At 50.0% G+C, this 141,736-nt stretch overlaps 2 protein-coding genes across 4 annotated transcripts; one reads left to right on the top strand and one right to left on the bottom strand.

Moving 5' to 3' along the window:
• Positions 1 to 40,772: 40,772 nt before the first annotated feature.
• COL2A1 (collagen type II alpha 1 chain) lies at positions 40,773 to 107,773 on the top strand. 3 transcript variants are annotated; one of them, XM_073318617.1, is made up of 55 exons: positions 40,773 to 40,846; positions 42,650 to 42,767; positions 46,294 to 46,500; positions 48,053 to 48,069; positions 48,531 to 48,563; positions 48,698 to 48,730; positions 48,822 to 48,875; positions 49,585 to 49,686; positions 51,060 to 51,137; positions 51,946 to 51,990; positions 52,106 to 52,159; positions 56,027 to 56,080; positions 56,295 to 56,348; positions 57,117 to 57,170; positions 57,264 to 57,317; positions 58,964 to 59,008; positions 61,718 to 61,771; positions 67,724 to 67,768; positions 68,916 to 68,969; positions 71,086 to 71,184; positions 72,096 to 72,140; positions 72,398 to 72,496; positions 74,052 to 74,105; positions 75,409 to 75,516; positions 75,971 to 76,024; positions 76,816 to 76,914; positions 78,259 to 78,312; positions 80,017 to 80,115; positions 80,604 to 80,657; positions 81,308 to 81,361; positions 82,069 to 82,122; positions 82,828 to 82,881; positions 83,489 to 83,533; positions 84,413 to 84,511; positions 85,293 to 85,400; positions 86,144 to 86,197; positions 87,595 to 87,648; positions 89,165 to 89,218; positions 89,682 to 89,735; positions 89,907 to 90,014; positions 90,888 to 90,941; positions 91,710 to 91,763; positions 92,509 to 92,670; positions 92,771 to 92,878; positions 95,348 to 95,455; positions 95,895 to 95,948; positions 96,560 to 96,667; positions 98,660 to 98,713; positions 99,133 to 99,240; positions 99,871 to 99,924; positions 100,518 to 100,625; positions 101,327 to 101,615; positions 102,219 to 102,406; positions 103,617 to 103,859; positions 107,142 to 107,773. In XM_073318617.1, the coding sequence occupies exons 2-55, from the start codon at positions 42,674 to 42,676 to the stop codon at positions 107,286 to 107,288; spliced, it is 4,473 nt and encodes a 1,490-aa protein (XP_073174718.1). In that variant the 5' UTR covers positions 40,773 to 40,846; positions 42,650 to 42,673; the 3' UTR covers positions 107,289 to 107,773. The 3 variants fall into 3 exon arrangements, with proteins under 3 accessions (XP_073174718.1, XP_073174716.1, XP_073174717.1); XM_073318615.1 differs by lacking the exon at positions 40,773 to 40,846 and adding an exon at positions 42,211 to 42,278 and having other exon boundaries at positions 42,564 to 42,767; XM_073318616.1 differs by lacking the exon at positions 40,773 to 40,846 and adding an exon at positions 42,228 to 42,274.
• Positions 107,774 to 112,157: 4,384 nt separating this feature from the next.
• TMEM106C (transmembrane protein 106C) lies at positions 112,158 to 121,739 on the bottom strand. Its single transcript, XM_073318614.1, has 8 exons — positions 121,631 to 121,739; positions 120,492 to 120,700; positions 119,745 to 119,808; positions 118,411 to 118,570; positions 118,175 to 118,315; positions 116,776 to 116,825; positions 116,386 to 116,439; positions 112,158 to 115,071 (listed from the first exon to the last, which is right to left on the bottom strand). The coding sequence occupies exons 2-8, from the start codon at positions 120,670 to 120,672 to the stop codon at positions 114,909 to 114,911; spliced, it is 813 nt and encodes a 270-aa protein (XP_073174715.1). The 5' UTR covers positions 120,673 to 120,700; positions 121,631 to 121,739; the 3' UTR covers positions 112,158 to 114,908.
• Between the last annotated feature and the right edge of the window lie 19,997 nt (positions 121,740 to 141,736).

Here is a 141,736-nt window from a genome sequence, read left to right as displayed (position 1 = left end):
ACACTGAATTAAGGCCGCTTGAAGGCCTTGTCTACATAGCACTGCAGCATGGACTACGAGGGTGTGATTTCTAGAGTTCTGTAATGTGTTGCGTTCTCACTGCCCTGTGGAGACCCTGCTGGCATGCTCTTAAAGGTACCTAGTGTGTGTTAATGTAGTCCTGTTTGAAACGGGTACCTTTTAGTCCATGCCAGAGTGCACTAGAAATCATACTCCCCTAGGCCACACCATAGCCTTGTTGGGATCCAGGTAGATAAGCCCTAATTCCGAATGAGGGTGTTTACACTAGGGGCTAATGTGGTTTAAGTAATCCACTTTGGAAAGTTAATTGGGATTAACTTTCCAGAGTGTCCCATGTAGACAAGCCCTAATGAGGTTTGGAAGATTCCACCACTGAGACCTCCCACCCACTCACTATGCAGTTACAACCCAGCTGAGCACAGGAATTGCCTGACTGGCTCAGATCCCAGCTCCATCTAGCCCAATGTCCTGTCCCCGACAGTGTCTCGAACCAGATGCTGCAGAGAAAGGTATAAGAACCCTGCTGCAGGCCAGTGTAGGAGAATCTGCCCCCGCATTAGGACTCCTCTTCAGTTTTTGACTGAAAACCTTTCCACAGGAGGGAGGTGATTTTTCACAAAAAAAAAAAAAAATTTAATTGAAAACCCAACTTTCTCTCAAAACCCAGTTTCAGTGGAAAATTTTTGATCAGCCCTACTATTAAGATTGCGCTTTTTGGGGCAGGGACTGTCTCTGTCAGGTTTATACAGCACCGGACACAATGGGCCCCAGATCTTAGCTGAGGCCTCTAGTTGTGACTGTCATGCTAATAATGAATAGTATTCAAATGTAGATCAGAGGAATTTGGAGATTATAATTTTTTAAATTATTGGTGAAACTTACATTGAGGCAGTGTAATATAGTGGTTAGAGCACTGAACTATGACTCGAGAGAAGGCTGCTTTTCCCAGCTCTGACACAGACCTGTTGGGTGACCTTGGGCAAGTCACAGCCCTGCTCTGTGCCTCAGTTTCCCCATCTATAAAAAGGGTATAATGATACTTACCTCTGTGGTAAAGTGCTTTGAGATCCATGGATGAAAAGAACTATATAAGAGTTAGGTATTATTTGCATTACATTTAGCTCAGTGACTGTTGGTCTCCACAAGGAAATAGACACATCCTTAAAAGTCCCAATGCTGGAGACGCATACAAATATTTTTATTGTCTAAAACACTGGGAAAGCGTGATCAGAATCTGGGTAATTTTGTTTTTAAATGAAACTTGGAGTACAATTCTCTGGTGAAGGGTGTTTTCTGTAATAAACTCCATGTGTTATTCATGGCATGCAAACAGAAGTTTGATACAAACATAAAATACTCTTTTCTCAAGGTTGCAATGTAACATTATTTCTTAAAATCCAGAACCTTAACACACCAGAAACAAAACCAGAGAGGGACAAAGCAGGCTGCTCCCTAAAGCAGAGCAGCACAACTTACCCCACATTGCTCTGGACTGACTGCTGAAAACCCCAGACCCTATGCTTCTCTATAGAGTCCCCCCTAGTCTGCAAGCAGGACGAGGAAAACCCTTAGGATTTAAAGTGACAACCTGCCATTTTTTACACTGTTTTCAATACACCACACTCCACAGTGGCAGCATCACAGAAAGCACATGGCCTTGACTACAGCAGGTGTGTAAGATGGGGGAAATTCACCCAAGGCCCAGGCACCACTCAAGTCCTATCTGAATGGGACCTGGGAATCCAAATCTCTAAGATTCTCTTGAAAATCTCAGCTGATGTCTTTAGATGTGTTCTGCTGTGTATGGCCCAGCTCCTGGGCATCTTTGCCCTAAGAGAATATGGCTGCAGGTTTAGATTGAGGGTTCAATCCCACCAGTAGGAAAAGCATTGCTTAGCAGAGACCTATAGGTCCTCTTACCCTTGCCTGCTCCCAGCAGGTATTGTACACATACTTTGCAGCAAGTAGATGCTTCCATGCCCTGCTGGCTAGGAAGAGCTGGGCACGGTGCCTTGCCCTTCCTCCGAGCAAAGCCGATTCAGGGACTTAATTAGCAGGATCACACAGCACTGCTGTTTACATGCCAGGGCAGATGTACGATTCCGACCTCACTCCCACCCTTATTCTCCAATAACAACGTGGAGTCGCTTCTTCAAATGTTATTCCAGCTAGCGGAATGTTTGCGCTCTCTGCCATTCAGCAGCCGTGTTGGTTACAAGACAGAACTCTGGCCCATCCTGCAGCCAGCTCCCTGTCTTTACTTGCAATGAATGGCCCTTGTGATAGTCAGGTTCCCCTATACCGAGGATACCCTGGGGCCGGGACACACCCAGTAAAACACTTCTACAGTCATCGGCTGAGATTTTCAATAGTGCATAAGAGGTTTGGGCTCCTGATTCCCATTCAAATCCGGCCTGATTCCCATAGGCGCTAAGTGCCTTCTCCTCCCATCAGCTGTGGAGGGAACTGAGGGTGTCCAGAACATCTGGCGATCAGGCTAGTTGGTCCTGATTATCCTCTCATTTACCAGCCTCTTCCCTGATCCAGCCCCTGCGGCCAGCTGGTCCCTCCTGCCCCTCTCCCCACTAACATGAGGGCAGCTTGGTGTCTTCCCCCACATGAAGGCCAGCTGGGCACCTCCACCATGTCTTCTCTGCAGCCTTTGCTGACTCTGTAGATTTTCATGGTTCCCACCCTGTCCCCTGGGCTGGATTCACCCAGACAGCGAATGGGCGACAGTAATATAGGATGGCTAGGAAGGCAGGTCTAGTGGATAGTGCACTGCGGCTCAAAGGACCTGGGTCTAATTCTTGGCCAGCCAGAGGCTTTCTCCCTGAGCTTGTAATCTACACAGCCGGGCGGGAAGTGGGTTTTCGGTTCTGTGACAATTTTTGAGATTTCTGCCTCAGGATCAAACCGAGACACTTTGACGTTTGTTAGCCCCCCTCCAACCCCCCTCCCCCCCCAAAAAAAGCAATGAGTGAGACCCACTCTGGAATAGCCAAGGCACGCTCCTGGAACGGGGGAGAATAGCTGAGTCACTTTTTGAACCTATGGCTCCAACATCACAGCGGAGGGCCATAGCCACGGGGCTTGTCTCTCTTTCTGGCCCAATGAATGTTTAGTTATGTATCCCAAGTGAGACCCACCCCGGAACAGCTGATAGACCAGGGGCTAGGGAACTCACGGGGTTCAGATTCCTGGTCTGAATCGGGTAGAGCAAGAACTACCACCTGACACTCCTGCATCCCACGCGGGTGCCCTCGTCACCGGGCTATTGGCTTCCCTGGGTTACTCACCCTCTCTGCTTTTGACCAGAAATCCTACATCTGAGAAACCTTTCCCAACAACAGTTGAGTTGAAACTGGAAAGTGACCATGAAAACACTCGGTTTCAACATACCGTTTTCCAACGAAATACCATTTTGTCAGTAAAGTCCCAACCAGCCGTGTTCATCTGCCCTGTGCCTAAAACCATTCCCTTATTCTCAGGGGCCTGATGAGTTTTAGCCATTATTGATTGTGAGATGTTCAGGTCCGACAGTGAGGTGGGCCATAGACGGAGACAGACAGACAACTGGAGTTAACACAGTGATGAATCAGGTCTTCTATTTCCAGCCCGGCAGTTTATTTAACCTCAAGTGGGTTGCTTTAGCCCTCGTTTGCAGTGTGTGTATTTATACTTCCCTTTGAACACAAACTTCCTTGTCCCCTCTTTTTGCCTTCACCACTGAAATGCATGGGGGCTGGATCCTGCTTTCTCTGAGACCAAGGTAAATTGGGATTAACTCTGCTGAAATCAGGGGAGTTAGGCTGGAGTAAAAAAAGCAACAGGAGGCAGACCAGAATCCGGCCTGCGGTTCTAAATAAAGTCAAAAGCAGGAATGAAGGAGGCCACACATATGTAGCCAGAAGCCCCCCTTGAGCTCTGCTTAGCCAGATTTTTTTACTAGATTTGTAGATTTCAAGGCCGGAAGGGACCACTGGATCATTCTAGTCTGACCTCCTGGGTAAAACAGACCATAGATTTTTTTCAATCAGTTTCTCCTGTTTTGAGCCCGCTAATTTGTATTATTGAGCAGCTGTTCAAGCAAAGTGTCCCTTTTTGATCTGAAGACTTCCAGAGATGGAGAATCCACCACTTCCCTTGGTAGGTCGTTCTAATGCGTGATTGCCCTCACGGTTAAAACTTGGGGCCTTATTTCTAGTTGGAATGTGTCTGGCTTTAACATCCAGCCATTGGTTCTTGTTCTGCCTAATTCTCTGCTAGATGAAAGAGCCCTTTAGCACCTGGTGTGTTCTCACCGTCAAGGTGTTTATACACTGTAATCCTCACCTCTTGATCTTTTTGCTAAGCCTCTGTCCCATTCAACTGCGACCCTAGGGCAATTGCTACACCCTTTATTTTGCCCCTACATTCAGTAGAGGTTGAATGTAGAACACAAGAAGAACAACAACCGTGTAGGAAAGTTCCCTCCAATCCTAGTTTCAGCGACCTCCATTGGACGTAGATTAAATCATTTACAATATCAAATGGGAAAGTGTCAGATCTGAGTGGGGGTTGAAGACAGATTGTTTAGGATCTGGAGTGTCCATTCTCATAAGAACATAAAAACAACCCTACGGGTCAGACCAATGGTTCATCTGGCCCAGTAGATCATCTCTGACAGTAGCCCATGCTTGATGTTTCAGAGGGAACGTGGGAGAGATGGAAGAAACAGCCTCTTCATCCTTGCCTACACAAGGAACTTGACCAGCATAGCTATAACCAAACCATTGGGCTCAATATAGTGGTAGCTGGGGTGAAAGTTTAATGGCCTGTGATGTAGAGGAGGTCAGTCTAAATGATTGAGTAGTCCCTTCTAGCCTTAAACTCAATGAATCTAGTAAAATAACGTATACTGGATTAGCTCCCTATGTGGACTAATTATTCTGGAATAATTATCCATCACTTCTTCCATGGTTTAGCTGAAATCTTTCTAAAACACCTTTGGTCTCAGAGCAGTTTAATCTGTGGCGGGACCATGGAAGAGCTAAGGGTGGCCATTATGGGCGTTGGTATTACAGTGACACCGAAAGGCCCCGGTCTGAGATTGGGCCCCCGTTGTACCATGTGCTGTGCAAACCTGTAGTAGATGGGTACCCCACATAGGCCCTGAAGGGGTTAATGTGGGCCCAAGAGGCCAGTTGTGGTACCCAGCTGCACCTGATGGGAGAGCCAGGCTTAACTCATCGTGTAGCCCAGCTGGGCAGGATCAGGCAGGTTAGTATAAAGCCAGCAAGGAGAGAGCAGAAGAGGGCTGCAGGGAGGGAGTTTGCAGTCACCCTCTGGGAGCAGAGGTGAGGTGAGGTGAGGTGAGGTGAGGTGAGGTGGAACAGGGGAGAGAATAAGCCCTCGGGTCCCAGCCCTGAAAGAGGGGTGAACCCAGAAGAGTTATAGGGAAGAAAACCTGGGTGGGAAGAAGCCCAGGGGAACAGCAGCAAGGAGTGGGACTGGGGAGAGCTTGGCTGCTGGCTATAGGATACCTGGGAGGTAACCCAGTGTAGAGGGTGGACCTGGGTTCCCCTACCAGCCACTGGGAAAGTGGCATAGGCCCTGGAGACTTGGAACGAAAGACTGACAGCATCCGGACATCTTGTCTGGTGGAACTTTGTTATTCCAGAACGACTATATAGTGACCTGGCCGGAGGGCTGAGTGATGAAGAGGCTGCACCTGGAGTCACAGGGAGAGAGGGGACATGGCATGAGCAACCAGCTCCAGAGCGGGTGAGAGCTAAAATCCCCAGTCCCGAGGAGATGCCCGTGATGAGAGGAGCCCCATTACAGGCCTCGCTCAGAAGAGCTGACAACCTCGGTAAGACAGGTGAGAGGGAAATGCACTTGTTCAAGGTCATGCAGCAGCTCAGTGACAGAGTCAGGAACAGAAACCAGGTCTAGGTCCCTAATCTTGTCTTGCCTGGCCATTGACCATTCTAGAGAAGTGGGGGTGGTGTCATGTGGGGGATCTGGGGTGGCAGCCCTAAAGGATGGACTAGGGAAGTCCTGAGGGGACAGCTGGGTTCTAGGGTGGCACAGGAGATTGGTACAGCTCTGAGGGGGCTTTTAGAGTCCAAGGTTGGGGCAGTAGTGGAAACATGAGGGCTTCTGGGGTAGAGGTGCATGGGAGCATGGCCCTGGGACCTGGTGGAGGCAGCAGTAGGACCCCGAGCCTGATGCTGATGGAGTCATGGAGGAACCAGGGTCTAAAGACTTGCTAGAGAAGGGAACTGGGGCAGGGTATTGCAGGGAGTCATGAGCATCCATAATGCTGTGCAGTGGGAAAGTCCTTCTCTGGGATCTGAACTATGTAGCTTTCAACATTCTAGGAGCACACAAAGAACAATGGGTATCAATCTTCCCTTTATTAAAAACCTTACTACACAGATAATTACTGCCCCTGTTATAGGTACCCAAGCGAAGATGGAGGAACACCATAACATGTCCAGCCTTGGTGTTTTCGCACTCACATCCCTAGGGTACCATAGAGATGAGTGGACCTCTCCACAGGTAGTCATCTGTGGAGCATCTCCTGATGGATTCCTCCTCCCTAGTCATGCTGGGGACACCCTCTTATCCTGTGTTACGTTCACACCCATAACCCTTATGCATACTCATGAGGGTTCCGACCCCTTTCCCTTATCTGGACTGCCACACCCCATAAATGTTGAGAAGCCTCACTATTTTCTTAGTTCCCCTTATCTTCATTAACATTGGCATCAATAAGTCCCCATGGTAACTTGCGGTCACTGCAGAATTTCCCACGATGTTACAGTTGGACATCTTGTGGTATTGATGGGCACATTGTGGCATAATTTCCTGAACATCACTTATTAACGTAATTGGGGTCAGGAAGGAATTTCTCCCAGGTCAGATTGGCAGAGACCCTGGGGGGATTTTGCCTTTCTCTTGCAGGTTTAAGCTAGTGTAAAAGCTAACCAATTTATTTGAGCATAAGCTTTCGTGAGCTACAGCTCACTTCATCGGATGCAACTTTACTGGAACAGGGTTACCCCTAGGTCGACTAGTCATGTCAACTTTTTTCAGGCCTAAGGCCTGCTATGACTTAGCTGAAATTTGACAGGCTTTTCAGCCTTACTTCACAGCCTTACCATACTTATTTAACACACTCTTACCAATGAGATATGCTTCTCAGTTCTATACTTTTTAAATATTATCCTACATATTTCCATAATTGTACCAACAACTTAAATCTATTCATTGTACATTGATTACAGATGAATGAACCACAACAGAAAACACAATTAAATGGTTATATAAGGTGTTTAACGACAGGAAGGAGAGGGCACTTCAGATATTTTATCCAGAATTCTGGCTCTGCGAAGGGAAGATTTTTCACACTCTCTTATTTGCAGACAAAATAATCTGGGAGTTTGAAATAATTTATTTAGGATTGAAATCAAACAAACAAATAAAATAAAAAAAAAAAAAAGCCAAGCAGTGATCTTTGTGCCACGATCTTCCCAAACCATCCTAGGAGGAAATAAATACCTCTGGCTCTTCTTGACAAGGTATGAATATAGTTGAGTTCCAAATCCAATAGGTAGCGGGATCTTAGCCATGGACCACTAATCAATCAGCCACTGTTATTACATGAAGATGCTTCACTGTTCCTATGTTCTGAATTCTGCTTGTAATAAGCCTCCCACTCCATCCACCTCCTCCCAGTCCCCCACCTGTGCATCTTTTGCGTTATGCGATATACTAGACCAGATCTCCAATTGCTCAGCACCCACAACTGGGGCTGAAGTTTCCAATAGGTGTCAGCTCTCATTTAGATACCTAAATAATGGCCAGATTTTCAAGCACCCAGCAGTTCCTGTTGTGATACCCAGGGCAGGGAGATTTTTAAAAGCTGCTGCACTCGATGCTCTGAGTCTTGCTGAAAAATCTGGCCGCAGTTTCCAAGTCCTGGCAACAATTTGGGGTAAAATTTTCAAAAGTGACTTTGGAAACGACATCCTGTTCTGTGACAGGGGCACTTAGGAGCCTGAGGTTCATTCCAAGTCAATGGGACAGGCTCAGATTTTCAAAAACGATGAGTGATTTTGAGTTGGGCTGGCTGAAAAATAAGATTTCGGTTTTGTGAAAGAGGGTGAGGTTTTGACATTTGTTTCCATGACAGTGCCACCTTTCCAACAGCCCCGTGGTTAGGACCGTCATCTGGGAGACCCAAGTTCAAGTCCTAGCAGCATACAGATTTGAACTTGAGTTTCCCCCATCCCCAGTGCGTAGTATAACCACTCTGCTACGGGCTAGGTCTCTAGCTTTGACTTCAGCTTTCATCCTGGACCTGAGAAATCTTCCCGACAAAAGTTTCATCAAACCTGATGCACTTGTGGGAAAAGTTTTGGTTTATACAAATTGGCATTTTCCTGAAGAAAACCCCAACAAACATTTAAATGCTATAGCAGTGCACCTGTGCGATTATAGACAAGCCCATACACTCCTAAGGGTGGGTTTTTTGCAAGTAACTTAGGAGCTCAATGCAACCATTGCTCCTAAATCACATGGGTGCTCTTGAAAAATCTCACCCCAATGCATTGTTTCCTCTCGTCATTAATCAGTCATGGGTGTCAGAGGGAAAGCAAGCACGCGGACTGACAAGGTTCCCAAGGAACAAAGGGTACAGTGTGCGTCCCCGGCTTTCCATGGATGCTCTGCTGTTGCCTGGAGCTGTTGCAGAAGCAGGCTCCTGGAGCTGAAATGGAAGTGACATGCTCTAGTTCAAACACAGTCTGACATGGGGTGTGTGTGTGTGTGTGTGTGGGGTTTCTGCTTGTTCCATGCGGGGGGGATGGGGGGTTCGTGACTCTGATATCTTTGGGATCTTCTAAGGGTGACAAAAGTGGAGTGTTGGAATCAAATTCTCCCACATTGCCCCTCCCTTCCTCCCACCCCCAATAACCTTCCAGAGCCAGTTCTCTGGTTCGGCCCATGGGTTTACCTGGGTGGACCTTCCTGAAGCAAACACGGCTCTGTTCCCTATTTGATTTGCTTCCTCTGTACAAAAAAAAAAAAAAACAACAAAAACCTGAAGAAGGATGAGAACTCTCCTACAGCTCCCCAAACACAAGCTGATCTGTTAAACAAACCCTTCCCCATGCGAGGCAAGGAATTAGAACTGCCCCAGCAGAACACCCAGGCCAGTTCCCAGCCCCAGAGGGGCTGAAGAGCTCAACAGCTATTACGGTTATTTCTCTGAAGCTTCCCATTGGACCAGAGGCTGGCTGGGGTAGTGCACAATTGCGGTTTAATTCTCACCTGCCTTGCTCGTTGAGTTGCCATGTGCACCTGTGCAAAGTGAGGCTGTTTCCTTTGCACAGGCTTGAAGACAGGCGAGCTGCCCTCTTCGCTACTACCAGGCAGTGAACCGGAGATCTTTGGTGCAAACAGTATGGATTACTACAGCTTGCCCTAAAGAGCCAGGTTTCGTAGTTGTGGGCTGTGTGACAGACCCAGACCAGTGGGGTACAGGAGTCTGGTTTTATCATCTGAAAGACCTTCTCTCCTTTCATGATCAAAGCAACGTTCCGCATTTTGATCCAGTTTCTCAGATTTGTTCTGGCTTCCGTCTTGGAACTTACTGATTTCAGGCTCCACGTACACAGCTCTAGAAGGTGTCGAAGGCAAATATACCGGCCACTGGAACAATTTTCTGTTCCCAGAGTGACCAGAGCAGGGGCTGCCCTAGAGCAATCAGGAACCTGCTAGAAACAAATTAAGACAGGTGAGCTAATTGAGACACCTGGAGCCAATTAAGAACATACTAGAATCAATTATGGCAGGCAGGCTAATCAGAACACCTGGTTTAAAAAGGACCTCTCATCGGTTAGAGGGGGGTGTGCTAGGAGCAAGAAGACGTGCTGCTGGAGGACTGAGGAGTACAAGCGTGATCAGGGAGGACTGAGGAGTACAAGCGTGATCAGGCTTCAGGTGGAAGATCCTGCGGTGAGGATAAAGAAGGTGCTGCGGGGAGGCCATGGGGAAGTAGCCCAGGGAGTTGTAGTTGTCACACAGCTGATACAGGAGACATTGTAGACAGCTGCTATCCACAGGACCCTGGGCTGGAACCCGGTGTAGAGGGTAGGCCTGGGTTCCCCCATCCCTCCCCCCAACTCCTGATCGGACACAGGAGGAGTTGACCTGGTTCTGTGAGAAACACCAGAAGGGAAGGTCTAATTTGGAAAGGGATCTGCTCTGTCCCCGACCCACTAGGTGGGACAACAGAGACTGCGGAGATTGTTCTCTGTTTCCCCCATGCTGGCCAGTGATGAGGTTAGCTGGGTGAACAGCAGGTTTGAGTCTCTAGCAGAAGTGGCCAAACTGAAGGTGGTTGTGAACCTCTGAGGTGAGCAAATCCACCAAAAAGCGCAGAACCCCCACAAGGTAGAGGAGGAACTTTGTCACAGCTGAGACAGATCCTCTGTGGATCATGCACCTCTAACACACCCTGGCTAGGGAATTACATGTACATTGTTGTTTTACTATTGTTATTTATCTGTGTTGTGAGTGCCTGGGAGTCCCAGACATAGACCAGGACCCCATTGTGCTTGGCATTGTACAAACCTAGACCAAAAAGACAGTCTCTGCCCTGAAGAGCTCGCACTCAGTAAAGAACAATATAGCCCTAGTTGTCTATTGCAGCAGACTAGGTGTCCAGCCACCTGGGTGCTATACCTCACTCTGCCCGTAGCCTACTGCTTAACCTTGGGCACGTCTCTGGGCTTCTCTCCCCCCCACCCCGCCCCTATGTCTGTTTAGATAGTGAGCGCCTGAGGGCAGAGTCTGGGTCTGTGCATCACCCAGCACAATGTGTGTTACAGTAGCCTCCAGGGACCAACTGTGAAGAAGGTTCTGTTGTGCTGGGTGCTCTGCAAACTTCTAGTCCTAGGCAGTCCCTGTCCCCTGCAACCCAAACAGGCAAGACAGACACAGGGTAGGGGGAAGGGATAGAACAGATCCTGTTACAATTACAGAGTGAACTGGCCCTGCATGGTCCCATTGGATGTACTCCCATCTCAGATCTCCAGCTGTCGCCTGGCTTCGGGTGGAATCACACAATTCACACCCCCAGATCAGGGGCTGAGCTGCCGTCCCCTGATACTGACTGTGGTTGCCTCTGCAGGTCTAACTTAGGCTCAGGACCTGCAGTTCTCTTCCCTCCAGGGCAATGACTGTGGTAACGAGTGACCAAAAGGGCCTCTTGAAAGCGGAGTATCATTGCATTAGAACCAAAGCATTTCAGAGCAAACACTATCAAACAATAAATCAGCCTGTATGCATCTCTGCCTTAGCCTGTATCTAACCATCTTCCATGTGGGATCCCTGGAAGGACTAAGGCCCGGATTCTTAAAGATATTTAGGTGCCTAACTCTGACAGAAATTTTCCCGTTAGGCCCAGATCCTTATCTGCCTATAGACTTTTTCCCAGAGCCCCTGGACAGGCCCTGGTAACTAACCCCCTTCTTTTCCCAGGCAGGCTTCTGTTTAGTGTTCTCTCGATCTCTAGCCTCCCAGCCTGGCAAGCCAGCTCAGTCACTTGGGCCTGGAAGCATGCCATTGTCTTGTAATTGCCCCGGGTGTTCGCTGGGAGGTTGCTTAGCTGGATATTAGGAAAAACTTTTTCACTAGGAGGGTGGTGAAACACTGGAATGCGTTACCTAGGGAGGTGGTAGAATCTTCTTCCTTAGACGTTTTTAAGGTCAGGCTTGACAAAGCCCTGGCTGGGATGATTTAATTGGCGATTGGTCCTGCTTTGAGCGGGGGGTTGGACTAGATGACCTCCTGAGGTCCCTTCCAACCCTGATATTCTATGGTTCTATGATTCTATGACCATAATGTCGCTCTCCTGCACAGACCTCATTGAATTGGAGCATTCTAGGCATATAATAAACATTCCACCATCCCCTGGGCCATATTTCCTACTGAGCTTCCCTTCTGATAATGTACCTGAATGTGGCTAGCTTCAGCTTCCAGCCACAGGCTCTTGCTGTTGGCCTAGTTTACTTGCATGCAGTACCACTCAATGCTCAGTCGTTGACCTGTTGGAGAAATAGCAGGACTTTGTGTCCTTAGAGGCTGTGTTACACTCAGCCCCCCGCTTTGCGATGGGGAATCAGCTGCAGCTTTCTCCTTCTGTTGCACAACCTTTGCTGCTGTTTTTTGTTTTCCCCTTTGCTAATTGTCTAGCTGTGGGGATTTATTTTGTTTTGGCTTGGTGCTGGTTGGGGGTGTGTGTGGTGCTGGTTGGGGGTGTGTATGCTGAAAATGTTTTCACCCAGGCTGGCAAAATAGCTGGGGCCACTCCTGCACTGCAGGGTTGCCTGTTCTCACAGTTTCACATGTTGTCGTGCACTATTTGGTATTTTTCTTCAAGGCCCAGCTCCTGGAATCATGGGATCTCCGCTTTCATCATATTTTTTTAAATGTAAGTTTCTAGACCTTGTGGCTGTAGACAAAAGCTTGTAAACATTACTCCTACTGCCTCCCACAGGCACATGAAAAGAACTCCAAATGTATCATTTAAAAAAATCTCATGATTTCTGAAGCCAATCTCATAATTTTTTGGTGGGCCCAATTTATGATTGTGGAACACAAGGGGATGGCAGCGCTGTTCCTGATTAACTACATGCCTGCAGAGGGCAGTCCACAAGTCACGATTGCCTGTGTGATAGTGATGTGACATAGCCCAGCAGAATAAATTATGTCACTCGGATTGATACATTTAAACTAGAGATGGGTGTGGGCCTGCCTGGTCTCATCAAAACTGGGTATTGTCCACTGACCACACTCAAACCTCTGTGCTCTGAACAGCCTTTCCAACCACCTCACCGGGATTTAGGGTGTCTTCACCCGCCCCCTGGGCATTTTAAGAAGGGCATGATCCCGCATGTTCTAATCCCTGCCCCGGCGTCAGTTCAGTGCAAACCTCACAGTCCTGGCAAAGGTCACCATGAGAAGTGAGGGGCCCAAGGAATGAAGGGGAGTGGGGGAAGGAACCTGAAGTGGATTAGTTGTGGGGTAGCGGGGACACTCGTGCTTTTCACATTGTTTATTCTTTCTGTCCCGGTGGAATGTTCAGGTTATTTTCAGTCTGAATTCTCTTGCCTCGGGTCGGGGGAAGGCAGGTTACCGCCTGGGCTTTGCAGTCTCTCCAGTGAACTCCAGGCCAGCAGCTCAATGGGCCTCTTTGTTCAGAGCTACCTCTTCCAAAGACTTGCCTTTTCATACCCCACCTCCCAGAGGGGACGGGGGGTTGGGATCCTTGCTGTCCACAGACTGAATGAAAATAATATCCCCTGTCTGTCTTGTGCACCAGCCACACAGAGCCCTAGCCGAGTTGCATTAACCAGTCAGGCGCAGCTGTTCTTATTTAATTCAATCAACCGGAGACTTATTTTACATCAGTAAAAAAGCAAAATTAAAAAATGACAGTGTCCCCCTTGCAAAAAGCCAGAGCCAGTTGAGTAAGAGAAAAGACTGAAGCTTTGCAAATACACTCAGCAAAAAACCCCAAACCCTTCCCGACCCACTAACTGATAGATGGACATTCGGAAAATGTCAAGCCAGATCCCTGGCTGATGTGAGCTGGTCATAGCCAATGGGCCACTTCCCCAGCTGATGCAAATCTGCATTGTCCCATTAACTTCCTTGCACCTCAGTGGAGTGATGCTGATTTACACCAGCTAGGGATTTGGCTCCATATTTCCAATGGACTTCTCCTGTAAATGACCAGCTTGCAGCTCCTGCCCCAGCAGGACAGGGAATCAAATACAGCCTGGGCTGTGTTTGATTCCCTGTACCTATATCAACAGCTTTCCTGTAACAAATCTAAGGTTTCCCATTGCCAAATAGTATTCCCTCTGCTGCTTTACAGAGCAGAGAAAAATCAAGCAATAAAGCCCCCAACCAAGGCCGCTCTACAAACAGCCCTGGGTGCAGGGAAGGGGGTGGGGGCGGTGTTTAATTCCATTGGTTTTACTGCAGCATTTCTTTCTGCATTACGCAAGCACGGAGAATAATGGGCTAATTCAGCAGTAAAAATCCTGTCCAAACTGAGTGGCAACAGCCATATCCAGCACCCAAGCTGTGGAGGTGCCGTGTAGATGTCCAGAAAGCACTCGTCAGTCAGGAGTTATACCCATTGGACTGGCTCCATCTTTTCTCCATGGGGCTTCCTGAACTGGCACCTCCTGGCCCTTGACGGCATCAGGGGTCGCTGTGCAACTCTCAGGAATGCCAGCACCTCCATCCTCTGAGGCCGTTTGAGTTTATTCTGTGATTTTTTTCACAATGTACCATGCAGCTGCGCTCCAGCTTCGTGGCTGGCTCTGGAGGACCTGAGAATAGATATAACTGGGGCTTCCTTTGAAGGTGGGACTTTTTCCCCAGCTCGAAGTACAGGCGTGGGCTGGGTGGTGAGCAAGATGGAGCGGGGACTAAGGTAGTTGGGACCCTAACAACATGAGGGCAAGAGGCTCACTGGTATCAGGTAGTGAGTTTCAGCCTGATGAGTTCAGTGTTGCCCCAACTCATTAAGGTCATAACCTGTATCTAAAAAAGTGGCATGTAAGACATCATTGGAAAATGAACACCTCACTGATCACTAATATTCTTGCATGATGTGTGCACAAGTTATGAATATGTGCTGGAATTATGTTCTTAATGAGTGCTTAGTGCATCAAGAAAGGGATAGATAAGAAGACAGAAAATATCATATGGCCTCTACATAAATCCATGGTACGCCCACACCTTGAATACTGCGTGCAGATGTGGTTGCCCCATCTCAAAAAAAGAGATATTGGAATTGGAAAAGGTTCAGAAAAGGGCAACAAAAATTATTAGGGGTATGGAACTGCTTCCGTATGAGGAGAGATGAATAAGACGGGGACTTTTCAGCTTGGAAAAGAGGTGACTAAGGGGGGATAGGAAAGAGGACTATAAAATCATGAGTGTTATAGAGAAAGTAAATAAGGAAGTGTTGTTTACTCCTTCTCATAATACAAGAACAAGGGGCCACCAAATGAAATTAATAGGTAGCAGGTTTAAAACAAACACAAGAAAGTATTTTTTCACACAACACACTGTCAACCTCTGGAACTCCTTGCCAGAGGGTGTTGTGAAGGCCAATACTATAACAGGGTTCAAAAGGGAGCTAGACAGATTCATGGAGGATAGGTCCATCAATGGCTATTAGCCAGGATGGGCAGGAATGGTGTCCCTAGCCACTGATTGCCAGAAGCTGGGATTGGGGGACAGGGCATGAATCACTTGATGATAACCTGTCTGTTCATTCCCTTTGAGGCATCTGCCATTGGCCACTGTCAGAGGACAGGATACTGGGCTTGATGGACCTTTGGTCTGACCCAGTCTGACCGTTCTTATGTTTGGCAAGCAATACGGTGGTGCTGGAACACTTTTTATAGTGGGGGAGCTGCACCCTCCTCGCCGCTGTCTGCAACCCCTGCCGCCCCCTAGAGCTGGGGCTGGGAGCAGGGCCATGGATCCAGGATGGGGGGATGTGGACAGGGATAAGGGAGGCTGGGGCCACATCTGGGGGCAGGAGCAGAGCCCTGGGCATGGGGCCGGCAGCCGGGACCCCAGGTGTGGGGCCAGGAGCAGAGCCCCCTGTAAAACCTAGGGGTGCTGCAGCACCCTCCCCACAACCCTAGTTCTCACGCCTGTGAATGCATAAACCCAGTCTGCCCTAGACAAAGGAATGTGTGTTTGTTTGGCTGTCCAGCCTGGTTGTCGGGCAGAGACAATGAAGGGCCATTTACATATAAGGTGATCAAAGCTATCAAGTGGGGGAGAAAACAGCTTCACCCTAGCAAGAGAGAGAAACTTTGTCTGGGCTATAATGAACTGATTGTATACAATGTTCCTGTGTTCTGAAAGTGTATCAAGCGGGGGCTTCTCTGAAAGCTAATGACACACTGGTGGTTAATATCATTGTAAAATGGCTGTGTTAACGCTATATGAGGAAATATGGATACTTAATGAGATTATGCTTTAAAGCCTGTGACCAAACGCTGGGAGAAACAGGTTTTCTCCCACACAGTTGGGAAGGCAACTAGCTACCTGTCTCCAACGGTGGGACCAAAGCCAACAGAAGGCCCATTCAGCAGAGGGATGGGAAGTCCACGGGCAGGAAGGAATAGCATGAGGTCATCTTGTGTCTGGTGGGAGCACAACAATAAGTTTGGGATGATATCAAGACCGAAGAGACGCCATCGCTGGACAGACGCAAGGGGCAAGACGTCTTGCATGCTGGGAAAGATGGGTCCTTCAGCCACAGAAGTTGAAGTCTCTGGGAATAGAAGTTTGGTAAACAATGACCGTAGCTTGCTAAGTTAGGTCTTAGCCATTGGAAGCATATTTTTTCTTTTGTTTGTAACGTTTTCTAACTGTATCCTTCCACGTGGTATCACTTCAGCCACGTCCTTTTGTTAATGAACTTGTTTTATTTTTACAATAAACCAACTCAGCGGCGTGCTTGAAGGTAAGGGTGTATTTACCCCAGTTACGTTAATAAGCTGTCGTGTGCTTTTGTCTCTTTAAAGAAGAAAACGGACCTTATTGTTCCTCTGAGTGTTCCAGGAGAGGGGTAGACACTTCAGAGCAGACGGTTTGGGGGACATGTAGGACTGGGCGTGTGTTGGGGTCGCCTTGGCAAGTCATAACCAAGGAGCAGTGGGTAGCAGGGCGGGGTTGTGTTGTAGGCAGCTGCTGGGGTCAAAGCACTGAACCATGGCTGCGTGGTACACATTCGGGATACTGCACGCTCGTCTGCTGGCTGGAAGCGTCCACACAAGACAATGACAACAGCAGCAGAGCATTTTGAGGCACTCCGATGTACAGGGCAGGTGGTGACATAATCCCTCGCTGGTCTGGATTGTGCCCCAAAACATCACGATAGTCTCAGAACAGACCAGCATCTCTCCGTGGGGCTTTTGCAGAAAGTGCTAATACAGGGTCAGATTCTGCTACCCTTTGGAATTGACGAACTGAGACCAAATGAATTTGGGTCAATCAGAATGTTTTGTTTCAAGCCATTTCATGGTGGTTTTGATCTTTTATTTTTAAATTTGTTTGATCATTTTTAGGTATAAATCAAGTAAAATTTCTAAAAGAAAAGCAATTTTGACCCCCAAAATGGAAATCTCTTTGTTTGAATAATATCACATTTTGAATGTTTTCCCCCCCCGTGTATTTTCAAGTCAGAAAATTTCATTGAATCTGATTCTTTCCCTCAAACGACTTTGGCTTTTTGATCTTTTGGCGACTGGCTGACTCAAGGGAAGTAACGCACCATAGACTGGCTTGAGCAAATTCTGGAGGGTGAAGGCCCTCACAGAGCTGAATGAGGGCTTCTCTAAAAGCAAGATATAGCATGGCAAGCTAGAGTGTGAATCTCTGGTGCACCAGCTTGCCACGCAGTATTGTACCATGTGGATCCTGCTACAGCATAATGAAAGTTGCAGACTGTGGCTTACCTTACTGCAATTGGGTACCTTTTAGTTCATGCCAGCAGCATCCAATGGAGTGGTTAAAGAGTAGCACACTATTGCATATTGCAATTCATCCCCCTGTAGTCTGAACTGTGGGGCCATGTAGACATAGCCTGAGACAACTCATGGAATAACCCAAGGCTCAGTGGCTGGCATTTTCAAAAGATGTCTGATGCCCAATTCCCACAAGATTTCAATAGATTTGGTCACCCAACTGCCTTTGGCTTCTCTTGAAAATCCCATTCGGTGTCCCATAGACATGAATTTCTTTCAGTCACGAGGTTGACATCTCTCCCTGTATTTCTTAAAGCCCCAGCTGCTGGACTCAGCTGATTGCATGAGAATCTCTGCTTTCATTTTCTTTTAAAGAAAGTTTCTAGCCCTGAAAGTTGCAGAGAAAAGCTTGGAAATTTGAACCCTTAAAGGCTTCCAAGCCAGCAGGCAAATAAAAAGACCCAAAGTGGAGCATGTTTAAAAATCTCAAAATTGTTAAACCCATCCCATGATCTGGGGGGCTTTTGGTGTTTGAACCTTTGAGGATGGCAGTAAATGTGCAGTTGGGAATTGCATGTAGATCCTATTGCCACTGCAATCCCCCCATTTCTACAGGGCCCTCATTTCCAGAGCTAGCACCGTTTATCAGGTTTCAGAGTAACAGCCGTGTTAGTCTGTATTCGCAAAAAGAAAAGGAGGACTTGTGGCACCTTAGAGACTAACCAATTTATTTGAGCATGAGCTTTCGTGAGCTACAGCTCCCAGTTGTAGTTGCAGTTGCATCCGATGAGGTGAGCTGTAGCTCACGAAAGCTTATGCTCAAATAAATTGGTTAGTCTCTAAGGTGCCACGAGTCCTCCTTTTCTTTTCACCATTTATCAATTTTCCAAAGCAAAAGTGGCCAAGACTGGGTTAAATTAGGTCCTGCCGGATTCCCACCTTGGAGGATTGGAGGGGGGGAGGAGGAGGAGGGAGGAGAGTCACATAAATTGCAAGGGTGAGCCGACCATCTTTCCAGAACCTGTTGCACCTGAGCCAAGTTCAGCCCTAATGTAAAGCCATTGGCTTGAATGGAGAGAAATCCACGGCTAGTTTGACCCCCTCCTTGACTCTGAGGTGCTGGGTTACAAAAATCAAAGAGTGAGCCAATGAAATTGCCCTTTTGTGACCACATGACCCCCTTGTTTGAATATTTTCCCCCCACCCCCAAGGAAACTGACAAAATCAACAGCACCTTAGTGAAATAATTAGGAAGCTTATGAAAGGTCAGAAAGTCAGCAAGCATCTGGTGGCAGATTTGTAAGGAGCCCGGAGGAAAAGCTCAATGTCTGTATGAATTGTGATGATGGAGCAAGGCTGGAAGGGGGAAGAACGCAGCTGACCTAAGAGATGGGCCATATCTGGGTCTGGATCTGAATCTGCCCATGGTCAAAGGGAGCGTGAGCGAGCACGGGCCTGTTTTGCAGCTAGCGTTGACCTAACCAGGTTAAAATACGGTCTCTGCAGTGCGGCATTCTGACTAGCTTTGTAGCCGTTCTGCTCGGCCCACAAGCCAACAGCTCTCCGGAACTATAAGAGGTGACTTTTCTCAGTGTAGCATTCGCTGACAATGTGACAGCTTCTACAATCCAAGCTTTTGGGAAAGAGTGGACCAGATCCTCTGCTGGTGTAGAATGATAGCTCCAAGGACTTCAACTGCATCACAGAGATATAAACCAGCTGCAGATCTGGCCCCGTATGATTAATCACTGGGGCAGGTCCCTAGCTAGTACGAACGGGGACAGGTCCATTGAAGTCTATGGGCAAATTCCTCCCCCTCCCCCCACAGCAGGTGCAAATGGGATGAACTCCACTGAAATCAATGAGCCAGCGTGCCAGCTGGTGCAAATGGATGTAGCCAGCTGGTGTGAATCAGTATTACTCCATTGGAGTCAATGAGGCGCTGATCAGTGTAACTCTCTTAATTTCAAGGGAGTTACACCAACATAAAAACTGGAGTAATGCAAGGGGTGAGGCGGACTCCCTGCGCGCAAGGAAAATCCAGTTGCGAACACAGAACATGAGCAATGGATCCGCTGTTGCAGGAAGCGCGGAAGTACTTTCATCAGCCCGCTATTGTCCAGTGTGTCACTTTGTTCCTTGCTGTGCCTGATCCACACTATGAATCTGTTACAGCTCCTTGTTATAGGTCCTGGACCTTTAGTGCAAGCTGGAGAGGCCCAGACTTTTAGTTCTGGATTCCTCAGCTGAGACCGGGGCCTCACGCGTGAACACATAGTGAGAGCCAGTCCCTGCCCAAACAGCTTGGGTGCTTATGGGGATGGATAGATGGAGGGGTGTGTACACCAATGGATATAAAAATAGACAAAGGAAGAGACTTGCTCAATGTGAGTAGCAGACCTGGGATTCAAACCTATGTCTCCCAGTCCAGTGCCCTGTTCGGTAGGCCACACTGCTGCAGAAAATAATGTTGAAATGTAAATCACAGCGACTTAGTTTCCACTCCTGTGGCCCTGGAGATGACTGCATCGCTGGGCAGCCTAACGGGCTATTTCTCGCTCCATTTCTTCATTGTATACTGCTTGCTCAGAAGCACGCTCCGCTGATCCAGAGGCACATTCCATTCTGCTGCTGAAGTAATGTTGGAACGGGATTTCTTAGAGATGAGTTTTTCCTAGTGCCTGTATTTACAGAGCCACGCTGGTCCCTCCACGGCTGGGGTCGCGATACACTTTCCATTAGAAGCTCGCTTTTTTAACAAGGCTCCTTTCTGCCTGGCATTTCTCAGGCTTGCCTTTTAGGCCGGAGGAAATGTTTCTGGGGAAAGTCTGAGGTTAATTGAACATGCCATGTTGGACTGACATGGCTTTGGGGAGAAAAATGTCTGGATTTTTCACTTGTTGAAAAGCTTCACACACACCCAGAACTGAAAAACATCTTGGGCTAATGATTTATCATTTGTTCAGCACGTTACTCTTCAGGGAGAATCAGTGCATGGCGCTATTTTTATTAATGTTCTTTAGAAAGTGATTGGATTTTCCTGGGGGTGGGGGGAAGGTGTCAAATATAGGAACTCTGGATTTTGTGTGAAGGTCGTTAAGGAAAAGCATAATATCCAGAAAGATATTGTGGAAATGAGAACACAGATAGATGTGTAGGGGGATGGATAGATGAAGGGGTGTGTATGGGGTGCGATAGACAGTATATGGAGTGGTGTGTTTGGGGATGGATGGATAGATAGATCCTCCCTTTGTCTAGTCTGGGTTTTTATATGGTGCCGGTTGCCATGGAGTCAGAGATGGTTATATGGAGGGCTGTGATTGGGAATGGGTGGATGGATGGGTGCATGTATGGGGATGGGTGGTTGGATGGATGGAGGAGTGTGCGTGGGGATTGGTGGTTGGATGGATGATGGCTGGATGGGTGTGTGTATGGGGATGGATAGACAGAGCCTCCCTTTCTCTAGTCTGGGTGTTCAGATGGTTCCAATTGCCATGGTATCTAGGTGCCGGCCCTGGGCTGCAGTTCTTGTCATTGGAGGGGCAGAGAGATGTTTGGTGGCTACTGGAGGGTGATCACATGTCTGAGCAAGCTGCAGGGGGATGCAGTCGGCTCTTTCCTCACTGTGATGCAGGCCTCTCTCTCCTGACCACCTGGGAATGGGGTTTCCCAGGATGTGCTTTTCAGAAGGCCATGTTGGGAATTGCCAGCACAGGACCCTTCCTTCCCTCACTGGGCTCCTGAGATGGGGATGTGGGAGCATGGGGCCACTTTATGGGGGTTCCCTGCTCTTCCAAACTCTCTGCTACATCAGCTCCAACTCCAGCCACAGGTCCCAATGTGTGGAGTCCTCGGAGAGCATAAGGTCTTACCCCGTACGGGGAGAGGCCGCATAGTGTAGCGATTAGCGCAGGGGTTTATCTCTGGCTCTGCCACTGGCCTGCTATATGACCTTGGGCAAGTTACCGCCACTTCCTGTGACTGTTTATTTAGACTGCGTGATCTCCTGGGCAGGGACTGTTTTTCACTAAGTGTATGTCCTGAGCCTGGCAGAATGGGGCTCTGATCTCAGTAATAGAAACCATAGCGACTATACAAGAGATTATTAACTCAGGGACGGACCCATTAATACACAATCGGATTAATAGATTAATAAATTTTAGGGCCAGAAGGGATCATTATATCATCTATTCTAGTCTGACCTTTTGTGTCACACGGGGCTTGTGAATTTCATCTAGTTACCCCTATATTGAGTCCAATAGCTTGTGTTTGACTAAATTACTGCTAGCAGACAGACTGCTTGTTTCCTTGATTCCCCGAGTATCAGAGACCTGGAGGAATAAAGGATGGGAAATTTTGCCAACAGAAACACCCAACAGACAGCCTTTGACCACGATCAAGTGGATTTGTTAATGTCTGGCTACCATTTGAGGGTATTAGAACAAAATAAAGACAAAGCTAATGAACGGGGTCGACTGAACACCGATGGGTCTTTCGATAGAGGCTTGTTAACAATGGCACGGCGTGTTCGCGTACGTTAATCGTGATACAATAAACAGTTACAGAACGGCAGCTGTCCAATCCACGCGCGCCCCAATAGCAGGACAAGAGAACCTGTGAAATGCTGCCTCTCCTGACAATAGTTGATAGCATGTTTCCGGTTCTCCCTTTTTGGGGGACACCGTGGCCCATCCTGTGAATCTTGAGGGCCCCTTCGCACCGCGTCGGCCTGCAGGTGCCTGCTTTACATGCCTCTTTTTTTAAATTTCAGAAGGAATTTGCAGATGCCCCACTGGTTGTCAAAACGCTTGAACTTGTCAGTCAGCCGGAGGGCCCGTTCCCTGCCCTCTGTGCACGAGAGCTCAACCCAGGTGGGCTTTTATTATGGAGCTCACTGAAACCAGTTCATGCTCCGTGGACAGATCGTGGTCTTGGGTCTGTTGTCACGTGGGGGCAAAGCAGGAGTAATGCAGCAGACATTAATAGGCCAGGACCTCAGCTGGTGTAAATCACTGTAGCTCCATCAGTGATTTACACTAGTTTGGGATCTGGCCTATTGAATGCAATGGGGCTCGGCTGATTTACACCCACTGGGGCTCTGGCCCACTGAATGTAATGGAGCTATGGCCAAGTCACACCAGCTGGGGGAACTGGCATAATGGAGTTGCGCAGGGATAAACCTGGTGTAAGAGAAGACTCAGGCCCATTATGCCAAATTTTTGCCCTCTACACCGATGTAAATGAGGAGTAACTCTACTGGACCAAATCTTCACTCGGTGTATATTGGTCACAGCTCTGTGGAAGTCAGTGGGCCAGAGACCCAGATGGTGTAAATCACCTACGTGCCACTGAAATCAATAAGGCAGATTCCTGGCTGGTGGAAACTGGCCTGGCTGTGCCCAAGCATGGCTTTACTGCAGTCAGTGGGGTCAGACTCCCCAGCTGGCGTAAACTGGGATTCAGCAGCGCTGTTTAGGGGGGATTTGATAGCTGCTTTCAACTACCTGAAAGGGGGTTCCAAAGAGGATGGATCTCGGCTGTTCTCAGTGGTAGCGGATGACGGAACAAGGAGTAATGGTCTCAAGTTGCAGTGGGGGAGGTTTAGGTTGGATATTAGGAAAAACTTTTTCACTAGGAGGGTGGTGAAACACTGGAATGCGTTACCTAGGGAGGTGATGGAATCTCCTTCCTTAGGAGAGTTTAAGGTCAGGCTTGACAAAGCCCTGACTGGGATGATTTAGTTGGGGATTGGTCCTGCTTTGAGCAGGGGGTTGGACTAGATGACCTCCTGAGGTCCCTTCCAACCCTGATATTCTATGATTGTGATTCCCACCAGTCAGCATCACCAGGGCTCCTCTGGAGTCCACGGGGCCAGATCTTCAGCTGGTGTAAATTAGTGAGACCCCTCTCTGCTGGAGTGGTGTCCATTGACTTCACTGGCCCTGTGCCGGTTTACATGAGCCAAGGAGCTAGCCCGAGATGCCGAGGAACAGTATCCTGTGTTATCCAGCCTGAGTTTCCCATTCAAAGCGCCATCGGGCTGCGACCAGCAGGGCTGGACCTTCTAAGAGTTAACGGGCAGCAGGGCTCCCGAGAGGGAAGCCTGGTTTGATGTCATTTCTTCCATTGTCCCCATCTCAGATTCCAGCGTGCGTGTGTAATGTGCCTTTTAAAACTCCTGAAAGCAGCACTTCTGTGCCTCTCACCCAACTGGGGCTGATTCCTGGTCTAGATCTTCCCCTGCCACCAGGGGAAGGTGGACAGTGGTTTGGTTGGCTACAAAAAGCTGCTTCTTTCCCCTCCGAGATGATGTGTTGTTTTTTTCCCCTGGCAGGTTATTTTTGCCACAGACCAAGGCGCACTCCCATTTAAAACATCAATAAATCAGCCCAACGGCCTTTTAAAACCATTCCCCCTGCCCACTCTCCCCTTCCCAGGAGTGAGAGCGGCACTGGTCATTAGAAAGCCCTGAAATAAGCCCATTGTTTGGACGGACAAAGCCTGGTGCTGACATCGGGGCTGGCGAAAAGCCAGCTGCACTGACCGATGCCCTCAGGGAGGCGGGGGAATTTGGGTCTGAAGGCAAGATCCCTTCCCCGCCCCCACCCTGCCCCATCTCCCATGCCATTGTGCTGAGCAGGTGCAGGGTCGATCTGGGTGGCATGATGGTGGAATTGGAAGCTGCTGGTCTCAGCGCAACAAGCAAAGACGCATTGTCGTGGGCAGCAAGGGTCAAGGAACTTGGGCGATGCCCAGCCACGTGCTGGGATCTGCTGCTGGATGTCGTAGAGAGGTTGGGCCAGCCTTTGTGTGATAGGCAGCAACTTGTAGAGAGATCCTGGGCCGTCCATCAAGCCTGTTCTCTTTTTAGAGCTCCCCTGTACTTTGCTGCAGGAAGGGGAGGCGCTGGCTGACAAAGGGCAGCTTGTATGAGCATGTGTGTGTGAGAGAGAGAGAGAGAGAAAGGGATCCATACGTAATAAACTGGTGGCAGTTTGGCCATGTTAGGGCAGTATGGGAACTGTGTTTTGTTAGGAGACAGGCAGAATGGGAGGGGAGATTGTGTTTCAGGAGGTGAGGAGGGTACACACAGGGGGAGGGAGGAGGGGACTATTTAGGTCCCCCCCCCCCCCAAAAATTGGGATTTTCTTTTCAGTGGAAAAAGAGGGATTTGTTGTGGGGTGTTTTTTGGTTGATTCTGTAATCACGTCACTCAAAACTGGCTCAACCTGTCCCCCAAAATGTCACCTGTGAACTCAGACCAAGCACATCAGCTCTCAGCCCACGGGGACATCTCAGGCAAGCAATGAAAAATAGTGGCTCGTGATAGAAATCTCTTTGTTGCATAAACGATCAAGGAGGGTTGTTTGTTTTTTTGGGGGGGGGGGAGCAGAACACCATAGAAAGTCAGGGTTGGAAGAGACCTCAGGAGGTCACGTAGTCCCACCCCCTGCTCAAAGCAGGACCAAACCCAAACCCAACTGCCAAATTTACCCCTGCTTGTTGGTGTATGTCCTAGAAGATTTTGGGAATGTTTCAGACTTTCAGACTAGCCCCCTGATTACATGTGATGGGCTCAAAATAATAATAATTAATAATAAATTAATAATAACTAATAAAAAATAATAAGTAACTGGTTGAATATTTTTTTGACAAAAAATGGCTTTTCAGACAAAATAAAATGTTTCATTTTGGTTGAAATGTTAAAACCAGAAACTAAAACCTGCAAAAAACAAACAGATTTTATTTCTCATCAAAAAAACTGGGGGGGGAAAGTTTGGGGAAAAAAACTGAACAAACAGAATCTTTGGTTGCGTTTGTATTGGGGGGGACCTGGCAACCTCCATAATTTAGATGTTCTTTGTCTTGTCATTTTTCAACCAGCTCTACAACTAATAATAATGCTCTGCCTATAGAACAGCTGAGTTTCATCTTTAGATCTCAAAGCACTTTAGACAGGATGGCTGTATCATTAGTCCCATTTTACAGATGGGGAAAACTAAAGCACAGAGGGGCGCCCAAGGTTACCCAGGGAGCCCAGTGCAGAGCCAGGCATCCTGAGTCCTACATCAGCGGCCCAGCCACTCGACTATAACAGCAATCAGGATTTAAATGGAGCTTTCTGTGTTAAAACCCTGAACAGACATTAAGTCCCTACGCATTTAACGCCACCTTTACGCGTTGCTCTGTCTTCACGTTAGAGAAGGCAGGTCAGAGAAATGGGCTTTGCATTTGGAGTGGAAGGTACGGTGGTTTGTGATGGTCCTTAAGTTCCTGGGGGAAGTCATTCAACAGTCTCAGACCAGCCCTGAGGACACTCTGTCTGCAGCACAGATGAGCTTGACCCTTATTGGAGAGAGTTCCCATGTGCCCGAGGAGCGGGATTGTTAACCATGGTCCTGGAACGTCAGTTAGATCCTAAATGCCGCATATGCCTGCACACTAAAATCTGCAGATGTTTGCACTGGCAGAGGAATTTGTTTTGTATCGCAAGGATCTTCTGGTGCTATCTGGCCACCCCTATAATTTAAACGGCCTTTGTCCGTTCTTATATCAGAAAGTGCTGGTATGGTTTCCCCTCTGTGATGTTGGAGTTATGAGCCGCAAGGACTTTTGTTGCTCAGCTCCTTTTGTCATCAGGACAACCCAAGGCATTGGCAACATTTGCAAGTAACCAGGCTACAGTGAATATAGCTGGTGGGGACATGGGCCCAGATCCTTAAAGATATTTAGGTACCTGATTCCCATTGATGTCAAAGAGTTAGGCACCTATATATCTTTGCGGATCTGGGCTATGATGTCTTGAGGAGGAACTGGTTCTTTTAACACCTGATGATGTTATTTATCCAGAACAATGGTTCGTCCCCAGCTGAAAGTTCAGATTTCCTAAGGGTCAAACCCAGTTTCCACTCAGGCACATTTCCTCTGAGCATGGACTGAGCAAGAACAAAGTAAAACTTGGCCCTGCAGATATAAAGTCCCATCTCCTAAGTAATTTCATAGTAGTTTCACGATCCATTTAATGTACGGTCAGTGGGGCCGGATTCCAAGCTGGTGTAAATCAGCCACAGCTCCACTGGAGTCAATAGGGCCAGATTCTCTGCTGGAGTAAATGAGCCTGGTGGATTTGGTCGACTGGGGCAGGAAATTCGTTAATCTGAGCTATTTTCATGCTATGCTAACATCCCCTAGACTTTACTGTGCAATCTCTAAGACAGGAACTTGGTACACAAGTAGTAAGGTGGATAACTGGCTAGCAAAGGCGAGAACAGCTCCTGCTCCCAAGACACCTCAAAAGCATGATTCATGGGTTCATTAGGTCCCAGAGAGCCAGATATACAAGCTGTCAGGTCCCGCAGTCAGGAACTGAGCACCCAGCTCAATGTGTTGTGTTCTTCTGAAAATCCAGCTGCTGACTTTGGTGTCTAAACAGATGCTGAGTTTTTTGAAATATTCTGTGTATCAAAAGAGTGGATCCTAAAGCCTCTTCTAATAGCTGCTGTGGCTTAAGGGGATTTACTGGTGCAGATGTGTTGGGAGTACATTTTTCTCACATCAAGGAACGACCAAAGCTCTTTTTACCATGGTCTCTTATGACCATGCTCATGGTGATGGGAGATGGTGAATCTCTTTCCAATTTGCATCACAGCCAAAGAGGGTTGAAAGCTCCCACAATGCGCTTGGGGCCAGAGCCTCTGTGGGTACAAATCACATAGCTTCAGTGAGTTCAGAATATCTCCCAACACTTCCAGTGGCTAATGTGGGACAGGTTCTGCCTCCAGGATGGAAGCCAGTGGGGTGGATGCTACTGCATCTCCTGTCCTGTGAGGCTGGCAGGGCTTGCATCCCTGCTCTGGGCATTGTGACCTGGTGCATGGGGTCCTGGCTTCCTGATGGGGAGAGGGGGGTGGCCAGGTCAAATCTGAGTGAGTGGTGCAGGACAGAGGGTTTCATGGGGCAAAGTGGGATGGTCCCAGGACTCTTGGAAGGTCTGAGTTCAGTGGAGCATCCCCAGCTGAGGATGTGGCTAGGAGACTTTTAATTTTATTCTCTACACATCCTGGGAGGTGGGATGATAGAGACACATAACAAGCACCTTCTACTACTGCATCTATTCTGCGTCATCAGGTCAGAAAACATCTTGTTATAAAGCACAGGCAAACAGTTCTTCCTTGGGTCCCCGCCTTCCCTTTTCCCCGGAAACCCCTCCCTAACAATCCCCTCTCCCTCCAGGCCCTCCCCTCCCTCCTTAACCCTTTCCCTCTGCATGATCTCTTCTGTCTTCTCTCTCCTCTCACTTTCTAACTTCTTGTTCTGCACCTGCTCTGCAGAGGAAGGTTAGTTTTATGGGTGAAGCACTGGACTGGGAGTTAGAAGAGGTGGGTTCAATTCTTGGCTGTGCCACAGATTCCCTGTTTGTCCTCAGGCAAGTCACTTATCCCCTCTGGATTTCAGTTTCCCATCTCTAAATCTGTCCCCTTCTTTTGTCTATTTAGACTGTAAGCTTTTTGGGGCAGGGACTGCCTCTTACTATGTATCTGCAGTGCCTAGCATCTTAGTACCTGATTTTGGTGGAAGCCTCTATGTGCCAATAATAAATATCTCTTTGTGGCCACATCCACCCAACCTTCCTCTCATCACTTTCCCACCTGTGTTGCATCTATTCTCCCCATCCATGCAGAATAAAGGCTTCAGTGACCTAACTCCATTCTCAGATCCCGGAATATTAGAGCTGCCTGGAAAATATTCATCAAAAGAGTTTTCCACCAGAAAATGCCATTTTGATTAAACTTACTCTGTTTGCAAAATCTCATTGGTTTTGAGGAAATTTTGCTTTGGGGAGCGGGGAAGCAGAAAACCATGTTTTGAAAATGTCAAGTTGTCCCACTTTGACACTTTTGGAACAAAGTATTTCTATTTTTTAGTTTCGGAATGACTTTCTATTTTGAAATTGACGTTGTATTTAAAAGAAAACAAACCGAGGTTGAAATCAGAAGGAAAGGTCTGTTTTGAGACATTCCAGACTTTTTGATTTGACCCGAAACAAAAGATTTGTTGGGAATTTCGTTATGTGAAAAATTTCAAAATTTGGGGTTTCCATCTCAATGCAGGGTGAATTTTGCTTGAACTGCCAAAATTTTTGGTGGGACGGACAATCCATTTTTGGACCAGGCTCTACAAAGTATGCAACCCTCATCCCCCTCTGGTGGTGATTAGGTCGCGGGGTGCAGCAGCGGGAAGAAAAGCTGAGACCTCTGATTCTAAAAGCATGGCCAATACCTGGTTCTGTTGGCCAAGGTGCCACCACTAGAGAGGGACATTGCGCTTTACGGATTGTCCGTGGGTTACAAATTCATTCTGTTGGTGATCAAAACACTCGCGATGGTTGGGATTTGGCCAGCGATGAGCCACTCGTCCTTAGATGCTTTGTAGGGAAACAAAAAAGTCTCCTGATTAGAGCTGGTCAGAAAACCAGGGTGGGGCTTTCCTGTGGAAAATTGCAACTTTTTTTATCCAAAAGGGGAAAAAAAGGATAATTTTTGACCAAAAGCGGGTCCCCCCCGCCAAAACCTAGAAAAGTTTGAGGCTCTGTAGCTTTCTGTGACATTTTCATTTGGTCAAAACTGCAGTTTTCCATTGTGGGGAAAAAAGCGGGTTTTGAGGGGAAAATTGTGAGCAGCTCTCATGCTGACGCTGAGGAATGTCAGCAGTTCAGAAGCTGTCAGGGCTCTTACTGCTCTCCTTCCAATGCCTCCACGATCCCAGCAGGGGATTCAGTGTTTGGAAAACGCCTCTGTAAGCTTGGCGGCGTAGCCTCTGAGGGTGACACGCTTCTGTCTCAATAAACGCCCGGTTTCAGATGAGCTTTTGCTGCGTTTTGTCCCAACGACGGACATGAGCTCGCTACCTTGAGCGCTGTTCATCAGCGCAGAACTGCTGGAGCCTTTTCTTTAAGGAGAGATAAGAACAAGAGATTGAGACACGGGGGTAGATTCTGGGCCTCTTTGCAGGAGAAGCCCGCAGGAATTGGGAAGTAACAGCCATTGAATTCTGGACGGCTCTGATTTAGAATCCCCCACAATCCTGAGCCATGCTGGCAGTACAGTCTAGTGGGAAGACCACTGTGCTGGGGTTCAGGAGACCTGGGTTCTAGTCCTAGCTCAGCCTGTGACCTTGCACATATCACGTCGCTGCTTGGTGCCTCAGTTTCCCCATCTGTAAAATGGGCATGATGCTGACGCTGTAAAGCACTTTGAGATCTGCTGATGACAAAAATGGGTTAAAGGCCCCGAAACCAACTCTCAACAAAAAATCTGTTTCAGCCCCAAATCTGAAACATCAATTATTTGCTCAGCTCGTTGTTATTTGTGAGGCCATCTCTGAGGATCAGTGCAGTGAAGGGCCTAAGGCATCACAATGGTGGGGCTGACAGCTATTATTGTGAAGCTTGCTCCTCATAGCCCACCCATCTCCCAGCTAGCCAACTTGATTCTTCCCCTGAAGACTTATTTTTTGAAGGACCCCAAGTGGGAATGCAGGGCAGAATAATCCATCCCCTCGCAATTCTGTCCACCACTCAGGGCGAATTTTTGACACACCAGTTTTGATCCATTGATTTTTTCGGTCCCATGTTCCTCTGGTTCGCTAGACATGCCCTCAGCGTGGTGCTGGGTTAAAACAGGAAGGCATTTTGTTTGGGCTAATTCAGTCTTTTTGTCTTTAACTCGTGCTGACTTTTTGATGTAACAGGCTGAGATAGACTTTTGTGACCGGGGACAACTTAAGAGTTCCAGCCCCCTGCAAAACACAACCCCACCTCATGAGCTTCAGGGGCCAAATGAGAAGCAGAGCGAACGTTTTGTCTCCTTTTCGGACACACAGCATCAGGCTTGGCAAGAATAACTGGATGCAGCTGCGGCCCATATGGAAGGTGCTGCTCATCTCTGCATCTGTCAAGTGGCTGGCTGTGTGACCTTTATATGGTAAACAGGCCAAGGTATTTAACAGCCAGGATGCAAAGAAACAGACTCAGGGGATAAAGCCACTTGTGGGTTATCATCACCTGGCCCTTTAAATGACACCCCAATGACACCCCAATGCGGAGCTAAATTCCACACCCCAAGTGGAGTTCCCTCTAAATGAGGCTTGACCTTTCCCCTCCTTGCTGGCCAATGTTGCGATAGATAGAGCTTTTAATATTTGCTTAGCCTTTGCAAAAATTATGATGATGAGAGCCACCAATTAATCAGCTCTTTCCCCTTCAGTACGATATAAGCAGAGACAAAGATCGTGTCACGGGAGTTCTTGGATGCATTTCTGCTAGTCCGTGATCATAGCTGCATCAACCAGACACACAGAAAGAAGTTAGTGCATGGATTAGGCCCCACTCAGGACTAGGCCCTACCTAACTAGGTTTTAAGTGATGCATAAACTTGTGCTGGCTGGCTGCATGGCTCCGAACTTTACCCAAAAGGCATCTTCATAGATTAAAAAAAGAAAAAAAAAAAGAAATCATTTTGAAAGGACCAAATAGCAGAGCTGGCTGGGCAATGTATTTTATTTTCTAATAAAAATCCCCACCCAGCTGAAAATTGTTCATTTTTTGATCTATATTTTTCACAGGGTTTTGGTTTTTTTTTTCACCAAAAATGGGAAAAACAGAATTTTTTTTTCGGTTTTTGACAACCAAAAAGGTATAGTTTTGGCTGTCAGAAAAAGGAAATAAATTAAACAAATAAAAGTTGGAGGCTTTTGATGAACGCCTGAAAGATGTTGATGAAAAACATGGTTTCTCATGAAAAGATCCATCTCCTCCGAAAGGGCATTTTTGGCTCCTGAAAAAATTTCCAGTGAAAATTTCGCAACCCGTTCTACCAAACGGCCATTTACTAATGATTATTTGCATACTCACCGAGCTCTCATTAAGCCCCATCATGTAGACGTCAAGGCTCCCTCCGACCCCACATCATTAGCAAAGCATTGGGGGACCTACGCAGATTTACACCTGTTGAAAATCTGGCCCAGAGGTTCCATTGCACCAGAGAGGGGCCAAAGAGAGAAATAACTCTGAGGATCAAACAAGAAGTTCTTCTTAAAGGAAGGAAAGCCTGGCGCTGCCTTGTCAGTCATTGCTGTGGGGGCGCTTCTGGCTTTGTCTGTTGCTTTAATTTGTCCATATTCTTTAAGCATGAAGAATACACTTAAGGAATGCCTGACCTTCTGCGTGGCTGAGCTTCATTTATTCTCCACATCCAGTCCCATGCCCTTTTAGCTAAACTGGAAGGACTCAGGAAGTTGCCTTTCTCCAGAAACCCAGGGGCCTGTGTGACATGCCTGAACACAGCTCTGGTTTGAAGGAAAAAGGCTAGTGGCTACTGGCTAGCAGGGTGACTTAGGAGCTGGGGGCCCTGAGTTCTAGTCCTGCTTCTGCTGTGTGGCTTTGGGCAAGTCTCTTCCCTCCAGCCCTTTGCCCGTCTTGTCTAGATTGTTCTCCCTTCCAGGAGGCAGCAGCTGTGTTTCGGAACAAGTGCCAAACAGAGTAGGGCCCTCATCCAGTTTGGCACCTCTAGATGCTACTGCAATTTTAATAATAATCCTGGGTTGTCCATGTTACCAGCGTCACATCTTCAGGCCAGATTTGCCGCGAGTGCGTAAGGCAATGGATCTGCATTAATTTAAACAGCTGTGCATCCAGTTGGGTGTCTTTTTTTCTGCTGACTCCCTACCCTCCAGAACCTTTCCAAGAGTCCCGCTGCTTGACAAATGCCATCCGCTCCCCAGCAGCTGGGCAGTCCTCTGAAACCCCCAGGACTCAATTCTAGATCATAGTACCTAGGAGAGCATCGCACAAGTGAGGCGGGCATCATCCCCCAAACCACAAGTGCAGCACACTACTGTCATTGTGGTGCACGCTGCCGCAGGGCAGCCATGTGGTATGCCCCGTAATTGTCAGCTCTGGGCTTTCTTCCACTTCCTCCGGCCACCACCAGAGACAGGATCCTGGACTGCATGGGTCACTGCTCTGATCTGAGGTGGCAATTCTTAGATGCCCTGGTGAAAAGCCACCACCTGCCACCTTGGCATATAGGATACCACTGCTACAGCATCCCACCCTCTGGTCTGTTCCTTGGTCAGCTGATGGGGCCAGTCTAGCAACAACCAAATGCCCCCAGAGGGGCGAACCGTGGCCACCACTAGTAGCAATGACCACCCCTTAGCGGTCTCTATTGTACCTGATACATCTCTGGGGCGAAGACAGGAACAGACGCTTGCCCTATAGCCCGGAATTTGGATGGCACTTCTAAGGTGGCATATGGTCTCTCCATTAGCCTGGATACGCAGATGCCTTTCCCGGTGCAGGCCGCACACACAGCCTAGGGCATCTCTCCATGAGCCTGGGATGCATGAGGTTCTTGCTCCTGGGAGAGTGGGGGGCGTGACCATTGCTTGCTTGCTGTTGACTGACCACAACCATCGCTTTTGAGGAAAGAGAATTATTTCTTTTTGGGCCTGATCCAGAGCCCTCTGAAGCCAAGGGAGACACACCTTGAATGTATCGCTTAGCCAGCCACTGACATGAGCCAGCTACGTGCATTTGAAGTTTATAAACCCCAGGGAGGGGAGAAAAGGGACACTGAAACTTAATAGGAGAAAAACAATTGCTATTCATTTGTATGGAGTCCTAAGGAGACTGGGGCTCCATTGTGCTGTACAGCTACCTAGGGAAAGAAAGCCCCTGCCCAGAGGAGCAGACAAAGGGTGAGAGGGGAAAGAGAGGGACAAAGAAGAGAAGTGACTGCCAAAATAGGTCACTGGCAGAACCATGAATTGGCTTCCAGTCCACTAGGCTGTGCTGCCTCATACACATCGTTAGAGCTGTGGTCCCCAAACTTTTCACAGTCGCCGCCCCGCTTTACCCCTGGGAGGGGAGGGGGCTGGGGCTAGGGCTGGGGGGAGAGGTTGGGGGTGGTGCTGGGGACCGAGGCTGGGGCTGACAGCTGGGTGTGTGGCTGGATATGGAGCCACGGCCAGGAACCGGGGCCATGTCTGGGAGCGGGGTTGGGTGGGGCTCCCTCCCCGCCTCCCATGGGGGCTGGCCCAGCCCTGCCGCACCCCCCTATGGGGGCATGCCCCACAGTTTGGAGACCACTGCATTAGAGAGAGATCTATATGCTTAATATCTATAGACCGGGGTTGGCAACCTGCGGCACGCGTGCCAAAGGTGGCAAACAAGCTGATTTTTATCGGCACGCTGCTGCCAGCCGGGGTACTGGCTGCCAGCCCCGCTCAGCCTGCTGCTGGCCTGGGTGACTGGAACCCCAGGCCGGCAGCAGGCTGAGCGGGGCCGGTGGCAGGGACCCCGGCTGGCAGGAGACGGTGGAACCCCAGACCAGCCGTGGGTGAGCCTCTGTCGGTCTGGAGTTCTGTCCACCACCCTGCTCAGCCCGCTGACGGTCTGGGGTTCGGTCTGCCACCCTGCTCAGCCCGCTGACGGTCTGGGGTTCCGGCCACCGGCCCCTTGCCAGCCGGGGTCCTGGCCATCAGCCCTGCTCAGCCTGCTGCTGGCCTGGGATACCAGTCGCCGGCCCCGCTCACCTCGCTGCTGGTCTGGGGTTCCAGCCGCCCAGCCCCAGCCAGCCCGCTGCCAGTCTGGAGTTCCGTCGGGGGACCCTGTAAATATAAAATTTATTACTGGCACGCAAAACCTTAAATTAATGAAGATTTGGCACGCCACTTCTCAAAGGTTGCTGACCCCTGCTATAGACTCTAGAATATGTGACTGAAGTACCATCGCTGGAATGGTCCTTTCCGAATGGTGGAGGTAGAGACTGGATTCTCCATGGGGAAAGGTGGCGGGGAGGGTCTCTGTTGATTTCACTGGGAGCTACTGGGTGCTAAGTACTTCTGATAATGTACAGTGTGTGTGTGTGTATGCAAAACTTGCTTCTCTTCCAAAGTCTGCTTGCAAACTGATGGATTTAACTTAATAGCAGCCATGCCGTTACCTTCCTAACCCTCACACCTGCCCAGACCAAGATCTAAATTAATCTAGCCAAAGATTTCTGTTGCAAGACCCCACAGCTCCAAACTGCTGGGGGAAAGTGCGTGCGCCTTAGATCTTTGCCCCGTCTTCAGGGAATGAAAGGATGATGAAAGGAATGCATGTCCCTCTGTTCCTTCTGGCTGTGGGTCTGCTCCGATCTCGTGTGCAACTCTGGAGTTGACAGGAGCTGCACCCTCGTTGGGTGCACGGGGTATTCCTTGTGAAAGAGGCATAACGATGAGGGAGGGTGGCTCAGTGCTTCGTTCTCCCATTCCTTTCTTGTCCTCTTTTGGGCTGAGGGTAAATCCCCTCTTGAAGGCAATGGATCAGGAATGCGTGGAGCTTAGCCCCTCCAGAATGTAACGCCCCAGAGAAACCACCTGCCCATTAGAAGCACAAAGGCAGGCAGAGGTGTTGAGGATCATTGTATCTGACAAAGGGCTCCAGGTGGAGGGCTGCCAAGTCTTTTAACCCTCCTGAGGGTTAAGGCGAAAGGAGTTTGCAAGCTGGGGCCTGCCTGGTTTTGGGAAACCTTCTCCTGCACTTCAGTGGTCTCTGAGCCAAGATGGGATCGGAGAGGTTACTTGCTTTTGGCTCATATAAGCCTTACTAAGCAGCAGGCCTATGCAAGGTGTCAGCATCATCATGACAGATGCCAAAGGGATGTAGCTTCCTTGCGGATCAAACTCCGCCAACGTTGATCTCTAGCTAGGTCCTTCAGACAGTTGGCTGGACGTTCAGTCTATGTCCGTCCCTGGTGATCATGTCGCACCACTGAAGATTTTGGTGCCCAGGTGATGGCCGGCCATGTGGTGGCATTCCTTGATAAACGTGCTTTGTAATTAGTTGGTCTTTTGCCCCAAGCAGGTCTCTGTTGTGCACCAGAGTGAGCTGATAACTGGGGGGCTGGTTTCACACCCTCAGGGGTGACAAACCAGGGGGAACAGTCCGAATGTCTGGTACTTAACAACTCAGGCTGGACAGATTTGGGGAGACTTGGGACTGGAAAGCTGTTGCTGTCACTCTGCCCGGAGAAACGAGGCTGGTGGAAGCCAGGATGAGACCTTGTGCTTGTGATCAGGCTACCGATGTCAGGGAATTGAGCCAAAGATCCCCTAGGTTACAGGGCAGGCAGTGACAGAACCCCGTACTGCTCCCCAAAACATCAAAAAGCTGCAGTCGCATCCCTTGGTTGCAGTATGGACATGCCTAAGGGTGTGATTTGCAAAGCTGCCTAGGAGATTTAGGCACCGGATTGCCAGTGCTTTGAAAATCCAACGCTTAGGGTAGGTCTACACTGCAATTAAAAACGTGCAGCTGGCCCATGCCAGCTGACTTGGGCTTGCGGGGCTGTTTCATTGCAGGGCAGACTTCCAGGCTCAGGCTGCAGCCCAAGCTCTGGGACCCTCCCTCCTCGCAGGATCCTAGAGCCCAGGCTTTGCAAGTAACTTCACAAGCTATATCTGCTGGCCTGGATCCTTTCCGCAGCCTCATGTGATAACGCGTAAGCCCCGCCTGTTCTCACAGAGGCTGTTTTCTTCTTGCCCACTGTAAAATGAGGCAGCAGGCCATTTCTAAAGTCTGCCCAGTCCAGCTGGAGCCAGGCTAGCTCGGCGCACGGACGTGAGAGATTGAGGTGGACGATGAATGGGAGCACTGCAAATCCATTAAGAAGCCAGCCTCTCCCAGCAACCCTCTGCTGCTGCAAGTCCCTGTCCCACAGATCCAAGAGGATCTGGGTATGTCGTAATGACAGGCTGGAGGGGGCTAAAAATAGCAAACAAAACCACACAGCCTGGTGTGTTATCAAAGGCTGCTGAGCTGAGCGCCACGGCTATTCTCAGCTTGGGTGGACCTCGGAGCTCTGTGGGCTGGGAGCACTTGCGGCCCTGTGAAAGCTAATGAAATAGCTTCGCTGGTTTATTGATAGGGCCGTTTTAGCAACACTGGGCAAACATGGGCAGTGCACGCCGGCATTTTTAGTGACAGATCCTCCCAGGTTATTTTTGGCAGAAGTTCCCGGCAGCAACAACATAGGTTTTGGTTTTTTCTGGGCTTTTAGGGACACAGTAGCCTGCCTTGGAGGCTCCTAGCATAGCTGAGATGCTTTGGGCAAAGTCACAAACGCCTGTCTCCACTGCAATGCCGAGAAGCGATCTGAATGAAATGCGTCATTTCCATAAGGATCATAGGAATTACCAGACTGGGTCGGAACCATGGTCCATCTAGCCCAGTATCCTGCCTCCAACAGAGGCTTCAGAGAAAAGAGCAAGAAACCCCTGGGAAAGCAGATGTGGGGTGATCTGCCTCCATATTATTATTAATGGGAAGGCAGTGTGGCCTAGTAGCTAGAGTACTGGCCTGGGATCCAGCAGACCTGCGTTCGATTCCTGGTTCTGCTGCTGGGTGACCTTGTGCAAGTCACTTTGCCTCTCTGTGCCTCAGTTTCCCCATCTGCAAAATGGGGCTAATGATATGACCTGCTTTGAGATCTACTGATGAAAAAACTAGGCACTATTATTTCTTTCACAGTAGTGCATGTTCATGGACCAGGACTCCATTGTGCTAAGCACTGTTCAAACAGACCAGAAAGACCTGCCCCAAAGAACTTACATAAAGGTCTTGTCCTAACCTTAAATACAGCATGCCTGAGTCTTCTTGTACGATATTCCAGTCCTTTTCTGTACTGGCAATATCTCCCAACTTTCTGTCATCTGCAAATTTTATTAGCACACACAGACTTTTTGTGTCAAGGTCACTAATAAAAATGTTAAATAAGATGAGTCCCAAGACCGATCCCTGAGGAAATCCACTAGTAACTTCCCTCTGGTCTGGCAGTTCACCTTTCAGTATGACCCGTTGTGGTCTCCCCTTTAACCAGTTCCTTATTTCATGCTACTATGAAGAGTGTGCAGTTTAAAGCCCCAGCTGCTGGATGCATGGGATTAGGGGAGACTCTCGGCTTTCTTTTCTTTTTTTTTAAAACTAGCTTTTTCTAGCCCTCATGGTTGCAGGCTTGCAAACATGAAGTGAGAGCCTCCTCCAGGTTGAGAAACCAACCGATTAATAAAAATAGTGCAATTTTTTTTTTTAAAAAAAAGAGAAATCTCATGATTTATAAGATAACTTTGTGATTCTGGAGAGTCCAACCATGATTTTTTAAACACTTCAATTTGGCAAACACGGCTAATAGATTTTAAGCCCTGAAGCAGTTCGTTAGCATTAACTATTAAAATGCTGGCTTTTCCTGTTAGCGCTGTAAATGTTCAGTCCATCTGGGAACGCTGCCTGATTGACATCCCGTGGCAATGAATTCTGCAGTCTAATTATGCCTTGTGTCTAAAAGCATTTCACTGGCACATAGGACTGGAAGGGATACTGAGTACAGTCCCCTGCTATTGCAGGGAACTCCAGCATATTATCATTCATAAACTTATCTAGTTTTCCTTTGATCAATGTTAAATCTGTCACCTTTCAGTTTAATTGAATAGACCCTGGGCCTTTGATTATAAGGCACAGAGCACCGATATATTGTTTCACTGCAAGTGACACTGTCTCCAGCAGCTTTGCATAAGGAAAAAGTAGCCTTGAGTTCTTTTTAACCCCTCTCTAGTTATCCAGCTACTCAGTAGTAATTGTGATAAACCAGCGCTGAGAATATTGATTTCAGAGGGTGCAATTCTACCCTGTGAAGACAAGAGGCAGCACTAGATTTGTGCACCACTTAATTTAAAGCCTCCTTAAGCAATGATCCCAATAGGCATTGATTGGATCAGGCCCAAGGCACGGCCCAAGCTACAAAAGACAAACATGCGTCAAAACACGTCAAAGAGATGATTATAAGCTTTTCAGGGCAGGAACGGTCTCTTACTGTGCCCAGAACAATGGGGGGGGGCCCCTGCTCTTCTCTGGGACCTTTAGACAATACTGTCATAGAAATAATAATGATTACGTGGATGTAGTGGGATTGCCCGTGCAAGAGGAGTCTGGAAGGGTGGTTGATCACTATGAGCTGCTTTGATACCTTGGAACATCATTGAGCAGAGAGCAAGAGATATGCTGTGGAATCTTGCCAAGGCAAACCCTATTCTGCAGCCATTGATCGTGGAAACACACTGCGCTCCCCCACTCCTATTTACGAGCCTGTTCTCTCCATTCAGGGCTGATGCGGCTGTCGTCCTATGCAAAGATTTCTAGAGTGTCTTGACTGAGGGCCAGGAAGCGGTGACATTTTTAAACAGCTTAGTGGGCTTTGACCAGGGATGCTCATAATAGTGGACTTTTTGCATCCAGCTAGCATTGCTTTGACAAGTCCCCATTTTCATAGCACCCAAAATAACATCTGGCCACTTCGAAAATTCACCTCTGCTCCTTTATCGTGAAATAATTCAGGTCTAAATTCCTTAAATCTACCAGTTATTGCTTGTAGGGGGGAAAAAACACCAAAGCAATGCAGGTAGCTCTGCAGAGATAGAGATGGTGGCAACTCTCTCAATGTATTAAAATAAAGGGCTTAGTTAAGAACAGCTTTAGAAAAGCATCTCATTGTCCCTGTTGATTCTGGAGCTACTGTTAACTCCAGGCTAACAATTCGAAGACTCCGTGTTGGAAGCTGAAGAAAATCCAAGTTGCATGTGATTGACCTTTTCAGTTATTGGGTTTTGGGGATGGCACCAGTGTCAGGCACTAGATGAATCCAGCAACCTCTGTTGTATATAACTGAGCCCCCAATCCTTTTCCTAGCTATGTGCAAAAAAAAAAGTAAAAATAATTGTTATGGTCATTTTTGGAGGGTCTGTATCTTGGGAATCCCCAGGTTAATCTGCCCCATCAACTCCTCCTCAGGCCCTCAAATGGCCTAGAAATTTTCAAGCCAATCTGATGATGCATTTGGATTTGAGAGCTCTTGGGAAATTTAGATTTCAGCATAAACTGTTTTAACCTTAACTGTGGTGCAGCAAGAAAGCATCTAAGAGAAATAGCTCCTTGAATGATCTGTCAGAGCCACCCGAGTAAAAAAGTGTACTTTCCCTGCAAAGCACAAATGCACAATTGCTGATCTTTTCACGGCCTAATTTATTTTCCAGAGGTCAGCAATCCTATAGTTATTTCCATTCCAAACACAAAAGATGCCTAGAAAAAAAAGAAAAGACAGAGGACAAGGGCCTTGTTGCAGAGCTTAAAGGGAAATACCCAGCTCATTCTGATTAACCAAGAGGAACTGTTCTAGGAAAATCTTTGTATAAAGGGCAGGCCGCAGCCTTTGACATTAACTGGCATCCAGAGATGAGTCTTGGGTGATGTACAACCTGCAGGATTTCCCCATTGCAGTGTGTGTGTGTGGGTAGTTTACCTAGCTGCTGTCCTGTAGATAAACAGAGGACCTCATTCAACCAGGGCTGCCTCAGGGGGGAGGGATAGCTCAGTGGTTTGAGCATTGGCCTGCTAAACCCAGGGTTGTGAGTTCAATCCTTGAGGGGGCCATTTAAGGATCTGGGGCAAAAATTGGGGATTGGTCCTGCTTTGAGCAGGGGGTTGGACTAGATGACCTCCTGAGGTCCCTTCCAACCCTGATATTCTATGATTCAGCACAGCTGAATCCACCCTATTTGTAAGCAGAAGTTTGTGGACATATGCAAAAAGGCGATGCAGATCAGAGCAGCGTGTAATCTGCATAAAAAGCCACCAATGGAGAGGGGCAGCGCTTGGCGGCTGTGCTTTATTGCCGGTTCCCCTCTTAGCGGCCAGGACTCCCGGCAAGGGAGGCATCCCAGCAGCTGACCGGCGGGCCGCCCCGACTTTGCGCTGCACTCTCTGCCGCCCTGGGGCGCGGGCAGCGCCTTTTAAAGGTGGCCTGGCTCGAGGGCTGGTGCGCCAAGCTCCACCCCATGATGGGCGCCTCCGCCAATGGGCGCTCTGAGCCTCAGCTTGCTATTGGCTGGGGAGAGTGGCGCAACTCCTCCCCCCCCCCCTCCCTCCGCCCCGCAAATGTCAGGCTTTGCCCAGCCGCTGCCGCGTGCGCCCAGCGCTGTCCCCGCCGCAGCCTGGAGACTTCCCGGGACGGCCACGCGCGCACGTACAGCGCCGGGCCGGGGGACGCGGCGTGTGCGCACGTGGCAGGGGAGCTGCAGCCGCAGGGGCGGTGGGACAGGGCTGGGCGCTCTCTGCACCCCAGGGAGGGGCTTGGGGAGAAGCTCCCGCCCATTCCGCAAGGCAGGTGCGGCACTGGAAGCCTGTGAGCGGACAGTGAAGCACGTGCTTCAGTCGGTTGCTGACTCGGGGCCTGAATGCAGCTGACGGGCGACCGGGGAGAACCCAGCGCCTCTCTGTCCCTCAGCCCCACGGGTTGCAACCCGGGGAACTCCCCCAGGCTGGGCTAGGGCTTGCAAATCAGAGGGACCCCCCTGTCCCCCAGCTGTACTAGTATTTGCAAAGCACAGCGCAACCCCCCCCCCCAGCTCTGCTAGGGGTTGCATGGCCCCACGCACCCACTCTCGCTCCCCCAGTTTCCCCACGGGGGCTGCCAGACCCCGGGATTAAAGCTTTGGGATCCGCGGCATCCGATCAAGAGAACGGAGCAGGCAGCGACTGTGGGGAAAGGCGCCCTCCGCCACCCGTCCCTTTCCATAGCCTTCCTCTCCCCCCTCCGCATCCTCCTGCAGGACCACAGCCCCTGCAGCTGTCGACCACTGGGGCTGGAGAAGGAGATGCCCGGACCTGAAAGCGGGGGCATGTGGGGATCTCTTTCCTCGCCCCTCTCCACTTTCCCCAGCCGATAGGACCAGCGTTTACCAGGCTGGGGACAAGCAAGGGGGCAGGATTCCCAAACCCTGCAGCTTGAGTGCCTCATCTTTGGGGGACGTGGGGGGGGGGGGGTAGAGAAAGGGATACCTGGCTCCCGGAGGCTGATGCCAGGGGAAGGGGATTAACCGAAATCCCTATCTTACCCCCCACCCGTTTGCAAATCACCTCCAGAAACCACGCCGCTTGCAGACGATGGGACCGCGGGGGGAGGGGAGGGGCAGAAGGTTCCGGGGCCAGGCTGGAAGGGGAGAGCAGAGGGGGCCGGGGTCTGGACTGGGAAGGAAGAGCGCGGGGAGGGAATGGGGGCCCGCGGTCTGGGCTGGGAGATAGGGGAGCGAAAAGGCTAGGGTGTGAACTCAGTCGCACCCGTGTCACTCCGGAGCCTCTGCCCTGGAACGAACGGAGTGACACCTCATTGACTGGCACCGGGGCCGGGGTGCTGGAGAGCGGAACGCTCCTCCGGAAGGATGCACCGCGCCCGGGTGCAGACGCCGGAGCCGGGAGGGGGGCCAAAGACCCCTCCGAGCTCCAGCCGCGCCCCCGTGGCTCCGCATCCTCCGCTCTCCGCTGCACCGCACGGGCCCGGGAAACCTCGGCGGAAACTTCCCCCAACTTCTCCTCTCCCAGCTGCGCGTCCTCCCCGGAGCGGGGCTTTCCCTGGCCCCCCGCTGCCTCCCCCACGCCTCGCCAGGGGAGCGCAGCGCGCCGCGCGCCTTTGGAGAAACTTCCTCCAGTGCGCGGCGCTTTGGAGAGGGACGGGAGCCGCTCTCCCTGCCCCATCCCGGCGTGCGTCTGGAGAGACACAGCGCTGCCCGCCGCCCCTCCTCGGGGAGGAGGTGGGGTAGGTAGGGACCCTCCCCTCCCTTTCCTTCCCCTCCCTAACTTCGTGCCCCTTTTGGCTCCAGGGCCGCACTGAAGCGCGGGCAGGAGGAGGGGTCTCCAGCCCTGGGGACGGGGCTCAGGTCTCAAGTTACAGCGCAGCTGGGGGGCAGGGGAGGACTGAGATCGGGGCATATACACCGGCTCCTGGAAGGCAGAGGGGCCATCTAACTGCGGTGCCTTGGCCCAGAGCAGACGGCGCGGCGATTCTGCTGGGGCCTAGGTACCTTGGATTCTCCTGCTCTTTCCAGAAAATCGGGGGGGACTCGGCTGCATGAAGGCTCGGTAGTCACTGGGGAAACCAACCTCCTCCCTTTTCTCTGCTCCACACACAAAGGTCCTGCATGTCTAACATTTAGACATGTTCAACTTTGTGGATTCAAGGACTCTAGTGCTGCTGGCAGCCGCGCAGGTCATTTTACTAGCCGTTGTCAGATGTCAGGAAGAGGATATTCGTAAGTTGCACCTTTTCCTTTCTTTAAAATTTATCCTGAAGGGGGAGAGGGGGAACTGGACACGAAAGCAATGGAAGAAAGAGCGACAGAGAGAGAGAGAAACCGCTGCTTCTGGGAGGGAAGGATGGGCTGGTAGGAGCAAGTGTTGCAGGCCTGGGAGACCTGGCTTTAAAAAAAAAAAAAAAAGTACCTTAAGACCTGGAAAACTGGCCTCCTGTTCTCCCTGTATTTGATTTTGAGCTCAGGGGTTTCCATTGCTCCTCTTTAGATTTGCCTTTTCTCCCACTCTGTACCTTCTCTGGAGTCTGGATGAGGCTCACTGCTGCGGGATGACAAAATACTGATTGGCGAAGAGACTTCTTCCTATTCATTGTAATGCTTGGTTGCTTTAGAAGAACACTGCAGTCGTGAATCCCCTCCTTGCCTATTATTTTGGCTTCCATCCCCCTCCTTGAGTTGATTTCCACCCTGAAAAGGGCTTTCAGAGGAAAATATAACCTGGTCAGGTCAGATCCCACCAAAGGGAGAACAAAATATCTCTCCACCTCCTGCGGCCCTGAAAGAGTTAATGCAACAAAGCTGAGTGGGATGGGGGGGTTCACAGGGGGAGCTAGACAAAGGGGACATTCCGAGATAGACAAGCCAGAGTCTGAGACTTACAAAGAAAGACCTTTGTACAGCCTTCAGCTTTCCTCCTCATCCCAACCCACTTCTTAGTTGGGGCTGGTGTGTAAGGTGCAGAAGAAGTTGATAGCTAACAGACTTTTGGTTTAAGGATCAGAAAGGAAACTCCCCCCCCCCCCCCCCGAGACGAGGCCACCTGGAGGATCAGAGGCATTCCAGACACACTAGACAGATTGTCCAACTTCTCCTTCACCTTCCAACCCCGCCCCCCTCCAATCTGAACCCAAAGAGGAAAGCAAGGGGACAAGTGGGGGAGCACATTCCCACTCCCTGCCCCCAACATTTTACCATTTTTTCAATTGCTGCTTTTTGAAACAAAATGATCCTCTTGTGCAATTGTGACATTAAAGTCCGATGCACAGCCAGCCCTTCCCCCTACCCCAGAAAAATTTCTGATCTGGCATATTATTCAGCCTGGAAGCTGGAAACTTTATTAGGTAGAAAGGATTTTTTTTTCACTTGTTTGGGCAGGTTTCCTATTGCTTGAATTCCATCCCTGTCTCCATATGCTCCAGACTGTAAATCAATTGCAGGGAGAGAGAGAGAGAGAATGCCTGAAAATACCTCCTTGCTTGCCTGCTTCTGGGCCATGCTGTCTTTCCCACAATCAGCCTGAGATTCCAGCAAAAAGGAGCTGAAATTCCTTCCATTCAGGCGCAAAGGAGTTGCTAGGCCATTTTCAGTTTGCTTAGTTCTTAACAAAAGGATTGGATTTGTAAGAGTTCCCAGTGAGACACCTCCATCCGACCACATACCAGGCGTGCTGGAACGATTTGTATAATGGGGGTGCTGAGATCCACTGAACCAGCCTTTAAACCCTGGATAGGATGGAAACCGCTTCAAGCCAGGTGGTGCGGCAGCCGCCCTAGCTCTGGCTCCTACACCACATGCACCCCAAGAGAACTCAGAAGTTGGGGGCTGCACTTTGGGAACCAGTCTATTTGTAGCAACGGGGGTTTGTTTCCTTTTCCTATTCCTGGTCAATCGATGCTGATCGGTTCATTCATTCTGTCCTATGTCTGTTGTAAAAGGATGATCTCCCCGCAGGAATATTGATTGTACACCAAAATTTGGCAGAGCGGTTCCTTTAAGCTGCTATCTCCCGCCTTGTCTGCCCTCTCTAGTTTAGATTAAAGTATGTTTAGCATCCTTCACAATGTGCTTGGATCCCTCAGGTGTGCAGCACAAGGAATGGGCGTAACCGAGCATGCCTTGCGCTTTATTCTTCTCTGAAGCAAAGAATCGCACCCTGTTTCCGAGGAGAGGAACTTATTTTCTGCTCAGATGGCTTTAGCTCTTTTGGGAGGCTCATCTGCAAAAGTTCTCTCCAGGTCATGGAGGGAACTCAATTCCCCGTTGTGAGCAGTTTGTTTGCATAGGGGAGATTGGCAGCGATGGCTTCCAGATGGAGTTGAAATGCTGCCCTTATTTATTTAAATAGGTTCCTAACAGCGCCACGTGAATCAAGCTCTGTGTGTGCTCGAGAAAAGGCCCATTCATGAGAGGAAGGGTCCCCTGGGCTCCCCAAGGTGCCCCAGCTCCATGCACAAAGACCCCCCCTGTCATCTCAACTACTGCCATCAGGGCTTCAGACATTCACTTGGCTGGGGGGGGGGGGGGAGAGAAAGAAACATATGTCAAAGAGGCACGTATATTTTTTATGGGTCTCCCCTTGTCAAGAACCCCTTCTATTGAGCTGTTATAATTGGGACAATATTATAATGAACTCTCCCAATAACAGTTGGATGCTTGTTTCTTTTGCATTTTTTGTGGCCCCTGCAAGCACCCCCCCCATGGCTGCAACCATTCACCCCCCCCCCCCCGCCCTCCCGGGCTCCTTGGTCCATTCATAGGTTTGACTTTGATTCAGTTTGTTTCTCGTTTATGGTGTTTTGATTAGAAAAACAGCCTTTGCCTGGAGAGAATGAGCCAGGGCTGCTGCTCTTTGTTCATCACAGGGTTCGGTCTGCCCAGTGCATTCCAGAAGCAGCCAGGGGGGATTTAAAGAATCTTCTTTGTTACTTTTCTCTCCACCTTTTCCCCATTTATATTTTTTTCTGGTGGGATGATGTTAAACGAAGCGGACTGGTGTAACCCTGCCCCTTCTGGCAGTGCTGAGAAAGGGAATCCAGACTTGATTCGCTTCCCCATCTACACTAGTGTAAATCCAGAGTAACTCTACTGGAGCCAGTGGAATGACACCCGTGTAGAACTAGTGTGAAACCCAGTTCAGGCCTGGTTGCTGGAAAAACGCACAGGCCCCTGTAGAAAAGAGACACAGGGGGTTCATGAAGGAGGCACAAGAGGGCTGAGCTGAGCTTGACCAAAGTGGACATAGCTTGTGGCTGCTAAGAACTCTACCTGACTCATGGGCACAGCTATGTCATTAGTTTCTCTCAGCGAAAGTGACCGTGATGGGAAATTAATAAAGTGCCAGGTGGGAAGCCTTGAACCTTAAGCCGTGTCAATAGCACAAGAGCCCTGGGCCTTCAGGACAGTTCTTCCTCACAGTATCTTCTTGAGGAGGCCGAAGAGCTATCATCAGGCCTCCATGTTTTGCTCTGCTTCTGGAGTGGCCAAGAGATCCATGTACTAATCTGTGAGATGTTGAAGGAAGATGGGAGAACCAGAACCATCCCACCTGGGAGCTGGCAGGGAGCTGGCTTGGACCATGAACGTGGGAGGTTATTTCTATGCCCTATTGCAATTGGTATGGGATTGCTATAACTGATGCTGATAGTATGACCCTGTTTCTCTCTCTCTCCCTTTTGGTTTTCTCCCTTTTGCCTCCCTTCCCACCGCATCTCATTTCCCCCCTTCCCTTCCTTTCCCTTCGGCACAGAGGAGGCAGGCAGCTGTGTGCAGGATGGGCAGAGGTATAGTGATAAGGATGTGTGGAAACCCGAGCCCTGCCGGATCTGTGTCTGTGATACTGGGACTATCCTCTGCGACGAGATAATCTGCGAAGAAATGAGAGACTGTCCCAGCCCCGAGATCCCCTTCGGAGAATGCTGCCCTATCTGCCCAACTGACCAACCTGCTGTCAGCGGTCGTAATTTATTTATTTCCCTTCCATAAATAAATTACTCCAGATAATTGCAAAGATCAATAGCCCCCAATGGATGAGCACCCAGCAAAAGACGGGAACATCCATGGGACCTAGCTAGGAAAGGCCACTTCTCATGGACTCATTTGGGTCTGTCTCTTTGCCTAGGGTGTAGAAGGTCTGAAATAACAGTGTGGTCAAATCACAGATGAGAAGAAAGATAATTAACATAATCAATTAGTCTAACAGCCCCGATTCTAAAGATATTGTAGTAATTACCAAGGCAGCAAGACAAAACCAAAGCTGTCTCTGCCCTGACAGTGAATCAAGTCTCTATGCACCAGAGAAGCCTGATTTAAATCCACAGCCTGCAGATTTCTAAGCCATGAAGGCGGAAACTGGACAGTGCTAAGTACATAGTGCATGGGATTTTTTTTTTGGTTTGTTTCCTTAGTATTTAACCACTACACCAGGGTCAGAAATTGCAGGGTGAGCTGAGTAGGAATAGCACCTAGAATAAAGGCTCTCTTGCTGTGATATAAAAACATGCCTTCTGGTACTAGCAAAGATCAAAACTCCTTTTCTTTTAATTTTCATACTACCGCCAAAATGACCTTGAGCCCAAGGTTATGTAAGAACTCCCAAGTTCAAGGGGGTCATGGGTGGTCCTGAGCATCAAAGGAGAGGCCAGGCCTCCATGTAGGTCAGGGTTCTGTGCCTGGCTTTGTAAAAAAACTCAGTTTCCCTAGCTGAAAAATGGGGATGGGTCACAAAACTCTCCCAGCCTGGGGCATAATTCATTCCCATCTGTGAAGTGTTTTGAGATCCTCAGCTGAGGCCAGTAGCTATTTCAGTGCCACTGTTTCGAAGACCTTCTCTGTTCTAGTTCCGTCAAAAGCAGAAGTTGCCTTTTTTAACCCTTTGCTGATACAGGCGACCTTTCCAATGTGCCCCCGTCTTTAATTAGGAAATGCCTTGGAGCCCGCAAGTGTCAGCGAAGGGTTGAGAGCAAATGTTAACATTTTCCCCTGAAATGCAATCATGTTGATTTGGACCTGTGCTGAATGTAGCTTTTAACGCCTGCCTTTTTTGGTCTTTGGCACGCTGGCTTCAGAAGATTTTCCTTGGTTTTGGTGGGGTTTTTTTTTTTTTAACCTACTTATTTTGTCTGAGTGCATTATTCTTTGGCTGCTTCATAACCATGCCCTGGTCATTTCTGGAAGGGCAAAGTGACGAGCCCACCTGCCATTAGCAATTTCATTAGCCATTTCATGAGCAATTTTCGCCACCTGCCATTAGCAATTCGGAAGCCTATTATCCCACGATGCTTTGCATGAAGCCTTGCCTGTATCTGTGAAATGCTGGCCAATTTACCACCCCTCCAGCAGAGCAGTGACAGCAACACTCAGGCAGTTGGTTGTAGAGGAGAAACTGAGGTTGCCCCAATCACATCCGTCCCTGGCCTCTTATCCAATGCCTTGTCGTGTGCATCTTTGTGAGCTGAAATGGTGGGTTTCATCATGATGCTGACACTTTCTCTCTCTCATTTCAACAGGGCAACCTGGCCCCAAGGTGAGATCATTGTTAGTATTATTCATCATGACCACCAGCACATTTTCCCTTCTTTGGCCTTTATTACAGTTCCATGGGTGTAGCGTTCCGGATTCTGTTCTCAGTTGACACTGTTGTCAATGAGGAATGACTCCACTGGAAGTGAAACAGAATCAGACTCCAGATAGACACACTAAGTTGTACCATTTTAATTACACCGGCCTAGTTAAAGCGGTGCAACCCGGCAGTGCGGATGCAGTTATATGGGTGCTTATACAGCTACTCATGTGCTTAAAGCGCAGAGCATGCTGAAGTGCTCTGTTCAGTTCTTTGCAGGATTGTGCAGACACACAGGATGGGGATTAGCTGCATTTCTGTGATGGGTCTAGCAGTGGGCTAGGCAGGGGGCGGGATGCATAATCACACACATCAGTTGTGTGCAGAATTGTCAGTGTTCTAATTCCAGCTGCTTTGCATTGCAGGGACAAAAAGGGGAACCCGGTGATATTAAAGATGTAAGTTTTAATCTGAGTTTTCTGCATGTCTTCCATTCATTTATTTCCCATAGGGGCACATAGGGTGCTTTGAGAGAATCCCGTGTGAGCGTCCTTCTCAGCTAAGTTTTCCTATGTTTCTCTCTCCCACCCAGGTCGTAGGACCAAGAGGACCACCTGGACCACAGGTGAGGAGCTTACTTTCTCTATCACATCGTTTGAATGTTTGTGGGCAAAACATTGGAGACTACTGAACTCCTCCTGTCTCACCTGTTTCAGGGACCTGCAGGGGAACAAGGACCAAGGGGCGACCGTGGGGATAAAGGCGAAAAAGTGAGTTTAAGACAAAATAACCAACACAGAGCAAAAAAACAAAACAAACCAGGGGTTAAAATGCTTCCAAAAGCATCAATGTGGCACATCCCCCTCTTAATATTACTGCCTCTTAACACATGAATAATAGTCTTTCAGATTAAACTGTAATCTCATCGGGGCAGAGAACTTGCCATCTGTGCTGAGGAGGATGTCTAGGGGACTCAGTCATGGACCAGGACCCTATATATCTAAAGCACCATGGTTCCATTATGGTGCTACATTAACAATAACTAAGCTCCATAACAGTGGTATTAATTAATGTAATTCATGTGTAAAATGATTAATATGTGCAGTGAGTTGCCTACATTCAGATGAATAAAGCACCACTCTGGATGAATAATAAGGTTGCTCAGGCCTTAATGCCTGGCAATCTGTCACCGATAATAAATTACTACTCATAACGAATGATGTGTGATTAACACACGCTGTGGGCCATTGACGTGCCGATGAATAAGGCACCGCTCTCTATTTATAATTATACTTAATGCATAACAATAATGGAGCATATAGAATTCATAATTGATTACAAATAACCAAATGGTAGAGAATTGATAATATACACTATACCTTTTGCATTCCAAGGACTCATGTCACATCAGGGCGCAGACTGCAGTTAGCTTCTCCTGGGCGTCTGTCTGGAGTCACCTTTCTTTTTTGTTCCTTGTAGGGTGCTCCTGGCCCTCGGGGTAGAGATGGCGAACCTGGTACCCCTGGAAACCCCGGACCCCCAGGGCTCCCGGGTCCCCCAGGGCCCCCTGGGCTTGGCGGAGTGAGTATCCTCAAGTGTTTTTTTTTTTGAACCTTCACATCCAGGACATATGGCTGCACAGACTGATTGAAAGGGCCTTTGGGAGTGTGTCCCGATACTGTATAATTCAGCTGGAGTCACTGATTCAATAGGAATATTTATGTCATTTTAGGGTTCCTATGAAAAATTAAATAACAACATTTTCGATTATTCAGAATGCAAGACTTTTTATCGGCTAACTTGCTTCCTCCCCATTAGTTGTTATTTGTTTTGCAGCTACTGATCCCCGCCCCCCGCTGTTAGACACTGTGCAGACATACAGTAATAAAGGCCTTTATTGCTCTAGCATTTCACTGGCTCACAAGTCAATTTCACCTCTGTCCCTGGTCAGTTTCACTCTAGGGTACCCTTTGCACTAGCCCACAGCTGCAGCCAGTGGGAGCAAACATTGCTTGGGAATATTTAAAGTTTCACTAATGTTCCTAGTCTGTGGCTTTCATGAGGTAGCCCAAGGCTACAAATACCACAAGGGAATCTTTTAGTACTTCACTTCTGTTCCTGGTCAATTTTACTCTGTGATTCCCATGCACTAGCCCAACCCCGCAGTGATTGATGTGTGTGGAGGGGTAGGGGGGCAGGTAGATACAGGTAGGGTGGTGATAGCTTCAAAAAAAATCCAAGGAAACATTTCTGTTGGGCTTACCTTGTGCAAGACCAAGCTTATTGTTTGGTGCAAATTTAACTCAATGGTGCCCCATTGAAAGGCACATTTTAATTACTCCAAATGCTGTGCACTATATTTAGATTCACTGTGCCTGAGTTTTCTAATCTCCTGGTCTTTCAGATGAATGAATCACTTCAGATTTATAAGGAACTCTTGGGCAGTTTCTTTAAAAAAATAAAAACAACACAGAATGATTTCTCTTGTTGGAAAGTGCCCTTCACTTGTGTCTCTGTTACAAGCAAAACATAATCAGAGCAAATGACGGAACCAAAGTCATTTGGCCTTTTTAAATGATTTTTTCTTATTCTTCAAAGAAATTTCTCCCCTCTAAATATTATCAGATAAAAAGGCTGACCCCGAAGTAATAACCGTGAGGAAATTTAAAATGAAATGTCGGAACATTTTGCATATTTACTGCAAATCGATGTCTAGCAAATAACAAGTCTAAAAACCCTCTTTTTGATTTTTTCTGAGACACGGAAATGGTTGCTTATCAAGTACAGGGTACAGTGCCTAACGGATCCAAATACTTTACCAATATAAATACTTTACCAAAAACTTTAGGATATCAATAGTGATCACTTTGCAGCCCGCATGCCCATTGCATGGCTTGACTGATTATGAAAAAGAATCCCACTCAGATGCGTCTGTGCTTTGGTCTTGTTTGCAGAACTTTGCTGCTCAGATGGCGTCAGGATTCGATGAGAAGGCTGGTGGCGCTCAGTTGGGTGTGATGCAGGGACCTATGGTAAGACAGCTCTCTGCTTCCTTTTAGCAACCGGGACACTATGCGGCCTCTTTCTGGGAGGCCTGATATTTAGGGTTGAAGTTGACAGGAGCTGGGGGTTGCTCAGCAACTTGAAAAATCCGGCCATTAAAACACAGCTCGATATTATCTATGAGCCAGATCCTCAGCTGGTGGAATTCAGCACAGCCCCATCGAAGTCCATGCTGAGTTTCACCCGCCGAGATTCTGTCCCTATCCTCCTAGCCACAACCCACTAAAATTACTATAAAATGGTTGCATAACCAAGGATTTACAAGATGACTTAATTGCCTCGGCTTCTGCTCTGCTTGCCAGGGCATCCCAAGTCACAGGCCAAATTGTTTAAATAGACTCTCCTGGGAGGGAAAGTTATAGAACGTTTTGTTTAGGGGTTGGTCTCTGTAACTTTTGGACCATGGGCTGAGGAATGCATGACAGCAGCTACTGTTCTTCAAGATCCCACAAGATTTCCAGCAGGAAATTTCTGCTCTCCAGCCTTTCTTGGCAAGCAGTAAATGAAAAGCAGGGCTTAGTAAACATGGCTACAGTCCAGAAGAAAGCGTGCTGCCTCCCCCCCGCCCCCTTCCAAGTAGCTTCTAAAGGAAAAGTAGTTCTTGGTGGTGTCTCCGGAGGGGCTGAATATAAGAGGGATGATTTCAGAATCCTCTCTTGCTGAGGGGGAAAGATCCTTGTTCTTTATGGGCCATCAGCTGAAACCTCTCGCCCCCTTTCACTTGGCGGGGGGCTTAGAGATTTTCTTAACGACGGTGATTTTTGTTTCCCAATGTAGGGACCTATGGGACCGCGAGGACCTCCAGGACCATCGGGAGCTCCTGTAAGTGCCTGCTCTCTCAGGAGCAATCTGTCTCGTTGGGGGTAAAATAACATAGCGAATATATAGAGCATCATTGTTGAGATGGCTAATGAAGCTCCTTTGCTCTATGTTGCAGGGCCCTCAAGGATTTCAAGGCAACCCTGGAGAGCCTGGGGAACCTGGAACTTCTGTGAGTAACCAGCAGCTTCGCTTTTGGCCAAAGGGGCCGTGACCCGGCACAAATCGACACCTCAGTTACCCATGCAAATGGCCAACACCCCAGCTGCACCCGCAAACGTCCCAGAAACGTGAGCTACATTAGAGCTGCCCTGAGCAATTCCAAAAAGTCTCTCCACCAAGAGACCCCGATGCCAACTTCTCTGAGCAGAAAACACCCTTCTCTGAGTCTCAGCTATGATATCACTGATAATCAAAGCTGGGGTGATAGACTGAGGGAATGCTTAGATTAGACACGTAGGCCGAGATGTTCAAAGGGGCCTAAGAGATTTGGTCACGCAGTCCCAGTATAACTAATGGGGATTGGGCTTCTAATTCCTGGCGGTGGATTTGAAAAATCTCAAGCCTCGGCTTTAGGCACAGGAGGCTGATGATCAATGTGCTGAATAGAAAGGAAACAGAATTAATGGGACAGATTCTGAGCCACACAAAGACCGTGTGCACTGCCCTGGCCATGTAAGGTGCCAATAAAGTGGGTGCACCTTTAGCTCACTCCTACTTTAAGGCTTCTTTGTCTTGCTCAGGTGGTGTAAAGGGGCCTTAGTGCCCATGAGAATCAGGCTCGGTGTGTGTATCTTAGGGGCACATGGCGTGACGAGGGTGTGCTCTGATGCTGCACGCTGGAGGAGCTGCAGGGTTGGTGGCAGTGATGGTGGGGGAGGGGGAGTTGTAAGTCCAGACGCAGTCGATCACTTTGCATGGCAGGATGACAAAAGGACCAAGGGGCTCAGCTTCGATGGTGATGGAGAGACGGGGGGCAAGGATCTAGGAAGCAGGGGAGCTCAGTCGATGTAATATACGTAGAGGTTGGAATTAGGTATTTGATCCTATGCCTGTCTCACATTGGTTTGGAGAGGCACAATTGGCAAGGCGTGGTTCAATGTGGCTCTGTGCTGATATCACTGTAGCACCTGGGAGCCTGACAGACACTAATGGATGTTATCCTAAAATAGGTAGAGAAAGATAACACCCCATTTTAAAGACAGGGATACTGAGGTACTGGGTTGATTAAGTGGCTTTCCCAAGGCCACCCAGGGAGTCTGTAGCAGAGATGGGAATAGATACCCCCCGCCCCCAGGACGGCTGAGTCCTGGACAAGTGCCCTACCCATGAGACTATCCTTCCTACCTATGACCAAGGGTAATTTATACAGTGGGGCACCACAGGCCTTGGTGTTAGATTCGGTCCTGTATAACCTCTACATTAATGGTCTGGGAGGCAAACAGCCCATTAATGTGGCTGGGAGATGAGACTATGGTTGGGAGAGTTGCAAACAACATTCAGGAACGGGAAAAATTTGTGAAGGAGCCCGGATAGACCTGGAAAATAGCAACATAAGATGCAGCGTGGACAAATGCTAATCCATTGGGCGGGGTGGGAACGATCCAAAGGACTACAGTAAAGGATCATCTAATCCATTCCTCACCCTAGCCAGTTCTGGGTCATTCTTTACGCTAACAGGTTTTTTTCCAGTCCTGCCAAGCCGTGGGGCTTCGACTGCTTACCCTGGGAGCGTCCTATAACAGATCTCACTATCAGGACATTTCCCCCCCCTCCGATGTTCCAACCTGTATTTTTCCTCTTGTTCAGTTTCATCCCATCCCTCCTTAGTCCTCGTACAAGCCAACTAAGGGGAGGGAGGAACCGACCACGTTAAAAGAGAGAGAGAGGCATGATAATCAGCCACTTGGACAGGAGTTTGCAATGCAAACAGGGCGAGCAGTTTGGAGCTACATCTGCAGAGGCATCCTAGGGCAGGGAAATTAGAACACTTCTCGAATGCTTCCATACAGGTTCTTAACCTGGGGGGTCACAACCCACCCGGCCCTTGCTAAATGCAGGGAGTGGGTGATCTATCCATGGTACTTATCCAACCCCCATCACGGTAGCTTCTGAGCACCTTGCAATCTTGAATGTGTTTATCTTCACAGCACCCTATGAGGTAGGGAAGTGGTGTCAATCCCATTTTACGGCTGTGGAACTGAGAACTAAGGCTCAGATCCTCAAAGGTATTTAGTCACCAGACTCCCATTGATTTCCCACCTTTGAGGATTCTGGCCTGAGTGACTTGCCCAGGAAGTCTATGCCAGCCCAAAGCGATGAAACCAGTCCTAGATTAGCACCCTAGCCACTACACCATCCTTCACTGTGGGGGTGGCTAGCTAGATCCCGGCTCAATGGGGAGAATGGGGGGTATGGAAATAGAAGAGAACCGATGCTCTAGTATGACTTTCCCCAGTTGGGGGCTGAGAGTTATCAGCAAATTGGAGGGAGTTCAAAGAAGATCAGTTGGGTGTAGGTGGTATTGGGTTAAGAGAAATGATTCAAAGAGCTTTGCTGAGCAAGAGCCAAGAAGGAGAGGGAGATAAAAACAGTCTCATGAGCATAGTGGTATTGTTTCTTCTGACTTAGACACTCCATAAGCAGGAGCAGCTGTCCTCCTCAGATCAGCGAGCGTGGACGTCAAATCCACAGCTAGTTTATATCAATGTATCTCCATGGATGCCAACTTTGAGTTACACCACCCGAGGATCGGGCCCATTTAGTTTGCTCCAGGGGGGTTATCCCAACGAGGAGCAATGAGAGGAAATTAACGAGAGCGTTAGAATTCAGAGAAATGTCAGGAGAAACTTCCTGATGGTGAGATGGGTCAGGGGTGGAATCTTCTTCCACGGGCAGGGGTGGGTCTCTGGAAGCTAGGTTACATAAACCCCTAGCAAGTTGGCGCTAAATGGGGTAATGCTACGGGATGGAGTCCAAACTGGGATCAAGGAATATCCATTCCAAGAGGAGCTTGGCTTTAGGCAGGCAGTCTGAGCTGCCGTTTGGAGTCTACAACCTTGCTCTAACAAAACACCTGACAGTGTCTTTAATGGGGAGAACTTCGCTTTTGTGTCCCATCAGAGCACCTTTGGCAACACGGTGCCCCACCATTGGTTCAGTGCTGAGCCCCCTCTTCTGGTTCACTGATCCTGCTTCCCACAGAAGCCATAGCTTTCCTTGGAGGTCTCCCCTCCAGGCCAACACCGCTTAGCCTTTGAGAGCTGCCAAGCTCGCAGCTAGAGGTTTTACGGCTCTGTTTATTGCACCCTGCCCTCCTCACCCAGAGAAGCAGAGGGTATTTGGGAGGAGCCACTCAGCTGCTGTAGATTTCCAGAGAAAGTTTCCAGGTTGTGGCCAGGGCAGTGGGGAGTTAGTTCAGCAAACCCTGACCCTGATATTTCCAGTGCGCAATGTCACCATGTGGCAGTGTGATGTAAACATGATGACAGCATGACACCATCCCAGGCTGGCATAGAGCGCAGGCCGCTTGGGGAAAGTAGCTGGACTTCTCTCTCTTCCCCAGCCTGACTGGCCAATTTCTTCCCTTGCCAGCTTTCTCTGGCCACCTGAATCTGGGGATGGACTCCCAGAGCCCGAGCTTTTCTGAGATGGAGAATGATGTTGGAATCAGCCATATGCATGGTCCCAGGGAGGCTGGTTTTAGCTGGGCCCGAACTATTCAGTCTTCTTTGGAAGGGTTAGTGAGCTTCCCCCATAACCCTTTGCCTAGCCCCAGTGCAGAATATTAGGAATCCCCAACCCACAGCCCCAGCAAAAAGGCAGGTGCCAATGCAAGGATTTGTAGTTCCCCTTTGAGATAACGTTGCCTTTGAAGCCCATTAGCCGAGTTACCTCTTGCCCTGTACTGTGACGACCCCAAACCCCGAGACCCCCTTAATAATATAGATTATTGTGACTCAATTCAAAAAGGTTCTGATTCTCTCTGAATGCCATGCCTGCCTTGCACATGTCACACTCGCTCTGTCTGTCCTTCTAGGGTCCAATGGGTCCCCGAGGGCCTCCCGGACCACCTGGAAAACCCGGTGATGACGTAAGTATTCTGTAGCCACTTGTTTCTTGCAGGGCAGCTTCTGCCAGCCACTGACATCAAAGCTGGTTGGAAGGCAAGCAGCCAGCATGCAAAACGGAATGTATCAACGATCAGAGCAGAGGGTTTTGCCCCCTGGTTCTTGCTACACTGTGCCTCGCTCCAAGATCGCTCTGAAGGCAGCTAAGGGATTTTCTTCTCTCTCTTTCTCTCTCAGGGCGAATCAGGCAAACCCGGCAAATCTGGTGAACGCGGATCCCCTGGCCCTCAGGTATAGGGCTCCAGGCTCTGACGTCCAGTATATACCGATGTGTCCCAGAGGCATGGCTGGATGGCAGGAAGGCTGCAGTCACCAGCCCATCAGAGTCTCTTGTCTCTTTTGTTATTTAACCAGGAGAAGTTGGGGGAAATGAACCATTAAAACCTAATGATTTTTGCCAAAAAGACATCAGGTTGTTACCACCAGAGAGGGGCTCAGGGCTTCAAAATTCAGACTGAAGGCTAGACTTGGATTTAAGTCCCTGCCCACTAATGATCAGGGACCGTTAGGGACAGCGGGCTTCTGAACTTCCCCAACGTTCACAGCAATTCAGATGCAGGGCTTTGGTTCAAGCCCGTCACAAACAATTTTCTATGGTGTAAATTGGCATAGGTCCCTTGATTTACACCTGCTGAGGATCTAGCCCTATAGACTACCCTGATCTGGCTCTACATATTACCCATTATGGTCCTATATGTGACCCTGATCTGGCCCTATATGTTATCCTAATTTGGCTTTCTATATTACTCTACATGGCCCTATATATTACTGTAATATGGCGCTATATATATTACCCCATAATCTGATTCTATATGTTAGTCTAATCTGGCCCTATCTGTTACCCTGATCAACAAAGCACAGTAAGAATGCTTTACTTCCTGTTCCTGGAGCTTGTTAACAATATAACATCTGAACATATTTGAGAAACTTGATCCGTTTTTGCCCACTTCTGTATTCCCTGCCTTTCGTTTGGACTGACCCCCGTTTCTTTCGTTTTAGGGGGCTCGAGGCTTCCCAGGAACCCCAGGTCTCCCAGGAGTCAAAGGTCACAGAGTAAGCACGTGTGGTTATGACTTGCACAGCATTGGCTCTTCCCTTTGCTCGAGCTCACTGGGAGAGTAACCGTGACTTTGCTTCTCTCCCTAGGGTTATCCTGGGTTAGACGGCTCCAAAGGAGAAGCAGGAGCTGCAGGTGCTAAGGTGAGGTGTTTAGCCAACAGGATTCCAGTTTCTATCATCTGAAACAAAACTGACCACTGGGAAGTTATTAGTATTGCTAATTATTACATGGATTACGGTAGTAACTAGAGGGGGAAACTCCGAGATCAGGGCCCCATTGGGCTAGGCGCTGGATAAAAACATAGTGAAAGATCGTACCTGCCCTAAGGAGCTCACAGTCTGAATAGAAGCAGAGCCAGTGGGATAAAGGTGCTTGCCCAAGCTCACACAGGAAGGCAGTAGCAGAATCAGGATTTGAACTCAGGTTGGCTGAGTGACTCAGCTAGCTCGGCAAGTGAAGCTGGTGTTCGGCCCAGGTGCTGGGGTGATAGGCCCGGGGTAGAAACCTAGATAGATAATTCGAGGCAGGTTAGACAGAATAGAACAGATAGATGAGAGACCTGGAATCAAGTGGTTGCATCGATATCGATCTTGAGATTAGACAGATAGACGAATATGTCTTTAACTCAAGACCAGATGCCTTCCTGAAAGACGTGCATTAGCCAAACACAAGTTATTGCTGTCAACACAGGAGTAAATGGGTGAAATGTGATTTCCAGGTCAGATTAGATAATCTAATGGTCCCTTCTGGCTTTAAATGCTACGAATCTATGACTCTGTGTATGGGGATAGATATAGATAAACAGATGTGGGTCTTGATATTAGATAAAATTTTAGGTTAGATAGAGGGGATGTATGGGGATGGTGAGATAGATAGATAGTGTGGGGTGTATGGAGATAGATAGATAGATGTGTATGGGGATGGATGGATAGATAGAGGGGGTCTCTGGGGGTAGATAGATAGAGGGGGTATATGGGGATAGATGGATAGATAGAAGGGATGTTTGGGGATAGATTATAGATAGAGGGGGTGTATGGGGATGGATAGATAGATAGATAGATGGATAGATAGTATGGGGTGTATGGAGATCGATCGATCGATCTAAGGCCTTTGATCTGGTAAATGCCTCAGTACTAGAGATCAGCTCCGTTCAACCCTAAAAGATGGTGCTGGGAATATGAAATGGGCAGGGCCAATATTAGAAGCAGAGAGAAATGTGACTAGTGCTACCTACTGGTGCTCATTGTCTATCCCTCCCCACTGGCCACGCAGGAAAGCTGTCTCCACAGTCCCGTACCCTGCTTCCACTTTCCCGCTAAGCAATTCCCTTCGCCGCCTCAGTGTCCATGGGCTTCAATGCAGCGTCTGTGTTTCCCTCCAAGGTGGTTCCCATGTATAGCTCTTCTAGTAGTGCCCCACCCCAGCAGTAGCATCTAATCCATCTCCTCCCTAATAGATGCCCCGTAATCCATTTCCATGCCCTGCCCCTTCAGCAGCACCCCCTAGAACATCTCACTCCTCCGGGGAGAATCACCCACCCCCATTCCCACTTTCCAGCAGCGAGAGCTGTTGCTGACAGCTGGCTGTGTATGTCCGCCCTCTTTATAGCTATGGATGTGCATGAGGACCCCAATGGTCATTTCGTGGGGATTTCTTTTGCCTGCATGACTCCCCCGTGGGAATCAGTGTGGGTGTTAGCAGCATTGTAGCACTGAGTCTGCCTCTTTATAGGAATCGGGGACAAGGGCAAGATGGGACTTAATTCTCTTTGCCTCTTACATTCTAGGGCGAAGCTGGATCACCTGGTGAGAACGGTTCTCCTGGTCCCATGGTGAGTATGAGCCTCCCCATTATAATTATTTATAGTATAGCAATGCCTGGGGGTGGGCCCATTGTGCCGGGCGCTGTACAAACCTCAGCCGAGGTCAGGGCTCCCTTGTGCCAGGTGCTGTACAAACACAGAGTGCGAGACAGGCCTTGTCCCAAAGTGTTTATGGTCTAAATAGAGAAGACAGACCAAGGGAGGGAATGGTAGTGACTTGCCCAGGATAACCCTCTAATCCTGACATCCCCATACACCTGATGATTCTCTTCGGGTAACTCCGCTCTGATTGCTATTGTCTGTTTGGGCAACCAAATAGCAGATGAAATTTGATGTGGGTAAGTGTAAAGTAATGTACATTGGGAAAAATAATCCCAACTCTACATACCAAATGATGGGGTCTAAATTAGTTGTTACTGTTCAAGAAAGATCTTGGAGTCAATTGGGGTAGTTCTCTGAAAACATCCGCTCGATGGGCAGCAGCCGTCAAAAAAGCGAACAGAATGTAGGGAACCATTAGGAAAAGGATAGGTAATAAAACAGAAAATGCCATAATGCTGCTATAGAAATCCATGGTGTGCCCACACCTTGAATACTGCGTGCAGTTCTGGTCTCCTCATATCAAAAAAGATATATCAGAATTGGAAAAGGTGCAGAGAAGGGCAACAAAAATGATTAGGGGGCTGGAACAGCTTCCACATGAGGGGAGATTAAAAAAACTGGGTCTGTTCACCTTAGACAAGAGTCGACTCAGGGGGGATAGGATAGAGGGCTCTGAAACATGAACAGTTAGAAAAAGTGACTAGGGAAGGGTTATTTACCCCTTCACATAACACAAGAACTAGGGGTCTCCCAATGAAATGAATAGGCCGCAGGTTTAAAACAAACAAAAGGAAGTACTTCTTCAAACAATGCACAGTCAACCTGTGGAACTCATTGCCAGGGGATGCCCAAAAATATAACTCGGTTCAAAAAGAATTAGATAAGTTCATGGAGGAAAGGTCCACCAGTGGCTTTTAGCCAAGATGGTCAGGGATGCAACTCCATGCTCTGAGTGTCCTTAAATCTCCAACTGCCAGAAGCTGGGACAGGACGACAGGGGATGGATCACTCAGATTTGCCCTGTTCTGTTTATTCTCCCTGAAGTTTCTGGCACTGGCTGCTGTCACAAGACAAGACACTGGTCTAGATGGACCACTGGTCTGACCCAGTATGGCCGTTCTTATCTTATTATTATTTATCACCTGCTGGGTTCAGCTGAGATCAGGGTCCCCCATAGATAGGTGCTGTATAAACACAGAGTGAGATAGTCCGTGCCCAAAGACCTTAGGCCCAGATTTTTAAAAGTATTTAGCTGTTGCTGCACTCAGCATCCCAATGCCTAAATGATTTAGAAGCCTAAATCTCATTTTTAAAAGGAACTTAGGCACTCAGGAAAAAATCTGGGCCTTACAGTCTAGACAAGAGGGGAAACTGAGGCACTGAGCTGACTTGCCCACGGTTACATGGCAGGCCCAGAAATAGAACCCCGGTGTCCCGATTCCCTAGCCAGTGATCTAGCCACTGGACAAGCCTGCCTCTGTTAATATTTGCATGGATATTTGTAACAATCCTGTGCTGAGAAGGGCAAAGGGCCAGCACCCAAATCTCTTCAGTCCCGCCCAATGTCTCTCGGCATCACAAAAAAGCAGCCCCAAACCAGCTCTCTCTGTCGGCAGGAGCTTTGGCACTCACTAGCCGTGAAGCACATCTGGCTGGTTGAAGCGTTCTCACATCTCAGCCCAAGGGAAGGTGTAGGATAGCAGCCAATCGTGCTGCCATAGTCACAACATGAAGGCTGGGTCACGGCCTGATTTTCATTTAGGTTATGGCTCCTTTATGCTGCCATAGATGGCCCCTGGAGGGGATGTCTACACTGGACGCTAAGCCTGGGTGTGTGGGACCCAGTCTTGTGGACTTGGTGTTTCCAAGCCAGTTTGTGAGCGTCTACACTGCATTGTAAACCTGGGTTTATAATCGCTGGACCCGGGTCTCACAGCCGTGCGAATGCATCCACGCTGCGCTACGGAGACCTTCAGACTGAGCTCTGCAGCTTGACCTGCATCCACACAGCAAAATGACAGGCCTTGGACCTGAGCCACAGTGGGTCTCGGGCTCTAACCCACCCTCCTAGCAGGATCTTGGCACCCAGGTCATGCGTGCTTATCGACCCGAATCAGGCTGACGCGTGTGTGGACGGAAGCAGGGCTTGGGCTCAAACCCGGAGACAGACCCCAGGCTTAAAGTGTAGACATTCTGAGAGCACCCTCTGCACAGGCCAATGTAAAGCTGATGTAAATGCTCTGCACTGGCCCTGCTCCCAGCCCCACAGAATAGGGGCTGAAGTGGGGGATGTGGCTGGAGAACCCTGCATTATGGCTACTGTCAGCTTTCCATGCCAATGGGAGGCAATGGGAAGCAGAGTGAAAGCTAGAGCAACCCCAAGGCTGCTTCAGCTTATACCAGGGGCACAGCTCCAGAATACAAGGAGTGCAAAGGGTGCTTTGAAGTGCAGGAACTGAGGATCAGGCTTACCCAGATTTCTTTGATGCACTCATTATAGTTCATTCTGATGTAACTGAAAAGGTGCTAAAAGGTAGAGATTGAGAGCACACAAAAGGTTTGCGATAAGGGGTCTGTAATAAGAGAAGCCTCATTATTTTCATTGTTGTTTTTCAGGGGCCCCGTGGTCTCCCAGGTGAAAGAGGACGTCCCGGCCCATCTGGTGCTGCTGTGAGTATTAAAGTTTCCTTCCATACTGCCTGTTTTCCCGGCCCTTGCAGCCAGTTGCTGTGCAATAGGTGTATAACAAACCAGCACAATAATAGTAACTAACCACCATCATTATAATTCCCTGCAACTCCTCCCACACAGCGAAACATCCCCTGCTCCCTCTCAGGGAAGGGATCTGGTCCCTGAGTCGCACAATACCGCTACCGTGGGGAGAGCTAGTCGGGAAATTATTCTTTTTCCCTATGAGAAATTTTGACAAAACAATCTTATTTTTCCTTCCCATCAGAACAATCTCAGGTTATTGTCAAACAGCCCTAAAACCAAAATATTTTGGTTTAAAAATGTTTAGTTGTGGGGGAGGGTTCCCCAAAAATTTGCAAGAAAATGGACATTTTGGGGGGGAAGTTGCATCCAAAAAATGCCATTTCTCATTGAAAAAACATGGCGGTGGAAAAATTGCAATCAGCAGTAATCATGGGGCCCCTCTTATGCCCTGAATGAGTGGGAAACTCTTTAATACTTTAGACAGAAGAATCCCGGCCAATCCCAGGTCCGAAATAACCAAATATAATCTCCTTCCAAAATGACACTGCCAGCTCCTATTGGCATTACCCAGGTCAGATTTCCAAAGTGTTCAGCTCCCATTTTTAGCCAGCAAAACAAGCGGCTAGTTTCTGACAAGACCCAAGCACGCTGGTTGCATGTTGGTTGCCGAGCCCTCTTGAAAATCTGGCGTGACCCCGTTCCTCCATTTGTATCACTTCCTTGCAAAGAACCCCCCTTTTGATTGGTTATTCATCTTTAAGTCCCGCCCTCCAGTTAATTACTCAATTTAGCCACGCCTCCATGTGGTTGTCATGGCGAAATTCCACAAAGAGGCAACATGGACATTCCAAGCAAGAAAAAAATATGTATGTATTTAAGTTGTTCTGATTTGTGGGGAGGTTCTGCAGAAAGCGAAAGACGATGCTGACAGTGAGAGCACGTTGGAATTCAATGGCTTCTGCTGTTACCAATTTCGTTGCCAACGCTATAGATTGTAGGGTAAAATTTTTAAAGGTGCCTAGGGGATTTGGGAGCTGAAATCCTTTCTTTTCACGAGTCACCGAGGTGCTTAGGAGCCTCTGTCTCCTTGAAAATCAATGGGATTTGGGTGCCTCTTGGTAAAATTTTCAAAGGGTCCCAAGTGATTTAGGAGCATACATCACCTGGGAGCTTAAGTCCCATTTTCAAAAGTGATGTAGATGCTTTTGGAGCCCAAGTTCTATTGGAAGTTGGTGGGATTTAGGCTCCTAAGTGCCTAAATCACTCCAGAAAATGGAACTTAGGCTCCTAAGTCACTGAGGTACTTTGGACATTTTTATCTTTAGTCTTTAGCTCTCATTATCTACTCAGATAACATCTGCGGATGTGTCCACTGAATAAGGGACTACCACAGGCATCACTCTAGAGCAGGGGTGGGCAAACATTTTGGCCCGAGAGCCACATCGGGGAATAGCAATTGTACTGCGGGCCATGAATGCTCACAAAATTGGGGCTGGGGTCCAGGAGGGGGTTGAGGGCTCTGGTTGGGGGTATGGCCTGGGGTAGGGGGTTGGGGGAGAGGCTCAGGGGTGCAGCTCCAAGCGGCGCTTACCTCAAGCGGCTTCTGGAAACAGTGGCATGTCCCTTCTCCGGCTCCTCTGCGGGGAGCGGACCCCGACCCTTGGAGCGGGGCCATGCTGCAGCTTCCAGGAGCTGCGTGGTGTGGCCCCCGACCCGGCACCCCGGCTGGAGCTGGGCTGAGCCTTGTGGTGTGGCCCCCAACCCGGCTCCCTGTTGGGAGCTCGCGGGCCGGCTTAAAACGGTTAACGGGCCAGATTTGCCAACAGCTGGCTGGCCTGACTCCCTCCCAAGGCATGGTTTCTCTCTGGTCTCAGGCAATCCACTGGTGAATTTCCACCCCCTTCTGGCAGCTTGGGGCTGTGCAAATGTTAAGGACAATCCTGTTGCAAGGATCTGTCCTGGCAGAGACCAGTTTACAGCAGGGAGGGAAGACTGTGATCCGTAGGCGAGCAATGAGTGTGGTCTCTGTGCAGTGCCTTGCCCCATGAATCATGCTGCCTGCGGTGAGTTGCATCCCACTGCTTGCTTTGCCTGTTTGCTGTGCTGCAGCTGGGTTCAGGCAGCCTAGTGAAGGCTTGTGCTGCATTGCATCGGATCGTATTGCAGCGGGCAGCGTGTTGCATTGGCCTTCCTGCCTCACAGTGACCCGAACTAGGCTGCAAGGGCCGCAGGAGAGAGTGCTGGGACGTGCACTGGACTGCAGAAATTAGAGTTCATCGGGCTGCATCTGGCTGCAGGATTGAGTGCAGGGGCGTGCATCACGCTGCAGGAATCAGCGGCGGAGCCTGCATCGTGCTATGCCGTGAGGTGCAGGAAGTAGTGCAGGGACATGCAGCGGGCTGCAGGAGTCAGCGCAGGGCTCTGCATCGTGCTGCCGTGAGGTGCAGGAGTCAGAGCAGCGACATGCTTGGGAAGCACCTTGCTGCACTACCGTGTAGTGGCAGATTGTGTCGGGCCTCCCGGTTTGCAACAACAAGATGCTTTGGGTTGCCTCAGGCTGCGTGGGCTTCACCCAAGCGACTCTCGTTAGATTGCAATGAGCTGAATGTCCTTCAGAGCCACATAAGCTGGCTTTTTCTATGGGCCTCAGAGCTTATGCACCCAAGTCTCATTAAAAGCCGCTGCAAGATAGGCCCCGAACACCCCTCAGGCGTGGGTAACTCTGCCCTGGCTCCACGGCAGGCTTGGGAGCTGCTAATGAGCTCTCCCAATGCTTCAGCTCCTTGCCGTGCACCGTGTCTGGCTGACATGACTGACCCTGACATCTCCCCGGGCACCTGACATAGGCCCCCTGCTTGCCGCCTACAGGGAGGGGCTGTCTTCTTCAAGGTCATGGGTATATTGTGCAAGGTGGAGCGGAGCCCTGCCTGGGGTATGCAATTAGGGTGAAACTCAGCCCTGGGCAGGGGGTCAGGCCTAGACGCCCAGCGAAGCCGTGGGAAGCTGTACAGCACGCTGGCCTTCTGCACTGAGCTCTCATCCGAATGCATGGCTCATCGGAGAGACTGTAATGCTCAATCGCCGGCCCTGTCCACGTTGCGAAGGCGCTCCCTGGAGCGACGGAAGGGTTTTTTCCCATCCATGTAGGTAATCCAACTCCGTGAGAAGCGGTAGCTAGGTTGACGGAAGAATTCTGCATAGTTAGGAAACGTTTAGGGACAGGCCCGCGGTGCAGTGCTTATCAAAACCCAGTACAGGAGCTCTCGAGTTGCATAGAAAAACGGGAGGTACAGGTGCTCTGTGTATTACTTAGCAGATCTGAGTGTTGCACAGGAAATCAGTAGGTACCGGCGCTCGGTGCGGTGCTCAACAAAGCTGTAGGTACAGGCATTTGGTGTGTTGCTTAGCAAAGCGGCCGATACAGGCGCTTTCTGTGTCGCGCGGAAGAGCCGTAGCGACAGGCGATCTGGGCACTGCTAAGCAAAGCTGTCGGTTCAGACGCTCAGTGCAGTACCCGGTAGGCCTGTCGTGCCTGGACACGTTTCCTACATTTTCTCATCAGTCCCCAGGGCTTCCAGCTGTCAGCTGGTAACATAGTGAAGCATAAAATCCCCCCGCCCCATTCGCTGAGCCCATGAAAGCCCCTGGAATAGCTGGGAAGTTCAGCAAGAAATTTTGGCCTCATCCCCGATTCCTGCAAGGCGTCTGCTGAGTGCCTTGAAGCCAATGAAGAGCCAGGGAAGATACTTTGGTATCATACCGATAAGGGTGGGTGAACATGGTGAGGCCCTGCCGTCCCCCTGATAGCCCCAGCCCAATGGGAGTTAAGTGCCTAAATACTTTTGAGGACTTGGGCCAAAGTTTCCCTGAGGGCAGCTGCCTCCTGGCGGGCCACATGCATCTTTGAAACAGCTGTTTCTGGCATCTGTTAGTGTCAAAGTTACACCAAGGTCTGTAACGTAAACCATCCAAGCATCGCCAGTCCGGACTGGTGTGGAATTCAGCATCAGTGTGAACCGAGACTTTGGTACCCAGGACACAGCTCGGACCGCGTCAGCCTTCGCTGACAATCTCTGTGTTGCCAACTCTGGCAATTTCATTGTGATATTTGGTGGTTTTCTGAAAGCCCCAGCTCCTGGAGTCATGGGAATATGGGAGAATCTCAGCTTTCACTTAAAAAAAACCAGCAAGATTCTAGCCAGCATGCATTCTCTAGTTGCAGAGAAAAGCTTAGAAACGTGATCCCATTGCAAAATAAACTGGAAGACAAAGAAAAAGACCCAGAATTCATAATTTTTAAGCCAATCTCTTATTTTTGAGGCCTGACTCTTGACCGTTCAATGTTTAGGGCTGGCAATTCTAGATCCTTAGTGGTTTTGGTTTGCTACATCTACAGACCCACAGAGCCAGACTGGAAAGAGCTACTTGGGTCCCAGATCTGCAGTCCAGTCCCCAGCCCCCAGCCAACACAGGGATGTTTTTCACAATAAAGGGCTTTGTCCAGCCCAGGGCTCCTCCTGCTTCTCCTGGGAGTTCGCTCCGTGGCCTAATAAAGCAGATCTAAGTCTGAAGAAATGTTTCCTGGCATTGCAGGCTTTCATCTCATTTCCTCCTTATGCCCCCTTTCCTCTGGGTAATGAATTCCTCACGGCAAGGCTTCGCGGATACTTTTTCAGCTGTCTGTTTAAGCACAGCATGGCTGCTACCCAGACACATCAAAAGCCCGATTCCGCTCTCGTGCACCCTGGTGTCAAGCCATCAGCGGCAGTGGACTTCCTCCAAGATCAGGATGACTCCCCTTTACTGATCCCCTGGAGCGTGTCTGGCGCTTTCTCAGCTGCTGCCTGGTGCAGGAAAGGAACGATGGCTGCTCACTTGTGGCTTGCAGGGGGTTGCTGAAATCCATGCTCAGTCAAGCCCTGTTTGAGGCAGATGGGCTGGATGCTGAAAATCAGGAGTCATTCTACAGAAGTCAGTGGAGTGACTCCAGTGTGCAAACAGTGGTCGAGGCGAAACCAGAATCAGGCCCTTTTAATGTAAAAGAGCAACTGCAAATCCTCAGCTGGTGTAAAGTGGTGCGTCTCCATTGCCTTGGATGGAACTACAGCTGATTTACACGAGCTGGGCATCTGGTCCACGGACTTCAATGGAGCGGTGTTAACTGACACCATCTAAGGAACTGGCCCCACTGACTTCTGATCCATATTTAGAATACACTGGTAAAGGAAGGTATGTTTTGCCGGTGGGAGCTCCTACACGGCGCCTCCTAGGGGCTGTAGCTTAGTATGCCAGCCCATGTGGAGACAATGACAATACCTATACTATCCTCGCTGCATGAATTCAGCAGCCCCCAGTGGCTTGCAAAAATCCCTCCTGCTTTCTGCATCTGCCCTCAGAGTTTTAACTGGAAAGGAGTCACAGCCCGTCACCACCCTTCTTTTAAAACCTAAAGGGCCAGATTCAGCCCTGCTCCATTTAAACCGACGGATTGACACTAGAGGTGAATTTGGCTTAGGAACTTGTGCGGCTCGTTGGCTCACCCCTTCCCCCTTTGCGCCGACATCCCCTAAGCAGACATTGTCCAGCAGAGTAATGCGACGCTGGTTGCTGTCACCTTCTTATTACAAAGGACCCAGCTGAGATCAGGGCCCCACCGTGCTGGGTGCTGTATAAGCATATAGCAAGAGACACTCCTTGCCCCCAAAGAGCTAACTATCTACACAGAAAAAAGAAAAGATCAAGGGGAAATGGCTGGCCCAAGGTTACTGGCAGAGCTGAGGACAAAATCCAGGTCTCCTGAGTCCCAGTCTACTGCACTACCCACTAGACCACACTGTCTTACCTGTTAGCTAGTCACACGTCATGTCACTTATTAAGGAGGCTCTCTCTTTTGCCTTGCTTCCACAGGGTGCTCGTGGCAATGACGGTCTCCCTGGCCCAGCTGGCCCCCCTGTAAGTACTTTGTTTTCTGTATATTACGTCTTCTAAAATTACAGTCTTTGCACAGGACAGTTTTGCTGAAAACTGTCTCGACGGTGTGTGTTTTAGAGGGTTGGAAATATTTTTTTAAAATGGGCCCTGGCCCGAGTACCCTGGGCTCCCTCCACATCACATTCTAAGCGCAGGAGTTCTAGTTATTATTTATTGTGTGTAGCACCTCTCAGGCCCAGTCAGTCCCGGCCCCAGGGCCCCGTTGTGCCAGGCACTGTACAGACACAGAACGAAACACCGGGACCTGTCCCGAAGAGATCACCCGCCCCCAATAAGACTGAAAACATCACACACACGCACTCCCTCCAGCAATTGCCCACCCCCTCTTTTCCCCAGCAGAGTAGAGGATTTGGATGGTATCCCCTTAAATAGCAAGTTGCAGTGGGGGAGGTTTAGGTTGGATATTAGGAAAAACTTTTTCACTAAGAGGGTGGTGAAACACTGGAATGCGTTACCTAGGGAGGTGGTAGAATCTCCTTCCTTAGAGGTTTTTAAGGTCAGGCTTGACAAAGCCCTGGCTGGGATGATTTAACTGGGAATTGGTCCTGCTTTGAGCAGGGGGTTGGACTAGATGACCTTCTGGGGTCCCTTCCAACCCTGATATTCTATGATTCTATGATTCTATGATAGTGAGCCTCACCGTGTTCTGTGCGGTTCCCCAGCAATGTGAGCATGTGAGCTATACGATGAGAGCCCCCTATGACAGTTCCCCCACCGGGAGATAGTCACTAGTCTGGGCACTTGTTCTGGTAAGGAGTAGGGACTGATTGCCGCTAGCCCTGGGCTGGTGCGTACCCCATGTCTGGCACACTTCCTTTGGCAGTGCCCCTGCGAGATCCACCTGTCTAGACCATGCAACTGAGCTGTCCCGAGTCCCTCTAGTGGCCTATACTCGTCCCCTGGAGCTCCCGCCTTGTGAGCCCTCTGGTTTAGATTTTAACCCTCTGGGGACCATGCGACACTCCCCCGCTCCCCACGCGATAAGGAGCTTATGTGGGCTTCAATCCACGCACCGTCCCCAAATGGCTGCGTCCTGCCTGATCTTTGAATTTGGACTTTGCTGCTCTTCCTTGAGGGCCGACTCTAACTTCTGTTTCTCTCCGCCCAGGGACCCGTCGGCCCCTCCGGAGCTCCTGGATTCCCTGGCGGCCCAGGCTCTAAGGTAGGTGATGAGTCTCCGGCAGACACTTCTCACGTAGCTGAGTGGGGAGCCAGCCAGAAATGCCCTCCCCTGGCCTTTTTGCAAGCATCAGTGAAAATCCACTGAGCGCTTCAGTTCCTCTGCTCACCTCCAGCCTGACATGTATTTTCAGGGTCACCTGCTGGAGCAGCGAGCAAAGATGGGATGAGAAGGAGCGAGTGTGAAAGGAGAGACAGAGAGAGAGAAAGAAAAGAAAGAATGGGAGGAGAGTGAATGACAGAAAGAATAAAGGAGAAAGAGAGAGATAAGATGGGGGGAAATGTCAGAAAGAAGGGAAGGAAGAGTGAGAAGAGAGGAAGAATGGGAAAAGAAAGGGAAAAAGAAAGAAAAAATGGAAGAGAAACTGAATGAAAAAGAAAGAATGAATGAGAAAACAGATAAAGAAACAGAGAGAAAGAAATGGAAAAAGAAGGAGAAAAAGAGGAAGAAGAAAGAGTGGGAAAGAGAGAGATAAGGAGAGGGAGCAAGAGAAAGAGAAGAAGAAAAAACAGAGCGAGGGAGAGAAAAAGGGCAGGTGACTCCAGGGAGTAAACAGGGCTGCCCCAGGGGGTTGGCCCTGAAAAATTTTGAGTGCTCTGGCCCCGAACCAGGAGAACGCGCACTTTGCTTTAGGCACGTGCGGCAATCCCATTAATGTCAACGGGACACATTCACGGGTTTATCCTTAATCTTGTGTTTAACGGCTTTGCTGGCTCAGGATTGAGCCCCTGGTTAAACAAATAAAAAGTCAATAAAACCAGGCCTCGGGGCAAAGCATCCAGCTGAAAAATGACCACCCAGAGGGCCAGGACAATCTGAAAAGAGGCAGCCCCCACCCCCACCAGATTTCCCAATGCCACCTCCATCCAGTCCAGGGGGCACCCCCATAAGTCCTATCTCTTCCCCCCACATGTCCCAGCCTGGTGATTTCTTTAATCAGATGCATGGGAGGCCTGTAAGATCAGCAAGGAGGAGAGAGATCTAGAGGGATATTTCCCTGGGAATCCCCCCTGCAGGAGTCTGGCTGGGAGGCATGTGGCATTTGGCTCCTGGCTGCTATTCTCTCAGCTGGTTTCCCCAGTTACCAGACAGCACAGGGCACCATGGAGATGCGGTCGTGGAGAGGCAGACAATGGCACTTCAGTAATAATCATCCTCATTATGAGCAGCAGCAGCGTGGGCTCGTTGGAGGAGATTGAAAGACACATGATCTCCCCCTCCCTGATGCAGCTGGGGGGCGGATGAGAGCAGTGAGCTGCGTTTGAAGTTTCATATTCAGCGCCCGGGTCTTTTAATCCCAAGAGGAGAGAATTTATTGAAAAAGCAATAAATCCCCAAGTAAAGGCAAAGCCGCCACGGCGGGTTGGGACAAGGGCTAGTGCAGGCTCAAGGTATGTGTGGAGGAAGGCTGCGATTTTCCAAAATCTTAGCAATCTTTTCCAAAAACGTAGCGATTTTGGCTGTCTGGCGTGAGATCCCTTAAAGAGGCCTGGGTTTCCGAGGGTGGATCCCTCAGCACGTGTTGGAAATCAGGCTTCTTGAAAGGCTTCTTCAGTTGGGGTCCCCAAAATCACCAGCCGCTTTGGAAAGTCATGGCCCCAAATCCTCCGAAAGAGACAGAAGAAAGACACTCATAAATACTGGTGCTGGGAGTGGATTCCTTCCTCCATGTGTCCTCTGTAGAAAGGTTCACCGACACACACCGCCCCCTCAGCTGCTGTATCATGAGTGACCAGAGAGACTAGGGAAGTATGTAGACACCCCACTGAGATCAGAGCCACACCATGCCGGGCACTGCACAGACAGACCCTGCCCAGATGAGCTCACAGTCTACATAGACCAAGGGTGGGAGGGGAAAGTGAATTGCACAGGGTCACTCAACCCGGCAGTGTTAGAGGTCAGGCATAGAGGCGTCACCCACTACACCACACTACCTCTCCCGTTTACAGGCTGTTCCACTTTTAACTGGACAGAGCATCTAGCCCCATCCACATGGAAGCCTCCCAGGCCAGTGTGGTTCAAACAGGATGGCATTTAGGCATTGCCTCTCTGCTGTGGGATTCTGTTCTCTTTATCCCTTTTCCTTTTCCCTTCGCAGGGGGAAGCTGGCCCCACTGGTGCTCGTGGCCCTGAGGGTGCTCAAGGCCCCAGAGGTGAATCTGGCACTCCTGGCTCCCCCGGACCTTCAGGGGCACCCGTAAGTAACTGGCCCCTTTCTGCCACGGCAGAGGGGCTGCCTAGCCGGGGGGGGGGCTCTTGTCCTTAATTGCCCCCAAGCCTTTGGGGGGGGGATAAGGGCTATAAACACAGAGAAAGGAGAAAACTCATCACCTGGGCGGTCTATCTGAAGAACCCCTGTCCCCCAGGAGCGCAGGGTCCCCGCCCAATTTAACACCTCCAAATACGACCCCCTTCTGGTCTCGTATCTCTTCTCCTGCCCCAGTCAGCCAGCCTCATTTGGCCTCACGCCCACTCCCACCATGAGTGATACAGGGAGTATTAACCTCATTTTACCAGTGGGGAAACTGAGGCACGCTGGACTTGAAGGTCCAGATCCTCAAAGGAATTTAGGCCCCTAGTTCCCACCCAAATCAAAGGAGTTAGGGGCCTAGCTGACTGGCACAAGGTGACACAGGAAGAGCACTATCCACTAGACCATCCTTCCTCCTCCTCCGTTAGCATCCCTGATCTCTTCCCCCTGCATTGTGGCAGGAGCCACCACTCCCGCCAGCAGCCGTGCCTGGTCAATTGGAATCTAGATCCAGCTTCCTTTCCTAGCGGGTTCCATTACCGGAACTGTCCCTCCAGGGTCTCGATATATCTTTAACCCTGCCTTTCCCCTGCTGCAGCTGCAGCCTGTCAGGGCTTGCGCCGGCCCCTCCAGCTGTTAGTCTGATTGATACCTGTCACTGCAGGGCATTAGCCTTAGTCACAGCCCTCTTACCCTTTTCCCCAGAGGGGGATTTGTTGAGTAATTCTCCCCCTGCTGAATTTGCTCCTGTTTCTTTGGTGGAATCTACAACAGCTCCCCTCGAGACCCCATAGGACCTCCCTGGCCCACTGGCAAGGGATTTGCTAGTCGCTCATTGATCTTCTCCTTGCTTCTAGGGTAACCCTGGAACTGACGGCATCCCTGGCGCTAAAGGATCAGCTGTGAGTAGGACTCGGCCTTGATGCCCAAGGGGAAGTGGGGAATTCAGTGGGGGTGGACGGAGCCTGCAACAACAAAGGAGGGGGGTTCAAGTTGCCTTGGCCCAGCTCAGCAGGTACATCCGCCCCTGCCGTGGGAATTAATGCTGCATGGACGTGCTGAGCCAAGGGATGTGGTGGATTCTCGGCTGCAGGGCGAGGGGACGGCCGGACCCTTCGCTTGTACCTCCTAACCACCGCCTCCTCTGTGCTGTCAACAGGGTGCTCCTGGAATTGCGGGTGCCCCCGGGTTCCCTGGGCCACGTGGGCCTCCCGGGCCTCAAGGTGCAACTGGGCCTCTGGGTCCCAAAGGTCAGACGGTAAGAACCTGGGGGAGCAGGTCTGTAGCAGGGGACGTGTTTGTAGAGCGCAAAGAAATGCCGCGTCCCCCTTCCATACACCACAGTCTCCCCACCCCGAAACCACAGCTTGTCCCCGGTGCTGACCCCCCCCATGCCACAGCCTCCCCCCGGTGCCAATCCCTGCCATAACACAGCCTCCCCCCAGTGCCGACCCCCGCATGCCACAGCCTCCCCTCGGTGCCGACCCCCCCATGCCACAGCCTCCCCCTGGTGTCGACTCCTCCCACGCCGCAGCCTCCCCCCGGTGCCGACCCCCCCACACCACAGCCTCCCCCTGGAGTCGACTCCTCCCACGCCACAGCCTCCCCCTGGAGTCGACTCCTCCCACGCCATAGCCTCCCCCCGGTGCTGACCCCCCCATGCCACAGCCTGCCCCCGGTGCCAACCCCCCCATGCCACAGCCTCCCCCTGGTGTCGACTCCTCCCACGCCACAGCCTCCCCCCGGTGCTGACCCCCCCATGCCACAGCCTGCCCCCGGTGCCAACCCCCCCATGCCACAGCCTCCCCCTGGTGTCGACTCCTCCCACGCCACAGCCTCCCCCCGGTGCTGACCCCACCATGCCACAGCCTGTCCCCAGTGCTGACCCCCCCCACGCCACAGCCTCCCCCGTTGCCGACCCCCCCCACGCCACAGCCTCCACCCGGTGCCAACCCTGCCATGCCACAGCCTCCCCCCAGTGCCGACCCCCCCCATGCCACAGCCTCCCCCCGGTGCCGACCCCCCCACACCACAGCCTCCCCCTGGAGTCGACTCCTCCCATGCCATAGCCTCCCCCCGGTGCTGACCCCCCATGCCACAGCCTGCCCCCGGTGCCACCCCCCCCCCATGCCACAGCCTCCCCCTGGTGTCGACTCCTCCCATGCCACAGCCTCCCCCCGGTGCTGACCCCACCATGCCACAGCCTCTCCCCAGTGCTGACCCCCCCCACGCCACAGCCTCCCCCGTTGCCGACCCCCCCCACGCCACAGCCTCCCCCCGGTGCCGACCCCCCCCCATGCCACAGCCTCCCCCTGGTGTCAACTCCTCCCATGCCACAGCGTCCCCCTGGTGCTGACACCTCCCTCCCCCACCGACACCACAGCCTTCCCCCAGTGCCCACCCCTGCCGATGCCACAGCCTCTCCCCGGTGCTGACCTCCCGCCCCCGATGCCACAGCCTCCCCTGGGCCACATTCTCCTCCCAGTACCACCTTCCCCTCTCATATACCGCAGACTCCACCTGATGGCGTCTCCTGTCCCCCCACTGCTCGTGATGCCACTTACCCTTCCCTTTGCCACAAATTCTGTCCTGGGCTGCTGTTCCAGGCCATGTGCCCCAAATCCCCCTCCCCCTGCCATGTGCCCCGGGGAAAGGGATCAGCGTACGCCATCGGATATTTCAGGGTGTGCAAACACCGCTCCCTTGGAAATCCACCCTCGAGTGGCATTCACGGCCTGCGGAGACGTACCTGGAGCAGTGTGTGGGCACTGGTCCCATGGGACGATGAGTGAGAGCTCTCTCTTTCTCTGCAGGGAGACCCTGGCATTGCAGGCTTCAAAGGCGAACAAGGCCCCAAAGGTGAATCGGTGAGTATCCAGCTCGAATGTGATCTACGGTCTGACGAAATCCTGTGATTTATAGTCATGGGCCATCCAGCACGAACCCAGCGGTGGGCAGGTGTGCCCTTGCAGACGCCCCTTGGACGTAACCCTCCAGCACACGCCCGCAGAGTCCTCTGGGCAGGACTCTCAGGCGCTGAGCACAGAATGACAAACTTCTTCTCCCAAGCCCTAGGCCCTTACAGCAATGTACAGGATACGTCCTGACCTAGTCTCTCCAGTAGACACACGGTTAACGTAGTGAGTAACAGATACTGCCCCAAAGACCTGATGGCCTAACTAGTGCGGGAGGAAAGAGAGAGGGAACGTGTTGCCTAAAGTCACCAGCAGAGCCCTGAATCCAGATCTTCTGAGTTCCAGTCCAGTGCTCTAGCCGCTAGGCTGCCCTGCCTCCCCAGGGTGTAGTTTGAATCCCATCCTTTGACTGTGCTGGGGTAGCCCTCATTCCCCCATGCACCTGTTCCCTGCTTCACGGCACGCTTGGCAGAAGAGAGAGTCTCTCCCGCAGTTAATGAGCCTTTTCCCCTAACTGGCCCCTTGGCTAGCAAGCCCTGCCGGGCCCTCGCGCTGAGCTCACGGAAGGGAAACAATAGCCACCCTGTTGCATTTAGCCTCTGCCTCCCAGAACTTCTCTGCTAGGCCAAGAACATTCTCTCACCGCTCCATTAACCAGCCTGAATACAATGGGGCCAGATCCTCTGCTGGTGTAAATCAGCTCAGCTCTGACTTCTGAGGAGCTACAGCTGATTTACACCAGCACAGGATCTGGCCCACCCTGCAGGACCCTTGTGCTGATGGGCGGTCACAAACAGTTCAGAACTGCATTGTGCTCCTGTTTACATCTCCCAGAGAGAGGCAATGGCCTGAGAGGTGGATCTGGCCAGGGTTCCTTCTACGTCGCTATTATTAAACAGCTCTGAGAGGCTCTGTCTGAGATCAGGGCCTCATGGCGCTAGGGGCTGTACAGGCAGTCCCTGCCATGGGGAGCTTGCAGTCGAAGTGAACCAGACAGAGGTTAGTAGAGGAAATGGATGCAACTTGCCCAAAGTCACACAGCAGAGCTGGGAATAGGATCCTAGTCGCTTGGCTCCGAGGGCCAGGCCCCACCCACTAGACCATGCTGCCTGCCTGCAATGCACATGCCTCAGCTGGTATGTGATAGAGGCCATGTACCACAGTGGCTGGTGCAGGAAGGTCCCTCACACTGTCCTATGCGGCGGGCGAGAGGACGAGGAAGCCTAATGCATGCTCTCCTTGTGTCCCCCCACAGGGCCCCGCAGGGCCACAGGGAGCACCCGGCCCGGCTGGCGAAGAAGGCAAGAGAGGTGGCCGTGGTGAGCCCGGTGCTGCTGGGCCTGTTGGACCCCCTGGAGAGAGAGTAAGTGCCATCAGCATCATGCTTCCATGCTGGAGACATCACCATGCTTGGCAGCCTGGCAAGGGACAGAAAGCCGGTGACAAGCCACCGTGGCACGAGCCCTGGGATACATGGGGCAACAGCTCTGGTAGCAGGATCCCCAGGAGCCGGGGTGTAAAGGCCACCCGGAGGGGTGAGCTGCAGGATTGGCAGCCCCTGTGATGTGAGCCCATCATGGTGCAAGCCCCCGGCATTCATGGCGTGTCCGCCACATGGGATTCGCAGTGTAACGCCCACCCCAGGGCGAGCCCTGGGACTCCCAATTCAGAGTGAGTTCAGCTACAGGTGTGTGGCTTGGGGTGGGGACTGCTGAGATCATCCATCTCCTTGGCCTGTACAGTGCCGGGAAACTAGTGGAGGGAGCATAGTGGTACCTAATACCTTGATGCCACCCTTGTCGTCTCCTCCTTCCTAGGGCTCTCCTGGAAACCGTGGCTTCCCAGGTCAGGATGGTCTCGCTGGGCCCAAGGTGAGTGAAATCACTGCCCCTGTTCAATGAGCAGAATATGGGGGTAGCAAATGATCTAGGGGTCACCTGCCATAGACTCAGCCTAGGCATCTTACTGTCCTGGGTGGAATTTATAGGCAGAGGAACATCCCCTGCCCTGGGGTCTGATGTAATCCACCCAGGAGGAGGGCCGCTCGACCGTCTGCATGACTCCTCGGGTCAGCTCGGCAACATCTGCCCCCAGAACCGTTCCTGAGCAAAAAATAAGGTGCCCCTAATATAAGGCACTGCACTCTATCCGGAAAGAGCCAACTTCCTGCCCTCTCTGAGCTCCCAGCTGTGGTTTATATATGTCCCTTTTTTCCCAGCATGCCTTGCCCCCAGGTGGGATTGCCACAGGGCTGCCCCGGTGGACTCCATTTCCCAGCCTGCCCTGCTCTCCTGGTTCTGAAGTAGAGGCTGAGAGGAGAGGGGGTTGGAGACTACAGGGATAGGATGAGATCAGTCCATTGCCCATGTCTCCTGTCTCCCAAGTACCTTTCGAGGCTAGATGGGGCTGGCTCAGAGGAGTTCCCATCCCAGTCCCCAAAGAGCCAGTGCACCTTTTTACAGGGATCGACCCAACGCACAGCAGCCTTAGTCTCGGTGATTTCAGCGGGAGCCAGATTGGGGCCCATAGCAATGACACGCTAAGGCCTCTTTCGTCAGCCTAGCCTGTCCCCAGCCAGACTGGTTGTGGTGCAGCCTCCTGCCCCTGGGTGCCCCCTAGAACTGGGTTGGCTGACGTGTATGTCTTCCTTATCCCCGGACAGGGTGCCCCTGGCGAGCGTGGTCCTGCTGGCCTTGGGGGGCCTAAAGGAGCCACTGGTGATCCTGGACGTCCCGGAGAACCCGGCCTGCCTGGCGCGAGGGTGAGAATGAAGGGGAGATGGCATCAGCTCCCAGCCAAGCTTGGCCTTGACAACTGGGACTGAAAGGGTTAAAATGTTTAGAGAAAGCAACGTTATTTGGGGTGGGGGAGCAGAAATGGAACCCCAACTTCCCATGCATCTCATAAGAACATAAGACTGGCCATTCTGGGTCAGACCAAAGGTCCATCTGGCCCAGTATCCTGTCTACTGACAGCGGCCAATGCCAGGTGCCCCAGAGGGAGTGAACCTAACAGGTAAGGATCTAGTGATCTCTCTCCTGCCATCCATCTCCACCCTCTGACAAACATGCCTCCAGAGAACCCAAGGCATCACTCTGCTAGTGACCCACCCACAGGGCTGGCGTGCGGTGCTGCCAAGAACGCCAGCTGTTTGCACTTCAGCCAGAGTCTAGGCAGGAGACGGCACGCGGGTACCCGTGAGGGAAGCACTGCCTGTCAATGGGCCTGAATAAGACTTCTGGGGGGCTGGGTGGAGGGGGTGTCGAGAGCTGGGTTTCGGTGCCGGCCCCCTGCCCCTTGCAGATGCACAGCCACGTTTCCAGCATTGGGTATTGCAGGTATTGTCAAAACCAGGAGGCGCCTGTCACTGGAATCCCAGAGCTCTGGATGGACCTTTTCCCTTTGCTAGCCAGCGGTTTATCACCCATGTCCCATCTCCTGCACATGGAGCTCTCTCGAGGCACCAGCAGCTGGCACTAACCACAACAGCCCGGGCGCCCCTGGGGCGCACTCCCCTCTGAGCCTTTGGCAGGTGGTCATAAGGGAATGTGCAGCCCTGCAGCCCAGCGACAGGGGGTGCTCCAACAGCGCTGAGCCCTCCCTGCCAGACCCCAGGGTAACTGGCTGCTGCTGGAGTCCCCTGGCTGGTGACGTGACCCCGTGAGGCTGAACCATATAGGGGCAGATCCTCAGAAGGACACTGAATACTGTATTCAAAGCATCCAGCCCCAATGACTCCCCATTGAGAATCACACTCCTCCCCTCCCCCGCAGTGGGGATCATTCCCGTGCCTGGGCTCCTCTAGGCTCCGCTCTTTTTCTTTGCATTCCAGTAGCACCCAGAGGCCCTAACGGATCAGGGCCCCCATGGTGCCAGGCACTGCAGACACACAGCGAGAGACGGTCCCTGCCCCAGCTGAGATCAGGGCCCTGTTGTGTAGTGTGCAGCAGAGGTGTCCCCTTCTCCAAAGACACAGGGGAGAACTGACCAGCTGTTTCAATGTCTCCCGAGTGCTGGCAAACAAACAGGAACAACCAGCACGGAGCAGGGCTAGTGCAGGGACCCGCAGGAAAGTCCTAACTCCCTGCCTCCTCCTTTCCATCAGGGTCTCACTGGGCGCCCTGGTGATGCTGGTCCTCAAGGCAAAGTCGGTCCTTCTGTAAGTGAGACTCCTCTTCCTTCCTGGGTTGGGCTCTGAGGGGCACTGAATTAAGGGGGTGCTGAGTTTGGGGAAGGGGCTAGGAGGTGGCTTCTGAGTTTTGGGAGGTACTAGGTGGGCTCTTAGTTTTTGGGTGTATATATTGGACTTTGGGGGTATTGAGTGAGTGTTGAGATTTGGGGGGTACTGGGTGGGGGCTGTGATTTTGAGGGTACTGGGGGGTGCTGAGATTTGGGGAGTACTGGGTGGGGGCTGAAATTTGGGGGGATATTTGGAGGGCACTGATATTTGGGGGTAGTGGGTGGGGGCTGTGATTTGGGGGTATATTAGAGAGTGGCTATGATTGGGAGGATATTGGGTGGGCACTGAGATTTGGTAGGGGATATTGGGTGGGTGCTGTGCTTTGGGGGGTGCTGGGTGGGGGCTGTGATCGGGGAGGGGATATTAGGTGGGTGCTGTGCTTTGGGGGGTGCTGGGTGGGGGCTGTGATTGGGGAGGGGATATTGGGTGGGTGCTGTGCTTTGGGGGGTGCTGGGTGGGGGCTGTGATCGGGGAGGGGATATTGGGTGGGTGCTGTGCTTTGGGGGGTGCTGGGTGGGGTTTGTGATCAGGGAGGGGATATTAGGTGGGTGCTGTGCTTTGGGGGGGTGCTGGGTGGGGGTTGTGATCAGGGAGGGGATATTAGGTGGGTGCTGTGCTTTGGGGGGTGCTGGCTGGGCACTGAGATTTGGTAGGGGATATTGGGTGGGTGCTGTGCTTTGTGGGGTGCTGGGTGGGGGCTGTGATCGGGGAGGGGATATTAGGTGCGTGCTGTGCTTTGGGGGCTGTGATTGGGGTGGGGATATTGGATGGGTGCTGTGCTTTGGGGGCTGCTGGGTGGGTGCTGTGATCGGGGAGGGGATATTAAGTGGGTGCTGTGCTTGGGTGCTGGGTGGGGGCTGTGATCGGGGAGGGGATATTAGGTGGGTGCTGTGCTTTGGGGGCTGCTGGGTGGGGGCTGTGATCGGGGAGGGGATATTAGGTGGGTGCTGTGCTTTGGGGGCTGCTGGGTGGGGGCTGTGATTGGGGAGGGGATATTAGGTGGGTGCTGTGCTTGGGGGGTGCTGGGTGGGGGCTGTGATTGGGGTGGGGATATTGGGTGGGTGCTGTGCTTTGGGGGCTGCTGGGTGGGAGCTGTGATTGGGGAGGGGATATTAGGTGGGTGCTGGGTGGGGGCTGTGATTGGGGTGGGGATATTGGATGGGTGCTGGGTGGGGGCTGTGATTGGGGTGGGGATATTGGGTGGGTGCTGTGCTTTGGGCAGTGCTGGGGGGGGCGCAGATATTTTGGGGCAAGAAGCACTAATCCATGTGTTTCTGTGCCACGTGCTAGCAGGCGTGTTCCAGGGGAGCGTGGCGGAGTGGTGGGTGATCATGGCACTTTCAGAATGCCCCGGGCAATGTGCTCCCCTCCTGGGACAGGGCAGTGCCTCGTAGCGCCGAAAACAGCACAGCCTCAACTCAGCGCTTTGCCGGGGGGAACGAAGCCCCCAGCCTTTGGCATCGTTGGCGCCTGAGCCTTGCGTGCAGAACGCAACAGTTGATGGGACACCCAGCGCTTTTGCCCAGACTAGGCCGCAGGTTCCTACAGGCTGCACGTGGGGGCTGATCAGAGCTCAAGAGGGAGATCATCCACTAACGTGCCAACCTCTGTGCCTCCCTGCAGGGTGCCCCTGGTGAGGACGGTCGCCCTGGCCCGCCAGGTCCACAAGGTACTCGCGGGCAGCCTGGTGTCATGGGTTTCCCAGGGCCAAAAGGTGCTAATGTAAGTACACGTTCCTGAAGTGGTACCCCACCCAACCCATACCTCCCTCCCGCCAGGCAGCGTGGGCCAAGGGACAGCACCCCAGTGAGGCCGCGGGGCATGGAGAATCTTGCAGTGGCAGTGGGCCCCCCCCCGCAGTCCATCTCTGCAGTCCATATACCCATGTACAGCCCTGCGCCGGGGTAGAGCTTCGCCACTGAGCGGGCATCGGGCAAAGGAGGAATGAGAGGCCCGAAGCAAAGGACCCTGGGAAATCCCCCAGTTGGCGCCAACATGTCCAGGTGCCCCGTGGAGCTGCCGTTTCTTCAGCTCAGCCGGAGCGGAGCCAGGACTAGGCTAGCCCCAGCTCCATGGACCCCATTTGTATCACTCCCGCTGATGTCAGTCTGGACAGCTGCTGCTAGCGGAGGTGACCTGCCGCATCCCCGAGCCTGTTCTGGTCACATCGGAGCCTCGTTCACCGTGCCGTGTGTTCTCTTTCCTCCTAGGGCGAGGCTGGTAAAGCTGGAGAGAAGGGATTGCCCGGCGCTCCTGGTCTGAGAGTAAGTGGGTTTATCTTCCCCGCCCCACTCTATTACAACACAGGCTGACACCCCATGGAGAGATCCCAGCCCCTCCCTGCAGGCAGCCACGCCCAGAATCAGACTCTGGCCAGGGGGCAAGGCAGGATTGCTCCCCTTTGCACTTTTAACAGAAGGCTCTCCAGTCTAGCTTCAAATATCCCCCACCACAGGGTTCCCTGCACTGCTCCTGGGAGATTCCCTCCCAGTTTTGCTCCTGGCTCCCAGAGATCTTGTTTTAGGAGGGTCACTTAATCAATGTGTGACAAAGGCAGCATTGGGAGCCCCATTGTACAGATGGAAACAGGGCCAGATAGATTAAGTGACTCAGCCGGGCCGAGCCAGGAATTGAACTCAGCACCTTTCTCTCTCAAGGAGCAGCGTTTTGATTTTTCAGAATTCGGTGGGTGCACCAAAGCCCTAGTGATATGGGGCCCAGGTGAGAGCCCAGCTGGATGGATGGACAGCTGGATAAATGGACAGATAGACGGAGAAATCTACTGCTGCCTAGTCCGTTGCAACAGGAGCAGAGAAAGATTGCAAGGTCCCGGGAGGGAATTTTAAAAGCACAGCAGTCTGGTAGCTAAAAAGGGCTCACTGATCAATGCCCTGGGGGTTTCTTTTCCCTCTAGGGTCTTCCTGGCAAAGATGGTGAGACAGGAGCTTCCGGCCCCCCTGGACCTTCCGTGAGTACTTGCTGCTAGAAGGAAATCAGCGAGGCTGGTCTCTCTAGCCACAATACAGAGATGGACCCGGGCAGGATGGCTGACCCATAGGCCTGCTAGTCACAGAGACTGGGATTTCTTTCCTGGAGAGCAAGCCAGACTGGGAGACCCCATTACACTAGATTGGGGGATCTGCCCCTTTCCCAGTTCCAAACTGGGAGACCCTGCCCCTTGCTCAGTTACCCCAGACTGGGGGACCCTGCTCCTTTACCAGATTGGAGGATCGTTTCCCAGTTCACCCAGACTGGGGGTCTTGCCTCTTTCCCAGTTCCCCATACTGGGACCCTATACCACGCCTGGTCTGTGAGTTGCCAGTCCACACTTCACCCAATAACAGGGGTGGATGGATGCTGAGCGGAATCCGGTTGCAATGTAGAACCCACATGTAGCCACCAGAGGGCGCTCTGGGTTTAATTCTTTTTGCCAGAGCCTGGCTGCTCTAACATAGGGGAACCTGGTTTAGAGAACAAATCAAAGTAAAACAAACCAGGCCCGTCACAGATATCCGACTTCAAGGGCTACCACACAGGGTGGGTGTCCTGGATGACGTGTCCAGTCCCATCACGGGCACCGTAGCCCTGTCCTATCACTGTCCTCCCCATTGGGCCCTAAATCTGGGGTCAGGACCGGATGTAGTTTATGCTCACAGTTCTCCCTTCCTTCTGCAGGGGCCTGCTGGAGAGAGGGGTGAGCAGGGCTCGCCAGGTCCTTCTGGCTTCCAGGTGAGTAGGAGCGATGCCTTTTAACCCTTTTGCAGTGTGGGGTCGGGGCAGTCCTGTAAATACCTGCACCCCGAGCTCCATCCCCCTAAACAACCAGGAGCTCTGGCCTGCTCAGTGTATCTCTGTTGGAGGCTGTAGACTCAGGCATCAGCCCTAGTGCCAGCAGGCTGACTGCTTCCAGGAGCAGGTGCCCCATGTGCCAGATCCAGAATCCCAGCTGGGCCCTTTTGTTACCCAACACGTGCTCTGAACATGCCCCACACAGCCCAGAGACTGAGGATGTGTCTACACTGCACACTAAGCCTGGGCTGTGACTCAGGTTTGAGCCCAAGCCCCCCGTTCCGTCTACACACAAATCAGTCTGACTCAGGGCAGGAAGCACCCGGATCCTAGGACCCTGCTCAGGGGTGTGGGTCAGAGCCCAAGTCCCGCTGTGAATCGAGGCCCTGTCATTTTGCAGTGTGGATGCAGCTCAAGCCACAGACCCAAGTCAGAAGGTCTGCATAGCGCGGATGTGTTAGCATGGCTCTGAGACCCGGCCCCAGCAATTGCAAACCCAGGTTTACAGTGCAGTATGGATGCTCAAGCACAGGCTTGGAAACACTGAGTCCACAAGCCCGGGGCCCACAGACCTGGGTTTCCAATGCAGCGTGGACGTGAGCAACCGACGATCATGGCTAACCTCTCTGCACTGCTTCCTTTCAGGGACTCCCCGGCCCCCCAGGTCCTCCAGGCGAAGGTGGCAAGCCAGGAGATCAGGTGAGTTCAGACTCCATCCCAGAGCCTCCTTAGCGCCTCACTGCAGGTCATGAACAGAGCTGCCATGCGAGCTGGCAGCTGAGTCCCCTTTGCAAGGAGGAGGCTTCCCCTGGGGTTCAGTCCCCTGGTGCCGGCGCTGAGTCAGGGAGGTTCAGCCCACCTAGCTCAAGCCACCATACGGGGAAACGCCTGAGTCACTGAAGAAGCCTGATGATCACTAAACTTGGGGCTCTGTCAGACTCAGCATGCTGCCCTCCCGCCCTGATCTAGGGTTTCCTGGGCCACCTCAGGAGCGAGACAGTGCGTGCGATGCACCAGGCCCAGACTGGTCCCCTCGCACCACCCGAAAGCTGCTAGTCAGAAACAACCCTCGCTCGCACATTGCTGCTGATTTGCACGTCCGCCCAGGCTGAGTCAAATGACAGCCAGAGCCTCCCGCAGGGCGAACTGACCCCACCACACCTGGGGAGAGCGGGCCCTGCTGTAGGTCTGTTCCCATCTTCTCTCTGGACGGGGTGGTGCGTCTCTGGCTAGGGAAGGAGCTCTCTTGCCTAGGAGCCTCCCTCTCGGACTGTAACTGCCGTCTCCCCCTTCTTGCTCTCCATAGGGCGTCCCTGGCGAAGCTGGCACCCCAGGCCTCGTGGGTCCCCGAGTAAGTATTGTCCGTCCTCTGGGTCGCAGAGCAGGAAGCTCAGCAGCTGGGTTATTGTTATTTATTAGGTGTTACAGCAGCGCCTAGGGGCCCCTGTCCTGGACCAGGAGCCCATCATGCTAGGTGCTTTATTAGATATATTACAGTAGTGCCCCCTGTTGTGCTAGGTGCTGTACATTATTATTGCTACATATTCTATGTATTACGGTATCACTGCAGAGCCTTATTCATGGAACAGGGCCTCATGGTGCTAGGTGCTGTACATTAGTTATTAGGTGTATTACGGTAGTGCCCAGGAGCCCTAGTCATGGAACAGGGCTGCATGGTGCTAGGTGCTGTATATTAGTTATTAGGTGTGTTACAGTAGTGCCCAGGAGCCCCTGTCCTGGACCAGGAGCCCATCGCGCTAGGCGCTGTACAAACCCAGAACAAGAAGACTGTGCTGTCGTTCTTGGCCTTGTATCTGCTGCTCATGGTCTCAGCACCCATTGCATCTCCGCTGACATCGCCCCTGAGAGCCCCTTGCACCATTAACCGCCCCCTCCAGGGCACTGGCAGCAAAACAGTCAAAAGCCACCTTTCAGTTTTGGTCTCTCCACTTTTGGGTGCCCTGTTTAACCCCCAGGTATTTCTACAGCTTCCAGGCAATCCCAGAGCATCTAATAGGCAGCCGCTAACATTTACCCAGCGCTGATACGCAGCCACCTCTGGGGTGGAGCGTGGCAGCCACCTGCCGCAGCAGGGCAGCCCTGAGCGACCCTGTTGCAATGGGGCACGATTGCCGAGATGCACAGTGTGATAAAACCGCCAGGGCCCTTTAATTGCCCCTGCCAGTCCCCAGCTGTGACCTCTCCCTAACGGTGTCTCTTTCCATGCCAGGGTGAACGTGGCTTCCCAGGTGAACGTGGCTCTCCAGGTTCACAAGGTCTGCAGGGTGCTCGAGGGCTCCCCGGAACTCCTGGTACCGATGGACCCAAGGTAGGTTCCCTTGTGTAACCCAGGCAGCTCTTTGTCTCTCTCTCGTAGCCGATTCAGTCCTTGTGCTGTGTCCTGGCTGAGAGAACCGGTCCTGTAGCTATGGCATGCGAGGCTCAGGCTTTCCGCTCTAGGGGGCCACGGTTCAATCCCCACCTGGGGTGGCATCGTACCGGTCACCAGGATGAGATCTTGCCCTGGGAAGGGAGCAGGAAAATGGACCTTAGTAAGCTGCAGGCTTTGTGGGCATCATGTTTACAAGGGCCCCAAAGGGCTGGGCCCCTAAGCATCCGGTCTGTCCGATGGGAGAACGTTCCACCAGGGCAGAGCCTCGCATGGCCTGGGACAGAGCAGCCTAGGCTGACTGCTCAGCCTCGCTTGATTGCTATCATAGTGCAGCTCCGTGCACACAAAGAGGGCGTGGCCAATCCTGCCCCGCCTGCATCACCCTGAGCATGGCTTTCCCAGTGCAACTCCTCCCCTACAGCGGCACTTAAAATGTGAGTCGTTATGTCCACCTCATCCTCTCGCTTTAGGACCTTGACTTAGGAAACCGCTGGAGCTACAGTCCAGGGGTTCTCAACTTGGGGCCATGAACGGTGGCAGTGTTGTGACTACTTTCCTTCCCGTTTTGCTGGCGGGGAGGGAGTCCCGGGGAGGTCAGGGGATAATGTGGAGAATCACTGCTCTAGCCCCCCCAAGCCCAGCGACAGGGGACAGCAGCTCCCTCAGGATCTGGAAACATGCAGCCGCTCAGTGACCTTGCTGTGTTTCTCCACTCTAGGGTGCGACTGGTCCATCCGGCCCTAATGGTGCCCAAGGTCCCCCCGGTCTGCAAGGGATGCCCGGTGAGAGGGGAGCAGCTGGTATTTCTGGACCAAAGGGAGACAGGGTAAGTAGCACCTTCCCCGGGACTTCAGGGGTCAGGCATTGCACAGGGCAGACACACGCAGGGCTGGATTCCCGGTGTGTGAGAGCTATGGAAGACGTAATGATTGCAATGTAGTGATGCTGATTTATAGACGCTGGGAGCTGGCCCCATGGACTTCAGTGGAGCTATGGGATCTAGCCATGTTCATGCGAAGAAGGGGGGATATGGGAAAGGGAACCTGCCTACCCAGCACTGAATATATTTGGCCTCAGGGATGTCAACCTTAATGCAGAGAGTTCAGACCCATAGACCAGAGGACACAAGATCAGCGGCTTCCATCAGACCTTTGGAAGCGCTAAGCAATTTCCAGCTGTTGCAGGGGCTTTGGTGAACCTCGGTCCCACCTAGCCCCGACCTGTGGCACGCAATAGCTTGGTCTTCTGTGGGCCGTGATACCTGGGTCTACTTTCGGTTGTTGGGTGTAGAGTGCCGGGTGGTATGGGTGGCCTGTGACACACGGGAGATCAGGCTAGATGATCTGTGGTCCCTGACTCTAAGCATTTCTATCATCTGCGGCAGGTGAAAGACCGTCTGCCAATCAAGCAGTCCAAGCCCCCATTAGTTCTTGATCTATCTCTGGGATCTCTTTGCTGCCCTCTCTGAGCTGATGGGGTTGGGGAGGGTCTCGTGGCCCATTGTTGCCCTGGGATGGTTCGGCCGTACTGGCGGCTGGGTGGTAACTTCCCTCTGATCTCCTCCCACAGGGTGATGTCGGCGAGAAAGGCCCAGAAGGCGCTCCCGGCAAGGACGGTGGAAGAGTAAGTAGAAGGGAAGGCCTCACTTGCTCAGATTGTCACGGGGACGGAATGATCATGCAACATCCCAGCCGTCTGCCTGTCGAGCTACGCGAGCAGCTGACCCTGGGGACATACGCTGGAGGGTAGCTTAAAGGTCAGGCAGAGAGCTGCGACGGTGCGGAGATCAGGCAGAGGGTGACAGCGGTCAGGGAACGAGCGGTCACGGTGTAGCGGTCAGAAAGCCCTGCTGGTCAGGAAGAGTAGCGGCAGCGTAGGAATTGCCAGGGAGCTGTCGCAGTCAGGTAGAGTTGTAGAAGTGTTGCAGGGAGGCAGGCAGTAGCCGGGTAGCACGCAGAGCGGGAGCAGGGTAGGAGTCCGGCTGTAGCAGTCAGGCAGAGCTGTAGCCATGGAGCTGGCAGAGAGCGGGAGCCGGGTAGGAGTCCAGCTGTAGCAGTCAGGCAGAGCTGTAGCCATGGAGCTGGCAGAGAGTGGGAGCGGGGTAGGAGTCCGGCTGTAGCAGTCAGGCAGAGCTGTAGCCATGGAGCTGGCAGAGAGCAGGAGCGGGGTAGGAGTCCGGCTGTAGCAGTCAGGCAGAGTTGTAGCCATGGAGCTGGCAGAGAGCGGGAGCGGGGTAGGAGTCCGGCTGTAGCAGTCAGGCAGAGTTGTAGCCATGGAGCTGGCAGAGAGCGGGAGCGGGGTAGGAGTCCGGCTGTAGCAGTCAGGCAGAGCTGTAGCCATGGAGCTGGCAGAGAGCTGGAGCAGGGTAGGAGTCCGGCTGTAGCAGCATAGCTGGCAGAGAGCAGTAGCTGGGTAGCAGTCACACACAGCTGTAGGAGTACAGCAGACAAGCTGTAGCCGGTTCACGGGCAGGGAGCTGTAGCTGGGTAGCAGTTGGGCTGAAGCCGGGTAGTAGTCAAGCAGAACTGTAGCCTCATTGCAAGCAGAGAGCTGGAGCGGGGTAGGAGTCAGGCTGTAGCAGTCAAGCAGAGCGGTAGCCACGTGCTGGAGCAGGGTAGGAGTCCGGCTGTAGCAGTCAGGCAGAGCTGTAGCCACATAGCTGGCAGAGAGCTGGAGCAGGGTAGGAGTCCGGCTGTAGTCATGTAGCAGTCTAGCACAGTTGTAGCTGCATAGCAGTCAGGCGGAGCTGGAGCTACGTAGCATTCAGGCTGTAGCGGTGTTTGTCAGGCTGTAGCAGGCAGAGGGTTGTTATTACTCCCTTGCTGTTTTAAAACTGATCCCCAGGGTTTTGAGGCATGGCGCTCCATGCTGCAGAGAAGCCAGCGAACCTGGAAGGTCTGGGTTCAGTCTCTGACACTAACCCAGCCCCGGGCTCACACTGGGCTCTGCCCGGCACACACTGGCAGCAGGTGCTCTTCACAGCCATCTGCTCACCCTCCTCTCCCTCTTCCCTTTCCCAGGGTTTGACAGGTCCGATCGGCCCCCCTGGCCCTTCTGGCCCCAACGGCGAGAAGGTAAGAACCCAGGAACTCTGCATGACGCCTGGCTGGGGGCAGTGGGGCTCAGTGCAATGTGCGGAGGGCATAAAGAGCAACATTCACTGCTCAGACCCCATGGATTTCCCAGCCTCTCGGTGACAAAGGTCTGTGCTCCTCCGTGACTCCCCCCAGGTGTACATAGATCAGGCTGCCGGAGCCAGAGATACTGCAAGAGCTATGGCCCAGCTGGGAGGGTCACTGATCTGTGGGAGGGGCCTTGGCATATGGGCGGGGCTTCAGGGCACAAGCCGAGCCAGTGCCATGTACGGTTGCTAGGCGTCCGGTTTTCGACTAGAACGCCTCGTTGAAAAGGGACCCTGGTGGCTCCGGTCAGCAGCGCAGTGGGGCAGGCAGGCTCCCGTCCCTACCTGGCTCCGTGTGGCTCCCGGAAACGGCGACGTGTCCCTGTGGCCCCTAGGCAGAGGCGTGGCCAGGTGGCTCCACGCACTGCCCCCACACCAAGCACCGGCTCCGCGGCTCCCATTGGCCAGGAACTGCGGCCATTGGGAGTTGCAGGGGTGGCGCCTGCGGAGCCGCCTGGCCCCTCTGCCTAGGAGGCAGACATGCTGGCTGCTTCCGGGAGCCACCTGAGGTAAGTGCCGCCTGGAGCCTGCACCCCTCACCCCCTCCCACACTCTGAACCCCTCGGCCCCACCCTCCAGCCTGGAGCCCCCTCCTGCACCCAAAACCCCTCATCCCCCACCCAACCCCAGAGCCTGCACCCCTAGGTGGAGCCTTCACCCCCCACACTCCCCCCCATACCCCACCCCCTGGCCCTAGCCCTGAGCCCCCTCCCACACCCCAACCCCCTCATCCCCATCCCAGAGCCCCCGCACCCCCAGCTGGAGCCCTCACCCCGCAACCCCCTGTCCCAGCCCTGAGCCCCCTCTCGCACCCCAAACCCCTCATCCCTGACCCCACTCCAGAGCCCACACCCCCAGCCGGAGCCCTCACCCCTCTCACACCCCAACTTCCGCCCCAGCCCAGTAAAAGTGAGCCAGGGTTGGGGAGAGAGAGCAATGGAGGGAGGGGGGATGGAGTGAGCAGGGGGCGGGGCCTTGGAGAAGGGGCGGGGCAAGTGTGTTCGGTTTTCTGCAATCAGAAATATGGCAACCCTAGTGTCATGGGGAGAACTTTGAGCTGGGGGGTGGGGTGGGGGAGTCCTCAAGTTGGAGTGTGGGAGGGTTATGGGGGAACGAGGTAACGGAAAGGGCTGGGGGAGCGGCTTTGGGAGCATGGGTGTGTCTTGGAGCTGGAGGAGGGGCTTGAGAGGAAGCTCAGGCTGTGGGTGGAGCTTGAGATCTGGGCAGGGCTTTGGGGTCTGGAAAGAGGGTAGGGATGGGGCTGGGCTCAGGCCAAGCAGGGGGTACAGAATGCGGAAGGTAAACTGAGGCTGTGGAAGCAGGAAGTGCAGAGTCCCACATGATCTACAACCTCTGGCCAGCCATATCCCCCTGACTGCTCTCACATCTCCTTCTTTCTCCCTGTCTAGGGTGAATTGGGTCCCCCAGGCCCATCTGGTGCTGCCGGCGCCCGCGGTGCCCCGGTAAGTGTGATGCCAACAACCTTAGGTTCCCAGACCTTGGTTCACACAATGGGACTGAGCCCCTTGGCCGGGGGGCGGGGTCTGTGCCCCTCTCAATTCAGAGACCACCCCCGGGGAATTCACCGGCTTCCCCATTCTTGCCAACATTGCTCTGATTGATGGGGATAGCCGCCAGAGGCCCTGCTCATTGTGCTAGGTCAGGGGGGTCGTGACCCCCAGTGCGTGGGGCTCACAAACAGGTGTCAAGAGGTCGAGACCACCTGACTAAATAGGGGTGGGGTGCCAGCTACATGGGAGAAGCTCCTGGGGGGTGTCCCCAAATGGACAAGGTCGAGAACCAGGGTGCTAGATGCTGTACAGACATGGAAGCACAAAGATGCCTCCTGCCCCATAGAGCTTGCTGTCCAGGTTGGGGTGTTTCCTTCCTGGGCCCCCCATTTAACCCCAGTCCTTTCTGTTTCAGGGTGATCGTGGTGAGCCTGGAGCCCCTGGCCCTGCTGGATTTGCTGGACCTCCCGTGAGTAAAGCCGTGTTTGCTGACCCTTGTCGTCCAGGTTCCCTCTCTATCCCGCCCCTCGATAGCCATGTATCCGTAGTGATGACAGTGTCACATGCCCAGCACCGGGCACCTGTCTCGCAGGGAGGCCACATCTCACCCTGGGTGCTTTTTCTTCCCTTCCTGATGCAGGGCGCTGACGGCCAACCCGGCGCTAAAGGTGAACAAGGAGAATCTGGCCAGAAGGGAGACGCTGGGGCCCCGGGTCCACAGGGTTCTTCCGGTGCTCCTGGTCCACAGGTTGGTAAAGCCAAGTCCCGCTCCTCCCTCCATGACCCCACTGGGAAGGCAGCCTGGGAGAGTGGGGGCTGGCCAGAGATGAACCATCCTCAGGAAAAGGGGCCCAAGAAAGGACAGTGCTTTGCTTTGAAAATACTCCGGCCACTTGCAATGGGTCAGAACCTAGGATCTGGGTCACTGATTTACCCAGCTGAGGGATAAGAGTTTGAAATGGCTGATGCCCCAGTAATCCCTCACCCCGATTTTCCCTTTCATGGAGGAGCCTGGGTTCAGTTTGGAATAAACCCCCAGAACCGGCCCAGGAAAGCGGGGGCTGGATTCCTGCCAGAGGGTCGCCCCTCTCTCTGCAATGGTAGTGCCCTATTCCAGGGCGCACGCACACCAGGGAGCAAGGGCGGCAATTTCATTGCAGCTATGAAGCCCTCTGGGAGCTTGGAGGGCTGGAAAATACCCTCTGCTGCGTATCCCCACACACGAGGACTCCCTTCCCCATCCCTAGGGATGTTTGATCCAGGTCAGTTTCCCTCTTTGCCCTCCCTCCCCCCGTCTGATGGGGGAGACCATCATGAAATGCCCCAGCTGTGAAGGGTGCCCTCTAGGAGACATATGGCTGCAGCCAGCAGCACACCCAGCCATGGCAACCACTACCAGAGGGGACAGAGCTGGGTGCGGGAAGGAAGGCACCACGAGGACAGAGGGAGGGGGTCTCACTAGAGACCATCAAGGTCAGAGGGAGGGTCTGGCTGCTACTCATCTCCAGGCTGTAAGAGAAATACCCGCCCATTGGTACAAAGGACCAGTCCCTTTGCCAAGACCATGGGCCGATTTCCTGCAGTCCATTCGGGATCTAACCTGCTTCTTTTTCCTTCTTAGGGTCCCACTGGTGTGACTGGTCCTAAAGGAGCTCGAGGTGCGCAGGGACCCCCTGTAAGTACCATCCAGGTCCTTCAACACCTTGGAGACGGGCACCAAGTGCCAGAGCTCAGCCTGGCTCCCGCCCAAGGGCTGTGCAGCGGGTTCTAGTTGGGCCGGTATTGGCCTGCCATGCACGGGCTGAGCAAGGCGGCGAGGAAGCTGAGACAATCACAGCCCAGGCACGGGCGACGGCTGCCGAATGGGCTCCATCCTCCTTGTGCGTGTCAGTGAATTGCAGGCCAGGAGGAAGAACGCCCCCACCTTGCCACTGGGATGATTTTGAAATGGGTCCAGGGAAAGGGGTGGCTGCATTGGGGCCAGCTTGGCACCTCGCCATGCAGTACAGGCTCCTGCCTGCCAGTGGGCTAGTGGGCTTTGCTCGGTGCTCTGCGGCGCGGGGCCCAGATCCCTGCCAACCGACAAGCCAGGGGACTTTGCTGCAGCCCTTGAGTTCTAATGATGCTGGAAGGTTCAGCCCTGGGGGACAGTGAAGGCCTTGCCTGAACTGCCGCTCTGCCCAAGTGTCCGGTAGGGTTAAGCACTTAGTCTGCTTGAAGGACTCGCCCTCCCAAGCTGGCCAGTCATTTGCACCAACACACGGAGCGGGTGCTTTCCCCCCAGCCCCATACTCCATGCACTCCACTGCTCTCTGGGACCAATCCACCCTTCTGGCTCGTAAAGCTCAGACCTGTTAATGGTGGGGAACTGCACCCCTTTCTCCAGAAAGGGCCAGGACTGGGATGCTCTGTTTACCCTTCTGTTTCTCCCCTCCTTATCCAGGGAGCCACCGGATTCCCCGGCGCTGCAGGACGCGTTGGCCCTCCCGGCCCTAACGTAAGTTCAGGAACATCCAGCGTCGGTTCCACTTTGGCGGGGCCTATGTTTGGGTTTTGGATGGGAGACGGGACATAAGCCACCCTCTGTCCATGGGAGAGTTAGATGGTCCATTCCCTGGGGCAGTTTTATCCCTCGTGACCGACTGCAGGGTTTCCTGCATTCTCCTCCGAAGCAGCTGGCACTGGTCACTGCAGGAGAACAGAGACTGAGCTGGATGGACCCATTAATCTGACCCAAGCTGGCTGTCCCCGTGTTCCTGGTCTGTTACCGCACCGGCACGTTGCTCCAAAGAGAACAAAGAACGGTGCGTCGAACCAAAAGAGCTTCCCCACATTTCTAACAGATGAACCAGGGAGCTCCCGCCCTTTCATAGTTTTCAGTAACTTTGGGGGTTTTTATTCCCCCAAAACAAATTTCTGCTGTGACCTGATGAGGATCCCTGGTACTTTGTGCTCTCGACAGGTGGAGAGTCTGTCCTACACGATAGGACACCGTGAGTTTTTCTCTGATAAGGAGATGGATTGACCTCACTTTGAGATGGTTGGATGTTGCGATGAGATGGGAGGGGAAGGTGCAGGGGCTGGTGAGTCTTCATGCGGAGAAGGATTCTCTGGGACTCGGATGGCCTATGGCACCTAAGTGCTCTTCGTCGATTGATTAGAAGACAAAATTACTTATTGGCCTTTGCACCAGGGTGAAGAGCATCCCCCATTTTCACTAAATCCTTTCATTTCTCTTCTAGGGTAACCCAGGCCCCGCTGGCCCACCAGGTGCTTCTGGCAAAGATGGTCCCAAGGGCGCTCGTGGTGATGGGGGCCCACCGGGCCGTGCTGGTGACCCTGGTCTCCAAGGCGCTGCAGGTCCTCCTGGTGAGAAGGGAGAGTCCGGGGAAGATGGCCCACCTGTAAGTTTTCACGTGCACGTTGCCTTGTCTTTGACTGCACAATAGTTACTACCTAGTGCAGCCTCTGCTGGATTTTACCTCCTGCCTCTGTCTTTTCCAGGGGGCCGATGGGCCACCCGGTCCTCAAGGTTTGGCAGGCCAGCGAGGTATTGTCGGTCTTCCCGGCCAGCGTGGTGAGAGAGGTTTCCCGGGGCTGCCGGGTCCCTCCGTAAGTAGCTTTACCTTGCAAAGTCAAAGCCAGGCAGAGTCAGACTGTGCCAACCCAGCTCACAAAGCCCTCGTGCCCTATAGCTGAAGTGCACAGCTTATTTCTCTGCAGAGGTGGAATGAAGCGGATGTGCTGAGAGAGCTAAAGTGAGAGGGTCGGAGCAAATCCATGGGTCTGGGCTCTTTCCTTACTGGGAGTCTGTGAAGGTGCGTCCCGGGCATGTGCTGCCCGCTGGTGCACCCTGCACTAAAAAGGGGTCCTGCTGGAAGGGAAGAGCAGTGAGTTCAGTCCTCCAGGGGTTGCCTAGAGAGGAGAGGCCTCTCATGATCAGCTGCTGGCAAAACCAGCAAGAGTTGCTGCTCCAGCACCTAAAAGGGCAAGAAGCAGGTGGAGGCCAATCAGGACCCAGCAGGCCATAATAAAAGGGTTGGTTGTGTCTACTATGGGCCAGTTCTGGGTGAAGTCAGGACAGGGAAGCTATCCCTGCCTTAACCCAAGTAACCTGGCTCCCTCGGGGGTCTAACCTCGGTGATGTTTGCCTTGGATCTCTGTGATGGGCTATTATTTATGATAGGGACTTTAACGCCTGGGTGGGTATCGTGTGTTCAGCATTAATTTGTTTCCTGTAAACCTGCAGCGAGCCTGTTCTGCAGAGCCCTTATGACAACAGATAATGCTGTCAGGCATCTCTTCTATCTAGCCACAAAGAAAGGGAGTTGAGCATGACACCCCTAGACATGCTTATGATGCCCAAGTCAAGAACCCATGGACTAGATGGATAAAAGAGACAATTTGAGATCAGAGGGAATTTAAACCAAAAGAACCTTTTGTGGACAGTGTCGTTTAAAACAATTCAGCATTGATAAACCAGGAAATTCAGCGTTAAGGTCCCACAAACGTCCTTAACTCTGCCCTGCATCCACCACCCCATTGTGAATCACGGAGATTCAAGTCTGGGATAAGCCCCGGAGAAGACAGCCAATGAAAAACTAACTGACAAATGGGCTGTGGAAGAAATGCACCCTCGTGCAGAGGGACCACGCAATATTTCTGCACCACTTACATCCCCCTGCAGGGCTTGTGAGTGACTGGACTGGTCTCTAGACCTTGTGCTGAATTTCACCCTATATGCACTTGTCAGCTCCTCTATACTGAGCATGTCATGGAGCCTAGAAGTGCTCTCGGACTGGGTTGACAGCATGTGTATATTTTAAGACCGGAAAGCACTTCTGTTCACAGCACTTCCAAACCTCACCGGCTTTTGGGTGCATGGGGATCATCACTAATGTTATAGGCCCCTATTCTCCATTGCCCGGCACCTTGTGCTGTCACTAACACGTGCAACACACTGCTAACTCAGAACAGTTACACTTTGTTTCACTAGGAGGGTGGTGAAGCACTGGAATGGGTTACCTAGGGAGGTGGTGGAATCTCCATCCTTAGAGGTTTTTAAGGCCCGGCTTGACAAAGCCCTGGCTGGGATGATTTAGTTGGTGCTGGTCCTGCTTTGAGCAGGGGATTGGACTAGATGACCTCCTGAGGTCTCTTCCAACCATAATATTCTATGATTTGCACCCAGCTTGCCTGGACGTTGTTGATGACACAAAGTGCCGATCAATGGAGAATCTGCCCCGTATTCTTCACTGAGATTTCACATAGCCCCTGTACATTACTTTTGTCCATAGGTTCCAATCAGGGAGGCACTGCCTCTTGAGAAGTCACTGGAGGGAGTTAGCATGTTCCAGGCAATGCTCAGCACCCCTCAGGGTCTGACCTATATTAAATTCAGTTGCCCACCCATCATCTCTCACTATCAGAGCCAGTGCGGAAGCTGGTTGCTTCCCACTGAAAATGTGGAGTTTTCAAGGAAAAAACTAGAACTGAACATTTTCAGCTGACAAGGTTTTCGGGCATTCGAGGACAATTCACAATTTTCCGCCCAACAGCGGATGATTTTCGGGAACGAACCTGTGGCTTTGCAAACCTCGATTGTGTGTCAAAAAGCCCGTTTTGGTGGACAGTTTTCAAACAGCCCCTATTCAGCGTACCCCTCGGCACAGCGGCTCCTCAAGGCCTATCGAATGCAGCACCTCTGGCGTCCATGTCGTGAGATACGCAGTGGCCAACACAAGTGAGAGACTCCATTGGAAGGACAATGCCGGCCATTAGCTTACGTGGCCTATTTCATAAGTGGCCAGCCTGAGGTAAAACCATTCTGCTCCACCAGGAGAGCCTCGCTGCAACTTTCAGGCAGGAAGGATGCTCAGGCCTGATCCAAAGTCAGTGGAAAGTCTCCTGTTGAGTTGGGTCAGAAGGTCGTGGGGTCAGGTTTGGGCTTTAGGATGGAAGGTATCTTGTGACCCTGACGGGGGGGCTAATTGTCAGGAAAGTGACGGTGCAGAAGCAGCCCGTGTGCTGCACGGGGATCAGCTCACTTGGATTGTTTCTGTTCTTGACCCTCTGCTTTAGGGTGAGCCTGGCAAACAAGGAGCCCCTGGAGGTGCCGGCGACCGTGGGCCACCTGGTCCTGTGGGCCCCCCAGGTCTGACTGGTCCCTCTGGTGAACCTGGGCGCGAGGTAAGCAACAAAACCGGCTAGGCGTGTGAACGGTCTGGAAACGAAGGGAGACGCGTTTCCACAGCCAGATTCTAAGAGCCGCAAGGCTGGGTGTGAATCAGCCATCAGTTGCACTTCTCAGCCTTCGGCCTCATCCCGTTCCCATGGTGACGGCTGGATAGTATGGGGATCCCCCTTCCCTGGGTGTAACCCAGATCCCCCTTCCCCAGGGGAGGGCCAGGAACATGGCCTCACTCGTTCTGGCTGCCCTGGGACGGCCCAGTTCCTAGTTCTCCCGTTCTAGAACTCACAGGAGCCTTGCACGGGAAGTTCTATTTCACCAGCTGCCTGTGCGGCCAGCTCCGTTGCCCAGGTCTGCACACATCCTACCCACTTCTCCGGGCAGAACTCCCTGGGTGGCCTCCAAGGAATCACCTTCTCCTCCTCTTCTCGTTCGCAGGGCACCCCCGGGTCTGATGGCCCCCCTGGCAGAGATGGCGCAGCTGGAGTGAAGGTGAGCTTGGCAAAAGGAGTTTCTATCCCAGGGTGCCTTTGAGCACCCTGCACCCATCTCTGCTGTCCAGCAGCAGGGTCCCAGGGCTTGGGGGTCTCATGGGGTGCCATACCAACAGCTCCCATGAAGCTCCTGCGCTCGGTGAAACAGCGGAGATTGGTTCATTCCCTTCTCGTGTGACCGCAGGCATTGGGCTCATGATGCCCTGTAGGGTCAGGCCTGCACTGGATGCCATGTTCTGGGCAGCAGCGGCTGCCAGGAGCTGGGCCAGGTGAAGCCTCTGCCTAGCACACCGGCTTGCTCCTGTGTTTGCATAGAAGTGAATTTGTGCTTTGCCGGTGGCTGAATGAGCCCCCATCAGGCTGCTTCGCGCAGAGCTGGACAGCGGTGGGGGGCTTCTTGCCCCACAAAGGCAGTCGCTGGCCTATCCAAACCTTCCCATGGTCCTTGGCCACACATCTGCCCCAGAAGAACAAAGGTCAGAGGTGACCTGTGGAACCAGGGAGGCGAGGGAACGGTGACGTCGCTAGGTGACATCATGGCCTCCTGGGGCACAGCGAGGAGAGCACGTTGCCATTAACATTAACAGCTGTGTCTTTGTCTCCTGGCAGGGTGATCGTGGTGAGACTGGTGCTGTCGGTTCTCCAGGTGCTCCTGGCCCTCCTGGCTCCCCAGGTCCGGTTGGTCCAACTGGCAAACAGGGAGACAGAGGAGAATCTGTAAGTGTCCCTTAGTGCCCAGCAGCTCATCAAGGGGTCAATGGTCTCACAAGGGGAATGTAAGAGTACCAGACAGAGTACCGAAAAGGCTCTGGGTATTTGAGAATACCGCCCAGAGTACTGTAAGAGCTCTGAGTATTCATGAGTACTGTTTAGAGTGCAGTCAGGGCTATGAGTACTCAAGAGTACCATCCAGAGTTCAGTAAGGGATTTGAGTATTCAAGAGTACCATCGAGAGTACAATAAATGCCCTGAGCACTCAAGACTACCACCTAGAGTACAGTGCGGGCTCTGAGTACTTGTGAGTACCATCCAGAGTACAGTAAGGGATTTGAGTACTTGAGAGTACCATACAGAGTACAGAAGGGATCTGAGTATTCATGAGTGCCATTGAGAGTACAGTAAAAGCCCTGAGTATCGAGAGTACCATCCAAAGTACAGAAGGGGTCTGAGTATTCAAGAGTACCATCTAGAGTATAGAAAGGGATCTGAGTATTCAGGAGTACCATAGAGAGGAAATACTTTAAGTGTATTTGAGAGGACCGTTTAGAGGCAGTGTGATCATTCAGCGTCAGTGCCCTGATTTAAGAGTATTTCAAGATATCATTCAGAGTCAACTGACTATTGATTTTGCTTGTACAAGAGCAGTGGGGATTTTCTCCAGAGCAGAGACCAGTAGATTGAAATCGACGTGCATCACTGAGTCCGTGGAACCCAGGGCTTTGCTGTTAGGATGAAGCATGGAGAACAGATGAGCTGATGTTACCTCCCACGGGGGTTGGTTTCAGCCCCAGAGACTTGGCCATCCTATATGGCTTCCTCTATTCCACTTGCTGTCTGACTATTGCAGCAAATGGCTTGGCTGGCTGGGCTGGCTGGGCTGTTGGGGGGTGGAACAACCTGCCTCAGGAGAAGCATCTGCCCAGAAAACAGGTTTCCAATTCCCAATTGCAAGCAGTCACATTCGAAGGCAGGTTCCAGAGTGATGCTGGTGCAATCAGGGAACAGAATCAGTACCAGGCAGTCGGTGCATCCAGTGGCAAGTTTGGAGGCCTCCTTGAGAGCTGCTGTCAAACCAGCTGCAGAAGCAAGAACTGTTTGCCAATTTTCAGATACCAAATAAATGAGAGAAAATCACCATCACCCCATGCAGAAAAGGATCGATATCAGCCAGCTGGTCAGAGGGTTGCAGCCCTGGCTGAGCTGATCAAAGCCACTTGCCCAACTCCCATTATTTTCCATGGGAATTAATGGGGTGCGCAGATGTCCTGGAAAGCTTTGAAGTTCTCACCCAAAAGGGCTAATGTGATCCTTGGATGCGTAACCTGGGGAATCTCAAGTAGGAATAGGAAAGTTATATCACCTCTGGTTTTGGCACTGGTGTGATCGATGCTGGAATCCTGTGTCCTGTTCTGGTGTCCACAATTCAGGAAGGATGTTGATAAATTGGGGAGGGTGCAGAGAAGAGCCATGAGAATGATTAAAGGATTAAAAAAACCTGCCTTATAGTGACAGCAACAAGGAACTCAATCTGCTTAGCTTAACAAAGAGAAGGTTAAGGGGTGACTTGATCACAGGCTAGAAGTACCTTCCTGGGGAACACATATTTAACACTGGGCTCTTCAGTCAGGCAGAGAAAGGTCTAACACGATCCAGCGGCTGAAAGCTGAAGCTAGACAAATCCAAACTGGAAATACGATGCACCTTTTTAACAGTGAGGGTAATTAACCATGGGAACAAGTTACCAAGGCTCATGATGGATTCTCCGTTGCTGGCAATTTGAAATCCAGATTGGGCATTTTTCTACAAGGCCTGCTCTGGGAATTATTTGGGAATAAGTCAGACTAATAAATCAGACTAAATGACCACAGTTGACCCTTCCAGTCTTGGAAACTAGGAGTCAACAACAACCCTTCAAATGTTACAAAGGGTATGGATGACTCGTTCATAGGGTCATTATGATGTCTATAACCCACCTTTGTCTTTTTCCAGGGCGCTCAAGGCCCCATGGGTCCCTCCGGACCCGCAGGCGCACGTGGCATGCCGGTAAGTCATCCTCATGAGGAATACGCTGCCTGGTCCCCCGAGCGGCAGAGCACCCACTGTTTCCACTGATGTCTGTTGCAGCTGCTCAGCGCCTCTGGAAATCTGGCTGATATATGTCTGTGAGAGGGAATTTTCCCTTTTGTTCTGTATACTTTTCTCCTGCTGCGTGATTCTGGAGAGTCAGATGCAAGGGGTTTCCAGCTGGAACTCCTGTGGGATGCTCAGACCGGCACTGCATCCAGCTGCAGGGGATGCATTCTGGGCTGCGCCATGCCCTGCAGTGTGTGGCATGTCCGTGCCTTGTGCCCAGCACCCTGCACTATGGCATGTGTCATGCCTGGCCCTCTGGGATGGACCACGCCCTGGCCTTTGACCTTTCCTGCCCCAGGCTGAAAGCTCTTCTCTTTCACCCCTCTCAGGGTCCTCAAGGTCCTCGTGGTGACAAGGGCGAAGCTGGAGAGGCTGGTGAGAGAGGTCTGAAGGGTCACCGAGGATTCACTGGTCTGCAGGGTCTTCCTGGACCTCCCGTAAGTTTCAGCATCAGAGCCTCATCTTTGGCCTGAGCTCATGGCGCAGGACTCGGGACAGAACATGCCATGCCAGGGCTGATGCAGGGGCACTGGGCTGTGTCCCTGCCTTGGCCCCATGAGCATAATCCTGCTCCTACCATGGCCCCAGCCATCTGTGTGTCTTGGAAGGTTCGGCAGCCTGTCTCACTGAAGGCCTGTCAAGAGCTGAGACATCCCACCACCTCCAACGCCAGAGCCCTTCCACCCCAACTGCTCCCTTTGGAGTCAAACAAATCAGCCCCCCCCCCATTTCCTCCATTCTCTGAGGGAAGTGGGTTGGGAGAGGGGAGCGCAGGGGGCTCTGGGCCACCCCACCATGTTGGTCTTGCTGTAGCATAAAGCTCCTAGCCTTGGGCCAGGCGAGAAGCTGACAGCCTCTCTTGGCGTGGCTAAAGGGGGCCCTCCACTGGGCCAGGCCTCACCCGGCTTTGGGCTGCTCATGCCTCAGAGACACCAAACCTAGCCCTTGGGTAAGGGCTGCTCTTGCCCACCCAGAATCCCCTGCCTGGCCAAGGTTCTGCACCCCCCAGAGGGAAGCTGTCCAGATGCTGAAATATGACTATGTGGTTCTGTTTCCACCCCCTTCAGGGTACATCTGGAGATCAAGGTGCTACTGGTCCATCTGGTCCTTCTGGTCCCAGGGTAAGTCCAGTTCCCGGAGCGTGGGAGGGTAGCGGGGGACCAAGGAACAGCACAGTGCAGGTTCAAGTGAAATGGCCTAGTCAGTTGCTTAGCCAAGCTGAGCAAAGTGCAGAAAATAATCAACAGCATTATGGGCAAAAAGGACATTGGGTTTTAGTCTTCTTTCCAGCTTCAAGGAGGAGAAATTCAAGGGAGATTTTAGTAACCTGGATAAAGAACTCTGTACTTCCAATATAAGGTCATGAGCTGTGTACACACACACCTGTGCCCTCTGCTGGATGGAATGAGAAGTGCTGCTCTGTGTGTCACTGCCCCTACAGTGCTAACAGCGGGTGGAGATTCTCCTTATCATTTGCACTAAGGTCAGTCTCCATTAGCCATTAGCAGCAAAGGAAGATGTAGTCGGGTTCTCAGTGGCCATGGCACGTAACAGAGGGATGGATGGGGAAGTCCAAGGTGCCCCATTCATTGCATTATGAATTAGCCTGGCTGCCTCATTAGTGCACAGAGCCCTTTGAGCTTGCAGGTGTCTTTTTACATCATGATTCTTTCACGGCCTGGCTCTCAATTCCCCCCTTGTGAATCTTTTCTAGGGTCCCCCAGGCCCTGTTGGTCCCTCTGGCAAAGATGGTTCAAATGGCATGCCCGGTCCGATTGGTCCTCCAGGTCCTCGTGGTCGTAGTGGCGAAACCGGACCTGCTGTAAGTACTGTGCCCCTAGCAGAGCTGCCGGCCTTTCAACCTGGGCCTTAAGGACTCGAACTCTACCGGCGAATGGGGCAGCTCATAGCCCCATACCCGACCAAAGGCTTGGCCTTTCCTGTGAAGTGCAGCTGCAGGACACTTACATGCTTTGAAGTCATTTGTACTGTGTCTCCATCACCCTAAACCACCCTGAGTGGTTCCATCACCCTGACCTGCGCCATCATCTTCATCTCCCGCAAGTAGCTCCATCTCCCCAATCCACCCTGAGCAGCTCCATCATCCTGATCTGCCCCAAGTGACTCTGTCACCCCCAGTTCTATCACCCCAATTCCCACCGAGCGGCTGTATTTCCGACTGCTTCCCTCATCCTAACTGGCTCTGTCACTCCAGTCTGCACCCAGCAACACTGTTCCCCCACCATCTCTCTCCCTCAGGGGCTCCATTACCTTGACCCGCCCCTGGTGGGTCCACCCCCACAGTGACTCCCTCACCCCAGTGTAACCTCAGCAGCTGGCTGTCATTGCCAGTTCAATCTCCTAGCGGAGAAGTAGCCAGAAGACTGGTAAATCCATTCATCAGCTCGACGGGGCCTTGTCTTCCCCTTTGCTGAGCCCAATGGGGGGACATGGGGACAGCAACAGGATGGAGATTGGCTCTGAGTTCTAAACAAGGATTGTCTCTTTCCCCTCCCATTGCAGGGTCCCCCTGGAAACCCTGGACCCCCTGGACCTCCTGGCCCCCCAGGCCCCGGCATTGACATGTCGGCCTTCGCCGGTTTGGGCCAGGTTGAGAAAGGCCCTGACCCTATGCGCTACATGCGAGCTGACCAGGCCTCTAGCGACCTGCGCCAGCATGATGTTGAGGTCGACGCCACTCTGAAATCCCTCAACAACCAGATCGAAAGCATCCGCAGCCCCGAGGGCTCCAAGAAGAACCCAGCCCGGACCTGCCGTGACCTTAAACTCTGCCACCCTGAGTGGAAGAGCGGTGAGTGCCAGGCACAGAGCCGGGTGCTGAGCGTGGTGATTTGCAGCACCAGGGCTGCAGAGACCACAGAGCCAGGAGGGAACCAAGGCGTTTCAGCTTCTGAATCCCTCCCTGCCCGCCTCCTCTGAAATACTGACCCTTCAGGCATTGTATGGGCGGGGGGCTGTGCAAACCTCCCCACCTGCCGCTCTGCCAATGCGCCTCACTGCTGATCTGCTAATCCAGCCCTCGGCTTCCCACGCACACAGCCCTGCCGATGCCCCTCAGTCCCAACCCACACGCCCCCTTGCTTTTCCATTGGAGGTCTCCCCCATAAGTCTCTCTCACAATGCACATCGCAATGCACCTGCATTGCCCACCTGCTATTCCAGCCCTGCGCTCTCCACACGCACACAATGCTGATGCACCTCACTCCTTACCTATTCCAGCCCTGGGCTCCCCTCCAACGCACATCTCTGTGGATGCACCTCATTCCTGACCTGCACTATCCTCTGCCATTGCAGCCCTCCACCTCTCTCCTGAGTTTCAAAACCAAACCAAAAAAACCCCATGAGTCCTAGTTTTACCAAGACACCAACCTCCCATGTGTTTCTGCCATTGCAGGTGACTACTGGATCGACCCTAACCAGGGCTGTACCTTGGATGCCATTAAGGTTTTCTGTAACATGGAGACTGGCGAGACATGCGTCTATCCCAACCCCGCCAGCATTCCCAAGAAGAACTGGTGGACCAGCAAGACCAAGGAGAAGAAGCATATCTGGTTTGGAGAGACCATCAATGGTGGATTCCATGTAAGTGCCCGTGGTTAATGTTTCAAACTAGCCGGAGTTGGCCTCACTTGGGGGAGGAGTTGAGTTTAGGGGTGGGATGAGAGATCTATGGTCTATTCGAAGGGAGAGCCCTTTTCTTTACCTCTATATCCAGCTTCACATTTTTCCAAAGTGAGCATTGATTTTAGGGGGCTCCACTTGAAACCCCTCCAAAGGGGCCTGATTCTCAAGAAAGGCTGAGCAACCGCCCTCTGAAAATCAGTCTTCTTTAAGATGTTTCAAGTTGGGCACCCCACAAAATCCCCCCAGAATTACTAGTCATGGTTGAAAATACGGGCTCAAGACTAGAGCTGGCTGACATGTCACATGAACCGGAATGGAAATGTTCATCAAAATTTCAAATCTCTCCCGCCCCCCCCCTCACCACAAAAACCTGGAAAAAATTGGATAATATGTTCCTGAAAAGTCAGTACGTCTCTCAAACACTGATGTAAACAGACATACTGACCCTGGGAAAGAAGGGGGAGTGTCGAAGTGGAGTGAAATCTGCAAAGGAAATAAGAATTCTTAGAATCTCTTCTCAATCTCTAGCATGCCAGTTAGTAGCAAAACATGAAGGGCCAGATTAATAAAGGTATTTCAGAAGGAGCTAGGCACCTAAATCTCTTTGACAATCTGGTGTTCTGTATCCAAAAGAGGTAACAGGGCATCTCAGCTATTGGGAAATACGATTGTTTTTGTGGGGAATTTTTTTATAGAAACTTTCTACTCGAGTGTTGCTTTTCCCTGGCTTCTTCTGAGAACTATCAAGCCTCATATATTATAGTGAACTGTGCCCTACTCAAGTACACTTTCCCAGCTCATTGGTAACAAGAGCACCTTGACTTTTCCACACTTAGGTTTTACTCTTGTTTAGCACAAAGGCCTTTAGATCTGGGGTGCCTTTGAAATTTAGAATATGTTAACAGTGGGATGAGGATGACGATTCTGCAGTTCTTGCCAACTTTCTGAATTTCCTCTTGATTTTTTTTAACCATGTGGGGTTTTCACAGGAGCCCAGAGAAGTTAGATACCCAAGTACACTTGGAAGGCAATGGGAAATGAGGTTGTCTTAGACACGTCTTAGAAGACAGGTCTAAGATTGTCTTCCACAATTGCCTCTACCTTCCTAGCTGACGTTCTAGGCCCATTGCTACCCAGACTCACTAACCATCTGGATCTCTCCTTCCAGTTTAGCTATGGAGATGACAACCTGGCCCCTAACACTGCCAACATCCAGATGACCTTCCTGCGCCTCCTGTCCACCGAAGGCTCCCAGAACATCACCTATCACTGCAAGAACAGCATTGCCTACATGGACGAGGCTTCCGGCAACCTGAAGAAAGCCATCCTGATACAGGGATCCAATGACGTCGAGATCAGAGCTGAGGGCAACAGCAGATTCACATACAGTGCCTTGGCGGATGGCTGCTCGGTAAGCTGATGGAAGTTACCGTTGCTTAGGGTTTATATAGCAGGGCATCTGTAAAGTTCTCTATAGACATCAGCTAATTCAGGGGTGGCCAACGTGAGCCTGAGAAGGAGCCAGAATTTACCAATATGCATTGCCAAAGAGCCACAGTAACATGTGAAGTATGGGCTGGATGAATGCACTATAAGGTGGGTAGAAAGCTGGCTAGATTGTCGGGCTCAACGGGTAGTGATCAATGGCTCCATGTCTAGTTGGCAGCCGGTATCAAGTGGAGTGCCCCAAGGGTCGGTCCTGGGGCCGGTTTTGTTCAATATCTTCATAAATGATCTGGAGGATGGTGTGGATTGCACTCTCAGCAAATTTGCGGATGATACTAAACTGGGAGGAGTGGTAGATACGCTGGAGGGGAGGGATAGGATACAGAAGGACCTAGACAAATTGGAGGATTGGGCCAAAAGAAATCTGATGAGGTTCAATAAGGATAAGTGCAGCGTCCTGCACTTAGGACGGAAGAACCCAATGCACAGCTACAGACTAGGGACCGAATAGCTAGGCAGCAGTTCTGCGGAAAAGGACCTAGGGGTGACAGTGGACGAGAAGCTGGATATGAGTCAGCAGTGTGCCCTTGTTGCCAAGAAGGCCAATGGCATTTTGGGATGTATAAGTAGGGGCATAGCGAGCAGATCGAGGGACGTGATCGTTCCCCTCTATTCGACATTAATGAGGCCTCATCTGGAGTACTGTGTCCAGTTTTGGGCCCCACACTACAAGAAGGATGTGGATAAATTGGAGAGAGTCCAGCGAAGGGCAACAAAAATGATTAGGGGTCTGGAACACATGAGTTATGAGGAGAGGCTGAGGGAGCTGAGATTGTTTAGCCTGCAGAAGAGAAGAATGAGGGGGGATTTGATAGCTGCTTTCAACTACCTGAAAGGGGGTTCCAAAGAGGATGGCTCTAGACTGTTCTCAATGGTAGCAGATGACAGAACGAGGAGTAATGGTCTCAAGTTGCAGTGGGGGAGGTTTAGGTTGGATATTAGGAAAAACTTTTTCACTAAGAGGGTGGTGAAACACTGGAATGCGTTACCTAGGGAGGTGGTAGAATCTCCTTCCTTAGAGGTTTTTAAGGTCAGGCTTGACAAAGCCCTGGCTGGGATGATTTAACTGGGAATTGGTCCTGCTTCGGGCAGGGGGTTGGACTAGATGACCTTCTGGGGTCCCTTCCAACCCTGATATTCTATGATTCTATGATTCTATGTCAGCAGCCCCCCATCAGCTCCCCAACCCCGCTCCCAGCACCTCCTGCCCACTGGCAGCCCTGCCGATCAGCGCCTCCCCATCCCTCCCCACACCTCCTGATCAGCTGTTTCATGGCGTGCAGGAGGCTTGGAAGGGCGGGGAGGAGTGAGGGCACGGCAGGCTCAGAGGAGGGGGTGGGAAGGGGTGTAGTGGGGGCAGGGCCAGAGGTTGAGCAGTGAGCAACCCCCCCGGCACATTAGAAAGTTGGAACCTGTAGCTCCAGCCCCGGAGCCTAGACAAGGAGCCGCAGATTAACTTGTGAAGAGCCGCATGTGGCTGCGGAGCCCCAGGTTGGCCCCCCCTGAGCTAATTAATCCTCACAATGAGCTAGGGCTGGTCGGTCAGTTGGTGCCATTATCCCCATTTCATGGGGAAACTGAGGCACGTGGGAGTTTTTTTTTTTTTAGGGTGGGGGGGGTCAAAATTTTCAAAAGCAGTGATTGTGTGCGCCTCAGTTTCAGGGAGATGGCCTTCCTCATGGCACCTATTGCCCCTCTTGGAGATTGGGGCCCCACTGTGCTAAGCATTGCACAGACAAGTAGTAAGGGTAATAGGCCTGGTCTACACTTAAAACGCATACCGGCATTGGTCGGGGTGTGAAAAAACACTCCCTAATGCCATAGCTACGCCCACAGAGAGGGCTTCGGGCAGCACAGCTAAGATTGTGCAGGGAGGTGGTGTCCCTACGCCGGCAGAACTCTTCCTCCTCTCAGCGTAAACTGGTCTACAGCAGGAGGCTCCGCCAGTATCACCTCTTGAGTGTCGATTGCCATGGTCAGAGGAGGAGTCATTCGCTTCCACAGTGAATTAAGACCAAACAAATTAATTCTGAAGCCAAGCGTCCACACGGATATTTAATGCAGTTTAACTAACCCACTTGAAACGTTTATTCGTGAGTGGCAAGCCCTGCGCATCTCGCACTAGCCCAGTGCCATGCTGAGGTCTGGTCTACACTTCAAATGTAGGTCGACATAGCTCTCGCACACGGAGTGTGAAAAATCCACACTCCTGCGTGCCGTAGGTATGCTGACCTAGCCCTGGGGTAGATGCAGCTGGCTAATCAGAATAATGCTTCCACTGACCTACCTACTGGCACCTGCGGAGGTGCTGTTCCCGTAGTGAGTATAAAACCTCTTTTTAATGGTGACAGGAATTAACCACGGAAACAACTTACCAAGGGTGGTGGTGGATTCTCCATCACTGACAATTGTTAAATCAACATTGGCTGTTTTACTAGAAGATCAGCTCTAGGAATGATGTTGGGGGAAGTTCTGTGGCCTGTGTTGTTATACAGGAGGTCTAATCAGATCATCACAATCATAGGTGCCGACTCCATGGATGCTGCAGGGCTGGAGCACCCACAGGGAAAAATTAGCGGGTGCTCCGCACCCACCGGCAGCCAAGCTCCCCCGCCCCTGCTGCGCCTCCTCCCCGCATCCTGAGCGTGCCGCATCCCCGCTCTTCCCCCTCCCTCCCAGCGCTTCCCGCCCACCGTCTAACAGCTGTTTGGCGGCGCTTAGGACTTTCCGGGAGGGAGGGGGAGGAGCGGGGACGTGGCACACTCAGGGGAGGAGGTGGTGTAGAAGTGGGGCAGGGGTGGGGACTTGGGGGAAGGGGGTGGAATAGGGGCAGGGAGGGGGCTGGGAAAAGGCAGGGTGGGGCGGGGACTTTGGGGAAGGGGGTAGAATTGGGGCAGAGCGAGGACGGTGCAGGGGTGGGACTTTGGGAAGCGGGGGGGTCGAGCACCTGCGGGGCAGAGGGGAAGTCAGTGCCTATGATCACAATGGTCCCTTCTGGCCATGGAATCTGTGAATCTACATGATGGGGTTATGCTGGCGTAGAGATAGTCCCCATAGCATAGACGTCCCCTGGGAACATGGCTGTGAAATTCTAACCAGGCCAGACTGGGAATCTGTTCTTCAGAGAGGCCAGTTTTGATGGTGTTTGCAGCATCTAGTAATCCCTGGTCTCGTTCTCTCTCCCCAGAAACACACTGGCAAATGGGGCAAGACAGTCATTGAATACCGATCACAGAAGACCTCGCGCCTGCCCATTATCGATATTGCCCCTATGGACATTGGTGGGGCTGATCAGGAGTTTGGCGTTGACGTTGGGCCAGTCTGCTTTTTGTAAAAAGGAAAAAAAAAAACACAACATTTTTTAAAAAAATCCAGTCCAATTCCATTAAAAAGAACCAAAACAAACCAACCCCCCCCACCCCAAGGACCTGAGTACTTTCCAATCACTTGTATGACTTCTGCACTGAATGGGTGAGTCAATCCCCCAATTGCCATACATCCACACGCTTACATTTTGGACTATTGTCTATTTCTAAAGCCATCACTGGGCAGACCGTGGAATAAAATCACAGTGTTATTTATTTATTGTCTTCCTGTAAGACCTCTTGTTGGGTCAGATGGAGGTGGGAATCTAACTGGCAGGTGTGAAGGCCCCTCCTTACAAAATGGATGTCCCAAGCACAGGTATAACCGACCCTTCTCCCCCCAGTGTGTATCATCAGCAGGAGTACTGTGTATAATACAATGGTGCTATTATTGTAAAACAAGTCTGTATTTTTTAACATCAACTGATATAAAAAAAACCTTTGTTGGAAAGTACAGGTTGATCTGAGGTTTTATTTTTTGTCTCTCTCCGTAGGAAGTTCCAGCATTCTAACGCTTTCCCTTCATCCCTTTCTCGGTTTGTTAACTTTTTTTTTTTTCCAAACCAAGATAAAGGAAGGTTCAGGGTCCAGTCTCAAACTTCCCTGGTTTTAAGCTACCTCATACAAAAAAAAAATAAAAATAAAAAAAAATTAAAAAGGAAAAAAAAATCTTGAAACTGATCACAGGAGCAGACAACACAGAAGCTGTGAGATTTCTGTACGGGAAATCACTAATTCTACAAGGTAACGGTGCTGATCAAGGGACTTCTGGGCACATGCTCCCTCTCGTCTGTGGCAGATTTAGTGGGAATATTTAAAGAAAGGCGGGGGAACCCAGTAATGGCCCAGGGAGGCCAAGAGCAGCTCTCAAGGTTGATCTGACATGTTGTGTTACATCTTCCCTACGTCTTACACATTTGGTATTGCTGTGGCTGTCAAGTGAAGGGGATATACATGAAAACACTTGCCGTAATAAGGACTTGGGTGCTAGCTAGTTAAAGTTTCTTCTAACAATTATTTCCAAAACTAAGCATGTGGATTGACCCCCAAAACTGCTTGCTAATTCTAACCTACCCCCTCTTGCCTTGCTTTCAAATGACCCTTTGGTGACATGAAGACTGGAACAAACAAACCAAGGAATATGTACTACTTTATATATGTAAAATAGACTTTTTAAAAAAAAATATATTTTACAATACCAATTTGAAGCGTGGTAGAGAGTTCACACACACTGCTTGTGAAACAACTCTGTTCCCCTGTCTTTCTCAGCCCATCTCCCCACTCCACTCCCTTCCCTTATTTGTCCACACTAAAGATAGAATGCTTTTCCTATTAAAAAAAAAATAAAGACACCATTGTTGAATTTGTTTTTATTTGTATTAATTGCTGCCCGATGATGTAATCTTTGTTAAATAATGTTTTATCTTATCTGGGATCTTTCATGACAAACCAAAACACCACAAATAAAAAATTTTAATTAAAAATATTTAACTAAAATGGCTCCTGGACTCCAGTGATTACATGAGACTCAGTTTTCATTTTTTTTTAAAACTGCATAGAACTCACAGTTGTAGAGAAGACCTTGAAATGAAACCAAAAGTCTCAAACATCAGAAGGCAAATAAAAAACCTCCAAATTTATTTACTGGTAATTATTTTTAAGTCCCCTGATTTTCTGAGCCCAGACTCATGATTCTCGAACATTTGGGGTTAGTGCTACTGCACGGCTGTCAATAGAGCTATTCCTGGGTCAAGTTAAATACATGACTACAGCCTTACAGGATCACAGCCTTAATTTGTTGTCACAAGAAATTAATTAAAAACGGCCAGCTTGATTTAAAAAAAATACATATTTTAAAGAGACACTTTAAAATGCCAAATGCTTCTAATGTGGACTCATCACTCAGTGACAGGCTCAGGCGGGAAACCACTACACAGCAAAGCTCTGCAAGCAGCGTTTGTAAGTGTCGTACAGTGTGTTTGAAGGCAGCAGGTGACATGCACAATGAACAGCCAGAGAAAAAACAAGCGCAACAGCTCCCAGTGAAACCAGTAAGTGTAATAAGATGTCCTTACGTGGGTTGTTAGCAACGACCGAAGCCATGAGCGCTGGCTCTGAGCCACAGGCCTCTGAGTTAAAGAATTCTAGCAGTGTCATAAACCTCTATACATGGGTTAGCCCCTAGAGGGGGACAGAGCCATACTTGATTAGCATGGGTTATATAAGGGCTGCTGCTATCCTCATATGTCGGCACCATATGCAAGCCTGCAGGTAGATTCTAGCTAACCCTATACCAACCAATCTCAGGCGATGTATCCTATGTAGCTCTTATTCAGCAAGTTTCAGCAGTAGATCTCACAGTGCTTTTCAAAGGCTGTCAGCATCTTTCTGCAGCCATAAAAATGAGGATAAAGAGGCATAAAGGGTACATGACTTGCCCAAGGTCACCAAGCAGGCATAGGAACAACCCAGAAAAGAACCCAGGTCTATGAAGTAGGCCCCATGTTGATTTAAAGGCTGAACCCTGTGTTTGGAAACCGGAAGGCAAATAAAAAGAACCCAAAGTTCCTTGTTTTTAAAAAGATCTCATAGTTTAAGCTAGTCTTATTAATTTGAAGCCCAACTGGGGCTTGAAGAAAAAACATGAACTATGCCTGAGTTCCTCATGATAAAAACCACAAGAGTTCACAACACTAAGTGAGAGAAGAATTTGGCCCAGGCAGTAGGCATTTATCAGCCTAAATTAGCCCATGTGGGGACAAGTTGATGGTGCTAAAATCATCCCTAACTTTAGAATTAAATGATACTCTCACATTTGAATCTTCATCTGTTATGCTGAATTCACAATTAGGGCTTTTTAAATTCAATTTCCTTCTTCTTTTTATCTTAAGACAAACTGAATAAAAAAGAGCAACGGAGTTTATTTCAAGGTGTAGGTTCTAGCCCTGGCTGTAACCACTGGCTCAGCTGAAAGAAAGAAATGCCTCCCAAAAATTCAGGACCGCAAATTCTTGGAAGAACTAGCACTCCTCAATACCACAAGGGTCAAGTAGGTACACAACTGAGAATGGGTGAAAATTATGTCTCTATCACGGTCCTGAGGAAAGGGGACAGTGTGATTGTAGCTGGAAGGGTTTCCACAGCTGGAAGGTGTACCATGGGTTTGGGATAGAGAGAGTTAGGCAGCTGGGAAGAGGGAACTGTCATTAGATCACAACCTAATCATATGTTATGATTTTTAGTAGGGCTGTCAAGCGATTAAAATAAAGGGTATTCTATTTGTTTTACAACGTAATTAATTTTTTAAATTATTTTTGGATGTTTACTACATTTTCAAATGTTAATTTCAATTACAACACAGAATACAGAGTGTACAGTGCTCTTAATTTTTGATTACAAATATTTGCACTGTTAAACAAAAAAATTGTATTTTTCAGTTCACCTCATACAAGTACTGTAGTGCAATCTCTTCCTTATGAAAGTCGAACTTACACATGTAGAATTATGTACAAAAAAACCCTGCATTCAAATTATAAAACAATGTAAAACTTTAGAGCCTACAAATCCACTCACTCCTACTTCTTGGTCAGAATTACCCAAACAAGGTTGGTTACAATTTGCAGGAGATAATGCTGCCTGCTTCTTGTTTGCAATGTCACCTGAAAGCAAGAACAGGCATGCGCATGGTACCGTTATAGCTGGCGTTGCAAGATATTTACGTGCCAGATGCACTAAAGAGTGATATGTCCCTTCATGTTTCAACCACCATTCCAGAGGACATGCTTCCATGCTGATGATAGGTTCTGCTTGATAACGATCCAAAGCAGTCCATGACGCATGTTCATTTTCACCACCTGAGTCAGATGCCACTAGCAGAAGGTTCATTTTCTTTTTTGGTGGTTCGGGTTCTGTAGTTTCTGCATCAGCGTTGCTTTTTTAAGACTTCTAAAAGCATGCTCCACACCTCGTCCCGCTCAGATTTTCGATGGCACTTCAGATTTGTAAACCTCCATTGGTACCTTCTTTGCGTTTTGTCAAATCTGCTGTGAAAGTGTTCTTACAATGAACATGCGCTGGGTCATCATCCGAGACTGCTACAACATGAAATATATGCACAATGCGGGAGAAACAGAGCAGGAGACGTACAATTCTTCCCCCAGGAGTACAGTCACAAATTTAATTGATGCATTATTATTTTAACGAGAATCATCAGCATGGAAGCATGTCCTCTGGAATGATGGCCGAAGCATGAATGTTTAGCATATCTGGCATGTAAATACTTTGCAACGCTGGCTACAAAAGTGCCATGCGAATGCCTGTTCTCACTTTCAGGTGACACTGTAAATAAGAAGCAGGCAGCAGCATCTCCCGTCAATGTAAACAAACTTGTTTCTCTTAGCAATTGGCAAAATAAGGTAGGACTGAGTGGACTTGTATGCTCTAAAGTTTTATGCTGTTTTCTTTTTGAGTGCAGTTACGTAACACCCCCCCCCAAATCTGCATTTGTAAGTTACGCTTGCACACTAAAGAGATTGTATCTTTCAATTCACCTCATACAAGTACTGAAGTGCAATTTCTTTTATCATTTTTACAGTGCATATATTTGTAATAAAAAATATAAAGTGAGCATTGTACACTTGGTATTCTGTTGTAACAGAAATCAATATTGAAAATGTAGAAAAACATCCAAAAATATTTAATAAATTACAATTGGTATTCTATTGTAGAACAGTGTGATTAATTGCAATTAATTTTTGTAATCACAATTAATTTGAGTTAATCACGTGAGTTAACTGCGATTAATTGACAGTCCTAATTTTTAGACATAAGTTAAGGTTTGTGCAGAGGTTTGCCAGGGCTCAACCCTGGCATCTCTGGGATTGCTGTGTCAGTCAGAAAAGTAAAAAAAAAAAGTTCTTGAGCCCTGGGCATCTTTTTCATTACAACTTAAGCCCTGTTTGTAGAGCTGCGTGACCCAGAATGCATTGCCCCTTTCAGAGCACACGACATTTGAAATATCCACACTACAAGGGGAGACCTAGAAAGAAGACTGCTGCATCTGTGAAGTGCCTTCCAAGGACTCCAGATGTGGGTGGCAGGAATGGATTACAGTCTTCCCCTTCTTGCTGTAGGCAGAGTGTGGTATCTGAACAGCTGGATGCCACTGGGCACCTACTTTACACTGCCCCTGATCTGCAGGGCATAGCGCACTCTGGGCCATGCAGCCTCAGAATGGGAGATATTTTAGTTAATGCTTTTACACTGCTGCACTAACCGAGTACTTTAGATGGTTCTCTGAAGTTCAGTGTTTGGGCTCTAACATTCACCAATTCATAGGGAACAGAACACATTAGTACATTTGGTAAGGTCCATAAAGAAAAATGGGACAAAATGCAGATTAAAGGGATATGTTATCCAGGAGAAAAACATTTGATGCTAGAGTACTTCTATTGCAAACTCTTTGAGCGACAGACCATCTCTGTACGGACACAGGAACTCCCACACTGGAGCAGAGCCAAGGTCCATCTAGTCCAGTATCCCATCTCTGGCAGGGGCCAGCACTAGATTCTTCAGAGAAAGGTGCAAGAACACCAAAGTAGGCAGACACAAGGGGCAGGCTATCCCACATCAGCCTCACCTTGAGTAGTTAGAGATTGGCGTAAACCCTCTGTGTGTGTGTTTGTACAGGTCCTGGCATGCTGGGGCACTGATCCACGATTAGGGACACCAGATACTACTGTAATACAAGTCAATAAGTATTGCAAATTGATAATACATAGATTAGCCAGCTAAGAAGTTGAGAGTGGCACGTCAGGCCAGTTGCAGTATAAAGTATTCAAAGTCCAGGGCAGAAATGCAGGAGATTAAAAGAGCCAGGGACTACTCCACTCAAATGATACTTCTTAGTGGTAAATAATCTCAGATTTTATTTGTCTAGCAAGATTCAGTTCTACAAATTATCCCCATAAAGTGCAATTCTATACAATAGTAACATTTTCTTAAAACAGGTTCATTTTCTACTTCACACTAATAATAACAAGCTTTCTTCAATGAAACATTTTAGATATTATCAGTTTCCTTTTCAGATTTTGACTGTTTGGTTTTTCCTCCCCACTAGCATAGCTATTTCCTCTAAAGTAGGATAGAGAAAGATGCCGGTTGATTTAGCCCAAAAGAAATGGGGAAGCTGAGTTGAATTACAGTGAATTTAAGAACCCTGAAATCATGATGTGCAAGAGTCTGGCTCAGAAGCAGCCTACAGAATCATTTGTCCTGCATAAGAAGTGAAGAATTGAAAACTAAAATACATTGTGCTTAGCCCTCTGTATCAGGGTTAACTGGCTATTATACATCCTAAGATATAAACTGCATCTCTAAAATGAGCATTTGAGACAGGCAATTCCCATTAACTTAAATGAAATCAGCTCAAGTCTGCGCTCAGACAAATCCCCATGCAAAAGTGAGCCAATGTCTGGAGAATCTACACAAGGATACTTCATATGTAATCTTTACATCCCTTCCTTTAGCGAAAATATACAGAAGTACAAAAATGGTATTCTAAAATACTGGCCCTTACAAACTGGTACAAAGTTTTCCTGTTAAAAGAATGCAGCAAGTACACAGATCAAACTGCTCAGTTATAGGTTCCCTAGCTTCAGTGACACCCAAGAACTCTCAATACAACATATATCTAGAGCAGTAGCTTCAAACCACTGCATGAAGGAAAAAGGCCCAAGAGCTATATGGTCCATACAAGGAAATCAGTATGACGACACCACCGGAGTGCTGCACCTATTGAAACACAGCCATCACTAAGACGGCAGGGTTTTGATACACTGGAGATGGACACCAAGTTTTCTGAGGGTCAGTAAGCAAACCAGCACCTCAAATAGAACGCATGTTGGTTAGTTCCAATGATTTCCCCTTCCAGCATCTGTCACAAGTTCCAGCTACAGAGAATAAATATGAGTGCCACTCTCTCCTGGAATGACTATACGTAGAAATCCTACTAACAAAATGCCATAACATATTTTAATGGTGTGCTGCCACTGAGCAGAATGAGGGGCAAGAGGAGTTTCACTGAAACAGCACTTTTGTCCGAAAAGGACCAAAAAAAAAAAAAAAAGAGCAGAGCCCACCAAGCAGCAGCAAAACTAAGGCAATGACAGAGTCTGAAGCCTTCTTTGACTTTCATTAAGTCAAAGATTATTTAAAACAGTTCCTTGATTTCTTCTGGGTTCAATTCTAAGAAATTTGTTGCAATATCTAAATACCAGATCAATGTCAAGTTATAAGTGGGTGGGAACTCAGCACGTTTTGGGGAGGATCAGACTAGATCACAAGTGGACATGCTCTCAAATCGCTGCCTAAAACGTAAGCAGTGCAGCCAAGTTGCATATGCATGAATGTGAAGTGCCACATGATTTCAGACACCTCCTGTTCACTCCAAGTTTCTCCAAGGACAGCCATGATCCCTCTAATTCCATTTAAAAGCTACCTAGTGATCCTGCCTACAGGTACTAATTTATAATAAAAGTCAGTCTGCATGATCACTTCCCCAAGAGAAGAATTAGTTGACTCCGGTGTCTTCAAAGTATCCTCCTCTCTTTGGTTACACTATCTAGAGTAGGTGGGGTGGACACAGGCCGAGGGTCCTGGACAGCTGTGGAATTAGCACCACAATCTACATAGTGATATGTTTCCAAGGAGCTCTGAGTCACATGGCCGATGTAGGAGATTTTCACTGATGTTCTGGAAGAGAGAGATTCAGTTCAGCTCAGATAGGACAGGTTATAATTAATTCACTTAAATCTAAAGACACTAATCTGGGAAGAGCTGATGAAAATATCAGACAGCAATAGGAGTGGCTCTGCTTTTTAGTAATCTCCTTCCCCTCAAAAACTGCTGACTATATTGGGCATTTATACAGCACTTATCATTGGGATAGAGGTACTAAGATAAGGGATGTTTGTTAGTTTGTGGGACATTTTCTTTCTTTACCAGAATTTGCAGGGTGCATATCAGATTTTCACATTTATGCAACTAAGCTTTAACTGTTCTGCATTCTTCACAGCTGTTGGGGCCAGCAGCCTGCTGCAATTTACACTCACCATATTCTTAAAGATAGGCAGCAATCCACATTGTGCCCTAGTTAAAAGTGGAATCAAATTTCCCATGCCAAAAGCCGAGACTGACATGGGAATCACTGCTACACAGAAGGCACAAGGAATAGGCACATATAGCCCTCCCCTCTGCTGCTTATAGAATAGAGGAGAAACTAAGCCCCTTTGATTATTAAAGGCCCACTCAGCTTCCACATTACACAGCTTTTCTTTGCCTGCAGCCAGGGCTGGTCTCTGAAGCCCTTATTCACCTGAGTAGCCCTACTGCAGTCAGTCAGAATACTCATGAAAACAGAGCTAGCGATTCGGCCCTTAGATCATAGTGGGAATCTGTATGACAGATACTGAAAGTTTCTTCAGATACAACCATCACCTGCTTTGCCATCCCGATCCCTCTCCCAGTTCTTCCACCAACTGTCCTCTCCTACAGAGGGTGACTCACACTTTACACAGCCATATCTCCTAGCAGCTGGCCAGACCTCCAGACACATGAAACTAACTTGGGATGCTTCCCAGAAGGAATTGGTATGCAGTGCTACATACAGGTTAAACTGTCACACTGTAAGCAACAGTGCTAGTCCCAAGCCCGGATAAAAGAGGAAGGTTCTGTTAGGTTTGTGACCTGCTAAGGTAAAACTTTACTGCAACAGAAACAGTCCAGTTAAACCAAAACTTGAAGACGATAAGTGCAAATGAAGCTCAAAATGCAAGTATGAGATCTCAGTGAAGCTGGTATCTCAAGACATCAAATCCCAATGACCAAATCTGCACATCTGGGAAGGAGTACCACAACTAGCAAGTGATCACAATCAATGAAGGAACTGGACTGACCAATGTGTCAGCAGACAGAAGGAACTCAAGTCTAAGATAAGCCTGTAATTTTGTCACTGCAATTCTATTTCCAGTCAACAGAGTGCAGTAGAGCAAAAGAAGAATTACATACCTCATGAAGATCACTATGTTATGCACCTTGACCTTGGGTAATGTGCAAAAGAAACTGTAAGAGACCAACAGAGAAACATGTTGGAAGAAAGACTAAAACAGAGTTTGATCCATAAACTTTAGAAAGGCATTTTTAAAATTTCTTGGGCAGCCTGGAACTCCCTTTTTGCTTCGGGGCTGCTCTGGCTGAACTGTCCATTTAACAATTTAACATTTAACAATTTTTTTATATTTGAAAAGCGTGGTACAGATGACCTGTCGGGTCTGATATTTTTGACCAACAGGAACTCGTTAAATAAAGCCGCAGGAGTCAGATCAGTTTACTCAGTGATATCCAATTTATGCAGATTCTTTGCATGAAATGCAGAGATAAATAATAAATAATCCTTACTACACATAGGAGAAAGGTCCACCCATCTCGGATTTCACAGTGAAATTCACCTGAAAAGGACAAGACATGTTCAGCAAATAGTAAAATGAAATCAGAAATTAGAGACGCAAGTGACCTTCAGTATTAAACCAAGTCAGGTTATTCCCTACAATACGTTCTCCTGTGCTTTGTCCAGTCCAGCTATAAGACACTCTAGCTGCAAGGAGACTATTTCACCATTCAAAGCCTAATCCACACAACCATCGCTGAGTCAGGAAACAGAGTAATACCACAGTTAAAATGTGTCATGGGACAGGACCCAACAATGCTGTAAATGGAGTCTCTTGACTTGGTTATAGCTGTGGTGTAGATGAAGGTTAGCCTGTACATCTCAGTGTCAGGAAGGTTCCTCTTCTAGCCTAGATTCTCCCTTGTTTAGTTTCATCCTATTACTTCTAGTTATACTCTAATTTGACCCCTTTAGACAAATTTCTCCCTCTTCTAGACATTCACAGCATTCAGATATTTGTCAACCAACATATCACAAGTGACACTTAAACCAGTTTATTTTAATCATTCTTCCAAAGTCAGCCCCTTTCACCCCCAGAAGTATTTCTGATGTTGTTTGGATTTCCTCCTATTTATCAGCATCTTTTCCCTGGAACCCAACAACTCATTCCAGATATAGCCTTACCATAGCTGAACAGAAGGAGATTACCTTGGCATAACACTTCTTTATAGTGGTCCCAAAGGCTGCATTGGGTTGGGGTTTTTTTTGGTCACTGCCATATCACTTGGCAGGCATTAAGACTTGTAGATCTTAATATTACCGCTTACCAATTACTTCTTAACTACACTGTCCAGACTCACCTTGTCCCACCCAACTTACTTTGTTAAGTTTTGTAAAAACTGTTCAACGTTCAATCATTTAAAACCATCAACTTCCCTAGTGTCTATCCAGCATTTTCTTCTTTCATCAATATATGTAGTAGACCCTTCATTCCTGCTTTTTTTCTTTCTAGATTTGTTCTTTTCCTGTCAGCCCTAACTTCTTTATTCTTGTCTAGTCCCACCCCAATTCTGCATTTCCAGGACAGGCTGTGGTTAGCTACACAAGGAACTGGTCAAAGATATGAAGCCTCACTGGTGATATCTCACCACTTGCATTTTAATGTAGCTATGGGTCCCATCTGGTTAGTGCACAAGCTGGGAGGAGAGAGGAAGAAGGGAGGGTGTCTCTCTCTGTGCAGAAGGTCCCGCTCATTAGTACAGGGGCCTCAGTCATAAGTCATCTAACTTTTTCAGTTGGGCCCATCAGGCTGTGGGTCACTTCCAAAGGCCAGTATCACCAGCAGTAGGGGATGGTTCAATACTCTCTACAGCTTAAGCCCCAGTGCATACTCAAGAAAGGCTGTAATACCAGTTTGTCGCTCAGCGGCTGGATGCGAGACACATTGGTAATCTGTTGGGTTCCAACCACAGTGTTCATGTACTGCACCTGGCTGGCTATGCTGGCTACTGCGACTGAATAGAAATTGGAGTTTCTGATCCTCAGGGTGGTCTGCACCAAGAAAGAGAGAAGATACATCAGAATCCGAGTCCTCCAGAGTTCAGCAGCAAACTCACTCAAGACAAAAGGATTAGACAGAGCTTTACCGTGATGGCAAGAATGACAATGGAGTTTTTCTGGTCGAACCAAACTTGAACCCCTTTGATGCCCTCATCATCCACAAGGACCGAGTGTGGAAACAGGAAGAAAATCACCAGCCCTGATATCAGAAGGCAGAGCAGCACAGACAGCAGCACATAGAGCTTCCTGCAACAGACATGAACATTTTACCCACTTTGCCCTGATACTGAACTTGTGACTGGAGAGTCTCAATTTACAAACATGAAGTGATTTTAAAGGCTCCGTGGAAGGTAGGAAGCATATTATCCCCACTTTACATATGCATGAACCATGACACAGAGGGACTCAGTAAGTCTCTGGAGCAGTCATGAGGAAACCACAGATCTAAGCTACTTGTATGGTCCCCATAACCGTAGCATCTGAGCACCTCACAATCTTTAACGTATTTATCCTCACAACAAGCCTGTAAGATGGAAATGATAGCCCTGTACTATTTTACATGTGGAGAACACAGGCGCAGAGATGCTAAGTGACAGGCCCGAAATCAAACAGGGAATATGTGGCAGAGCAGGGAAATGAACTCGGTCCTTCCAAGTCCTAGGTTACTGCCCAAACCACTGGGCCAATCTTCCTCTCTCTCACAAAGTCCTGGCTTGTTTGTTTAAAGCCAATGGGCACTGTTTCCTCCCATACAATGAGAGACTAGATCACCAGCTGTTACTAATGAAGTTCCAGCAGTATAAAAACCAGGAGAAGAAAAAGGACTGAAAGAACAAAGGATCCCTGGAAAAATATCAAGTGCTATACATAAACCCCTCCCCCAGCTATCAGACAATGCGCACCCAAGCTTCCCTGGAGAAACATATCACAAATAATAAGTGCTACTCTTACATGAATAAGATTAAATTGGATAAGGTGTCTAAACGACTCAAATAAAGAACTGGCAGCCCTTTAAACTGAGGCATTTTACCAAAAAGAAAGGGATTGAGTATACCAAAAAGTGTAAACATGGCACTCACAGAGTCATTTCCCCCCCCATTAATGTTTTCAGTCTGGTGCTTCTGATGTTGAGAAGCCAGAATTTCTTTTAAGAATGTAAAAGGCATGAACTGGAGTAGCAATGGGGTTTTCATGCACACCCCAAGAGTGGGAGTTAATGGGAAATATTTAGTTACAGCTGAAGAAGTGTTTGATGGCATTATCTTAGATTAAACTAGAGCATGGAAGGCAGCACAAAAGGAAATGCAGAGCCAGTGCAATATTTAGTTGTGGCAGTACAACCAGGCACCAAATGAGAAGCAGTCGCATTTATTCTTCATGAGAAAGATCAGTGGACACGTGTTAGACTCTTTGAACTTACGTTCTCTGGGGACGTAGCCTCTGGTCACTGTATGGTATTAGAGCCACCAACTCATTGACCTGCTCTAGAAGACAAAAAGGAAAAAGCTTTGTCAATTTCACCCATTTGCAAGGTCACTATGCACTAAGCTCCCTAAAACTGAGGGCACTGGAAATGACTAAAAGCCGCCAAGGGTTTCTGGGTATGCATTTTAATATCGCGCTCCCTCAACATGAGAAGGAACATGCTTTCCTAGACTGTAGCGGACAATACAAATATCACAGCTACCAGCTGGATGGATTTGAATAAACAGTCTCATTGCTTCTTTGCCTTGACAGTTAAAGAACACTATGGGACAGATGGCCCCACTATGAGACTATCTAGCCCAAGAAACCTTTTCTTTGTTAGTCCAGTGCCTTAAGATTCTCAAACACTATTTAGGAGCTTTGGTCTTGGGAAGTGAACCAGGCTTTGAAGAAGGAACTTGTTAGGAGATATGGGATGAGTACAAACCTAATTCAGTGCACACTTCTTTCTACACCGAAAGTTCATTCAAAAACTTTTTCTATTCAACAGGAGAAACTAAAACAGTAGCAGAAAGAGAAACAATCAAGGGCAGCCAAGTACACGTCAGAAGAGATTTGGAAATCAAAGAGGGAAATTTTGAACCAGATCCTGAAATGAATAAGAGTTTTACCTAAATAAGGAAGGTTTCTAGCCCATGAGTAAAATGCTTTGGGAGTGAAGTTTCAATACAGATAGGTTCACCTGTGGGAATACAGCCAGTGCCTTGGCAAGTTGGGCAGGTGATGCTGTCCCGACCGGTGAATTCAACATATGGAAACTTGGCAATGTCTTCCTCACGATCTCTGCTGTCTAGTAAGTCCTCATCATTCTCTCTTCTCTGCCTGGAAGACACGTTACTACCAAGAGAGAACAGACATCCCATGGCAACAGATGAAGAATTGCTGGATGTCCTAGAAGGAAAGTTGGGAAGAGCAGGGCTCATGATCAGATAGCATTCCCTCCTTCACTGAGGGACAAGTTGCTCTTCATCCCCAGGAGGTATGCCCCTCCCTTTTTATTCCCTCCCCTATCCACACAGAGGGACAAAGACCCTCCTTAAACGCCCCCCCCATGCCTCCTCCACCTGCACTCCCCCGCCCAGAGGCATTCCACCCCTCTCACCCCAGAGAACTAACCCCCCTCCCTTTCAAGAGAGGTTTCAGAGTAGCAGCCCTGTTAGTCTGTATTCGCAAAAAGAAAAGGAGGACTTGTGGCACCTTTGAGACTAACCAATTTATTTGAGCATCAGCTTTCGTGAGCTATAGCTCACTTCATCGGATGCATACTGTGGAAAGTGTAGAAGATCTTTTTATATACACACAAAGCATGAAAAAATACCTCCCCCCACCCCACTCTCCTGCTGGTAAGAGCTCATCTTAAGTGATCACCCTCCTTACAATGTGTATTTTTCCATGGTCTGTGTGTATATATATAAAATCTCCCCACTGTATTTTCCACGGCATGCATCCGATGAAGTGAGCTGTAGCTCAGGAAAGCTGATGCTCAGATAAACTGGTTAGTCTCTAAGGTGCCACAAGTCCTCCTTTTCCTTTCAAGAGAGGTACACCCCCCCCCCATACCTCTCCCACCAAGAAGAGCCAAACCTCCCCACCCCCAGGCCAGACGCCCATTCCACCCGCCCTGCTTCCAGCAAGCCAGAAAAACCACAGGCCCCAGGGGCAACCACCGCCCCCCTTCCCAGGCCACCCGGCCTCCTCTCCCCAGGGAGGACCGAACCTCCCCCCTCACACACTCCCCGCAGGGACAAGGCCCCGCCCCCGCTTCGCCCCCTCCCCTCAGGGGCCCCAGCACGGCCCTTCACACCTACTCAGCAGTCTCACCTTGACAAGCCGGCTCCCCGCACTGCGCATGCCCCCGCTCACGCGTGCGTCCCTATGACGGCGCCTCCAAACGCGACCCGCGCAGGTGGACGGAGGGCGCGGCCAAAGGGAAGCTCCGCCCCTCCGGGGACGAGGCGGGGGAACCATATTGCGCAGGAGGGCGGAGAGGAGGGGCAGTTGGGCGAGGGAAGACTCCGCCTCCCATTGACCCGCCCCGTTCTACTCCGCCCCACCCAACTCACACTGCGCGCGCGCGCGCGACGAAAAGGGCGGGGCCAAGATCGGGTCAAAGCGGGGGCGAGGCTTAGAGAAAGTTCCTCCCCTCAGTGACGATAAGCCGCGCCCGGGTTTATCCTTGCCAATGCGCATGCGCAAGAGGCGGGGGAGACGCGCGTATAGAAAACTCCGCCCTTAAAAAAAACTTGTGGGCCGCCAGTCAGTACGCATGTGCGCCAGCCCCCTCCCGCTCTCAATGCGCATGCGCCAAAACGGGACGACGCCCTCCCGGGCTTATGTCAATGCGCATGTGCTAGCGCCTGGCCTGTCACTGTCGCGTTGGGCGTCTTCCTGCGCGTGCGCCCAGTGGGGAACCAGGGCGCGCCTCAGAGCTTGGGTGGTAGAGGGGCCCTGGCGAGTGGGAGGTGAGGGTGTTGCCATGGCGCGAAGGGCCCTCCCCACTTATGGGGCTTGGGTTCCAGCTCTGCAGCTGCCTGCTGCCCACTTGTGCCAGTATGCCCCATAGTGGTTGCAGAATGCGTAGTCATGTTGCCATCATTAGGTTCCAGGGTTAATAGGAGTTGGCTAGATGCTAGAGAGCCTGGCCTGAGCCTCCTCTGCTTTGTACCACCACCACCGCCGCCATAGTTCATTGTTGACCCCATCCCTTATACGGTCATTTACACCACTGCAAGTTCTGGTTTGGTAGCATTTTAAATGGTGCAAATGACTGGTTGAGGTGCAGGGTAGCAATGAAATTAGACCTTTTATGGACGCAAGTGTCTGTTGATCAGCACCTTGTGCAGTCATTTCACCCCTGCAAAATGCTACTGTTCTGATTTGGGCAGGGCAGAAGTGACTGGCCTAGGGTTGTCACCTGCCCCGGTTTTCCCAAGACTATCTCTTTCTTAAGATAGGGGGCCTGGAAAATCTGCAAGGTTACCCAATACACACTGCCAGCTGCCCAGTTTTATGGGCTCAGGAACGTCCCAGTTGTCCCTGGTTTTTTTGTTCCTCAGAGTAGCAGCCCTATTTGGTCCTGTTTTGCAGTTTATTCCTATGCAGAGTGTAAAATGCTGCGAAATCAGAAAAAGGTGAGAACACCTTACACGTAGGTTTGGTCTACAAAAAAAAGTTACGTCAGCACACCCTTGACCGACACAGATATACCAACAGAAACCCCAGCATGGATGTGGCTATGTTGATGGAAGAGGGCTGCTGTCGAGTAGCTAAGGACGTGGGGAGGTGGTGTAACCTGTGTCTACACTGTGGAGCTAGGCTGTCACAGGCTCATAGTGTAGACATACCCTTACCTTGCACAGGTATAGAAAACTACACATGGTGAAAGGCTGGGGAGAATCAGGCCTGATGGGGTGGATGTATGGTTGTTTGTTTTAATGCAAGCTTAAATTTTGCTGCACAATTCTGGGGCAGGTGCTGAACTCTCTGATGAACTCTGTGGCTGTGGAATGGCGTAATGGCCCTTTTCCATCACTCTCTCTTGGTTCTGCTCACACTCACAATTAACGTAGAAAGTTTGACTCACTGGAGTTGCAGTGGCAGCAATAATCTAGATTGAAAGGATGTTTTCCTGCCTTTGTGGTGGCTCTTGAGATTAATATCGGTAACTTCAATAAACCAGGGACAGGAAACAGGCCTTTTTCAATTCTGCTTCTAGTCGCCCATAAAAAGCTGTGAGCGGGGAATTCAGTTTACGTCATAGATGTTGTAAAGAAAACCAGACAAAAATGGTGAATACATGGGCAGACTAAGAAATGAGGAATTGAATGCTGGTCCACACACAATTTTCATACCACTCTAACTATTTTAAGGGATATGATGAGGTGGACAAGGCTTTCTTCAGGCAGCTAACAGAAATTACTAGATTACAGGCCTTGGTTCTCATGGGGGACTTCAGTCACCCTGATATCTGCTGGGAGAGCAATACAGCCGTGCACAGACAATTCAGGAAGTTTTTGGAAAGTGTAGGGGACTATTTCCTGATGCAAGTGCTGGAGGAACCAACTAGGGGCAGAGCTCTTCTTGACCTGCTGCTCCCAAACAGGGAAGAATTAGTAGGGGAAGCAAAAGTGGATGGGAACCTGGGAGGCAGTGACCACAAAATGTTCTAGTTCAGGATCCTGACACAGGGAAGAAAGGAGAGCAGCAGAATACAGACCCTGGACTTCAGAAAAGCAGACTTTGACTCCCTCAGGGAACTGATGGGCAAGATCCCTTGAGAGAATAACATGAAGGGGAAAGGAGTCCAGGAGAGCTGGCTGTTTTTTAAAGAATCCTTATTGAGTTTGCAGGAACAAACCATCCCAATGTGTAGAAAGAATAGTAAATAGGGAAGGCGGCCACCTTGGCTTAACAGTGAAATCCTTGCTGATCTTAAACACAAAAAAGAAGCTTACAAGAAGTGGAAGCTTGGACAAATGATCAGGGAGGAGTATAAAATATTGCTCACGCATGTAGGAGTGAAATCAGGAAGGCCAAATCACAACTGGAGTTGCAGCTAGCAAGGGATATTAAGAGTAACAAGAAGGGTTTCTACAGGTATGTTAGCAACAAGAAGAAGGTCAAGGAAAGTGTGGGCCCCTTACTAAATGGGGGAGGCAACCTAGTGACAGAGGATGTGGAAAAAGCTAATGTACTCAATGCTTTTTTTGCCTCTGTCTTCACAAACAAGGTCAGCTCCCAGACTCCTGCATTGGGCAGCACAGTATGGGGAGGAGGTGACCAGCCCTCTGTGGAGAAAGCAGTGGTTCAGGACTATTTAGAAAAGCTGGACGAGCACAAGTCCATGGGTCCGGATGCATTGCATCCGAGGGTGCTAAAGGAGTTGGCTGGTGTGACTGGAGAGCCATTGACCATTATCTTTCAAAACTCATGGCGATCGGGGGCGGTCCTGGATGACTGGGAAAAGGTTAATGTAGTGCCTATCTTTAAAAAAGGGAAGAAGGAGGATCCAGGGAACTGCAGGCCAGTCAGCGTCATCTCAGTCCCTGGAAAAATCATGGAGCAGGTCCTCAAGGAATCAATTTTGAAGCACTTTGAGGAGACAAAAGTGAACAGGAACAGTCAGCATGGATTCACCAAGGGCAAGTCATGCCTGACTAACCTAATTGCTTTCTATGATGAGATAACTGGCTCTGTGGATGAGGGGACATGTTATTACTTGACTTTAGCAAAGCTTTTGGTACGGTCTCCCACAGTATTGTTCTAGTATATCATCTAGTCTGATCTTCTGTATAGCACAGACCAGAGAGCTTCCCAAAAATAATCCCTAGAGCAGATCTTGTAGGAAAACACCCAATCTGGATTTTAAAATGGTCAGTGATGGAGAATCCATCACAATCCTTGGTAAATTATTCCAATGGTTAATTACCCTCACTGTCAATCATTTACACCTTTTTTCCAGTCTGAATTTGTTTAGCTTCAACTTCCATGTTATACCAATCGACGTTAGATTGAAGAGCCCATTATTAAATATTTGTTCCCCATGTAGGTACTTGGAGACTGTAATCAAATCACCCCTTAACCTTCTCTTTGTTAAGATAAATAGATTGAGCTCCTTGCCTGTATCGCTATAAGTCATGTTTTCCAGTCCTTTAATCATGCTTGTGGCTCTTTTCTGAACCCTCCAATTTATAAACATCCTTTTTGAATTGTGGATACCACAACTGGACACAGTAGGGATCACACTGGTGCCACTACTGAGGTACAGTAACCTCTTTACTCCTACTCGAGATTCCCCTATTTAGGCATCCCAGGATCACTCTAGCTATTTTGGTCACTGTATCACACTGGGAGCTCATGTTCAGCTACTTATTCACTTCTACCCCCAAATCTTTTTCAGAGTCACTGCTTCCCAGGATAGAGTCCCCCATCCTCTAACTAAGGCCTACAGGTTTTGTTCCTGGATGTATATGTTTACATTAGCCATATTAAAATTGGGGCTGTCAAGCAATTAAAAAAATTAATTGCGATTAACTGCGCGATTCAAAAAATTAACCGCGCGATTCAAAAAAGAATTACGCGATTAATCGTGCTGTTAAACAACAATAGAATACCATTTCTTTTAAATATTTTTGGATGTTTACTACATTTTCAAATCTATTAATTTCAATTACAACACAGAATAAAGAGTGTACAGTGCTCACTGTATATTTATTTTTGATTACAAATAATTGCACTGTAAAAAACAAAAAAAACCCTATTTTTCAATTCACCTCATACAAGTACTGTAGTGCGGTCTCTTTACCATGAAAGTTGAGCTTACAAATGTAGAATTATATATATATAAAAATAAAACTGCATTCAAAAATAAAACAATGTAAAACTTTAGAGCTTACAAGTCCACTCAGTCCTACTTCTTGGTCAGCCAATCGCTCAGACAAACAAGGTTGGTTACAATTTGCAGAAAATAATGCTGCCTGCTTCTTGTTTACAATGACACCCGAAAGTGAGAACAGGTGTTCGCATGGCACTGTTGTCGCTGGCGTTGAAAGATATTTTCGTGCCAGATACGCTAAAGATTCATATGTCCCTTCATGTTGCAATCACCATTCCAGAGGACATGCTTCCATGCTGATGATGGGCTCTGCTTTTGATAACAATCCAAAGCAGCGTGGACTGATACATGTTCATTTTCATCATCTGAGTCAGATGCCACCAGGTTGATTTTCTTTTTTGGTGGTTTGGGTTCTGTAGTTTCTGTATCAGAGTGTTGCTCTTTTAAGGCTTCTAAAAGCATGCTCCATACCTTGTCCCTCTCAGATTTTGGAAGGCACTTCAGAATGTTAAACCTTGGGTTGAGTGCTGTAGCTATTTTTAGAAATCTCACATCGGTACCTTCTTTGCGTTTTGTCAAATCTGCAGTGAAATCTTAAAACGAACATGTGCTGGGTCATCATCTGAGACTGCTATAACATGAAATATGTACAGAATGTGGGTAAAACAGAGTAGGAAACATACAATTCTCCCCCCAAGGAGTCCAGTCACAAATGTAATTGATGCATTATTTTTTTAATGAGCATCATCAGCATGGAAGCATGTCCTCTGGAATGGTGGCTGAAGCATGAAGGGGAATATGAATGTTTAGGATATATAGCATGTAAATACCTTGCAACACTGGCTACAAAAGTTCCATGCCTTCTCACTTTCAGGTGACATTGTAAATAAGAAGCAGGCAGCAGTATCTCCCCTCAATGTAAACAAACTTGTGGGTATGAGTAAACAAACTTGTGGGTATGAGTGGGGGGGGCTGGGGGTGGGAGTCAGCACTCCTGGGTTCTATTCCTGGATCTGTGAAGGAGGGTTGTCTACTGTTTAGATCAGGAGATGGAGAGTCAGGACTCCTCCTGGCTTTTCAGCTGACTCCTTGTGTGACTGAGGGCAATTCCCCCCACCCCCCCATGCCTCAGTCATACGGGGATAATGACACCGACCCAGCTCCTGGGGGTTGGGGCTGGATTCATTCCAGTCTATACAGCACCTCTGAGGGAGGTGCTAGGAAAGGGCAGGACATAAGTAACCAACAGACACTAATGGGATGCACCATGTGATTCTCTTTCTGTCCCTAGCGCATGTGACTGTGGACCCCAACACAGCCAATGCCTACCTGCTCTTGTCCCGGGATCAGCGGAGCGTGAGGGTGGGTAACAAGAGGCGGGACGTCCCCAGTAACCCCAAGCGGTTTGACACGTGCACCTGCATCCTGGGCCGGCAGCGGTTCACAGCCGGGATGCACTACTGGGAGGTGGAAGTAGGGGACAAACCATGTTGGACACTGGGGGTCTGTGAGGAGCGTATGAGCAGGCAGGGAATATTCACGCCCTCACCAGCGACTGGTTTCGGGACGGTGTGGCTGCACAATGGGGATGAGTATGCAGCGCTCACTTCCCCCCTGCCCGAGCTTATGCTGAGAGTGAAGCCTCGGCAGATTGGCATCCTCCTGGACTTTGAGGCCGGAGAGTTGTCCTTCTACAACGTGACTGGCAGCTGTCACATCTACACCTTCAGTAGCATCTTCTTGGAGCCCCTGCAGCCATACTTCTACCCGGGGGTGCGGGCAGGCAGCCTGAATAATGCCCCTCTGACCCTCCCACAGGGAACACAGCAGCCATGAGCCAGTCACAGCCGCCTTGGCACCTTGGGCTTTCAGGACTTACCAATGAAAGGCTTTCTTAACAACACATAATTCACCAGCGGAACTTACTGCCACAGGATATTGAGGGGGCCAAATGTCTAGTGGGATTCAAAAAAGGATGAGACATATATATGGATGATCCAAATATCACCAGCTAGAGAGGGCAGGAGACACCAGGACTATAAAACCATCTCCACAGGGCAGGAGCCAGCCACTGACTACAGGGGGGCACATTCCTCAAAGAGAAGGTTATTCCATAATTACACACTGCAGGGTCTCTGGTACCTTCCTCGAAGCCTCTGACTATGGAGACAGGATACTGGCTTTCGGGCGCTGCAGGGAGCTAGCACAGCAAATCCTGTGCTCTCTGGGTGCTGTGAGAGCAAGAAATTGGTCACTGAAGCTGATAATCAGGCACAGAGCAGGAGCACTGACCCACGATAAATGCCCCCACACTGCTAGACCTTCCTGCACAGCCCCAGTAGGGGAGTCTCCATCCAGCATTGCCATTCCCCAGCACTGGAATGCAGAGTCAGCAGCATCTGCAGGGAGGCCCAGGGAGCAGGAGGGGATGGGTGAGAAGACCTGAGGGCCTTGCTCAGTTTGCAAAGAATCCAGCTGCATCATCTTTCCTAGGTGGTGTGGCTGGTGGAGACCTTGGGTCTCCGGCATGTCATGCTCCTGGCCTAGCCGCTTGGTTCAAGGTAGAGCATTGCTGCCAGTGTCCTGTAACCTCCAGCAGCCAAGCTCCTTGGGGCAGCCATGGAAACATTGCCTTTGGCTACCCTTGTTTTAAAGGGCTCGGGGAGCATGGACACGAGGATGGAGTCGCGTGTCTGTAAAGGGCGGGGCCTGCCAACACGAGCGAGCCAGCTCCAATCGGCAATTCGCCTCTGACCTATTCCCCCTTCTAGTGAAATACCGAAGCCTTCCTTCCGCTGGATGCTTCTGAGCCCAGTCCAGCCCATGGGCCAGAGCTGTCCACAGCCCTGTGCGTGTGCTGTCCCTGGTCTCACTGACGGTGTGCGTCAGCACGCAAACCCAGTGCAGACTTCAAAGCCTGTTGGCCCATAAACCTCAGCTCTCTAGGTCCTTTTCTCCCACCAATAAACAATGCATTCCAATAGCCTTGTATAAGCTGGCAAAGCATCCCTGGTGATCTGAGAGCTGCTCACCCCCACCTTCTGGGGGAAGGGGGAGAGCTAGGAGATCCAGTCCAGCTGGAGCCGTGGTGCTCTCAGGACTCAGCACTCTCATGGGCCCTTCGTGTTGCATGTGTGATTCAGGGACTACTATGACTGTCTGAGGGAGCTGCCCATTCCCTAGCCCTGTGTGCACCTCTCTGTGATGGGACTTCACCCCAAGAAGCCAATGTGCTGCATGCAGCTAAATATTCCAGCCCCCCTCCAGCCCCGGTAATGAAGGCAGAGTGAGAGGAATTTCACACACAGAGAACCCCCTAGACTGTTCCGAAGCTAGGCAGAGAGGGTGGGACAAGGGGGTCTCTGAGGCCCTCAGGCTGGGCCTAGCTCACTGCCATGCCCCTCTCAAGGAGTGGTTTTGTCTTCTTGACATATATTCACCCTAACCCAAATCATGACAGGTTTCAGAGTAGCAGCCGTGTTAGTCTGTATTCGCAAAAAGAAAAGGCGTACTTATGGCACCGTAGAGACTAACCAATTTATTTGAGCATAAGCATCCGATGAAGTGAGCTTTAGCTTATGCTCAAATAAATTGGTTAGTCTCTAAGGTGCCACAAGTCCTCCTTTTCTTTTTCCTAACCCAAATGTATCCCATTGGCTATAGGGAGTTCCAAGCTAGGACAAGTTCACCTTGATGTCTTTCTCCAGCGGGCGGATGGTTGCAGAATCTCTCCTGGGTTGCAGAATTGCTCCTAGCCAGGGCTGGCTTTGATGCAGCAGCCTGGGGATGGTGCCCCATCCTAGCTGGGCAGGGCTCACGCCCTCCTTGCCTGGCCAATCCCATCGGGCTCCCCTTGAATATGTCCAGGACGCGATGGCTGCAGCCCTGCAGCCGCTGTACAGCCATGGGCACAGTAGACCTGTGTGTGGGTGTTCGTCTGGCTCCAGGGCTGGGGAGGGAGGAGGAGACCCGGGAAAGAGCAGCAGCAAGCCGTTCACTGAGTAGACAGGACTGGGCTGGCAGCTCCAGGTGCATTCCCAGCTCCGCGGAGAGGGACGTCAAGGCTGGCTGGACTGATCCCTAGATCTAGATCCCTAGAGGGCAGGTGCGTGCAGGGGTCTGGACACAGAGAATGGCCGACACCCTGTTTCCTGGCAACTGATGGCCTGGGCCCTTCCCCGCTGCAAGGTGAGACCTAAGGGTTGGAGAACAAAGGAATCAGGTGCCCTCCTGGCCGGGGAAAGGGACAAAGCCCAGAGGAGGAGGGGCTGGAGGGAGTTTCAGTTTGGGGCTGGCTGGGACATGGAGTGAAGGGCAGACGTGGTTGTCTGGCTCACTGCCCCCCAAAATGGACCCAGCTGAAGGGTCCGGTTCTCGACACCTACAAGCTCTGTATTAGACCATGTTCCTGTCGTCTAATAAACCTTCTGTTTTACTGCGGGAAGCAGCGCGGGGTGAGGGATGTGCTGGCCACGGCTTCCTGCAGCCCCCGTTGGCCTGCAGTGGGGAACTGCGGCCAGTGGGATCTGCGATCGGCCAAAGCTGTGGACGCGACAGGTAAACAAACTGGCCTGGCCCGCCAGGGGGCTTATCCTGGGGGGCTGCATGCCAAACGTTGCCGACCCCGGTGCTACAGCAATCTCCCGTACAGCAATGGCTGTTACAAGACAGCATAATTTAGAACATCCCAGAGTCTAAAGCTCAGGTGTATTTGAGGATCTGGGCCAGTACTTGGCTGTTTCTATAGTAATGACCCCTGAGCAAGCAGTGTAATGTACATGCTTATCACTGAGCTTGTCCAGAGGCTGCACGTCCAGCAGAATGACTAGATGTCCTGATGTGTAATAAAAACACTTGGAGTCATAAAAAATCAACCCAGCCTACTTTACAGGGCCTGAGCCTTCTCTCCCTGACAGCATCTGAGCAGTAGGAGAATGGCTAATACGGGCCACCGTTTTGGTTGTTGTATTCTATTTATAAAAGCATAATACTGGCCAGTATTATAGTTGCTGTATTCTGTTATAAAACAAGAACAAAACATAGAAAAATAAAAAATACAATTTAATGTTTTGAATTAATTTGGGGAAAAGAATTTACAGCACAATACAAGAATTTAAAACATTTAAAACATTCCTTTCTTTCTCTCCAGTATTTTCGTGTCTTTTGTTCCAATTTTGGGTAGCGGGAGCGAGTAGTATAAGAGCCCTACCATCAATCAAACATTAACCCCACCCCTTGACCCCGTAAGCCCTGCACACAGGTCACTGGAAGTCCCACCTCTTGGGAGTATTACTTCCAGGGTCAAGGTGGACACATGTCCGGAAGCAAGGTGTGTCATGTGACCCCTGTAAGAACTCCTCCCACTGTCCTCTGCTGATCAGGATGGATTCTGCCCCCACAGGAACGCTTCGAGAGAAGATTTGACCAATCAGGGGGAGTTCCGGGGTTTGTGTGACCCCTCTAAGAACTCCTCCCACTGCCCTCTACCAATCAGCAGGGGTTTCAGCCGCTGGGGACCACCCCGAGAGGAGATTTGCCCAATTGGGGGGAATTCTGGGGCAGGGTGACCCGTCAGGAGGTGGCTCGTGTGACCCCTCTAAGAACTCCTCCCACCACCCTCTACCAATCGCGATTGGTTTTGGCCACAGAGGACAGCCCCAAAAGGAGATTCGACCAAAATAGGGTGGGTTCTGGGACGGGCTCAACCACCCAGAAGAGGGTCATGTGACCCCTCGAAGGACTCCTTCCAATGTCCTCTGCCAATCAGAGTGCAGAACCATCACCTCATAAGTCCCAGCGCTGGGAAGAGGAGGCCATCTCTTACCAAGAAGACGTGTTTTAGAAATTGTGGAAAGGCTGAGAGGAAACGTGGACTCCTTTACCACCCCTGTGAGAACTTCAGACTTTGTTTTAGCCCCGAGGACCTTTGGAGTTGTGTGGAGAAAGCGCTACAGCAGCGACAGTTCTGAAGAGGATGAGAAAGAAGCCAAGGGGATTCCTTTGGCCCAGCCATTGATGGAGATGCCAGAATCCGAACCTGAAGCCCAACTGCTCATGAGACACCCCCATGAGCATGGTGGCCTCTCGTCATCCGCCACCCTGGAGGAGGAAGGCGATCATGGCTTGGGGGAGGCACTGGCAGACAAGGTGAATGGAAAAGACATAGCTCAGGTACATGAATGATTAAGAAGCGACGGTCGATGATTGGGTTTAATGAGGTTAGGAACCAGGGGTTGTGTAAATCTAAAAACAAGGAGTGGGAACTTACGCTTGTTTCTTGTCTGAAAATCTCTCGACAGCTTGACGATGCCTTTCCAGAGGACCCGGAGGCCCTGGACGGCGTTGCATCAAGCAGCGAAGGTGAACCAGGCCCGCTTTGTTTTTGCTCAACGCCGCTAGAAATTGTTGAAGATGACTCCGAGGAGGACGGCTACGAGGAGTTTAGGAGGAGGCTTGGCATGGAACTCGCTGAGCCAGTGCCACATCACGAGCGTAAAAATGTTATGCGGACTATTGTCCGCGTTGCTGTTTATGCTGTTCTTCATCACTGTCTTAGGGAAAAGCTTTTTGAAAATGGTGAGGGCTGTGTCATAGATGCCCCAGCCCAATGGCACCATGACTGTGTGACTTGGACTTCAATGGATAGAAACTGCAAGCTCTGGGACCTGTGTGCTGAGCTATGTTTGGAAAGCTTATTGAACACTATTATTGCCATAGGTTATGTTATGCAACGTCTGTGCCTAACCCAAGAACATTTAGCGCAAGGGGTGACCTTGAGAAATGCTGTGCAATTCAGTGGAGACCCTGACCGTGTTTTAAAGAAAATGTCCAAACTGGAAGATGCCTGCTTACAGCGTTACATTGACCGTCTGGTCCACACAAAAAGTGACAGAACCCTGCTTAAGAAAAAGTCTATTTGTAAGAAATCTAAAAGGATTAATTGAGAGAATGATGAAGGGACAAACATGCAATATAAAACTTGGTCGCTGTACATTTTAAAAAATCGAATGAAAAGGGCTTTGTGATTATCTGTGTTATGTTAGAAGGTCTCTGGCCCTTAAGTGAGCTAAAAGTTTTAATGGAGCATCTGGGTTTGTTTTCAAGAAGCTGTATGACTTTTAAATGAAAAAAAATGGTTTGTGAGAACCTAGGTCTTGTGTCTTTGTGTAAAGGAGACCCATTTACAGCAAAAAGCTGTGAAGTGGGAGGGGAACAAATCCTAAAAATGTGTTTACAGTGTAACCCTTCTGCCCATCAGAGTTGGCCACAACAGGGGCTGGATTCAGTATCTAGGAGTTCCCTCCCAGTAACACAATGCAAAACGGGTCAAGCCCCCACCAGCGGGGCACTGAAGCTCCCCTATGACAAGTTGAAATCACTGAATACTGTGTTAAGTAGTAGTGGGGCCTCAGAGCTGGGGCACCGTGAACCCAAAGTGACGTCAGCTCTGCAGTCTGTAACCAAACTCCTAATAGAATCAAAATTACCTCTGACATTACACCATGGAGAGAAAGTGCAATTGGTGTTTGGGGCCCTCAGAAGGGGGCTCACATCACTAGGCACAAACCTCCAAACTCTCTCAATTCACTGGGTTTTGGAATCCTTGTCCCTTGCCTAGCGAGTGCTACTTAGTTGATGGCGAGTCCCTCCGTCATAAAAGGCCAAGGACAGTTCCACTGTCCTTGATTCACATAATCAGGATAACAGCACTTTATTCTTCCTGCCCCAATAACAGAGAAACTGGGGATCCCACAGCCGCCAAAGTGACCATTTGGGCTCCTGTGGGCTCATGCTAGGTGGGGTGAGTGTCCCGTGCAAACGAGATCAGCTCCTGAAGTCCTTTTCCACAACTCACCACCAGATGTCAGGGTAGAGTTCATCCTGCCTCTGCTTACAACACGAAAACAAAACAGGGATGGTTCAGACATGTGTTTGAGTACAATAGAGTTGACTCATCCTGTTGAACTGAATGGTTTTAATACTGTAAGAAGGCCCTACAGAAAAATGTATTTTAACTAAAAGGAAAAAAAATGTGGCCAAAAGCAGCTCGGTTGTGCAGACAGCTTAATTTGTTGGATCATACTAAAGAAGTTCTGTATTAAAATCACAAATGAGTTTGATTCCCCATAGTTTAAATTCCAGGGTCTTGCTAATTAAGAGGTCTCTTGGGTTTTGGTACTGTTTCTCTCCCTCTCCGTGTGAAAGTTGCAAGCTGCTAATTGTGTTAGTACATCCTAGACAGAGTCTGTTCTCAAAGCAACACTTTGTAACAACAGAAACAGCACACAGAGACTCCCCGCCCTTTTGTTGTATTTATCTGGCTTTGTTAACAATTGTGCTTTAAAATAGAGATAGAGGATGTATGTGGATGGATGCTTGGTGTGGATAATAACTGAATGATCAGGAAGGTGCCAGCCTAAGAATCCAGTGTCCGTCGGCCAAAGAAGGCGTCAACCAGAGGACCCCCGGAGGGCAGACTGGAATCCACCCAACAGCCTCAAGGATGGGAGAACCGAAGAACAAGACGGAGCCGTCAGGAATGTGCCATCTGCTGATTGATTCAGCAACAGCATGATGAAGCAATTCCCATAGGCTGGCATAGGAATAGATTCCTATAAAAATGGACTCTAGAAACGGAAAACTTTGGGGTCTGATTCTGCAAACCAACTTCCAGGCCCGTCAGATGTGCATCTGACAAGGCCCTGCTCCCTCCTCGTGTCCAGGCCACCTGGCCAGTGGCTTGGCATGAGCATCTCTAAGGCTGGTAACTATGATAACAACCTTGCAGAACCTCTGTGTGTGTGTGTGTGTGTGTGTATGAATGAATATGAAATTGAATGGAATGTTATAGCTATAACTAACTGCTTACTATGATTCTTTCTGTATGCACAATAAATGTGGCATTTTGCCTTTTCCCTTTTAATAAGATCCTGCTGGTTTTTATTTTATTGATATAACAAATTCCCCCACCCCAGATCACAAAAGGGAATGTTAGGGAGGGGTGCCTAACGTCCTTAAGTAGCTATTATTTGAGAGTTGTAGCGATCAAATCAACCTGCTAGCTCCTATTTTGAAGTCTGTTTGAAACAAAGGCTTAGGATGGTGTAAAAACCTCATGTATTTTGGAGACTCTTTCAACAGAAACTCTCTTGAATGGCTGCTGGACTGCAAAAGGAGCCATGCTCCCTGTTTTTAACTCTGAAAATATATATTCTATTATATCACTCGTTGGCCATGCTGTCTTAGTAAATAATGGTGCCTATGTTTCTTGCAGTGTGATCTGTTTAGCATGGAACCAATCACTTTAAACTGCATTTCATCACCGGGCCAAGGTAAAATCCAGTTTAACTGTAGTTTTGCTTAATAACTTCAGGTATTACACAGGTTGGATAGGGATTTGGGGGTAATACTAACTAACATTTTTGCTTGTTCTTTAATCCAAAGGCCCAAACACATATGGGGGTGGAGGGGGGCGTAACTTTCTGCAATTGGCTTTTAAATGCATGTGGGTTTATTGAAAAGTATTTTGTTGCAAACTGTGTTTTAAACTCTCTCTCTCTCTCTCTCTCTCTCTCTCTCTCTCTCTCTCTCTCTGTGTGTAAAAAAACATAGGTGGTTTTTTTTTTAAGTATATGGCTGCAAACTGATGGAAATGGTGTGTTTCAAATTAACAGGGTGCTTTTTTAATGTGCAAAATGTGTTTTAAACTGGATTTTAAAAGTTGATTTTAAAAGCTGTTTGGTTTTTATTTTGCAAAATGAGGTGCATTTAAAAAAATGTTTGCGGGTTTGTTGTTTTTTGTTTTAAAGTGGTAGAAATAAACTCAAAACTCCTGTTTGTTGTACAGCCTGAAATGGATTATTTTATTTTAAAGCTCTGACTTTTTAAATAGAAAAACACCCTAATGAATATTTTATTTTTAAGTTTACAAGACAGTTTCATGTGATTTATAATAATCATAATCATAATAATATTGTCTGCTCCACAGTACGGTCAAAACATGAGAGACCCTTAGACCAGAGGGTAAACAAGCTTAAAAGAAAAAGAAAAGAGACAGCTGAAATGCGGCGAAAGGGGCTTTTTTTAAACGGGGGGGGGGCAGTTTACCCCAAGACTTATTTCATCCTGTTGCACGATGAGCATTACTATGGGGTTGTGAAAAAGTTGTTCGGAGCAAAAAAATATGGTGAGTTTTGCCCCACGGTGCACAGTCACGGCCACTCTCGCAGGTACAGCTGCTGCCTCTGCTTGAGCGTAACCTGCTCAAACAGCGTGGACGTGCAGCTGAGGTGTCCTCGCTGTAGACTGTATTGTCAGTCCAGAGAGCGTTTAGACAGACACATCGACTGGGCATCGACAGAACAAGCTGAATGCCTGTCTAAAACGTTGTGCGATAAAGGTCAGTCTTATGTGGACAAGCGGCACAGACGTAAAGGGAGGCGCTGTAAGCAGGGTCAGGGTTTGATCACTGGTGATGTAGACGGTCACCTCGGTTTTATGGACGGCCTTAGAAAGCCCGAATCCTCAGAAAAGTGTATTTGTTATGATTCCGAATACACACAGGAGACTGGCTTGCACACTCCCAATTACATTTTTGCTATGTCCCTCAAGACGGAAAAGTCCTGGGAATTTAAGGGTGATGAGTGTCTTTCTATGTTTGTTCAGACCTTTATTGGCAAAGAGTTCTGGGTCTACACGTTCCAGGCGCACAATTCCAAAGGTTACGATGCATACTTCATCATTAGACAGTTACTGAAGGAAAAGATGTGCCTAGAACTGATCACTCAGGGTAGTAAACTAATGTGTGTGGAAGTTAAGGCCCTGGGCATTCGTTTTATAGACTCTTTAAACTTCTTGCCCATGAAGCTTGGTTAGCTCCCGCAGGTGATGGGGTTTGAAGGGTGCAAAGGGTATTTTCCACATTTTTTGAACACTTTAGAAAATCAAAATGACGTGGGGCCTATGCCCGGTGTGGAGCACTATGGTGTAGAAAGCATGATGCCCAGGGAAAAAGCAGAGTTTCTCGACTGGTTGCAGGCCCACAGGTAGGAGACGTTTGACTTGCAGAAAGAGCTTGCGTATTACTGTCAGCAGGATGTCAAAATTTTGAGACAGCTTTGTATCCTATACAGAAAAGAGATTATGAAAATGATGGAGAAGGGAGATCTAGTAGAGAGAGAACCTGGTAAATTCACTGAGATAAAACTGTGTATAGATCCATTCTGGTACATAACACTGGCATCTGCCTGCATGGCTATGTACAGGTTTATGTTTTTGGAGCCTAACACAGTAGCTCTTCTCCCTCCAGACAATGATCACAGGCAGAAAAAGATATTCGACCCCGTCTATTCAGTGGCTGTTGTATACCTCTCACCAAGAAACTATACAAATAGGGCATGCTTTACAGGGTGGGGAACTACAGGTAGGCTCCTACTCTTTAGAGGGTTATGCCAGTGTTGACAGGGTACACACAGCCTTAGAGTTTAATGGGTGTTCTTTTCCACGGTTGTGCCACCTGTCATTGTGAAAAAGCACAAAACCCTATGACGGGGACAACTTTTGGGTTTCTTTATTACAAGACGCAGCTCAAGACCGACTATCTGAAATAACTTGGTTTTGTAGTGAGGACTCTTTGGGAGCAAGAGTGGGAAGTGATGAAAGAAACAGACAGGGAGCTTGCAGGTATTTAAAATGAGCCCAGTTGCCCTAGCCTCTCGTGCCTAGGGATGCTCTTTTTGGGGGGAGGACAAACGCTATCTGTCTATATTACAAACTTAACTCCGGGGAAGAAATCCACTATTATGATTTTACCAGCTTCTACCCTTTTGTAAAGAAAACCAAAGAATACCCTATCGGACACCCCGATATAGTTTATGACAAATTTGGACCCCTTGCAAATTATTTTGGAATTGCAAAACTTAAAGTGTACCCCACACAAGGCCTCTTTTTCCCATTCTTACCTGTCAGAGTGGGTGGCAAGCTTATGTTCCCGCTATGCCGAACCTGTGCGGAAACCGAGCAGCGGGAGATGTGCATCCATACTGACAAGGAGAGGGCCATCCTGGGGACTTGGTGCACAGTGGAATTGAACGCGGCCATAACGAAGGGGTACGCGGTGGCAAAAATATATGAAATCTGGCTTTTTAATGAAAAATCTGATGAACTCTTTTCAGAGTACATCAAATGACACCTCCGCCAGAAACAAGAGGCTTCAGGGTATCCCAGCTGGTGCACAGACGAAGAAAAACAAAATAAGTACATGAACGATTTCTACCAGAAAGAAGGCGTGCGTTTGTGCCAACGCGAGATCAGGTTTAACCCCGCTAAACGCCAAATCGCTAAACTCTTTCTAAATTCCCTCACGAGCGAGATCCCGCCAGATCAACACATCACCGAGTTTGTGTCGGCAGGCCCGAAAACATACGTGTATAAGCTGTCAGGAGGAAAGGCCTGTATGAAAGTCAAAGGTATTACCCTGAACTTGGCAAACTGTCAAAAGATCAACTTTGACAGTTTGAAAGATCTAGTCCTGGACTATTGCACGGGCCTGCGAGAAAACACCTCAAAAAAGAGAGAGGTGCAGCAGCCCTCTATCGTAAGGAGCAAAAATCAGTGGTAAATAGAGACCAAAACCCTTAAGAAAACACAGAAAGTCATTTACAACAAGAGGGTCCTAGGAGAAGGGTTTAAAACCCTGCCCTACGGATTTTAAAATGGATACGAGGTGGAAACACCCCTTTTCTGCAATTCTCGCGGGGCCTAGCAACTGTGGGAAAAGTTACTTTACAAAAAATGTGTTGGATAATGCCAAACAAAACATTGTCTGTTATGCCTGAGAATATTGGATAACATGGCTATAAAAAGCATTGCAAGATACACATGTCTGGGCTTGTTGAAACACATTTTGAGCAAGGCTAGGCAGGGAATAGTCATCGGTGCATTCCTGGTCAGGAGACAGGTCAAAGGCAAACAAGGTGTAACCCTGTGGAAACTCCTCACGGTCGATTAACAGAGAACGATCTGTCATGTGTTTACCAGTGTCTGTACCAGATTCATGTATTCTCTCACGCAGCATCCTGCCTCCAAGTCTGGTTGCAGAGGCTTGGTTGGTATCTGTTCACCATCCACATACAAGGCCACAAAATTAATATCATAATGTTTAAAATGAAAGGGATTTTTAGTGTAACTTCCACTCAAGGCATAAGACAAACCCTAGGACAAGCATTTTGGGTAACTGTCCCAAAAAACAGGTTCTCCTGGTTATTGACCCTGCTGTCCACGGGGATGCTAAACACTTTCATTCCCACACGGTCCACGGGATATTTAGCATTTGTGGTAAGCAGGGACTCCGCGTGCCCCAGACGAACGCTCAGGGCCACCCGTACTTTCTTCACAAAAAGCGATGCTGATACAATGCGCAATTTAAAGCCTTCGGCTGCACTGCCCATTAAACAGAAAGCATCTTATCTACGCGTCAGTTTAAATTTTCACATCCACTCCGTTCAACAAAAGAGACGTATCTGTTCTGATCTGTCTTTATTTCAATGGTAATGGTATCGATGTGGTGTTTTCTGACAGGAACGTGATGAGGTTTATCGTAGGTGATGGTGACAAACTCATTGTTCCTTCCTCAGATAGGGACACAGTGTAACAGGGGAACAGAAAAGTCCCTCACAAACTGGTGTTCTACAATATCTGTTTGCAGATCACAGGGGGAATTAATTCCCCCTGTGATGTCTGCCCAGAAGGGTAATTTTTGGACACTGCGCTTGGGGCCCAAACCTAGAATGTTAGCTAGCTCCCTGCTGGTAGAAAACATAAAAGTAAAATCAGCGGATTTAAGGCTAACTTTTCTACCCACAGGGTCATCGTTCATGACCACCTCAGGCGGTGGGGGATGACGAGCCACGGTACTGTTCATATGATCCAATCATTCGGGTATGGACAAGTAATAACCTCGTCGTAGGATAAAACTCTATGCCGTATCTTCAAAGGTGATTTCAAAAGGGGTGTCCTCGTTGATAGCGTTCCAGCTGTGCGGGTGTTGTATTTCCACTAACCCCACCTCCCAGGCACCCGGGAGATCCAAGGGCTTAATTAGCTGTATTGTAAAGTTCGAGCTGGTGTTTTGAGGAAAAACTGCAGAGCTGGCATTGCTGGGCAAAGTCATGTAAAACCCGCTGTCGCTCATTTTTCGCTCACGTGGTCGCCTTTTCTAAAAGGGGCAACAACCGGTTTTATTTTAAAACCGTTTCTATCAACCGGTTTCCATATCTTCAGAGAATTGGAAGGGTTAACATCGGCGGGTCTGGTACGTAGAGTTCTGGAAAAGCTCTGGTTGTAACTCTTCATAAAGTCAGGTAACAGGTCAATGTGGCGAAAGGCGTTATGGGCTGTAAAATATCGCCACATCCTCCACATCTTTTTCAAGTTCTGTTAAAATCGCTCCACAACCCCTGCTTTGACTTCATTATCAGTAACAAAAAGCGTTAACGCTGTGCCGTTTCAACAATCTGCTAAAAGGTTTGTTTCAAAATTCTTTCCACCGATTAGTTTGTCATTTTTGAGGCACGCGACCTTGGCTAAAAATAGCTTCCAAGGCCTTGGATTCCTCACCGCTCATCTTGTCTTTTAGGCCTAAGGCCCAGGCATATTTGGATAGAATGTCTATCACTGTTAAGATGTATTTAAAACCGCTGTTGTGTTTGGAGAAGCGGTGCATACGGACCAAATCTGCCTGCCATTGCACGTCCACATCTGAAACAACGGTCCTGGTTCTTTTAAAACGTATTTGAGCTGGTTTGTGTAAAGCGTAAGCATCCTGGTGTGAAAGCCAAGCTCTGACCTGTCTTCTATTTAAAGTTTTATGATGCTTTTTGGCCACTTGAAAAAGAAGATTGACCCCGTCAAAGCCCCCAACTTTCCTGGGGGTTTAACAGATTTTCTTTAACAGAGCCGTCTGTGGAGACATGGCTGTTCCTGGGACCGTCTTTTACGAACACAAGTATGGAGGGGGACACGTTCATTCTGGCACATTTAAATAAGTTTTATTAATCGCCTGGTTTAACACAATCTTTTACAGCCGCCTGAAACAAAGGACGCCATGATCCCTACCATGAGGGAGTCTGAGCTGGTTCATTCTTCCATTTTTGTCCTTTTCTGGATTTTCCTCTTGAGATCTGGGTCTCAGACAGGAGCAAAAACAGCTGATGCGCGATGGATTTACTCCCACAGGGCTACCGATGTGTAACTTCTCAAAGGCCTCTAGAAAGGCATCGTCGAGCTGTTGAGAGATTTTCAGACAAAAAACAGTGTAAGCACCCCACTGCCTGTTTTTACATTTATGTAATGCCAGGTCGATTCCTAACCCCATTACACGCCCATGATCGACCGTCGCTTCTTAATCATTCATTTACCTGAGCGCTGTCTTTCCCGTTCACCTTGTGACTCCCCCAAGCCACAATCGCCTTCCAACTTTAGGGCCTGGACAATGAGAGGCTGTCACACTCATCGGGGTGCCTCACAAAGGTTTGGATTTTGGGGTCGGGTTCCGACGTATCCATCAATGGTCGAGTCAAAGGGCCCTCCTCGGA

This window comes from Lepidochelys kempii, chromosome 20, assembly GCF_965140265.1.
Source record: "Lepidochelys kempii isolate rLepKem1 chromosome 20, rLepKem1.hap2, whole genome shotgun sequence".
Taxonomy (NCBI): Eukaryota; Metazoa; Chordata; order Testudines; family Cheloniidae; genus Lepidochelys; species Lepidochelys kempii.
Note: the sequence above shows the minus strand (reverse complement) of the source record. Positions and strands in the feature narration are given on the sequence as shown.

What these genes read in the sequence shown, in the direction of transcription:
- COL2A1 (XM_073318617.1), top strand. Translation starts at nt 42,674, where the DNA reads ATGTTCAACTTTGTGGATTCAAGGACTCTAGTGCTGCTGGCAGCCGCG. An exon ending in CAGGAGCTGCAGGTGCTAAG is followed by an intron (nt 57,318 to 58,963) that starts GTGAGGTGTTTA and finishes CTTACATTCTAG; the next exon opens with GGCGAAGCTGGATCACCTGG. An exon ending in GTGGCAAGCCAGGAGATCAG is followed by an intron (nt 82,882 to 83,488) that starts GTGAGTTCAGAC and finishes TGCTCTCCATAG; the next exon opens with GGCGTCCCTGGCGAAGCTGG.
- TMEM106C (XM_073318614.1), bottom strand. Translation starts at nt 120,672, where the DNA reads ATGGGATGTCTGTTCTCTCTTGGTAGTAACGTGTCTTCCAGGCAGAGA. An exon ending in AGGCTACGTCCCCAGAGAAC is followed by an intron (nt 118,571 to 119,744) that starts GTAAGTTCAAAG and finishes TGTCTGTTGCAG; the next exon opens with GAAGCTCTATGTGCTGCTGT. An exon ending in AGCCGCTGAGCGACAAACTG is followed by an intron (nt 116,826 to 118,174) that starts GTATTACAGCCT and finishes TGTCCTTTTCAG; the next exon opens with GTGAATTTCACTGTGAAATC.